Below are 144,179 nucleotides of genomic sequence, written 5' to 3'. Positions count from 1 at the left end.
TCTGTGCAGGTTGAGACATGTCTGGACATGCAATACATACAGAAGTTCAGTCTGATGAAAGCACTGTAAGTGACAGAATGACAAGTGCAGTGTGCACTGCACTTGTCATTCTGTCACTTCCAGTGCTTTCATCAGACTGAACTTGTACTGTATGTGTTGCATGTCCAGACATGTCTCAACCTGCACAGACAAACTCAGCTCTCTAACGCTGACAGAATATGCTGGAGTAGATAACTTATTGAATACCTCTCTTAAAAATACAATAAGCAAAATTCATGACCATTAGAGACCATAAACTCTTAAATACAAAGGAGAACTCTGCTGACTTTGTTGTCTCACTTCAGCAAATGGCATTTATCATGAAGGCAAAGTGTAAAAATAATAATAATATGAGGGATTTGGAGCTTCGTTCCATGATTAAATTCCTTACAAAGGAAGAAAAGTATAAAGAAATCCATGAAAGGATGCTGAATATGGTGATGATGCCCCTTCCTACTACCAAGTAAAGTATTGGGCCAAGCAGTTTAAATGGTTTGGGGGAATCAATCGAAGATGACTCCCTTTCAGGGCGACCCGTCAATACATCTTCAGAGAAAATATGCCGTAAAGTAGAGGCCATGATTTTGAAAGATCGTTGGGTCAAAGTCAGTGTTATAGTTCATGAAATAGGCATTTCAGTGTCACGACAGGTAGGTAAGCGGGGAAATAACCAAACACGGGAAAACAAACAGAACAAATGAATAGGCCCAAAAGCTAGGGAGAAAGGGGTCACCTCCTAGCGATCCGTAAAAGCTTTCCCTAAACTGCTGTGCCCATGTGCATACCCTTAGGGTGGATATGCACATGCCCTCGTGCCTAAACCTAAACACCCTGGACAAACCCTAAGCAGCAGGGAAAAGGGAAGAGGCAACCTGCTTCTTCAAACCAGGAGGAAGCAAGCGTTTCCCTAGAGGCCTAGATAAAACGCACAAAGGGAAATGAAGGAGAGGACTTATCTTGAGCAGAGCTGGAGCAGACGATCCACCACAAATAAAGAGCTCCCAGGAAAGAACTATAACCCGCACAGGCCACTCGGGGAAGTTGGGATAAATAGCCTCACTAACAATGAAACCCAGTACACCTGAGGGAAGGTGGATCAAGCTCAAACCCAAATCAAAACAAACAAAGAAGCCAGACATGTGCAGCCAGTCTGACAGATCTCTGCACATTCACAGGGCAAGGCGTGACAGAACCCCCCCCTTCTACGAGTGACCTCCGGACACCCCAAACTAACTTTATCCCGGTGTGCCCTGTGAAAGGCCCTCACTAGGCGGCTAGCACTGATATCAGCAGCCAGAACCCACATTCTTTCCTTGGGACTGTATCCCTTCCAGCGCACCAGGTACTGGAGGGAACCCCAAAGAACACGTAAGTCGAGAATCTTAGAGATTTCAAACTTCAAATTGCCATCCACCAGGACAGGGGGAGATGGCAATGGAGATGGTTCCACATATTTCTTTAATAAAGACCTGTGAAACACATTATGGATCTCCCAGGTCTGTGGAAGATCCAGACGAAACGCCACTGGGTTGACCACAGCAGAGATTTTGTAAGGGACAATAAATCTTGGACCCAATTTCCAAGATGGTACCTTCAGCTTAATGTTTCTAGTGGACAACCACACCGAATCACCCACACACAGGTCCGGACCAGTCATACGTCTCCTGTCAGCCATCCATTTATATCTTTCACCCATCTTTTCCAAATTAACTTGGATCTTCCGCAAGACAGATGACAAGGCGGAAGATCCCAGAAGATCCAGTCCCAGAAAAAGTACCAAACTGTGGGTGAAAACCAAATGCGCTAAAAATGGCGACTTATCAATGGATCCTGTCTACGGTTATTCAAGGCAAATTCGGCTAGAGACAAGAACGAGGACCAGTCATCCTGTTTCTCAGCAACAAAACACCTCAAATAGGTCTCCAGGTTTTGGTTAGTGCGCTCTGTCTGAACATTCGACTGGGGATGAAAAGCCGAAGAAAAAGACAGTTGAATTCCCAGATGAGAGCAGAACGTCCTCCAAAACATGGAAACAAATTGCGTCCCCCTATCAGACACTGTTATTGATAAAAACCTGAGTGAGAGTTTTGGCATTGGGCAAGCTAGGCAACGGTACAAAGTGGACGGGACGAGACGGGATGGATAAAGGAAGAAGGGATCCTGAAGGCCGAGTGTGAGCCACCTTCGGGCGTGCACAGGTCTCGCAAACTGTCACATAACCTTCCACACCCTTGCGCAACCCTGGCCACCAGAATCTCCGGGAAATAAGATCTATGGTGGATTTGCTTCCAGCATGTCCCGCAAGGACATGATGTTCCTTGAACACCTTGTATCGCAGTTCAGCAGGAACAAACAACTTGTCTGGAGGACAAGAATCAGGAGCCACCTCCTGGGCCCCCAACACATCCATCTCCAACTCAGGGTACAGAGCGGAAACCACCACCCCATCAGCCAAAATCGGAGCGGGATCCTCCGAATCACTCTCCCCAGGAAAACGACATGATAACACATCTGCCTTGACGTTTTTAACCCCAGGGCGAAAGGTGACCACAAAATTGAACCTAGCAAAAAACTGTGACCATCTAGCCAAATTCTTGTGGTCAGTATATACCGTAATAGGATGAATAGCCCCCTCCAACCAATGACGCCATTCCTCAAAGGCCAATTTTATGGCCAGCAACTCTATCTCCTACATCATAATTTCTTTCAGCGGGCGAGAGTTTTTGGGAGAAAAAAGCACACGGACAGCATTTGCTAGGGGATGGACCCTGCGACAGAACCTCTCCGACCCCCACTTCTGATGCATCAACCTCCACGATGAACAGTTAAGACACATCAGGTTGCATAAGAATGGGAGCAGACGCAAAACATTTCTTAATAGCGGAAAAGGCCTGTAATGCCTCATCCGACCAGACAGAAAAGTCGGCGCCTTTTTTAGTCATATCTGTCAAAGGTTTTACAATGGTGGAATAATTCAAGATTCATTTTCTGTAGTAATTGGTAAAACCCAAAAAACGCATCAGAGCTTTCTGATTCTCAGGCCGGTCCCATTCCAGTCCCGCCCGGACCTTTTCAGGGGTCCATATGAAAACCAGAGTCAGAAAGCAGGTATCCTAAAAACGGTAGCTCCTGGACAGCAAATACACATTTTTCCAATTTTGCATACAATTTATTCTCCCGAAGGATCGAAAACACCTGTCTAACGTGATTCTGATGGGTCTCCAAAATCGGGTGAGTAAATTAGTGTATCATCAAGGTAAATAACAATGAACCTTCCCACTAAATGATGGAAAATATCATTGACAAATCGCTGAAAGACCACTGGCACATTAGTTAAACCAAAGGGCATGACAAGATTCTCGAAATGACCTTCGGGAAGGCCGTTTTCCACTCATCTCCTTCCTTCATTCTGATCAAATTTTAAGCTCCTCTTAAATCCAACTTGGAGAACACCTTGGCTCCGACAATTTGATCAAATAGATCAGAAATCAAAGGAAGAGGATACGGATCACGAACCGTAATGAGATTCAATTCCCGGAAATCTAAACATGGTCTAAGTGATCCGTCTTTCTTTTTTACGAAAAAGAAGCCGGCAGGCACAGGTGACTTAGATGGCCTAATATGTCCCTTTGCCATACCCTCTGCAAAATACTTCCGCATAACTTCTCTTTCGGGTTGGGAAATGTTGTATAGTCGAGATTTTGGCAGTTTAGCTCCAGGGATGAGATTGACCGGACAATCATATTCTCCAGGGGGGGGCACAGCTCCTGAGCTCCACCCTCCGAGAATACGTCTGCAAAATCAGAGAGAAACTGAGGTAGGACCGTAGTTGACACCCCTGAGATAGAAGTACAAAGATAGTTGTCCGAACAAAATTCACTCCAGCTACTGCTTTGTCTTGTTTTCTAGTCAATAGTAGGGTTATGCTTTATCAACCACGGTAAACCCAGAACCATCGGAGCAGGCAAGCCCTTCATAACAAAACAAGAAATGGACTCAACATGTGAATCACCCACTAGTGGAAGGCTGAAAAGTCAGCCTGAATTTGTGGGAGGGGCATATTACCTTCTTAAGCCCCAGCCTCCAGCTCCTCAGGGCGCTTCTGTTCACATTCTGGATAGGGAGTCGCCTGCTCTGGTGCTGCATCTGTGCATGTTGTGAGTAGCTTTCATCTGGTTCGGTTCGGTTCGTTTGGTTTCGTTTTCATATGCTGCCGTCACGTCTTCAGGAGAGGTAATTTTGCGCAAACAATGCGCCACAAGGGCTCCATCAGCCGCGGTCACATACTCCCGGCTCCCAGAGTTGGCATGCGTTCCAGCGTGGAACGCATGCCAATTCTCATGTCCGCACCAAATTGCTTCTTGTCTCCTTCCTTGGTTCCCTCCCTGTGTTCCCCTCCAACTTCCTCCCGAGATAGCAGGGGGGGCAGGGTCTGGCCCGCAGATCCCCCTCTCCACACGGCCTCCCCGTCCTCACCTCAGGCCCCACTGCAAGCCGGCGTGCGTTCCAGCGTGGAGCGCACGCCGGAAATCCGCCGCAAGGCATGGGCCGGGTCACGTGGTCGGCGTGCGTTCCGGCTTGGAGCGCACGCCGGAGTCCTTCGGCCGGGTCTGGGCCTGGTCGCGTGTGCGGCGTGTGTTCCAGCTTGGAGCGCACGCCGGAGTGCTTCCGTCAGGCCTGGGCCCATAAATGTACATCAGAAACCCTGTCAAAGTTAAAATCACTATGCACCATGACACTTTTGTTAAGGGAATTAAGCTCTAATTGTTGGGTCATTTTTCCTGTGGATCCTTCTTCATGATAGACAGGCTATCAGCAGATGTTTGTTTATAGTATATATATATTCATAGTGTAGAATGATGTCACAGAAGCTTGTGTCTATACTGCTGAAATCTGGATCCTGGTGAATATATTTTATTGTATTTAGTGTTCCCATTAGGTCTACGGCCAAAGCAGGGGTATCTAGCCCCCGGGCAACGTCAGGCCATGCCCTCAAAAAAAAAAAAAATAATAATAAAAAAAAAAAAAAAAAAAAAAAAAAAATATATATATATATATATATATATATATATATATGTATATAAAAAAAAAAAATTTATATAAAAAAAAAAAAGAGAAATTTAAATTTTTTTTATTTATTTTATTTTATTGTATAAAGAAATTTAAATAGATCTACAAGTTAATCGGTAGGTTCCAATCTCCAGCCATTTCATACGCACTCCCGCCGTGCGGGAGCGAGGCAGTCATCCTTGGTTCCTCATTCCGCTGGGCTGGAAGGGACCAGGTTAGCACGGGTTAAAAAAAAAAAAAAAAAAAAATCGGGGGTCTCACCACAAGTAGTCCAGGCCATCATTACTCGCCATACCCATTCAGCGGTCACCATACGCTCACCGCAGTCTTCTACTCTATGGGCGACAGTGCCACATGTTATATATCTATGCTTCACGTGATATACTGCTGTCTCATCTACTACCTACCTCTGCCTCCTGGCTCGCCAGGCTCATACCTACCTCTGCCTCCTGGATTGCCCAGGCACGCACCTACCTCTGCCTCCTGGATCGCCCAGGCACGCACCTACCTCTGCCTCCTGGATCGCCCAGGCACGCACCTACCTCTGCCTCCTGGATCGCCCAGGCACGCACCTACCTCTGCCTCCTGGATCGCCCAGGCACGCACCTACCTCTGCCTCCTGGATCGCCCAGGCACGCACCTACCTCTGCCTCCTGGATCGCCCAGGCACGCACCTACCTCTGCCTCCTGGATCGCCCAGGCACGCACCTACCTCTGCCTCCTGGATCGCCCAGGCACGCACCTACCTCTGCCTCCTGGATCGCCCAGGCACGCACCTACCTCTGCCTCCTGGATCGCCCAGGCACGCACCTACCTCTGCCTCCTGGATCGCCCAGGCACGCACCTACCTCTGCCTCCTGGATCGCCCAGGCACGCACCTACCTCTGCCTCCTGGATCGCCCAGGCACGCACCTACCTCTGCCTCCTGGTTCATCCAGGCACGCACCTGCCTCTGCCTCCTGGTTCATCCAGGCACGCACCTGCCTCTGCCTCCTGGTTCGTCCAGGCTCATACATGCCTCTGTCTCCTGGTTCGTCCAGGCTCATACCTGCCTCTGTCTCCTGGTTCGTCCAGGCTCATACCTGCCTCTGTCTCCTGGTTCGTCCAGGCTCATACCTGCCTCTGTCTCCTGGTTCGTCCAGGCTCATACCTACCTCTGTCTCCTGATTCGTCCAGGCTCATACCTACCTCTGTCTCCTGATTCGTCCAGGCTCATACCTACCTCTGTCTCCTGATTCGTCCAGGCTCATACCTGCCTCTGTCTCCTGGTTCGTCCAGGCTCATACCTGCCTCTGTCTCCTGGTTCGTCCAGGCTCATACCTACCTCTGTCTCCTGGTTCGTCCAGGCTCATACCTACCTCTGTCTCCTGGTTCGTCCAGGCTCATACCTACCTCTGTCTCCTGGTTCGTCCAGGCTCATACCTACCTCTGTCTCCTGGTTCGTCCAGGCTCATACCTACCTCTGTCTCCTGGTTCGTCCAGGCTCATACCTACCTCTGTCTCCTGGTTCGTCCAGGCTCATACCTACCTCTGTCTCCTGGTTCGTCCAGGCTCATACCTACCTCTGTCTCCTGGTTCGTCCAGGCTCATACCTACCTCTGCCTCCTGGATCGCCCAGGCACGCACCTTCTTCTGTCTCCTGGTTCGCCCAGGCTCATTCCTATCTCTGCCTCCTGAATCGCCCAGGCTCACACCTACCTGTCTCCTGGTTCACCCAGGCCTGTCATCCTCCCCGAAAGGTGTAGGTAAGCTCAGGATTCAATGTATTTGCCTGAATCGCTCAGGTTCCATGCGTCTGCCTGGAACGCTCGGGGGTTTCTCAGCAGGGTCCGGCTGGTTCCTGGTTACCCGGTTCGTGTCCGGCACGTCTGGATTTCTGTTTCCCACAGGTCTTGTTGCATGCAGCGCGACTTCGGGCCCTGATTCTGGCAGTTCAGGGTCATCCAGCAGTTGGCCATGATGCCCAGGCTGCATCCTGGTTCTCCGTCGCTTCATTCCAGTGCCACCAGATCACACCTCTCTCCGGGTCTCGTACCAACGCTAGTTTATTTCAGGTAAGCAGGGCCTCAGGCCACCGGAATTTCGATCCTTCCTCAATTGTGTCACAGGGCGTCTCTGTGTCTGGTTATTCCACGGTGCCAGGTTTCAGGTAAGGTCGAGCCGGGTGGCGGCTTTACGCACCTCCATAAAAAAATATATATATAAAAAAAAGGGGGAAATATGTATATATTTTTGGGGGGGTTTCCGGGGAGGGGTTTCTGACGCACCCCAGGTCTCATTTCCCTGAATCGCTTGGGTTTTATGTATTCCCCTGAATCGCTCAGGTTTTACGTATTTTCCCTGAAATCACTCAGGTCATGTATTTCCCTGAATCGCTCAGGTTTGTATTTTCCTGTCTCTTCAGGTTGTCGGTATTTCCAGGGTGTATGTATTAATTTTACAGGCTATAGCTACTAGAGAGATCGTTGATCCAGGGAGTTATTCTGATTGCCTGATTGGAGTCGGGAAGGAATTTTTTATTCCCCTGAAATGAGGAAAATTGGCTTCTACCTCACAGGGGTTTTTTGCCTTCCTCTGGATCAACTTGCAGGATAACAGGCCGAACTGGATGGACAAATGTCTTTTTCGGCCTTATGTACTATGTTATTATGTTACTATGTATTTTCCTGATTCACTCAGGTCACGTATTTCCCTGAAATCGCTCAGGTCTTATTTCCCACAGGTTGTTCGCATTTGCCTGAATCGGTCAGGATCCAATATATTTGCCTGAAACGCTCAGAGGTTTTCCCGTACCATCAGGAAACTACCAAGCCGGCGTCAAGGTTTCCAAAGTTTTTCAAGGTCCCACCCGCAGGTGGCTTGAACGATGTCTCCTACACCCTGGCGTTCATAGCCCACTGTCACCGCAAATCTCAGGCTGTCATTTAACACCATCAAGCTGTACCTAGCGGGGAGACAGCACTGCGCCATGCAGGTAGGTGGCGCGCAGCCTGTCTCCGGTGAGATGTTTGGGCGACTCTCGTCCGCGCTGGATGGATTTCCTTTTTGGCCACTCTCCTAGTTTGATTGTTAGGGCAGCCGTGTATCTCGGGTTTTGCGGGTTCCTCGGGCCAGGTGAGTTCACCAGCACCTCCCCTAAACGTTAGGGGTTGCCGGTGCGACAGTTGTCCTGGGCCCATGACCTTTGTGGCCTCTGGCTCCCTTCCACGAAGGCCAATCAGCATGGACCATCCTCTGAGGTAAGGTTTTAAAACCTCCAACGATTGGTGCCCAGTCATGGTCCCCCGTCAATTGCTGGCCCCGTTGCAATGGCCTCCCCAGAGGCCCCGCTGCTTCCTTGGCGTTGGGGGCCCCTGTCATCAATCCAGTTTTGTGGCCCACATCATAACGCTGGCCTCAGGTCTCGGTCGTAACCCGCTGGCCACCACGGGACACTCGCTCTGAACTGGAGCTGCGCCCTCAGCATCGAAAACGGGGTCTCGGCGCACGGGTTAAATGCTTGGGTAGGTGGCGCTCTTCTTGCTTCATGAGATACATCCCGAACCCGCATGTTGAGATTTCCCAGGCATTTTGTAATCTTGCTCTCTGGGTGGTTTTGTAGGCTTTTGGTCACTACTCTGCTCTCCTCGTTTATTTTTGCCCACTACTAGGCTTACCCTCGCTCCTGGCTTCCGGCACAACACAGCCAGCTAGGTCAGGGGAAGCGCTTCACCCACTCATCACAGTTAAGCCTCTCCCATAAGTGTTTTATGACTAGAATTCATGCCACACAAGACAACAATTCTTTAACAATGAAGGCATAACGTGAGGCAATCAAAGAGAAATGCCATGGGAAGTTGTCGGCAGGTGTGTTGCAGCTCACAAATCACAAGCTGATATTAGGGAATGCGGCTTTGTGGAGCTTAACCATCCACCCGACACTCCAGACCTGGCTCCCATGGATTACCGTACTTTCTCTTTTGTAACCTAAAACATTTCTGAGTGGGCAACAATTTCCTGATGATAATGCAGTCAAAGCGGCCGTAACAGGGTTCCTGCAATAGCAAGGAGTCTCCTATTCTGAGGGCATCCGATCACTGGAGGTGAAGTGGAGTAAGTGTGTTGAAGTCAAGGAGGATTATACTGAACAGTAGCAAGTTCTCATATTCAGGTAGATAGCTTATTGAACACCCTTGACATGTTTGTTGCCCAAAGAAAGGCTACCACAGTATAGATGCTGAAATCATATACACAAAACCTAGATGAAGATATGTAATGCACACTACCACTGTTCCACTATCTTCACAGTTTGATTATTTTTGGTGGTAACATTAGTGTTGTCTGTAGCACTATTTATGTTAACAAAAATATGGGAAATCCTGATGGAAACCTGAAGGCACTCTCTGGCTGGCTAGGTATAGGTCCTCCAATCTGCAGTAGGCATCCATTTATCAGCAATCATTTAGAAAACTAATGTATAATAAATCAATAACAAGCATCTCACGCCAATTCATGCCAAGTATATCAAATATAGTGACATCTACAATAACTCCTACAGCAATAATTTAACAGTGTGAACTATGCACATTATGGATTCATGTATCAATTACTATATACAGGGTATATAACACAATATAATTTTTTTTTTAACCAGAACGTGTGTGTGTAAACAAGAAGGAAAAAAAGTACTGAATAGTCAATGAAGAAGTTCCTTTCTTAATAGCGGTTTACTAGTGATTCAAACACCGGTGTCCAATATTAGTAAATGGATTTGAAAATGTAGTGGCACCTCCCATCGTTAGCAGTCTACATATTTGTAACCACTTGCATATTTTTGGTAACCCACTGTAAAATAAACACACTTTTCCAAAGCCGAGCAATAAATCATTTAAAAAAGCATGTGGTATAATAGCAATTTCATGTTGTTGTAACACTGCCCTTCCCATGATTTATACCTATGAAGTTCCAATTTAAGTCAAAGACAACAAAAACTAGTATCCATATAAAAGAAATGACTATGTTCAGCAGTTCTGGAAAGAAACCTGTCAATCATGGTCCAGAGGTGAGGAAGGGTGGGGACAGCGAGCCTCATTGGACTCTCTATAAGGGCTCATGCACACGACTGTTGTAGTTTTGCGGTCCGTTGTATATGAGTTTTTTTTTTTTCTGTTTTGTGGTCGCATCCATTCAGTTATGCCACAAAACATATCCGTATGGTTTCCGTATGCGATCCGTTTTGTTGCAGATTGCAAACGGAAACAGGAACTTTGTTATCATTACTGTAATGTTTGTAAACAGTAAACACATGGGCAAAGTGGGCATGGATCCGCAAAATGGATGTGTTCCATATGCATTTCCTTTGTTTTTGCGGACCCATTGAAGTGAATGGTTCCGCATATGGTCCGAAAAAAACGGAACGGACACGGGAAGAAAATACATTGCATGAGCCCTAAAAGTACTGGCTGAGGGCTCATGCACACAACCGTATGTATTTTGCAGTCCGCAAAAAATACGGATGATGTCCCTGTGCATTCCGTATTTTGCGGAACGGAACAGCTGGCCCCTAATAGAACAGTACTATCCCTGTCCGTAATACTAACAATAATAGGACATGTTCAATTTTTTTGCCGAACGGAAAGAGTCATACAACTATAACCCAACCAAAAAAAATTTAAGTGAACTTGTCACACTGAAAATTTATGTAGTCTGCAGACAGCGTGTTATAGAGCAGAAGGAGCTGAGCAGATTGATATACAGTTTTACAGGAAAATATTTAATAAACCCTGCAATTTTTTTTATTTCAATTCCTGCTCATTCTGGGCTGTGAAGTCAATGAGGCAGCCCTATCAGTGATTGACAACCTTCCCTCTATGACTGTGTATACACAGATAGCTGTCAGTCACTGATAGGACATTTTTGTTGATCTATATATCAGTCTGCTCAACTACTTCTGCTCGCAGCTCATATACTGGGGGTCATTTACAAAGACCAGCTTTTTACAAAAGTCTTTGTTTACCCCTGGCAATAGTTAAGAAAACCCCCAATTTATGACAAGCCTCAGACCTCATGATAAATTAGATGCACCACTGGCAGTCTGTTTCCAGGAGTAAGGCCTCATGCACACAACCGTTTTTTTTTTAAGGTCCGCAAAAACGGGGTCCGTTGGTCGGTGATCCGTGACAGTTTTTTCGTCCGTGGGTCTTCCTTGATTTTTGGAGGATTTTTGGAGGATCCACGGACATGAAAAATGAAAAAAAAAATCTAAGTCAAGTTTGCCATTGAAATGATATGAAAAAACGGACACGGATCACGGACACGGATCACGGACGCGGATGACAATCTTGTGTGCATCCGTGTTTTTTCACGGACCCATTGACTTGAATGGGTCCGTGAACCGTTGGCAGTGAAAAAAATAGGACAGGTCATATTTTATTCACGGCCAGGAAAAACGGATCACGGATGCGGCTGCCAAATGGTGCATTTTCCGATTTTTCCATGGACCCATTGAAAGTCAATGGGTCCACGAAAAAAAAACGGGAAACGGCACAACGACCACGGATGCACACAACGGTCGTGTGCATGAGGCCTAAGGCCGAGTTCACACGGGCGTTGCAGGAACAGATGCGGGTGCGTTGTGGGAAAATGCACGATTTTTCCCCGCAAGTGCAAAGCGTTTTAATGCATTTTGCACGTGCGTGAGAAAAATCGGCATGTTTGGTACCCAGACCCAAACTTCTTCACAGAAGTTTGGGTTTGGGTTAGGTCTTGTGTAGATTTCATTATTTTCCCTTATAACATGGTTATAAGGGAAAATAATAGCATTCTTAATACAGAATGCTTAGTGATGGAGGGGTTAAAAAATAAATAAAATTTAACTCACCTTAAGCCACTTGTTCGCGCAGCCCGGCTTCTCTTCTGTCTTCTGGTGATGGATCATGTTATGGACCATGTGATGAACGCAGTGACGTCACCACAGATCCTTTTCCTCACAGATTATCAAAGAAGAAGACAGAAGAGAAGCCGGGCTGTGCGAACAAGTAGATTAAGACGAGTTAAATAATTTTTTCTTTATTTTTAACCCCTCCATCACTACTTTACTAAGCATTCTGTATTCAGAATGCTATTATTTTCCCTTATAACCATGTTATAAGGGAAAATAATAAAGATCGGGTCTCCGTCCCGATCGTCACCTAGCAACCATGCGTGAAAATCGCACCGCATCCGCACTTGCTTGCGGATGCTTGCGATTTTCACGCAGCCCCATTCACTTCTATGGAGCCTGTGTTGCATGAAAATCACACAATATAGTACATGCTGCAATTTTCACGTAACGCACAAGTGATGTGTGAAAATCACAGCTCATGTGCACAGCCCCATAGAAATGAATGGGTCAGGATTCAGTGCTGGTGAAAAGCGTTCACCTCACGCATTGCAACCGCGCGGAAAACTTGCCCATGTGAAATGGGGCTAAGGCTACTTTCACACTAGTGTTTTGGCTTTCTGTTTGTGAGCTCCGTTAACCCCTTCAGGACCTTGGACAAGTATACTCATCCTGGAGCAACGGTACTTAGCGCTCCAGGACGAGTATACTCGTCCTGGAATTAAACTGTCACCATGTCTGCAGACATGGTGACAGCGCTGAGTGCCGGCTGTTACACACAGCCAGGCACCAAGGCTCAATGCCGAGGGGGGTCCTGTGACCCCCCCATATCGGCGATCACTGCAAACCGCAGGTCAATTCAGACCTGCGGTTTGCAGCGCTTTATGTAGTCTCTGATCCCTGCGGTCCCTGACCGCAGGGATCAGAAACCTAAAAATGGCCAAAATCTAATTTTTTAACCCCCCCCCCCCCCCTGCACCCCTGAATTCATTTATGTGGCGGGGTGCAGGGGGCGGTTTTTGGGCGATGCGGCAGTTGCGGGAGGCTGAATTTTCATTGGTGGGTCAGTGGTATACCAGAGTGTCAGCACATTGCTGACACTCTGATATAAACGGCTGACATCTCTGCGATGTCAGCCGTCTCACCCTTTCCATACCGCGGTCCATACGGACTGCGGTATGGAAAGGGTTAAGTCAGGGAGCTCCCCCCCTCTGCCATCGGGGGCTGCTGTGCCTTTGCAGCCCCCAAATGGATGGGGGGACAGAGGGAGGGAGCTCCCCTCCTTCCCCTTCCGCTCAGTTGTGGCAGACGGGGAAGGTTCCCATGGCAACAGGACGCCTTCTCAGGCGTCCTGCTGTCCGTGGTGCTGAACAGATCTATGCTAAAAGCATAGATCTGTTCAGTGCAAGTAAAATACAGTACAGTACACTATATATTGTACTGTACTGTATTATACAGACATCAGACCCACTGGATCTTCAAGAACCAAGTGGGTCTGGGTCCAAAAAATGTAAAAAAAACTGTGAAAAAAGTAAAGATAATAAAAACACATTTATCACTGAATAAAAATAAAAAAAATAAAAATACACTACACATATTAGGTATCGCCGCGTCCGTAACGACCTGATATATAAAACGGTCATGTTACTTTCCCCGCACGGTGAACGCTATAAAAATAAAAAAAATAAAAACTATCAGGAAATTTAAATTTTGCCCACCTTACTTCCCAAAAAAGGTAATAAAAGTGATCAAAAGAGTCGCATGTACGCCGAAATAGTACCAATCAAACCGTCATCTCATCCCGCAAAAAATGAGCCCCTACATGAGACAATGGCCCAAAAAATAAAAAAAACTATGGGGACACTATAACATTATTTTTTTTGTTTCAAAAATGATATTATTGTTTAAAACTTACATAAATAAAAAAAGTATACATATTAGGTATCGCCGCGTCCGTATCGACCAGCTCTATAATAATATCACATGAGCTAACCCCTCAGATGAACACCGTAAAAAATAAAAACTGTGCTAAATAAACAATTTTTTGTCACCCTACATCACAAAAAGTGTAATAGCATGCGATCAAAAAGTCATATGCACCCCAAAATAGCGCCAATCAAACAGTCATCTCATCCCGCAAAATTCATACCCTACCCAAGATAATGGCCCAAAAACTGAAAAAACTATGGCTCTTAGACTATGGAAACACTAAAACATGATTTATTTTGTTTCAAAAATGAAATCATTGTGTAAAACTTACATAAATAAAAAAAAGTATACATATTAGGTATCGCCGCATCCGTATCGACCGGCTCTATAAAAATATCACATGACCTAACCCCTCAGGTGAACACCGTAAAAAAATAAAAATAAAAACGGTGTAAAAAAAGCCATTTTTTGTCATCTTACGTCACAAAAAGTGTAATAGCAAGCGATCAAAAAGTCATATGCACCCCAAAATAGTGCCAATAAAACCGTCATCTCATCCCACAAAAAATGAGACCCTACTTTAGATATTCGCCCAAAAACTGAAAAAACTATGGCTCTCAGACTATGGAGACACTAAAACATTTTTTTGTTTCAAAAATGAAATCATTGTGTAAAACTTACATAAATAAAAAAAATTGTATACATATTAGGTATGGCCGCGTCCGTGACAACCTGCTCTATAAAAATACCACATGATCTAACCTGTCAAATGAATGTTGTAAATAACAAAAAAAAGTGCCAAAAAAGCTATTTCTTGTTACCTTGCCTCACAAAAAGTGTAATATAGAGCAACCAAAAATCATATGTACCCTAAACTAGTACCAACAAAACTTCCACCCTATCCCGTTGGAGTTTTTACTCATGGGGTGCATCACGGGGGCTTCAAATGGGACATGGTGTCCAACAAAACTGTCTAGCAAAATCTGCCTTCCAAAAACCGTATGGCATTCCTTTTCTTCTGCTCCCTGCCGTGTGCCCGTACAGAGGTTTACGACCACATATGGGGTGTTTCTGTAAACTACAGAATTAGGGCCATAAATAATGAGTTTTGTTTGGCTGTTAACCCTTGCTTTGTAACTGGAAAAAAAATAGTAAAATGGAAAATTTGCCCAAAAATTGAAATTCTGAAATGTCATCTCTATTTGCCAATAACTCTTGTGGAACACCTAAAGGGTTAACGACGGTTGTAAAATCAGTTTTGAATACCTTGAGGGGTGTAGTTTCTTAGATGGAGTCACTTTTATGGAGTTTCTACTCTAGGGGTGCATCAGGGGGGCTTCAAATGGGACATGGTGTCCCAAAAAAAGCTGTCTAGCAAAATATGCCTTTCCAAAACCGCATGGCATTCTTTTCCTTCTGTGTCCTACCGTGTGCCCGTACAGTGGTTTAAGACCAAATATGGGGCGTTTCTGTAAACTACAGAATCAGGGCCATAAATAATGAGTTTTGTTTGGCTGTTAACCCTTACTTTGTAACTGGAAAAAAAATTATTAAAATGGAAAATATGCCAAAAAAGTGAAATTTTGAAATTGTATCTGTATTTTCCATTAATTCTTGTGGAACACCTAAAAGGTTAAAAAAGCTTGTAAAATCTGTTTTGAATACCTTGAGGGGTGGAGTTTCTAGAATTTTGTCATTTTTGGGTGGTTTCTATTATATAAGCCTCACAAAGTGACTTCAGACCTGAACTGGTCCCTAAAAATTGGGTTTTTGAAAAGTTCAGAACAATTTCAAGATTTGCTTCCAAACTTCTAAGGCCTAGTTCACACGAACGTTTTTTTTTGCGGGTGTACGGGCCGTTTTTTTGTGTTCCGTATACGGTCCGTATACGGAACCATTCATTTCAATGGTTCCGCAAAAAAAAACGGAATGTGTTCCGTATGCATTCCGTTTCCGTATTTCCGTTTTTCCGTTCCGTTGAAAGATAGAGCTTGTCCTATATTTGGCCGTAAATCACGGGTCGTGGCTCCATTCAAGTCAATGGGTCCGCAAAAAAAACGGAACACATACGGAAATGCATCCGTATGTCTTCCGTTTCCGTTCCGTTTTTTCTGAATCATCTATTGAAAATGTTATGCCCAGCCCAATTTTTTCTATGTAATTACTGTATACTGTATATGCCATACGGAAAAACGGAACGGAAAAACGGAAAGGAAACGGAAACACAACGGAATTTAAAACTGAACAACAGATCCGTGAAAAACGGACCGCAAAAAACAATAAAAGCCATACGGTCGTGTGAACTAGGCCTAAGCCTTGTAACATCCCCAAAATATAAAATATCATTCCCAAAATGATGCAAACATGAAGTAGACATATGGGGAATGTAAAGTAATAAATATGTTTGGAGGTATTACTATGTATTATAGAAGTAGAGAAATTGAAACTTGGAAATTTGCAATTTTTAAAAAAAATTGGCAAATTTGGTATTTTTTCATAAATAAAAATTTATTTATTTTACTTCATTTTACCAGTGTCATGAAGTACAATATGTGCCAAAAAAAAACTATCTCAGAATGGCCTGGATAAGTTAAAGCGTTTTAAAGTTATCACCACTTAAAGTGACACTGGTCAGATTTGCAAAAAAATGGCCTGGTCCTTAAGGTGAAAATGAGCCGGGTCCTTAAGGTGTTAAGGGCTCTCACAAGCGGTCCAAAACGGATCAGTTTTGCCCTAATGCATTCAGAATAGAAAAAGATCCACTCAGAATGCATCAGTTTGCCTCCGATCAGTCTTCATTCCGCTCTGCAGCGTTTTGTTGTCCGCCTGGCGAAGCGGAGCAAGACAGATCCGTCCTGGCACACAATGTAAGTCAATGGAGATGGATCAGTTTTTTCTGATACAATCTGTCAGAATAGAAAACTGACCCGTCCCCCATTGACTTTCAATGGTGTTTCAGACGGATCAGTCATGGCTATAGAAGACATAATACAACCAGATGCATTCATGATGGATGCATGCTGTTGTATTATTGTAATGGAATCTTTTTTTCAGACCCATGACGGATCCACAAAAAACGCTAGTTTCAAAGTAGCCTAAAAGCTAGTAAAAGTGTCAGGGACAATAACCAAATATTTGTAAATGACCTCCACTAGGTTCAATGTGACAGGTTCCCTTTAAATAAGCATAATTACTCTGCATGATTACATAACAGGTCATTTTATATAACTGAGCACTTAAGTGTTTGATCAGTGATTTCCATTAGTGATTGTGAGCCAAAACCAGGTGTGGAGTCTCCACAGACATAAGGTATAACGCTGGGTCCACACCTGAGCGTTTTACAGCGCGTTCCTACGCGCTGTAAAACGCACAACAGGCAAGAACCAATGATTCCCTATGGAAAGGGTTCACACCTGGGCGTTTTACAGCGCGTACGATCGCGCTGTAAAACGCCCGACGCTCAAACAAGTACAGGAGCTTTTTTTGGCGCGTTTGACGCGCGTTTGGGCCATAGACTCTTTGGACAACACTGCTGTCAATCACCCAAACGCGCGTCAAACGCGCGTTCACTATTAAAAAAAACGCGCATAAAAACGCGCGACAAAAACGCGCATAGAAACGCGCGTTTGAGAAACGCCTAGGTGTGAACCCAGCGTAAGGGAAACATCTGCTCCTGTTCTGTGTTTAGACCCACACCTGGTTTTCGCTCAAAATCACTGATGGAAATAACTGACCAAATCACTGAAGTGTGAACTAGGCCAAGTGGGTAGAAAACTTACTAGACTAGGTAAATACTCTTTTTGATGCAGCCAGGAGCTGCAGGTCCCTTCAGAATGTAAGCAGTGAAGATTACAAATACATTGCCAGCAGTCTGCAGTAATGGTAGTGCAGGGTGTTACCAGTAGTGTGTGTATCTGACTCTGTCCAATCAGCGCTGCTGGCGTCAGACAGGAACAGTGTAGGGACACACCCCAACTGGTAACACCCATCTGTACCTTTATTGCAAGCTGCTAGCAATCATTTATAAACTTCTAGTAGAAATATTAAAGGAATGGCACAACATAGTCATAAAAAAAGATGATCAAGAATTGGTATTACATGGGGAATGCAAGTAGTTACTAAAACAGACATATCAGGAGAGGCGACAGGTCCTCTTTAACAAGGATCCAGGATTAGAAAAACATGTCTGCTTTCTTTTACAAACAGTGTGACACTTGTCCATGCGTTGTCTCTGGAATTGCATCTCAGATCCCATAAAATAAATAGGTATGAGCTGCAATACCATACACAACCTGTGGACAAGTGTGGCGCTGTTTGTAGAAGAAGGTAACCATGTTTTGCTAATCTTGGAGAATTTCTATAAAAAATAGAAATCGTTCACTGTGGATGTCAAGTGTAGCGACACTGTTGACAACATTTTGTTTCAGCACTACGAAATCTGACAAGTAGCTCAGAAGATAGCTACTAGACAAATGTACAAGTTTTGCCACCAGGCTTACAATAGCGGTGCTTATGGTACTTTCACACTTGCGTTTTTCTTTTCCGGTATTGAGTTCCGTCAATACCAGAAAAAAAAAGATCAGTTTTATCCTAATGCATTCTGAATGGAGAGCAATCCGTTCAGTATGCATCAGGATGTCTTCAGTTCAGTCACTGTACGGCATGCTGCAGTATTTTCTCCGTCCAAAATTCCGGAACACTAGGATCCGGAATTATTTTGCATTGACATTAATAATGCGTTAATGCCAGATCAGGCCCCAAGTGTTCCGGAAAAACGGATCCGGTTTTGCGGTCTGCGCTTCCGCAGACCTTTAAAAATATGAAAACGATAAATACCGGATCCGTTTTTTCCGGATGACAACCGGAGAGACGGATCTGATATTGCAATTCATTTGTGAGACAGATCCGCATCCGGATTAGTCTACAGATTGTATCCATTTGCATACAGAACTGCCTGCCGGAATCCAACAACGCAAATGTGAAAGTACCCTTACATATGAAGTTCTTGAGAAAAGACATACTGAAGCCCCTTTGGAGGACAAGTCAGCATGAGCTACACCTGTGCTTTTGGCAACTGCTGGAAAGCCAGTAGTACTACCTCATAGCGTCTCCAGCAGAGAGCACTGAAACACTGCCTGTTTGTTACACAGGAGAAACCAAGCATGGGAATCTCCCCCCAAATGATCTGCGCAGCTTAGGGATGTGATACAGCAAAAGTCAGCTGGCATTACAGCAACAGATGTTACAAAAAAAAAATGTCTTTCTAAACATACTGGAAAATATGAATGTTTGGTGTGCATGGTATATGGGAAGAAGAATAGAAGCACTTAATTCTAAACAGGGGAAATGCATATGTCTAAAATTCTGAGAAACTTAGGCTGGTTTCACACGGGCGCTGCAGGAAAAGAATCGGGTGCGTTGCGGGAACATGCATGATTTTTCCCCGCAAGTGCAAAGCGTTTTAATGCATTTTGCACGAGCATGAGAAAAATCAGCATGTTTGGTACCCAGTTTGGGTTAGGTGTTCTGTAGATTTTATTATTTTCCCTTATAACATGGTTATAAGGGAAAATAATAGGAATCTTCATACAGAATGCTTAGTAAAATAGTGATTGAGGGGTTAAAAAAATAATAATCATGTGACGGACCATGTGATGAGCACAGTGACGTCACCACAGGTCCTTTTCCTCCTAGACAGCAAAGGAGAAGACAGAAGAGAAGCCTCATGCACACTACAGTATTTTTTCACGGTCTGCAAAACAGGGTTCCGATGTTCCGTGTCCGTTTTTTTCTTCCGTGTGTCTTCCTTGATTTTTGGAGGATCACCAGACCAGAAAAGTGAAAAAAAAAAACTAAGTCAAGCTTGTCCTTGAAAATGATAGGAAAAAAACGGACACGGATCACGGACGCGGATGACAATCTTGTGTGTCCTCCGTGTTTTTTCACGGACCCATTGACTTGAATGGGTCCGCGAACCGTTGTCCGTAAAAAAAATAAGACAGGTCATATTTTTTTGACGGACAGGAAACACGGATCACGGACGCGGGTGACAAACGGTGCATTTTCCGAGCTTTCAACGGACCGGAAAGTCAATGGGTCTGCAGAAAATCACGGAAAACGGAACAACTGACACGGATGCACACAACGGTCGTGTGCATGAGGCCTTAGTTGAATAAGGTCCTTGGTTCATGATCTGTGACACGATGTATAAATGCACCTGTTCTGAAAGGCCCATGAAGACCAAGGAGGTCTCCAAACATACCAGAGACAAAGTTGTGCAGAAGGTAGAAAGAATACTCCAGCACCAGAACGGACGTAATGAAAATTCCCGGTCTTTATTCATCACCATGATACAGGTGGATACAGCAAACAGTGACACTGGCTCCCACTTAATCCCCAAGATCTACGCGTTTCGAACAATGGTGTTCTTAGTCATGATCTGACAGATCTCAGATCATGACTAAGAACACCATTGTTCGAAACGACTAGATCTTGGGGATTAAGTGGGAGCCAGTGTCACTGTTTGCTGTATCCACCTGTATCTTGGTGATGAATAAAGACCGGGAATTTTCATTACGTCCGTTATGGTGCTGGAGCATTCTTTCTACCTTGTGCATTACTTCTGAGGACTGGCTTGAGTCCGCCCCGTGCACCGCCATACAGGATAAGAAGGTGAGCTGGCTGTAACTTTTCTACTACAGAGACAAAGTTGTCAAGAAAAGTCATGTCTAGAAACAGTGGGAAGAAGCTTGGCGAAACGTACATCAGGGTATCAATCTTATGCACTATGGCTTTTTATTTTATTTATTTTTCTAGACTGTATTTTGCCAATATTATCATTCTAGTTTTCCCGTCTCCGCTTTTAACTAAATGACATGGTGGGTAAAGTTTAGATATATGGCTGTCTAATTATATACTATCTGGGGTGCTCTGTTTATATCGATGCACTGTTTGCATTGTTAATAACCTCTGCATATTTAATCTTTTTGCGTGCAGTTACCTTATAACACTGACGACGACTTTTTCTGGCCGAGTGCCGCATCTGGTTAAGGTTTTTTCTATTTTATATATGTGTTGTTACAATCCAGGTTAACCATACTGTAACGCTGCCTTTTCTAAATACTGAAGCGGATCATATATGGGTGGTGACGCAATCTTTTATATGTTTTTTTTTTGTTTATATTATTGTGATAATAAATTCATAACGATGTATCAATATTCATATTACATTTAGTCCTGTGTGTTATTTGGGGTAATTGTCTTGGAATGGTTTAGTCAAAGCTCAAACTATAATCCAATTGTTCTGGGGCATTACTTGAAGACTGCTGTACACAAGCACCATCCATCTAAGGCTGCATTCACATCTCCGTTAGGGCTCGTTCACACAAACGTTTTTTGCGTTCCGTATACAGGCAGTTTATTGTGTTCCGTATATGGTTCGTAAATGGAACCATTTGTTTCTATGTCTAGGGGTCCGCAAAAAAAAAAAAAAAACAGAATGTACTCCATGAGCATTCCATTTCTGTATGTCTGCATTTCCATTCCGCTACATTTTGAGTCTTGCCCTATTATTGCCCGCAAGTCAGGTTCCGTGGCTCCATTCGAGTCAATGGGTACGCAAAAAAAAATAATGGAACACATATGGAAATGCATCCGTATGTCTTCCATATCCGTTCCGTTTTTGCGGAACCATCTATTGAAAATTTTATTCCCAGCCCAATTTTTTCTATGTAATTACTGTATACTGTATATGCCATACAGAAAAATGGAATGGAAAAACAGAACAGAAATGGAGACACAATGGAAACAAAAAAAGGGATCCGTGAAAAACGGTCTGCAAAACACTGAAAGGCCTCATGCACACGACCGTTTTTCAGGTCTGCATCCGAGCCGCAGTTTTTGCAGCTCGGGTGTGGACCCATTCACTTCAATAGGGCCGCAAAAGATGCGGACAGCACATCCTTTGCTCCGTTCCGTGGCCCTGCCAAAAAAATATAGCATGTCCTATTCTTGTCCATTTTGCGGACAAGAATAGGCATTTCTACAATGGGCGCCCGTTCCGTTCTGCAAATTGCGGAAGGCACACGGGAGGCTTCCGTTTTTTGCGGACCATAAAAAACGGAACGGTCATGTGCATGTAGCCAAAAAGCCATACAGTCGTGTGAACGAGTCCTTATAGAGATCTAGTAGGCTGTACCAGCACAGCCTGCCAGATCTCACAGGATCAAGCATTGCTGGATTTTCTACTTCACCCTCAGATCCCCATTGACTGTAATGAGGTCTGGAGGTGATTCAGCTGCTTTACAGTATAAATGTACCTGGTTTCGGACAGACAAAAACCATTGCATGCAACAGCATTTGTGCCAGATCTCCTTAATGGAGATGTGAACGAGGCCTAAATTGAAGGAGTTATAGCAATTTTGTCTGGAAGAACTTGCAACAAACCCAGTGTCTAGATGCGCTAGGGAAATACTCCAACAGACTTGTATCTGTAAGGCCCCTTTCACACAAGAAATCGCACAGTTTTCACTGAACGCATCCGGACCTAATCCGCTCACGCTCGTCTGCAAGGGGCCTAATTGCAGCAAAAGGTGGCTCCACAAAGTGGTGGCACTAAATGTGACTACTTATGTACTTAGTGGTTGATACTTTTTAACGGCTAACTGAAAAGATGATGACAAAACTGCAAGCTTTTACGCTGGGTTCAGACCTGAGCGTTCGGAAACGAGCGCTCTGTATGCGCGATTGTACGGGCGTTTACAATCGTGCATACAGAGATTGGCGTTCACACATTGTCGCGCGTTCCCGAATTTCTATGTGCGGGAACGCGTGACAAACGCCCAAAAAAAAGCTCAAGCACTTGTTTGAGCGTCGGGCGTTTTACAGCGCGATCGTACGCGCTGTAAAACGCCCAGGTGAGAACCATTCCCATAGGGAATCATTGGTTCTTGCCTGTTGTGCGTTTTACAGCGCGTAGGAACGCGCTGTAAAACGCTCAGGTGTGAACCCAGCGTTAAAGCTACTCAGGTCTCTTCCTCACGTTAACATGTCTGAGGACAAGAACTAAGTAGTCTTGAAAGCTTGCAATTTTGTCATCATCTTTTGAGTGAACCTCAGCATGCTGTTCCTCTGCCGGAAGATTTTAGCGCTAATGTGAAACTAGCCTGAAACGGTACAAAGATATTTTTTACTTATGCAGTTTGAGGTTCTCAGTTTTTTATCTTTAATTATTGTGTCATTGTAAAAAATATTTACCATCTTCAAAATGCTATGTGTATTGTGTAAATCAAAATGTGCAAATCCCAAAAATCCATTTTAATTCCAGGTTCTAAAGCAACAAAACTGGAAAAATATCGGGGGGCTATACACTGCAAACAGATATATTAAAATATATGTATATAAATCCACTAACTAGAATTTATTTGGGCTTCCTCACGGACAGTACATAAAGTTCGGATCTATAGCATAATGCAGAGTGAAAAGCTTGGGAAAGTGCAGCCCTGCTGATCCATGTCAACATTCCACCCCCTCAGCCTTTCCCAAGGTCTCAGGCAGAAAACCCTTTTTTGTTCTTATCAGTTCAAACAAGAACAATGAATTCCTCTAACCCACAAGAATGTGACAATGTGCCAGCAAAGCCAACCAGGAAGGTGATGTATGGCCTATATGCTAAAGCTCAAATCACAAATCTGCATAGCTACAACCAAATACTGTAACCAAATATTATATAAATGACTAAACATTCCACAAAATGTTATTTGCTATACAGGTAGAACAGGGTGTTAAAAACAAATCTGTTTTCTCTACAATATAGTTTTGCCCAGGGAACAGAATACTGTGCCTTAAATGTATAGAATATATGACTCTCTATAGTCTATATGCCATTAGAGTTGGCGTGCTGCTGTTTCCATAACTTCCAACACACTGTACTACACTGTACTCAAACTCACTAGGAAATGTCCATATTTTCCCTAAAACAAAGCCTAAATCAAAGTCAGGAAATTGGTGGCCAGCAGTGCTGGGTGCGGCCACAAACAATCATTTCTATAGGCCCGCAAAAATATTTAGAAATGAGAAATGCTTGCCACTCCTTCCATTCATTTCTATGGGGCCGACAGCTATTTTCAGCAGGCTAATAGAAACAAAGCCAGCAAAGTGGTGGCCTCACCTGACACTGCCGGTCACCATTTTGCTGGCTTCGTTTTAAGGATAGGTGCGGGTCCCAGAGTTGGGAACTGCACCTATCAGACAATGGGGCATATCCGAGATATAGAGGCAGCAGTCTTAAAACAGTATCACAGGACTGGATGTAGGGTTGAATTAGGTATTGAAGTCTTGATACTTTTTCGATACTCTGATACCCGGTTCTGTCCAATACTGACTTTGGCTAAAACACCGATGCCTGAATACACACATTAAAATGAATGGGGACGTGTGCTGTCTGTGGATAACACGTACAGCACACGTCCATGAAACACTGACGTGTGAATGAGGCTTATGACTGCTTGAACTACCAGTGGTCATGAAAAGATAGGTCCTAGAGCGCCCTATGAGAATGGAATGGTTATGCGTAAGTGTGGCCACCACTCCATTCACTTCTAACTTGTATGGGACTGTTAATCACAGCATAGCACTCCGGCAGTCCCCTAGAAGTGAATTAAGTTGTTGTTACTTATAAGCACCACAGTTTCATTCTCATAGGGCAGGGATGACTGATTGGGGCATATTTACTATTGTTGATGCTATTGCATTGCTGATATTTTGCGCATTTTTGTTGCACAACGTATCATCTCATTTTAGACAGATTTATTAAATAAATATCAGAAGGAATAATCCCCTGCGACTCACCTGTTTTGGTTTTCCAGCTTGGGAGCATGCTTTAAGATGCAACAAAGGTTCCAAAATATTGGCCCAGAGTGACCAACCTAATAGTTGTGTAAATTTAGCTAAACTGTCTAGCCATGCACCAAATTTATCACAAAGTGAGCCATTATGCTCTTTCTGGTGCATCTACAGCAGGGATGTCAAACTCGTGGCCCTCCAGCTGTTGCAAAACTACAACTCCCATCATGCCTGGGCATACTACAGCTATCAGGGAATGATTGGAGTTGTAGTTTTGCAACATCTGGAGGGCCATGAGTTTGACATCCATGATCTACAGACTGCCTGAACTTTATCTGTACATTTTTTAGACAGGATTCATATATTTGTTCCACTGTTTCAAGTAGGCCATACACATTCAACAGCAGTTCAGCCGACAGCTAGCTCAACTGACTCCCGAACAACTCCCTTATAAACGTGCATATTCGGCTTGACAGAACTGTAGTTTATATTGAAACCATTTAGAAGTGTTATTGCCTTTGTGAACACTTTTATAAAATTTTATAAAATTTTTGGGGGAGTTGAACTGATGAAAAATCAGCAAATCGACCATTTAGATTTTTTTTTTTTTATATACTGGTTTCTGTATGGCAGAAATCCATTTATATTTTAATGGCACAGACGATTTGGGATGTGGCAATGACAAGGATATTTTTTTATTATTTTTAATATGGGGGAAAAAGGTGTGTGTGATTTTTATATGCTTTATATAAAGTCCCCTTAGGGGATTTGAACATGCGATTGTCTGATAGCTTCTTCCATACATTGCATTCAATTACCATTGCAGCCTATCAGAGTTTTAAGTTCCAATGGAGCCCTGTCACAGGCATGACTCCATAGGAACATCTCTGTGGTAGGCATAGATGTCTCTAGCGAGCTTGAGGCTACCACAGTGAACAAACAGCTCCCTCGATATTAGCGTGACTCCATGAGTGAGGCACTCCCAGGTTTACACTGCTCAGATGCTGTGGTCTCAACTGACCACGCATCTGAGGGCTAAATGTCCAAAATGGGCGTAATCTCTGATATCAGACATTACCTCCAAGTGTTCTTTGTAAAACAGCAGGCACCTGGTTGCTATGGCACCTGCTCAGCTTCTGAGTGGGCACCATCTTTGAAAGTTAGTGCGGAAAGAGGTTTATGAATTTGCTTTACTAGAGGTTTTTTGTTGTTGTTGTGATATGTTTCAAGTACGCAGGCACAGGAATTTTTTAAATTAGAGAAAACGACTTAATAGAGCTTTGTAAATATAATACAACATTCTGCCCAATAACAAACTGAAAGTTATGTATTTAATATTCACTTTCAATGCAATTTTAAAGACTGTACATAGTTTCATTCAGTAAAAAATGTTTAAGTCTGAGAAGCTCTTTTTATACCCAATCATGTTGCCAATTGACCTAATTAGTGTTAATTGGTCTTCCAGCTCTTCGTTATGCTCAAGTTTACTTTTTCCAGCCTCTTATTGCTACTTGTCCCAACTTTTTTGGGATTTGCTGACACCGTGAAAATTTGAATCAACGTATTTTTCCTTTAAAATGATACATTTACTCGGATTAAACGTTTGATCTGCCATCTACGTTCTATTACAAATAAAATATTGACATTTGCCATCTCCACATCATTGCATTCAGTTTTTATTCACAATTTGTTTAGTGTCCCAACTTTTTTGGAATCCGGTTTGTAGATACTATATAAACCAAATACACTTTACAAATATGTAAGCACACACACACACAAAAAAAAAATATGTTAACGAGAATGGGAGCTGAACGACAGTAATCTTAACAGAGTTTTCTGTTTCCAGCTACAACTGCTGTTATTTCCAGCACCATTGACTGCTGAGAGCCGTTGATCGGTAAGGGTGCCACTGACCTGGTATTGGTGAACTATCCTTAGGCCTGTTTCACACGAGCGGATGCCAAGAGTGTCATCTACAGCGTGAAAGAAAACAGCCAAGCCCCGCTCCGGACAGCAGAGGCACAGAGCATTAACATGATTGATAATGCTCTTTGCCTCTGTGATCTTTCTAGTACAAAATCACAGCGAGATAAAGTTGTCACTGTGTTTTGTAGCAAAAAGATCACAGAGAGGCAAAGAGCATTATCAATCATGTTAATGCTCCGTGTCTCTGCTATTCAGAGCTTGGCTTGGCTCTCTTTCACGCTGCAGACGACACGCACGGCATTCGCTCGTGTGAAACAGCCCTTAGGATAGGTTGTTAGTATCTAAAACTTGCACAACCCCTTTTTAAATTATCAGCAATAAAATGTAGCGCTCACAAGTTTAATGTACACATTGAGGGACATTTATGAAGACAAACGTTCCCATATGCCAGTCTTGATCTTTGTGTGCTAGAGTAGGATGCGCCATATTTATTAAGACTCAGATGCCAGGAGCTGGTGCCAGGCTAAGCCCCGCCCCTCCCAATAAGCCCCATCCACTTTTTTCACCACTTTAGAAAAGTGGCTACAAGCTTAAAAAATTGTAAATTATAGTGCACATATGATGTGTGCCATAATTTGCAACTTTGTTTTATGTCACAAAAGTAGCATAAATGCCTCAATAAATGTCTCTCAATATCTTTGGCACTTCTTGTGTATACAATTGTAATCAAAGCTGCTGCTTACTTCTGGCAATGTTAAAGGGGTATTCCCATCACTTACAATGGGAGCATATCGCTAGGATATGCCGCCATTGTCTGATAGGTGCGGGTCCCACCTCTGGGACCCGCACCTACAAGGAGAACGGAGCGGGGAGAGCTGTGGCTGGAGGACCCCGGGTACAAGTTAATGGGAGCGCACCTGCTCCCATTCATTTCTATGGGGCAGACGGAAATAACCGAGCCTGCGCTCAGCTATTTCCGGCGGCCCCATTGAAATTAATGGAGGGTGGCTGCGCATGAGCAGTGCACCCTCAATTTATTTCCCCACTCTGTTCTCGTTGTAGGTTTGGGTCCCAGAGGTGGGACCTGCACTTATCAGACAATGGGGGCATATTCTAGCGATATGCCCACATTGTACAGTGGATATAAAAAGTCTACACACCCCTGGTTTCTGTGATGTAAAAAATTGGGACAAGATAAATCATTTGAGAACCTTTTTCCACCTTTAATGTGACCTATAAACTGTACAACTCAATTGAAAAACAAACTGAAATCTTTTAGGTAGAGGGAAGAAAAAATATAAAAATAAAATAATATGGTTGCATAAGTGTGCACACCCTGTTATAACTGGGGATGTAGCTATGTTCAGAATTAATCAATCACATTCAAAATCATGTTAAATAGGAGTCAGCATACACCTGCCATCATTTAAAGTGCCTCTGATTAACCCCTAAAAAACTTCAGCTGCCTTCGTTGGTCTTTCCTGAAATGTTCTTAGTCGCATCCCAAAGCAAAAGCCATGGTCCAGAGAAGTTCCAAAGCATCAGAGGGATCTCATTGTTAAAAGGTATCAGTCAGGAGAAGGGTCCAAAAGATATTCCAAGGCATTAGATATACCATGAAGACAGTCATCATCAAGTGGAGAAAATATGGCACAACAGTGACATTACCAAGAACCGGAGGTCCCTCCAAAATTGATGAAAAGACGAGAAGAAAACTGGTCTGGGAGGCTACCAAGAGGCCTACAGCAACATTAAGGCTGGGTTCACACCTGAGCGTTTTACAGCGCGTTCCTACGCGCTGTAAAACGCTCAACAAGGAGAAACCAATGATTCCCTATGGGAATGGTTCACACTTGGGCGTTTTACAGCGCGTACGATCGCGCTGTAAAACGCCCGACGCTCCAAAAAGTACATGAGCGACTTTTGGGGCGTTTGTGGCCATAGGACACTGTAGTGAATCACACAAACGCGCGTCTACTATTACAAAAACGCGCATAAAAATGCGCGTCAAAAACGCGCGTAAAACGCTCAAGTGTGAACCCAGCCTAAGGGAGCTGCAGGAATATCTGCCAAGTACTGGCTGTGTGGTACATGTGACAACAATCTCCCGTATTCTTCATATGTCTGGGCTATGGGGTAGAGTGGCAAGACGAAAGCCTTTTCTTACGAAGAAACGAAAAAGAAAAACATCCAAGCCAGACTACATTTTGCAAGAAACACATCTGAAGTCTCCCAAAAGCATGTAGGAAAAGGTGTTATGGTCTGATGAAACCAAGGTTGAACTTTTTGGCCATAATTCCAAAAGATAAGCTTGGCGCAAAAACAACACTGCACATCACCAAAAGAACACCATACCCACAGTGAAGCATGGTGGTGGCAGCATCATGCTTTGGGGCTGTTTTTCTTCAGCTGGAACTGGGGCCTTAGTTAAGCTAGAGGGAATTATGAACAGTTCTAAATATCAGTCAATATTGGCACAAAACCTTCAGGCTTCTGCTAGAAAGCTGAACATGAAGAGGAACTTCATCTTTCAGCATCACAACGACCCAAAGGATACATCCAAATCAACAAAGTAATGGCTTCACCAGAAGAAGATTTGTTTTGGAATGGCCCAGCCAGAGCCCAGACCTGAATCAGATTGAAAATCTGTGGGGTGATCTGAAGAGAATTGTGCACAGGAGATGCCCTCACAATCTGACAGATTTGGAGTGTTTTTGCAAAGAAGAGTGGGCAAATCTTGCCAAGTCAAAATGTGCCATTCTGATAGACTCATACCCAAAAAGAGTGTTGTAATAAAATCAAAAGGTGCTTCGACAAAAGTATTAGTTTAAGGGTGTGCACACTTATGCAACCATATTATTTTATTTTTATATTTTTTCTTCCCTCTACCTAAAAGATTTCAGTTTGTTTTTCAATTGAGTGGTACAGTTTATAGGTCACATTAAAAGGTGGAAAAAGTTCAGAAATGATTTATCTTTGTATAATTTTTTATTTTTTTTACAGAAACCTGACATTTTAACAGGGGTGTGTAGACTTTTTATATCCACTGTATATGATGGGAAAACCCCTTTAATGCTGAAGTGTTGTGTTTATTCAACTTAAAGGGGTTGTTTCATCTTGCTGTTTCCACGGAAAGATGGCAATAAGTGCCGGACCCAGGTGGCAAGGTTTATGGAAACAGTCAAGTTGGCTATATCTCCCACTGTATTGAACAGGAGCTACAAAAGCAGTGTGGCAGAAGAAGATAAGCTGCTTCCATAACTCCCAGAGGTACAGAAGCAGTATAGCTCCCATTTACGATAGTGGGACTTACAGAAACAGCGGAGCACCAATCCGCTCAGGTTCTCTGTAAACTCGGCCACCTGGTACCAGGGATTAGTCCCATGTCACCATGGAAAGCGCGAGTTAGGACAGTCCCTTTAAAGTTAGATTTTTTATTTTTTTTCTACTTTGTTTTTTTGCATTAGACAAAAAATGCTTTAATATAAACCTACAAATTGGGTTGTTCCAGGATTTACCGGTAAACTGGATAGGTGATAAGTGTCTAATTTGTGGGGATTAAACCGCTGGGACTTCCACTCATAACTGAAATAACGCAAGTGATAGATCTCTGAAATGATGGACACCAATGGCACCCAATGGACTTCACTGGTAACGGTCGGGTTTTTTTGCATGGTGTACAGCATTTTTTATAGAATCTGCAGTTGAGGCTTCTAACATTGCCTCCAAAGTAAATGTGAACACAACCTATTAATTTACTAAGCATGTCCGTTTTTGAAACAAATATTTTGAAATGATGGCATTTTTGTCCACTTTGTGCACCAGTCTGGCATTCATAGCCAGAATGTAGCTGACAAAATGCTTCATGCTGCGTTTTTGGCCCATATCAGTGAAACAACCGACGCTACAAAAGGATGTTCTGACATTCTGGTGTTACTTGAACCAAAATTTAGCATTTTTATACCTCTCACTCAAGTTTTGAAAAGTTGGTGTGGTTCGTTATGTCAATTACCGTAGTTTGAAGCCAGATTTATCACTGAGATTTTTCACTGAGAAGTCACAAAAAAACTTTGCATATTCAAATAAGTAGGGGGTGGAGTAAAAAAAAACTGAAGTAGCATTTCTAGACAAAAGTGTTAGATTTAACTATGTACACCAACAAAGAATCAAGCAAAAACTGGATTGACTTTCCGAACTTTTATTAACTCTTTCTGGGAGAGAAATGGGAAAAACAGCAATACTGCCACTGCGTTTTTACGTTCTACATGTTCCGGCATTTATTTTTCTGTATAAATAACATAATATCTTTATTCTCTGGGTCAGTACGATTACAGCGATACCAAATACATATAGGTTTTTTTACGTTTTACTACTTTTTTGCATTAAACCCCCCTTTTTTTTTAAAGAAAAAAATGTTTTTGCATTGCCGCTTCCCAAGACCCGTAACTTTTTTATTTTTTTTTCTATGGAGTTGTGTGAGGGCTTGATTTTTGCGGGACAACTTGTATTTTTCATTGGTATCATTTTGGAGTAAATGGCGCTTTTTGATCGCTTGTTATTACGTTTTTCCGGTGGCAACTAAAAATAAATTAGCAATTCTGTCAGCTTTTACACACACACATCGCCACCCTGCGATCGCATTTGCGGGGTGCCGATGGGAGACAGAGGGAGTCCGCTCCCTCTGTCAGCACTTCACATGCAGTAGGCGCCATTGCCCGCGGCATGTTAAATGTTGAACAGCCCGGATAGGCACTCCTGCCAGTCTGGGCTGTTAGAGCAGGCCCGGGGCTCTCAGCTTAGACTGGGCCGCCATAAAAAAGCCGCGGCCCAGCCTAAGGCCCCTTAGTTACCGCCATAAAAATGGCGTATGGGTGGTCAATAAGGGGTTAAAAAATTACCCTCATAATAAATTATCTCATTAGCATTTTGTCCCAGTTGTAGCAGAATAAGGGCTCATGCACACAAACGTATTTTGTTTCCATGTCCATTCTGGGATTTTTTGCGGACTGTATACAGAACCATTCATTTCAATGGGTTCGCAAAAAAAACTGAAGCTACTTAGTGTGCATTCCCTTTCCGTATTTCCTTTCCGCAAAAATATATAACATGTACGTAATGCGGCCAGCTGTTCCGTTTCACAAAATACGGAATGCACAAGGATGTCATACATATTTATTGCGAATACGGTCATTTGCATGAGCCCTAAAACAGATGACATTTTACAACCAGCTGTACATATTGAATAGCTGTTAGAGAGTTCTCCTAATGTCTCCATAATGATTGACGTTTGGCAATACAGAGTAAATTAATAAATTCTTACCCATTTTCTTGGACGCCCCCGTGGACGCTTCTCACCGCTGCCCTCTTCTTTCTTTAAGCATTAAAAAAAAACTACATTAATATGTGTGTGTGTATATATATATATATATATATATATAGTTACATTAGATTAAGCAATATTTAAAACAAAATGGTACATGGAAAAACACCATCAATGTTGATCCTTCTCTATTAAACGAGTTGTGCCCCCACTAAATTCTATTTTAATATAATTTTGCATTAAAAACTAGTTACATTTATAATTTACATTATGTGACAAAAATGCTCCAATTGTTAATTATTTTCTCTACTCCAGTACAATGGTGCCCCCTGATATTTAACCTGCATAATAATGTGCATGTCCAGGTACTGAGACAGTCACATGTTTTAACTGCCACAAGCCACATCTACCGTTAGAAGCTATTAAAGGGAGAGAGCTACAGTAGAAAGTACACGCTCCCTGGCCTGCAGCAGAAGGGACATGCCACCTGAGCTGCCAGCCTGAAGAGCAATAGAAGAACTGAATGGGGAAAGCCCTGCACCCATGTAAGGTACAGGGCTGGTTCTAGCTAGAAAGAGTCATGTACTATATGATGTATTTTATTTTTTTACATTAATCATTGCTTAATCCCTTTAAGTGCTAAAACCCTGATTTTCCTGTACATTTTGAACAACAGGACTGCTGTAAAACAAATGTTTTTTATGTATATGTAAAATATATATACTTACAATACAGTAGTTATTAAAGGCTGAATAAATTGATTATAATTTTCAGTGCAACTTTGGGTAGTAAAATAAGTCACAAGCAAACCTTGTATGAATATACAGTAATTGTTATTAATTATTAAGCACCTCTACTTCATTGCCATTGAACCATTTCGTCCTTTTCATACCCGTAGTACTCAAGTGTATGAAGTAACTTGTCTTGTACGATACTCAGATATAGCCCAGCAATGAGACCACCACGGATCTTGGTCAAGTATCCAACACCTTTGGCTATCAAACAACCCCATATCAACAGGCTTCCTTCACAGAACTTGACAGTTCCTTCAATTTCCCGATCTGTTAGCCCCCTTTTCCACTGTTTGTTGTTCCAGACCAATTTGCACCAATCAGAGCCCAATCTATTGACTTTCGTCTCATTGCTCCAAATCACCCGTTTCCAATCTTCTACTGTCCAGGAGCACAACAGTAACAATCAGAATCTGCATAACTAATCAGATGCTAAATAGTTGCAAGTGCAATTTATGTATGAGATAGCACCCAATCAGATTCCACCTTTCATTTTTCCTTTGGAAAATGAAAGTTGAATCTGATTGAATGCTATGGGACACTAAGCCAGTTCCACTTTACACCAGTTTGATAAATGACTCCAATAGAGAAACATATTCCGGTGCTGTGTGGGAACAGGTTAGAAATGATGATCAGAATTCCTAACAAAGTCACATGCTGTACCTGTGATATGCGTGGAATACAGTCCACAGCATTTTGAGCATATTCCACTTGCTTTTCCATCTCCATTATACATTTTCTGCTGCTTTATCTCAACACACCAGCAGCTTGGTCAGTATGGATGTCAAATTATGCTAAATTCTTTTTTATTCCTTGGCCGGTTTATATTGTTTTATTTGACATCACATTGTTGCTAGCATGTTGTGGTTTTGTTTTATTCATTCTTAGGGGTCATTCACTGAACCATATGGGCCATGTGAACTCGATGCTGCGGTGTGGACCCGTTGACTTGAATGGGTCCGCGATCCACAAAAGATAGAAAGTACTATCTTTTGTGGAGCAGAGGAACGGATTAGGTACATGCCTCCGCACCGCAAAAGACAGAACATGTCCTATCATTTACTGTATTTTGCGGATCGCAGACCCATTGACTTGAAGTCAATGGGACCACAGTGCAGGGCGCACCGCGCCACTGGACAGAGTTCACACAGCTGGTGCCCATACAGTTTTCACCATTTATGTGGGTTAATATGATTTTTGTATCCACCTTGGTAGATTTTATTAGGTATATTGTGCTTTTGGAAAGCCTTTAGACCAGGCATCCTCAAACTGCGGCCCTTCAGCTTTTGCAAAACGACAACTCCCAACATGCCCGAACAGCCTACAGGTATCAGCCTACAGAAGAGCATTGTGAGAGTTGTAGTTTTACAACAGCTGGAGGGCCACAGTTTGAGGATGCATTTTTTTGACCCTTTCACCTTTTTCACATTTTGTTATGTTTAAGTCTTGTACTAAAATAAAACAAAACGTTCTAATTTTCCCCATCATTTTGCACTCAATACCCCATAATGAAAACAGAATGTTCAAAATATTTGATCATTTTACTCAGGACTTAGTTGAAGCACCTTTGGCAGCGACTGCAGCCTCCAGTCTTCTCGGGTATGATGCCACAAGGTTTGCACATCTGAATTTGGGGATTTTCTTCCATTCTTCTCTGCAGATCCTCTAAAGCTCTTTCAGGTTGGATGGGAACCTTTGGTAGACAGCAGTTTCCGGGTCTCTCTACATATGTTCAATTGGAGATTGGGCCTCTCAGGGACACTCAAGCCAAGCAAATCTTCAGCCCAGTCTAAGGTACAGACATACTGCATCAGGTTTTCATTAAAATATCTCTTCGCTCCAATGAGCTTTCACTCAACTTTGAACATTCTCCCTGTCCCAGCCACTGAAAAACACAATTACAGCATGATGCTGCTATCACCATGCTTCACAGTAGAGATGGTATTGGGCAGTGCCTGGTTTCCTCCAAACATGACACTTAGAATTGAGGCCAAAACATTCAATCTTGGTTTTGTCAGACCATAGAAATTTGTTTCTCTCTGTCCTTTAGTTGCTTTTTTTTTTTTTTTTTGCAATCTTTTATGTGTATTTTACTTAGGAGAGGCTTCTTTCTCAATTCTCTACTATAAAGCCAACATTGGTGGAATGCTGCAGAGATGGTTGACGTTCTGCAAGTTTCTTCCATCTGCACAGAAGATCTTTGGATCTCAGCAATAGGCACCATTGGATTTTTGGTCACCTCTCTTACCAAGGCCCATTTCTCTTGATTACTCTAGGAAGAGTCTTGGCTATTAGAGAGCCTCTGGCACAAGGATCAACCATATTAATCCAGACCTACTGAATGGTAGGACTCATCGTGCTGATTAAATCAATACCTTTCTTTTGTCTTTATGATAAACAGCTGCTGAGATATCTGCATTTTTATTCAGAAGCAAATGAGAGGTCTGAGCACCAGGATGCAGGGCTGAATCGTTTGGGCACTGCTTTGTAACACCCCCTGTGCTCTGCACACTCCGCTCTCCCCTTGATTAACAGTCTAGACAGCAAGCTGAGGGCAGAGCCCTGTCCAAGAGTTGTGTGCTAGCAATAACATATCACTATGTACTGTAGCTTCACCACACTGAGATCTGTTTAGAAAGCTAATATTCATTACAGCTTTATTCACAAGCACAACATATGATTACACATACAGCAGTAATGTCTCTTAGCTTACAGACAGATATTATTTGCAGCAGTGTTTCTTTCTTTTCACTGGTTTTCAACAGGTTTGTCTGCTTTCAGATCACATTTTTGTCCTACATTTAACATATACAAAAAATACATGCTGCCTGAGACAGATGCCATACAGCTGCATCCATCACCATTATAAAAGCATATACATATTTTGCTGGACTCTGCAGGAAGTGTAGTGCACTATGCTTTACCACACTGCAAAGTCCAGAGAGAAAAAAAAGTATATGTTAACATATCAAATTTTTTTTTTACAATGGTACTCTATGGTGACATATGCATCTGTTTTACGTATACTTTTTTGTATAAGTCAAACTGAAGATAAAAACGTGATCTGAACCTAGAGTTGATCAGAATCTAAAATAAATTTGGTAAAGAAAGCTTTTTGTCCCTCTCAAGTATACATCAACTTTATGGCTGGGTTTCCACAATCAGGTTTCTAATGCAGTTTTTTTTTTAATGCCTAAACCAGGAGTGGATCATAAAGGGAGAGTAAGTATAAGGGTCCATTCACACGTCCGTTGTTTGTTTCCTGATCTGTTCCGTTTTTTGCTGAACAGATCTGGACCAGATCTGGACCCATTCATTTTCAATGGGTCCTGAAAAAAAACGGACAGCACAATGTCAGATTTTTTTTTCAGGACCCATTGAAAATAAATGGGTCCAGATCTGGTCCAGATCTGTTCAGCAAAAAACGGGAGAGATCAGGAAAGAAACAACGGAAGTGTGAATGGACCCTTAAGGAAGGACCCGACTTTACTTCTTTTATCAACTTACTCCTGGTTTTGCTTCAGGAAACCTGAATGTGTAAATGCAGCCTAAGGGATCATGCACACAAACGTATTTTCTTTAGTTTCCATTCAGTTTTCTTTGCGGACCATATATGGAACTGTTCATTTAAATGGGTCAGCAATGAAACGGAAGTTAATCTGTGTGCATTCTGTTTCCGTATGTCTGTTCTGCAAAAAAATAGAACATGTCCTATTATCGTCCGCATTATTGTCAAAGATAGGACTGTTCTATTTGGGGCCAGCTGTTCTGTTCCACAAAATAAGCAATGCACACAGACGTCATCCGTATTTTTTGCAGATCTGTTTTCGTGGACCGCAAAATACATACAGTCGTGTGCATAAGCCCTAAGGGTATCATCAGATGTTGTGTATCACATTTGTTGTTTCCGCACAGATTTCTGTGTGGAATAACTGCAGCGTAATACAATACCTGCAAAGTGAATGAGATTTGACAAATCTTATGTATACTTTGCAGTATTTTTCCATGCGGACATTGACCTGCTGTTTAGATGAAATCCACAGCATGTCAGTTTCTTCAGATTTTTTGTGCAGATTTTACCTTTCGCAATGTAAAGGGTGAGATCAGGACAAAACCACATCAAAATCTGAATCAAAATTTGGTGCAGAAATGCAGACAAATACAAAAATCTTAGTTTTTGGTTAAAAACAGATTATTACAGATTGGTCGATGTTTTTTTTTTTTTCCCATGAGATTTGGGTAGACAGATAAAACTTTACATTTTTTTAAGAGTTGTACTTTTGAAAGTCCCAAACTGTAACAAGTAAAAGACGCTGCCATTTGTAAAATCTGTCCAATATGGATTTCAAATCATACATGCATGCAGCAGTATTTTTCTGGCAGAAAGCCAGTATTTATGCTGGAAACTCGATGGACCCTATTATAGTGATGGCGGCAATGTCTGGCTATACCAGTTACGGCAATTCCAATATTGTGCTCCTCTGTAGGAACAGAATAATGGAATGCCTGCTGCAAAGGTAACAAGTGATTGTCAGGAAGCAAGCGTTCCTTCCTGACAATTGCTTGCTTGTCGGTGAAGGTGACCGTTGCATTTACATGCAGATTGCTAATGCCATCGCATGTCGTCATACAGTGCTGTTTAGACACCACGATCTGCTGCCGGCAAACAATGATTTAGGTGACCTCATGATCAATTCTATTACATGGGTATTAGGTGGCACCTACCAAACGCTTGAAAGCGATAATCTGAATATGATATCTGAATATCAAGCAATGTAAAGAGGACTTAAAGGGGTTGCGTCACTTCAGCAAATAGCTTGTAGAGAAAGTTAATACAAGACACTTACTAATGTATTGAGATTATCCATATTGCCTTCTTTGCTGGCTGGATTAGTTTTTCCATTACATTATACACTGCTCATTTCCATGGTTACGACCAGCCTGCAAACCAGCAGCGGTGGCAGTGTTTGCACAATATAGGAAAAAGCACCAGCCTCTGTGTGCTCACACGATCCCGGCCACCAGTGAAGTTGGCGCTTTTTCCTATGGTTTGCAAGCACAACAACCACCGATGGATTACAGGGTCATAACCATGAAAGCGAGCAGCAAAGGAAGCAATATGAATAATAACAATACATTGCTGAAGTGACACAATTCTTTAAAGTTTTACTGATTCTGTATGTTTTATATTAATAAATGATTTGCCTACCTAGAGGAAATAAAACTTTAGCCATTTCTACTTATGTCAACTGACTGATCGACACCTGGTGTACTGTTGATATCAGTAAAAAATACTAAGGGGCAAAATTGACTAAGGCCTCCTGCACACAAACAAGTGCGCCACGTGGTCATGCTGCGGCCCACAAATTGAGGGCCGCAATGCACGAACACCGTCCGTGGGGCAGCCGCAGTCTAAAGTCCACTGGAGCAAAACAGGCTGAATTTATTAAGAGGCTCACACCTCTTCTCTCTGGTCGTGTGCAGAGAATCAAATTGTGCCAGTTACAACCTGGTGTAGATTTGATTTATAATTTACACCATTTAGTGACATCAATTGTAATAAATCGATTTTTCCGCGCAAGTGCAAAGCGTTTTAATGCGTTTTGCATGCGAATGAGAAAAATCGCCATGTTTGGTACCCAGACCCGAACCCAGACTTCTTCACAGAAGTTCGGGTTTGGGCTCAGTGTTGTGTAGATTTTATTATTTTCCCTTATAACATGGTTATAAGGGAAAATAATAGCATTGTTAATACAGAATGCTTAGTAAAATGTCCATTGAGGGGTTAAAAATAATAAACAAATTTAACTCACCCCATCCACTTGATCGCGTAGCGGATCTCCTCTTCTTTCTACTTTCTTCAGGACCTGGCTAAAGGACCTTTGATGATGTCACTGCGATTATCATATGGTCCATCACTATGGTGATGGACCATGTGATGAGCACAGTGAGGTCACCAAAAGGTCCTTTTCCTCCCAGGTCCTCAAAGAAGAAGAATGAAGACGAGCCGGGCTTCGCGAACAAGTGGATGAGGTGAGTTAAATTTTATTTATTTTTTTAACCCTTCCATCCCTAATTTACTTAGCATCCTGTATTAAGAATGCTATTATTTTCCCTTCTAACCATGTTATAAGGAAAAATAATAAAGATCGGGTACCCATCCCGATCGTCTCCTAGCAACCATGCGTGAAAAATCGCACCTCATCCGCACTTGCTTGCGGATGCTTGCGATTTTCACGCAGCCCCATTCACTTCTATGGGGCCTGCTTTGCGTGAAAAACGCACAATATAGAGCTTGCTGCGATTTTCATGCAATGCACAAGTGATGCATGAAGATCACTGCTCATGTGCACAGCCCCATTGGAGTTAATGGGTCCGGACATGTGGACACTGAATGCACACAGAGTAATTTCAGTTTTTTTGTGGCTTCATTAAAGTGAATGGTTCCGCATACAGGCCTAAAAAAAAAAATGGAACGGACATTGACAAAAATACATTCGTGTGAACGAGCTCTTATAAAAAAAAATTTAAAAAAATCACCTGTTATAAGCAGACTTGTTCCTGAGAAAGTCTCCAAGCAAAATCCATTCACACTCTGATGATTCAGAATAATCACAACTTTTAATGTCAGGGGCAACTCATTTCCATCCTAGTATTCGTGAAAAAAGTATCTAAATATACACATTTATGGCATATCGACAGGATACGCTCCTTAGATATCTACACAGTGGAAAAGAACAATCAAAGGCCTCATGCACACGACAGTTTTTTTTCACGGCCCGCAAAAACGGGGTCCGTGGGTCCGTGATCCGTGACCGTTTTTCCGTCCGTGGGTCTTCCTTGATTTTTGGAGGATCCACGGACATGAAAAAAAAGTCATTTTGGTGTCCGCCTGGCCGTGCGGAGCCAAACGGATCCGTCCTGAATTACAATGCAAGTCAATGGGGACGGATCCGTTTGATGTTGACACAATATGGTGCCATTTCAAACGGATCCGTCCCCATTGACTTTCAATGTAAAGTCTGGAGTTCTGTTATACCATCGGATTGGAGTTTTCTCCAATCCGATGGTATATTTTAACTTGTAGCGTCCCCATCACCATGGGAACGCCTCTATGTTAGAATATACTGTCGGATATGAGCTACATCGTGAAACTCATTTCCGACAGTATATTCTAACACAGAGGCGTTCCCATGGTGATGGAGACGCTTCAGGTTAGAATATACAAAAAAACTGTGTACATGACTGCCCCCTGCTGCCTGGCAGGTGCTGCCAGGCAGCAGGGGGCAGACCCCCCCCCCCCCTGTTTTTAACTCATTGGTGGCCAGTGGGCCCCCCCTCCCCTGTTGTTAACTCGTTGGTGGCCAGTGTGCGCACCCCCCTCCCTCCCTCTATTGTTTTAATACATTGGGGCCAGTGTGCGCGCGCCCCCCAACCCCCCCTCTATTATTTTAATACATTGGGGCCAGTGTGCGCGCGCCCCCCCAACCCCCCCCCCCTCCCTCCCTCTATTGTTTTAATACATTGGGGCCAGTGTGCGCGCGCCCCCCCAACCCCCCCTCCCTCCCTCTCTCTATTGTTTTAATACATTGGGGCCAGTGTGCGCACCCCCCCAACCCCCCCCCCCTCCCTCCCTCTATTGTAATCATCATCGGTGGCAGCGGAGTAGAAGATTTTCATACTTACCTGCTTCTTGCTGCTGCGATGTCTGCGTCCGGCCGGGAGCTCCTCCTACTGGTAAGTGACAGCAATGCGCCGCACAGACCTGTCACTTACCAGTAGGAGGAGCTCCCGGCCGGACGCAGACATCGCAGCAGCAAGAAGCAGGTAAGTATGAAAATCTTCTACTCCGCTGCCACCGATGATGATTACAATAGAGGGAGGGAGGGGGGGGGGGGGGTTGGGGGGGTGCGCACACTGGCCCCAATGTATTAAAACAATAGAGGGAGGGAGGGGGGGTTGGGGGGGGCGCGCGCACACTGGCCCCAATGTATTAAAACAATAGAGGGAGGGAGGGGGGGTTGGGGGGGGGGGCGCGCACACTGGCCCCAATGTATTAAAACAATAGAGGGAGGGAGGGAGGGGGGTGCGCACACTGGCCACCAACGAGTTAACAACAGGGGAGGGGGGGGGGGCCGCACAATGATATTCAAACTGGGGAGGGGGGGGGGGGTCTGCCCCCTGCTGCCTGGCAGCCCTGATCTCTTACAGGGGGATATGATGGGGTTAATTGTACTATCATATCCCCCTGTAAGAGATCGGGTGCTGCCAGGCAGCAGGGGGCAGTCTTGTACAAAGTTTGCAGTGTATTCTAACTAGAAGCGTCCCCATCACCATGGGAACGCTTCTGTGTTAGAATATACTGTCGGAAATGAGTTTTCACGAAGTGAAAACTTAGATCAGAAAAAGCTTTTATGCAGACGGATCTTCGGATCCGTCTGTATGAAACTAAAACCTACGGCCACGGATCACGGACACGGATGCCAATCTTGTGTGCATCCGTGTTCTTTCACGGACCCATTGACTTGAATGGGCCCGTGAACCGTTGGCCGTGAAAAAAATAGGACAGGTCATATTTTTTTCACGGCCAGGAAACACGGCTCACGGATGCGGCTGCCAAACGGTGCATTTTCCGATTTTTCCACGGACCCATTGAAAGTCAATGGGTCCGTGAAAAAAAACGGAAAACGGCACAACGGCCACGGATGCACACAACGGTCGTGTGCATGAGGCCTAATAGTTATGGAGCATGGTTAACTCCTTCCTGACATCCACCGTATATGTACAACAAATGTTAGATATTTAAAAATGCCACCCACTATGGAGCAAAGCCAGCTCCATAGGTAGCGGGTGCCTGCTGTTTCATACTGCAGATCGCGGACATTTAACCCCTTAGATGCCTTGGTCAAATGTGACCACTGAGAAGCTGGAAACCCAGAAGCGTGCTTCACAGGCAGGACCACTTCCCCCGAGCAGTGATCAGGAAAAGCATTCTATACACGTAATGAGTCTGAGCCTGTACTAGACTTCCAGGCTCATTACTTGTATATTACAATTCTGGCCAGCGGGTGACCGTACTGAATTGTAATATAGCAATTTCTGTATAGGATAGTGGAGCAAATTCCATTATTCTATACAAATTGCAATCTGATAAAAATTCTAATATAACAATTAAAATCACCCCCCTATCCCCAAGATCAAAATAAAATAAACAATAAAAAAAAAAACATCAAGGGCATTGCTGCTGCAAAGAAACACTCATACTATTAAAATAAAATTATTATTCCATATGGGAAATGGCAAAAATAAAAAATACAAATCAAAAAAAATTACCGATTTGCAGTTTTTTCATAAAAAAATTTAATAAAAATTGATCAAAAAGTCATACACACCCCAAAATGATATTAGCAAAAACTACAGATCTTCTTGCAAAAACACATCTCTGTAGACATAACTAAAAGTTATGGCGGCCAGAATAGCAATGACAAGAAAAAAAAAAACATTTTTCCAAAAGTTTTTTTTTCCAGAATTAAAAGTGCGGTATCGTCATAATTGTACAGACCTAGAGAATGAAGAACACAAGGGAGTTTTACTGCATAGTGAACGCCGTAAAAATAACTGTGGCGGATTTGCAGTTTTTTCCAATGCCACCCCATTTGGAATTATTTTCCAGCTTCCCTCTACATTGTATGCCATATAAAATGGTGGCATTAGAAATTACAACTTGGCCCGCAAAAACCAAGCCCTCATACGTAGAGTTGAGCGAACACCTGGATGTTCGGGTTCGAGAAGTTCGGCCGAACATCCCGGAAATGTTCGGGTTCGGGATCCGAACCCGATCCGAACTTCGTCCCGAACCCGAACCCCATTGAAGTCAATGGGGACCCGAACTTTTCGGCACTAAAAAGGCTGTAAAACAGCCCAGGAAAGAGCTAGAGGGCTGCAAAAGGCAGCAACATGTAGGTAAATCCCCTGCAAACAAATGTGGATAGGGAAATGAATTAAAATAAAAATTAAATAAATAAAAATTAACCAAAATCAATTGGAGAGAGGTTCCATAGCAGAGAATCTGGCTTCCCGTCACCCACCACTGGAACAGTCCATTCTCAGATATTTAGGCCCCGGCACCCAGGCAGAGGAGAGAGGTCCCGTAACAGAGAATCTGTCTTCATGTCAGCAGAGAATTAGTCTGCATGTCATAGCAGAGAATGAGGCTTCACGTCAGCCACCACTGCAACAGTCCATTGGCATATATTTAGGCCCAGCACCCAGGCAGAGGAGAGAGGTCCCGTAACAGACAATCTGGCTTCATGTCAGCAGAGAATCAGTCTTCATATCATAGCAGAGAATCTGGCTTCCCGTTACCCACCACTGGAACAGTCCATTCTCAGATATTTAGGCCCCGGCACCCAGGCAGAGGAGAGAGGTCCCGTAACAGACAATCTGGCTTCATGTCAGCAGAGAATCAGTCTTCATATCATAGCAGAGAATCAGGCTTCACGTCAGCCACCACTGCAACAGTCCATTGTCATAAATTCAGGCCCAGCACCCAGGCAGAGGAGAGAGGTCCCGTAACAGACAATCTGGCTTCATGTCAGCAGAGAATCAGTCTGCATGTCATAGCAGAGAATGAGGCTTCACGTCACCCACCACTGCAACAGTCCATTTTCATAAATTTAGGCCCAGCACCCAGGCAGAGGAGAGAGGTCCCGTAACAGAGGATCTGGCTTCATGTCACCAGAGAATCAGTCTGCATGTCATAGCAGAGAATCAGGCTTCACGTCACCCACCACTGCAACAGTCCATTTTCATAAATTTAGGCCCAGCACCCAGGCAGAGGAGAGAGGTCCCGTAACAGAGGATCTGGCTTCATGTCACCAGAGAATCAGTCTGCATGTCATAGCAGAGAATCAGGCTTCACGTCAGCCACCACTGCAACAATCCATTGGCATATATTTAGGCCTAGCACACAGGCAGAGGAGAGAGGTCCCGTAACAGACAATCTGGCTTCATGTCAGCAGAGAATCAGTCTTCATATCATAGCAGAGAATCAGGCTTCACGTCAGCCACCAATGCAACAGTCCATTGTCAGATATTTAGGCCCAGCACCCAGGCAGAGGAGAGAGGTCCCGTAACAGAGAATCTGTCTTCATGTCAGCAGAGAATTAGTCTGCATGTCATAGCAGAGAATGAGGCTTCACGTCAGCCACCACTGCAACAGTCCATTGGCATATATTTAGGCCCAGCACCCAGGCAGAGGAGAGAGGTCCCGTAACAGACAATCTGGCTTCATGTCAGCAGAGAATCAGTCTTCATATCATAGCAGAGAATCTGGCTTCCCGTTACCCACCACTGGAACAGTCCATTCTCAGATATTTAGGCCCCGGCACCCAGGCAGAGGAGAGAGGTCCCGTAACAGACAATCTGGCTTCATGTCAGCAGAGAATCAGTCTTCATATCATAGCAGAGAATCAGGCTTCACGTCAGCCACCACTGCAACAGTCCATTGTCATAAATTCAGGCCCAGCACCCAGGCAGAGGAGAGAGGTCCCGTAACAGACAATCTGGCTTCATGTCAGCAGAGAATCAGTCTGCATGTCATAGCAGAGAATGAGGCTTCACGTCACCCACCACTGCAACAGTCCATTTTCATAAATTTAGGCCCAGCACCCAGGCAGAGGAGAGAGGTCCCGTAACAGAGGATCTGGCTTCATGTCACCAGAGAATCAGTCTGCATGTCATAGCAGAGAATCAGGCTTCACGTCACCCACCACTGCAACAGTCCATTTTCATAAATTTAGGCCCAGCACCCAGGCAGAGGAGAGAGGTCCCGTAACAGAGGATCTGGCTTCATGTCACCAGAGAATCAGTCTGCATGTCATAGCAGAGAATCAGGCTTCACGTCAGCCACCACTGCAACAATCCATTGGCATATATTTAGGCCTAGCACACAGGCAGAGGAGAGAGGTCCCGTAACAGACAATCTGGCTTCATGTCAGCAGAGAATCAGTCTTCATATCATAGCAGAGAATCAGGCTTCACGTCAGCCACCAATGCAACAGTCCATTGTCAGATATTTAGGCCCAGCACCCAGGCAGAGGAGAGAGGTCCCGTAACAGACAATCTGGCTTCATGTCAGCAGAGAATCAGTCTGCATGTCATAGCAGAGAATGAGGCTTCACGTCACCCACCACTGCAACAGTCCATTTTCATAAATTTAGGCCCAGCACCCAGGCAGAGGAGAGAGGTCCCGTAACAGAGGATCTGGCTTCATGTCAGCAGAGAATCAGTCTGCATGTCATAGCAGAGAATCAGGCTTCACGTCAGCCACCACTGCAACAGTCCATTGTCATAAATTCAGGCCCAGCACCCAGGCAGAGGAGAGAGGTCCCGTAACAGACAATCTGGCTTCATGTCACCAGAGAATCAGTCTGCATGTCATAGCAGAGAATGAGGCTTCACGTCAGCCACCACTGCAACAATCCATTGGCATATATTTAGGCCTAGCACACAGGCAGAGGAGAGGTTCATTCAACTTTGGGTAGCCTTGCAATATAATGGTAAAATGAAAATAAAAATAGGATTGAATGAGGAAGTGCCCTGGAGTCCAATAATATATGGTTATGGGGAGGTAGTTAATGTCTAATCTGGACAAGGGACGGACAGGTCCTGTGGGATCCATGCCTGGTTCATTTTTATGAACGTCAGCTTGTCCACATTGGCTGTAGACAGGCGGCTGCGTTTGTCTGTAATGACGCCCCCTGCCGTGCTGAATACACGTTCAGACAAAACGCTGGCTGCCGGGCAGGCCAGCACCTCCAAGGCATAAAAGGCTAGCTCTGGCCACGTGGACAATTTAGAGACCCAGAAGTTGAATGGGGCCGAACCATCAGTCAGTACGTGGAGGGGTGTGCACACGTACTGTTCCACCATGTTAGTGAAATGTTGCCTCCTGCTAACACGTTGCGTATCAGGTGGTGGTGCAGTTAGCTGTGGCGTGTTGACAAAAGTTTTCCACATCTCTGCCATGCTAACCCTGCCCTCAGAGGAGCTGGCCGTGACACAGCTGCCTTGGCGACCTCTTGCTCCTCCTCTGCCTTGGCCTTGGGCTTCCACTTGTTCCCCTGTGACATTTGGGAATGCTCTCAGTAGCGCGTCTACCAACGTGCGCTTGTACTCGCGCATCTTCCTATCACGCTCCAGTGCAGGAAGTAAGGTGGGCACATTGTCTTTGTAGCGTGGATCCAGCAGGGTGGCAACCCAGTAGTCCGCACAGGTTAAAATGTGGGCAACTCTGCTGTCGTTGCGCAGGCACTGCAGCATGTAGTCGCTCATGTGTGCCAGGCTGCCCAGGGGTAAGGACAAGCTGTCCTCTGTGGGAGGCGTATCGTCATCGTCCTGCCTTTCCCCCCAGCCACGCACCAGTGATGGACCCGAGCTGCGTTGGGTGCCACCCCGCTGTGACCATGCTTCATCCTCATCCTCCTCCACCTCCTCCTCATCCTCGTCCTCCTCGTCCTCCAGTAGTGGGCCCTGGCTGGCCACATTTGTACCTGGCCTCTGCTGTTGCCAAAAACCTCCCTCTGAGTCACTTCGAAGAGACTGGCCTGAAAGTGCTAAAAATGACCCCTCTTCCTCCTCCTCCTCCTCCTGGGCCACCTCCTCTTCCATCATCGCCCTAAGTGTTTTCTCAAGGAGACATAGAAGTGGTATTGTAACGCTGATAACGGTGTCATCGCCACTGGCCATGTTGGTGGAGTACTCGAAACAGCGCAACAGGGCACACAGGTCTCGCATGGAGGCCCAGTCATTGGTGGTGAAGTGGTGCTGTTCTGTAGTGCGACTGACCCGTGCGTGCTGCAGCTGAAACTCCACTATGGCCTGCTGCTGCTCGCACAGTCTGTCCAGCATGTGCAAGGTGGAGTTCCACCTGGTGGGCACGTCGCATATGAGGCGGTGAGCGGGAAGGCCGAAGTTACGCTGTAGCGCAGACAGGCGAGCAGCGGCAGGATGTGAACGCCGGAAGCGCGAACAGACGGCCCGCACTTTATGCAGCAGCTCTGACATGTCGGGGTAGTTGTGAATGAACTTCTGCACCACCAAATTCAGCACATGCGCCAAGCAAGGGATGTGCGTCAAATTGGCTAGTCCCAGAGCTGCAACGAGATTTCGCCCATTATCACACACCACCAGGCCGGGCTTGAGGCTCACCGGCAGCAACCACTCGTCGGTCTGTTGTTCAATACCCCGCCACAACTCCTGTGCGGTGTGGGGCCTGTCCCCCAAACATATGAGTTTCAGAATGGCCTGCTGACGTTTACCCCGGGCTGTGCTGAAGTTGGTGGTGAAGGTGTGTGGCTGACTGGATGAGCAGGTGGAAGAAGAGGAGGAGGAAGCCGGGAAGGAGGAGGTGGCAACAGGAGGCAAAGAATGTTGCCCTGCGATCCTTGGCGGCGGAAGGACGTGCGCCAAACAGCTCTCCGCCTGGGGCCCAGCTGCCACTACATTTACCCAGTGTGCAGTTAGGGAGATATAGCGTCCCTGGCCGTGCTTACTGGTCCACGTATCTGTGGTTAGGTGGACCTTGCTACAGATGGCGTTGCGCAGTGCACACTTGATTTTATCGGATACTTGGTTGTGCAGGGAAGGCACGGCTCTCTTGGAGAAGTAGTGCCGGCTGGGAACAACATACTGTGGGACAGCAAGCGACATGAGCTGTTTGAAGCTGTCTGTGTCCACCAGCCTAAATGACAGCATTTCATAGGCCAGTAGTTTAGAAATGCTGGCATTCAGGGCCAGGGATCGAGGGTGGCTAGGTGGGAATTTACGCTTTCTATCAAATGTTTGTGAGATGGAGAGCTGAACGCTGGCGTGTGACATGGTTGAGACGCTTGGTGACAGAGGTGGTGGTGGTGGTGTTGGTGGTACATCCCCTGTTTGCTGGGCGGCAGGTGCCAACGTTCCTCCAGAGGCGGAGGAAGAGGCCGAGGCGGCAGCAGCAGAATAGGCCGAGGCGGCAGCAGCAGAAGAGGTAGCAGGGGGAGCCTGAGTGACTTCCTTGGTTTTAAGGTGTTTACTCCACTGCAGTTCATGCTTTGCATGCAGGTGCCTGGTCATGCAGGTTGTGCTCAGGTTCAGAACGTTAATGCCTCGCTTCAGGCTCTGATGGCACAGCGTGCAAACCACTCGGGTCTTGTCGTCAGCACATTGTTTGAAGAAGTGCCATGCCAGGGAACTCCTTGAAGCTGCCTTTGGGGTGCTCGGTCCCAGATGGCGGCGGTCAGTAGCAGGCGGAGTCTCTTGGCGGCGGGTGTTCTGCTTTTGCCCACTGCTCCCTCTTTTGCTACGCTGTTGGCTCGGTCTCACCACTGCCTCTTCCTCCGAACTGTGAAAGTCAGTGGCACGACCTTCATTCCATGTGGGGTCTAGGACCTCATCGTCCCCTGCATCGTCTTCCACCCAGTCTTGATCCCTGACCTCCTGTTCAGTCTGCACACTGCAGAAAGACGCAGCAGTTGGCACCTGTGTTTCGTCATCATCAGAGACATGCTGAGGTGGTATTCCCATGTCCTCATCATCAGGAAACATAAGTGGTTGTGCGTCAGTGCATTCTATGTCTTTCACCGCTGGGGAAGGGCTAGGTGGATGCCCTTGGGAAACCCTGCCAGCGGAGTCTTCAAACAGCATAAGAGACTGCTGCATAACTTGAGGCTGAGACAGTTTCCCTGGTATGCATGGGGGTGATGTGACAGACTGATGGGGTTGGTTTTCAGGCGCCATCTGTGCGCTTTCTGCAGAAGACTGGGTGGGAGATAATGTGAACGTGCTGGATCCACTGTCGGCCACCCAATTGACTAATGCCTGTACCTGCTCAGGCCTTACCATCCTTAGAACGGCATTGGGCCCCACCATATATCGCTGTCAATTCTGGCGGCTACTGGGACCTGAGGTAGTTGGTACACTAGGACGTGTGGATGTGGCAGAACGGCCACGTCCTCTCCCAGCACCAGAGGGTCCACTAACACCACCACGACCATGTCCACGTCCGCGTCCCTTACTAGATGTTTTTCTCATTGTTATGGTTCACCACAACAACAAATATATTATTTGGCCCAATGTATTGTATTCAAATTCAGCGGGATATAAATTTGAGGCCTAGTATTTAGGCGCTGGGTGACCGGTATGGATTTAGTGACAGAATTAGACTTGGAAATGCACAGAAGCGTGTGTGTGAAGTTATTCTGAATGACCCTATGTGCACCTTGAATATTATATACCCTTTTTGGGATAGATTTCAAATAGCTCTGATATAGCAGGAACCACTAAATTATGAAATTGCTAAATTGGGAATTGTATTTCAACCCAGAACAAAAAATGTGCTTTGACGGACACTAAATATCTTGCCCAGCAACAACAGTACAGCGGTAACGAGAGATTTAGCAGGATATAAATTTGAGGCCTAGTATTTAGGCGCTGGGTGACAGGTATGGGTTTAGTGACAGAATTAGACTTGGAAATACACAGTAGAGGGTGTGTGTGAAGTTATTCTGAATGACCCTATGTGCACCTTGAATATTATATACCCTTTTTGGGATAGATTTCAAATAGCTCTGATATAGCAGGAACCACTAAATTATGAAATTGCTAAATTGGGAATTGTATTTCAACCCAGAACAAAAAATGTGCTTTGACGGACACTAAATATCTTTCCAAGCAACAACAGTACAGCGGTAACGAGAGATTTAGCAGGATATAAATTTGAGGCCTAGTATTTAGGCGCTGGGTGACAGGTATGGGTTTAGTGACAGAATTAGACTTGGAAATACACAGTAGCGGGTGTGTGTGAAGTTATTCTGAATGACCCAATGTGCACCTTGAATATTATATACCCTTTTTGGGATAGATTTCAAATAGCTCTGATATAGCAGGAACCACTAAATTATGAAATTGCTAAATTGGGAATTGTATTTCAACCCAGAACAAAAAATGTGCTTTGACGGACACTAAATATCTTTCCAAGCAACAACAGTACAGCGGTAACGAGAGATTTAGCAGGATATAAATTTGAGGCCTAGTATTTAGGCGCTGGGTGACAGGTATGGGTTTAGTGACAGAATTAGACTTGGAAATACACAGTAGCGGGTGTGTGTGAAGTTATTCTGAATGACCCAATGTGCACCTTGAATATTATATACCCTTTTAGGGATAGATTTCAAATAGCTCTGATATAGCAGAAACCACTAAATTATGAAATTGCTAAATTGGGAATTGTATTTCAACCCAGAACAAGAAATGTGCTTGAACGGACACTAAATAACTTTCCCAGCTACAGCGGTAACGAGAGATTTAGCAGGATATAAATTTGAGGCGTAGTATTTAGGCGCTGGGTGACAGGTATGGGTTTAGTGACAGAATTAGACTTGGAAATACACAGTAGCGGGTGTGTGTGAAGTTATTCTGAATGACCCAATGTGCACCTTGAATATTATATACCCTTTTAGGGATAGATTTCAAATAGCTCTGATATAGCAGAAACCACTAAATTATGAAATTGCTAAATTGGGAATTGTACTTCAACCCAGAACAAAAAATGTGCTTTGACGGACACTAAATAACTTTCCCAGCTACAACAGGACAGCGGTAACGAGAGATTTAGCAGGATATAAATTTGAGGCCTAGTATTTAGGCGCTGGGTGACAGGTATGGGTTTAGTGACAGAATTAGACTTGGAAATACACAGTAGCGGGTGTGTGTGAAGTTATTCTGAATGACCCAATGTGCACCTTGAATATTATATACCCTTTTAGGGATAGATTTCAAATAGCTCTGATATAGCAGAAACCACTAAATTATGAAATTGCTAAATTGGGAATTGTACTTCAACCCAGAACAAAAAATGTGCTTTGACGGACACTAAATAACTTTCCCAGCTACAACAGGACAGCGGTAACGAGAGATTTAGCGGGATATAAATTTGAGGCCTAGTATTTAGGCGCTGGGTGACAGGTATGGGTTTAGTGACAGAATTAGACTTGGAAATACACAGTAGCGGGTGTGTGTGAAGTTATTCTGAATGACCCTATGTGCACCTTCAATATGATCTACCCTTTTAGGGATAGATTTCAAATAGCTCTGATATAGCAGAAACCACTAAATTATGAAATTGCTAAATTGGGAATTGTATTTCAACCCAGAACAAAAAATGTGCTTTGACGGACACTAAATAACTTTCCCAGCTACAACAGGACAGCGGTAACGAGAGATTTAGCAGGATATAAATTTGAGGCCTAGTATTTAGGCGCTGGGTGACAGGTATGGGTTTAGTGACAGAATTAGACTTGGAAATACACAGTAGCGGGTGTGTGTGAAGTTATTCTGAATGACCCAATGTGCACCTTGAATATTATATACCCTTTTAGGGATAGATTTCAAATAGCTCTGATATAGCAGAAACCACTAAATTATGAAATTGCTAAATTGGGAATTGTATTTCAACCCAGAACAAAAAATGTGCTTTGACGGACACTAAATAACTTTCCCAGCTACAACAGGACAGCGGTAACGAGAGATTTAGCAGGATATAAATTTGAGGCCTAGTATTTAGGCGCTGGGTGACAGGTATGGGTTTAGTGACAGAATTAGACTTGGAAATACACAGTAGCGGGTGTGTGTGAAGTTATTCTGAATGACCCAATGTGCACCTTGAATATTATATACCCTTTTAGGGATAGATTTCAAATAGCTCTGATATAGCAGAAACCACTAAATTATGAAATTGCTAAATTGGGAATTGTACTTCAACCCAGAACAAAAAATGTGCTTTGACGGACACTAAATAACTTTCCCAGCTACAACAGGACAGCGGTAACGAGAGATTTAGCAGGATATAAATTTGAGGCCTAGTATTTAGGCGCTGGGTGACAGGTATGGGTTTAGTGACAGAATTAGACTTGGAAATACACAGTAGCGGGTGTGTGTGAAGTTATTCTGAATGACCCAATGTGCACCTTGAATATTATATACCCTTTTAGGGATAGATTTCAAATAGCTCTGATATAGCAGAAACCACTAAATTATGAAATTGCTAAATTGGGAATTGTACTTCAACCCAGAACAAAAAATGTGCTTTGACGGACACTAAATAACTTTCCCAGCTACAACAGGACAGCGGTAACGAGAGATTTAGCAGGATATAAATTTGAGGCCTAGTATTTAGGCGCTGGGTGACAGGTATGGGTTTAGTGACAGAATTAGACTTGGAAATACACAGTAGCGGGTGTGTGTGAAGTTATTCTGAATGACCCAATGTGCACCTTGAATATTATATACCCTTTTAGGGATAGATTTCAAATAGCTCTGATATAGCAGAAACCACTAAATTATGAAATTGCTAAATTGGGAATTGTACTTCAACCCAGAACAAAAAATGTGCTTTGACGGACACTAAATAACTTTCCCAGCTACAACAGGACAGCGGTAACGAGAGATTTAGCAGGATATAAATTTGAGGCCTAGTATTTAGGCGCTGGGTGACAGGTATGGGTTTAGTGACAGAATTAGACTTGAAAATACACAGTAGCGGGTGTGTGTGAAGTTATTCTGAATGACCCAATGTGCACCTTGAATATTATATACCCTTTTAGGGATAGATTTCAAATAGCTCTGATATAGCAGAAACCACTAAATTATGAAATTGCTAAATTGGGAATTGTACTTCAACCCAGAACAAAAAATGTGCTTTGACGGACACTAAATAACTTTCCCAGCTACAACAGGACAGCGGTAACGAGAGATTTAGCGGGATATAAATTTGAGGCCTAGTATTTAGGCGCTGGGTGACCGGTATGGATTTAGTGACAGAATTAGACTGGGATATGGCCAAAAAATAACCACACTATTGCTGGTTAAATGCACTTGGTGACGGGCGCAGCTTGCCCCTGATGTAGTATATGGCCAAAAAATGAACAGACTATTGCTGGTTAAATGCACTTGGTGTCACAGCTTGACCAACCACACTACTGAGGGTTAAATGCACTTGGTGACGGGCGCAGCTTGCCCCTGATGTAGTATATGGCCAAAAAATAAACAGACTATTGCTGGTTAAATGCACTTGGTGTGACAGCTTCACCCTGATGTAGGCTTTAGCCAGAAAACAACCACACCATTGAGGGTTAAATGCACTTGGTGACAGGCGCAGCTTGCCCCTGATTTTGTATATGGCCAAAAAATGAACAGACTATTGCTGGTTAAATGCACTTGGTGTGACAGCTTCACCCTGATGTAGGCTTTAGCCAAAAAACAACCACACCATTGAGGGTTAAATGCACTTGGTGACAGGCGCAGCTTGCCCCTGATTTTGTATATGGCCAAAAAATGAACAGACTATTGCTGGTTAAATGCACTTGGTGTGACAGCTTCACCCTGATGTAGGCTTTAGCCAAAAAACAACCACACCATTGAGGGTTAAATGCACTTGGTGACAGGCGCAGCTTGCCCCTGATTTTGTATATGGCCAAAAAATGAACAGACTATTGCTGGTTAAATGCACTTGGTGTGACAGCTTCACCCTGATGTAGGCTTTAGCCAAAAAACAACCACACCATTGAGGGTTAAATGCACTTGGTGACAGGCGCAGCTTGCCCCTGATTTTGTATATGGCCAAAAAATGAACAGACTATTGCTGGTTAAATGCACTTGGTGTGACAGCTTCACCCTGATGTAGGCTTTAGCCAAAAAACAACCACACCATTGAGGGTTAAATGCACTTGGTCGCAGCTTGTGCTGGCGCACCACAAGACACAAAATGGCCGCCGATCACCCCAGAAAAATGTGACTGACAAACGGTCTGGGCAGCCTAAAAACAGTGAGCAATTGAGGATCAGCAGCTCAATGATCCACAGCTGCAGATCGATCAGTTAATCAAGTCCTTTGGAGGAGTTAATCTGCCTAATCTCGCCCTACTGTCGCAGCCGCAACCTCTCCCTACGCTAATCAGAGCAGAGTGACGGGCGGCGCTATGTGACTCCAGCTTAAATAGAGGCTGGGTCACATGGTGCTCTGGCCAATCACAGCCATGCCAATAGTAGGCATGGCTGTGATGGCCTCTTGGGGCAAGTAGTATGACGCTTGTTGATTGGCTGCTTTGCAGCCTTTCAAAAAGCGCCAAGAAAGCGTCACAAAAGCGCCAAGAAAGCGACGAACACCGAACCCGAACCCGGACTTTTACGAAAATGTCCGGGTTCGGGTCCGTGTCACGGACACCCCAAAATTCGGTACGAACCCGAACTATACAGTTCGAGTTCGCTCATCCCTACTCATACGGCTATGTGAATGGAAAATCTTAAAAGTTATGGCTCTGGATAGGCGGGTAGCGAAACACGAAAACGCAAAAATGGAAAATCGCCACCTCAGGAAGGGGATAAATGGGGTTATTAATCAAACTGGTGTAAAGTAGAACTGGCTTAGTTGCCCATAGTAACCAATTAGATTCCACCTTTCATTTTGCAAAGGAGCTGTGAAAAATGAAAGGTGGAATCTGATTGGTTGCTATGGGCAACTAAGCCAGTTCTACTTTACACCAGTTTGATAAATGACCCCAAAAGAGTCTACGGTTATGGCAGCTCATTTCACATGTAAATGCTCAACTGTTGGATCAGAAAATTATTTTACTTGATTTTTAACACACAATGGTTTTCTTAAAGGGGTTATTCTGGAAAACATAATGATGACTTATTCTCAGGCTTATCTTCATCATTATCACATCAGCAGGGGTCCAAGTTCCAGCATCCCCACCTATGAGCTGTTTCAGGGAGCAGCTGTGCTCACTGATGCTCTGGTGAGTGATGTATGGTCCCGGCAGCTTTCCAAGGCCAGCATTATACATCGTATAGCAGCTATGCTTGGTATTGCAGCTCAGCCCTATTGACTTGAATGGGGCTGAGCTGCAACCAGGCCATGTACAGTGATGTCACTGACCTAGGAAGAGGCTGCAGCGCTCAAGGCCTCTAACAGATGACTGGTGGGGGTCCCAGGTGTTGCACCCACACAGATCTGAAACTGATGAAATATCCTAAGGATAAGTCATAAATATCTTTTCCTGGATAACCCCTTTAAAGGACAAAGTCACCAAGGAAGCACCTTACTTGGCTGTAATGACTGATACCCTACTCCTACAATTTCACATTGCACATTCCAGTCACAAATATGTAACCACCAATTACAGCAAGTAATTGGTTAATCCATCGTTATGTTAGGCCCCTGAGACATTACATTTGGCAAAGAATACTTTATTTAATGTGGAAAAGGATACCCTTGATGCTTTAAACAAAAAGAGATTCCACAAGTGCCTAGCGGATGGTTGGGATACTTCTCGAATAGGTAGAAAAACAAATACAAAGATTATAACTGTGAGCCAATATAGTGTATCCTAGCAGAAACCAGCATGTGTAGACCCAGTCATTTACCCTTTAATGCCCAGAGATGTTTCTTAGCCAGCTGGAAGCATGCCATGTTTTCTTGTTGAAACGAATGGAAGCATTTGTGGTCACTAACGTCTGTTTTCCATTTTGTGCCAGTGAACAAGTTACACAATGCTGTTTACTTCACTGTTCCTAATCAAGTAGTGATCCATTCGCAAATATACGTCAAGTATACGTCATCACACGAACAAATAATGTATTTATAACTGGGTTATCTCTTGTTGTAATTTTATAATGTGCGTGTGCTTTGTAATATTTTGTATTTATGTAACTCCTTGCAATGCTTTCTTAGATTTCTAGTTAAATATTTAAACTACAACATATATCAAATTAAACCCCTTTTAATATCTGTTGGAGTGGATCTTCCAGCCCATTGATTAGCTTTTGTGAGCTGAGCTATATTCTTTTTTTCCATAAACACCCATAAAAGCTTTACCTGATAAAAAAAAAAAAAAAAAGTACATTGTTAAGTAATCTGCCTGCAAAATCTTGGTATTATCTTTAAAACCTTTTTAATGCCATTATTATAAAGGCACTAATGTGAACATATCCTCGTCAGGATCCACATAATAGGGGAGATTTATGAAACTGTCTAAAAGAAAAACTCCCTTTCTTGCTGACAGCATAACCTCCAATTCATATTATGCTCTTGGAAAATGAAAGGTGTTAGATGATCGGTTGCTATGGGCAACACAGCTAGTTTTTCTTTTAGGCAATTTTATAAATCTGCTCCACTGTCCCTATGCCAACAGCTGCAGGGCAGTGGCTGAACTACTGTGCTGGGGCACTGGAGTGTCAGGAACTTCACTACTGGTTTACAGCATTTTCAAGCGTTCTAATCCTACAAACCTGAAAAGCCGTTAAATCCATCAAAACCGTAACTTGTTTTTGGTCAGAGTGGTACCAAGTGACTGTACTGTATTAACTGATAAGCCTTATTCAATCCGCTGACAGGTGACGTGAACAAACATGGATTACCTAGTGACAATGACACCTGTCAAGGGGTAGGATATATTAAAGGGGTTGTGCAAGAAAAAAGGGGGTTTTGGCAAGCATGACCACTGATGCTTTACAGGGTGGTCATAACCATGGAAACAAGCAGTGTATGATGCGATGGAAAAATGAATCCAGCCAGGAAAGGAAGCAATGCAGATAACAACAATACATAAGTTAATGCATTGTGTTAACTTTCTTTACATGATAAATGCTATTTGCTGAAGTGAGACAACCACTTTAACCGCCTCCGGACCGCCTAACGCAGATGTGCGGTCCGGAGGCGGCATCGCTGCACAGACTGACGCATATACGCGTCATCTCGCGAGACGCGAGATGACGCGCTATGCCGGCCCGCGCATGCGTAGTTCGGGCCGGCATTTCGTCAAGGAGTAAATCGTCATCAGCTTGCCAGCCAATGATCGCGGCTGGCAAGCTGATGATTTTTAAAAAATCCAATCAGAGCGCCATATAGCAGATCATATTAGTAAATATGATCTGTTATATGGCTGCCTGCTCCTCTGCTGGTTCTTTTCGTCGGTTTTCAGCAGAGGAGCAGGCTACACAGTGAGTACACCAACACACTTAGCCCCAGATCACCCCCCTGAACCCCAATTAACCCTTTGATCACCCCTTTGATCGCCCCTGTCAATCACTAGTCAAAGGAAAAAAGTGATCAGTGCAAACTGTCACTTTTTTTTTTCACTGTTATTGACCGTTAGGTTTTAGGTATAGTTTAGGCCCCTTGGTTAGGTAGTTTAGGGATCGGTTAGCGCCCAGCCCACCGCACCGCAGTCCGTTATTCGCTGATTAGCGTATCGCTAATCAGCATTTGTACTTTTATAGTATCTGGAACTGATCAAAACTGATCACGGTCAGATCTATAATTGTATTAGTATCACTTTAGTTCGCCCTCCACCCAAAACGCAGTGTTTTCCCGATCAGGCCTGATCGGTCGCCCACACGTGCGTTCGCCCACACCCGCCCCACCGCAGTGACCCCAAAATTTTTTGGGGGGGATCGCTGCACATTCACTTTACACGCACTGCGGCAATAAAAAAATCAGTTTTGATATTTTTTATCAACCGCAGCGGCCTCCGGTACTTCGCTAGCCTCCCCTTTGTAAGACAGGCTTGCTTTTTTTTCTTGGGTAGTCTCAGGGAATACCCCTAAATTTAGTTGCCCACATGTCAAACAGGGGGTATTCTTCTGAAGAGGCCTACAGGCTTCTGACCCAGTCGGATGAGGAATTGGAACCCTCATCTGATGAATCTAGCGGGTCAGAATACGAACCTGTAGAAAGCAGTGGCTCTCTGACCCAAAGTTCGGACGAGGAGGTTGAGGTCCCTGATAGCACCAGGCGTACCCGGCCCCGTGTCGCTAGACCACAGGTTGCGCAGGATCCGCTTCAAGAGCAGCAGAGTGGGGCTGGTGCTGTCGGATTACGTGGTGAGGCATACACCAGCAGCCCAGCCCTCCCTGGACCTAGTACCAGCACTGCCGTACAACCTGGTGAAGTAGCGAGCACCAGAAGGGCAGTTGAAGCTGGTACGGTGGCACGTGCAGTAGTGACCCCGTCGCAGCCACCGCAAAGACGTGCCCGTAGAGCCCCTAGAATCCCAGAGGTGCTGGCGAACCCTGATTGGCAGTCCCCAACTTCAGCCGCACCTGTAGTTTTCCCTTTCACTGCCCAGTCTGGAGTTCGGGTTGAGACAGCCCAGATCGGTTTGGCCCTGGGATTTTTTGAGCTGTTCTTGACTGCGGAGCTCTTAGACATAGTTGTGGCCGAAACAAACAGATATGCCACACAATTTATAACCGCCAACCCGGGAAGCTATTATGCCCAGCCTTTCCGGTGGAAACCAGTCCAAGTTTCCGAAATTAAAACTTTTCTGGGCCTCCTCCTCAACATGGGTCTAACTAAAAAGCATGAATTGCGGTCATATTGGTCCACGAACCCAATTCATCACATGCCCATGTTCTCTGCTGCTATGTCCAGGGCACGTTTTGAGGCCATCCTGCGTTTCCTGCACTTTAGTGATAACAGCACCTCCCGTCCCAGAGGCCACCCTGCTTTTGACCGGCTCCACAAAATTCGGCCCCTCATAGACCATTTCAACCTGAAATTTGCAGATTTGTATACCCCAGAGCAAAACATCTGCGTAGATGAGTCCCTGATACATTTTACCGGGCGCCTTGGCTTCAAACAATACATCCCAAGCAAGCGCGCCCGGTATGGGGTCAAATTGTATAAGCTCTGTGAAAGGGCCACAGGCTATACCCACAAATTTCGGATCTATGAGGGAAAAGATCAGACCCTGGAGCCGGTCGGTTGCCCTGACTACCTGGGGAGCAGTGGGAAGACAGTTTGGGACTTGGTGTCACCCTTATTCGGCAAGAGGTACCATCTTTATGTGGACAATTTTTACACAAGTGTGGCCCTCTTTAGGCATTTGTTTCTAGAACGGATTGGCGCCTGTGGTACAGCTGCGAACTAGTCGCGCGGGCTTCCCCCAACGGCTCGTTACCACCCGTCTTGCAAGGGGGCAGAGGGCCGCACTGTGTAACAAAGAACTGCTCGCGGTGAAATGGAGAGACAAGCGTGACGTTTACATGCTCTCCTCCATTCACGCAGACACGACAATACAAATTGAGCGAGCAACCCATGTCATTGAAAAGCCCCTTTCAGTCCACGACTATAACCTTCACATGGGAGGGGTGGACTTCAATGACCAGATATTGTCTCCGTATTTAGTTTCCCGCAGAACCAGACGCTGGTATAAGAAGGTGTCTGTATATTTAATTCAATTGGCTCTGTATAATAGTTTTGTTCTCTACAGTAAGGCTGGGAGAACTGGATCCTTCCTCAAATTTCAGGAAGAGATCATCGAGAACCTCCTGTACCCAGGAGGTTCCGTGGCCCCATCCACCAGTGTAGTTAGCCGTCTACACGAGCGACATTTCCCCAATGTCGTTCCTGGTACCTCAACCCAACCGTCACCCCGAAAAAGATGTCGTGTCTGTAGCAGGAGTGGAATAAGGCGTGACACCCGCTATTTCTGTCCTGACCACCCTGCCCTATGCTTTGGAGAGTGTTTCCGGAAGTACCACTCACAGGTACACTATTAGCATAGGGATCATCTCACCAGGACAGGCACACAGGGCTATTAGGGCCCATTCACTCACACAGCTGCTGCAAACCTCTCCTGTCACCTGGGACAAAGTGCATAACGCACTTCGCCACATCTTTGGGCGATTTGCGCTTTGCACATTGACCCATGGGGAAGAAGAGGTTTGTTCTATAAAGGTAAAAAAAAAAAAAAAAAAAGCACCAGTAAGCAAAAAGGTTAATGTTCAGTTAAAAAAGTTAAAGTTTATATATTCTGTTCCAAAGTTAATAAAATAATTGCGTTGCGGCCTGGTTTTTTCATTTTTATTTTTTTTTACCTTCCAGGTGGACCAACCGATCGACCAGCTGCTGCACTGATGTGCATTCTGACAGAAGCATTGCACTGCTGTCAGATTACACGCAAGTCGGTGTATGCGGCGCTGCAAGACGAGATTTCTACTCTGCAGTAACAGATACGTTTGCCAAGGCATACGAGCTGAGGAGGAGGCGGCGTTCCTATGCTTTGGCTAACACTTTGTATGTAAAAAAAATAAAATCCCGGCAATGATTTATTCATCCACATCGATTAATGTGAATGGAGAAATCTGGTTTGCCAGGGCATACGAGCTAAGTGGGTATGGATGTTGGGCGGAGCTCCTATGTCCTGGCAGACGCCTTTCCCCTCCTTTTTTTTTTTTTTGGTAGAGATTTTTTCATCCACATTGATCGATGCGAATGAAGAAATCTGTGCCGTTCATTTTTTTCTTTCAGCCCAGAGGCTGAACGGAAAAAAAAATCATTACCTGTATGCTCAATATAAGGAGAATAGCAGAAACTCCTAATGCTGGCCATACATGTAATGATTGCGGAGACCCTCAAATGCCAGGGCAGTACAAACACCCCACAACTGACCCCATTTTGGAAAGAAGACACCCCAAGGTATTTGCTGAGGGGCATATTGAGTCCATGAAAGATTTAAAATTTTTGTCCTAAGTTAGCGGAAAGTGAGACTTTGTGAGAAAAAACAAAAAAATCTATTTCCGTTAACTTATGCCCAATTTTTTTTTTTCTATAAACTCGCCAGGCCCCTCATTGAATACCTTGGGGTGTCTTCTTTCCAAAGTGGGGTCACATGTGGGGTATTTATACTGCCCTGGCTTTTTAGGGGCCCTAAAGCGTGAGAAGAAGTCTGGGATCCAAATGTCTAAAAATGCCCTCCTAAAAGGAATTTGGGCACCTTTGCGCATCTAGGCTGCAAAAAAGTGTGACACATCTGGTACCGCCGTACTCAGGAGAAGTTGGGGAATGTGTTTTGGGGTGTCATTTTACATATACCCATGCTGGGTGAGAGAAATATCTTGGTCAAATGCCAACTTTGTATCAAAAAATTGGAAATGGGGTCATTTGTGGGGTTTTTCTACTGTTTGGGCATTGTAGAACTTCAGGAATCATGACAGGTGCTCAGAAAGTCAGAGCTGCTTCAAAAAGCGGAAATTCACATTTTTGTACCATAGATTGTAAAGGCTATAACTTTTACTCATAACCATTTTTTTTTTTGCCCAAACATTTTTTTTTTATCAAAGACATGTAGAACAATAAATTTAGCGAAAAATTTATATATGGATGACGGTTTTTTTTTTTGCAAAATTTTACAGCTGAAAGTGAAAAAAGTCATTTTTTAGCAAAAAAATCGTTACATTTTGATTAATAACAAAAAAAAGTAAAAATGTCAGCAGCAATGAAATACCACCAAATGAAAGCTCTATTAGTGAGAAGTTAAGGAGGTAAAATTCATTTGGGTGGTAAGTTGCATGACCGAGCGATAAACGGTGAAAGTAGTGTAGTGCAGAAGTGTAAAAAGTGGCCTGGTCATGAAGGGGGTTTTAGCTAGCGGGGCTGAAGTGGTTAAAAGGGGTCCTCCAGGAATTAGGAAAATGAAAATAGTTAAATATTACTTATAAACTATGTTCCAAAATACCTTTCCTTAGTTATAATGGCTGCCGTCCTATTAGTACAGAACCTGTCCTAATCACACAAGACAAGTTACTTCAGAACACTGAGGTAAAGAGCTGCCTCATCCTCCTCTCTGCTCTGCTTGTCAGGGATTATGATCCTGAATACAGTTTAATATGATCTTTAGCTGAATATCTGTGGGAATGGAGTTCATGAGGAGACATGAAGTAGAGAGGAGGTGGGGATGTGGCTGATGAGCAGCAGCACTTGTATGAAGTCTCCATTACCATAGCCCCATATTACCACAGTATGTCCTGTCCATCCTCTCTGTACCTCATGCCTCCTCATAAACTCCAGGCCGCAATGGGGATGATCCTCCCTAGCATCACACATGATACTGGGGAGACTCGTCCCCATCGTGGACTGCAGGGTAAGTATAACCTATATGGTGCCCAGGCATTGTGGGGCTCATTATAGGGGTTGGATAACCCCTTTAAGGGAGGTGAGAAGCACCCAAGTGTCACATCAGACCATTTGAAACCAGTTTACATCAGAGTGGACTGTGTGCTAGATGACTTGCAAGGGTACCTGACCACAGCACTAGGCACAGGCATCATTGTCTTGCATGGGCCAGGGAGCATCTATGCTGTGCCTCAGTGCTGTTCACTGATGATAGTGGATTCACGCTGAGCAGAAATGAAGGCCGTCAACGACGGAGTGCTATGCATCAGCCTTTGGTGGATGTTACAGTGTGGACAGGTGTACCTAGTCAATATAGAACTGTGCTACACATTGTCAATGGTACAGTGACAAGCTCATAGTACTTGAATAGCATCATTAATACAGTCATTGTTCCTCTCCATGAACAACACAGGCCTAATTTAATCTTCATGAATGACAATACGCCAGCTCATCGAGGTCACATCATTAGGGAATGGCTGCTGGAGACAGGGGTACCTCAAATGGAGTGGCCTGCTTTTTCTCCAGACCTGAAAACCATTGAAATCCTATAGGATTGGCTGAGTCACCGTGTAGGGGCTCGTAACTCTGTACCCCAGAACCTCAATTACCAGAGGGCCGCCCTTCAAGAGGAGTGGGATGCCATGCTTCAGCAGACAATAAGTTGACTTGTGAACATCATGAAAGTTCATTGTCAAGCTGTAATTGATGTTCAAGGCCACATGACACATTTTTAAGACATTGACATTTTTGTGGGGCTATACCCGCCACTGCTTTTGTTTCAATAAATTGTTTGAGATGAGGAAATCACTACTGCATGCTTCTATTTAATGCCCTAATTTCATAATATAATATAACTGTAGCGGGAACTTTTTCGGTTTTTCATAAATTTAACATAAAAGTAAAATATCCCTAACTTTTTGTGAGTAGTGTACTTACAAGTAAAGCAGGGGGAGCAGGTCACAGCTGCAGCCAGTGATTGGCTGCAGTGGTCATGTGCCCATGTTTCAACAGGATCTTAATTTCAGAGCAGCAGGGAGATGAAGACTCAGCCATGGAGGGATAGAAATGGAACCCAACGTGGGGACCAGGTAAGTATGATCACCAAAGTGGGTCGGCCACTCAGGGAGGTCTGGCACAGTCTTGGTAAACCCCTTTAAGTGCTTTGCAGCTATTCGCTGAAACTGTACCACACTGGCTTCATGCTCTGACTGCTCTCTCCAAATAATACTGGTAATTGTCAACGCTATCTGCTTTCTTCCTCTTTCTGGTCCAGATGCAGGGGGTTGCAGCTAAAATGGAGAAGAAATGTCTTGGCATCAACAGACTTCCTGTTCTGCCTGCCCCCTGAGCACTCTACACATAATACATTGTGGTGCATCTTTAGGTAATAACATGTACATGAGTGATGTCAGTTTTGGTAACTTCCTTTTTACAGCCCAGTAAAATGCAACTACATATGCTATTGCCTGTTATGTTAAAGACCTACAGATCACTTTACAAACTGGCATTAGGGAGATCATAAAAAAACCCAATAATAATAATATTAAAAGGGTTTTTCCAGACTCGCGATATTGATGACCTATCCTTAGAGTAGGTCAATAATATCCAATTGGTGATGTCTTACACCCTGCACCTCCACTAATCAGGGTGTCAGACCTTCACTGATTGGTTATTAATTATAATATTAGGAGCCTGGAAACCCTCTTAATCAGGTAAGATGGCCCTTACTAATTATCAAAAACTGCCAAAAGTTTTACTTTAAAGGGAACCTGTCACCAGTTTTAAGGTGTCCTAAGGGCAACATAAATAAGTGACTGATTCTCTTAGCAAAATGCTGGGTCACTTTCTTTAATTGACCCAGTCAATCTGCCAACGTCTTGTATTGAAAAGCTCCAGCTGATAATGATGAGTCATGAATATTTATGAGCTCCTGACTCCCCGCCTACCGGCTGCAGATTGACAGTTATTTTCCATATGTAATGCCGCCGACGCGACGGCCTTTGCTTTGCCTGCTGCGGTCCTTGCGTTCCACCGTGGAACGCGGAAGATGCACCAGCTCCAGCTTGTGACGCGGCGACTGCGTTCCACGGTGGAACGCGGAAGTCATCCGGACCAATCAGAAGGTCCTCTTGTACTTCCTGGTTCTGATTTAAAGGGGCTGGTGAGGCGGCACGGCGTGCTGTGATTGTAGTCAGTTCGCCTGCTGCCTCACCACCTATGTACAGGACACCTGGGAACCGATCCTTGCACCACCAAACCCGCTCCGGCTACCACGCTATCATCTGCGGAACGGATCCGCACCACCACCGGACCCGCTCCAGCTACCACGCTATCATCTGCGGAACGGATCCGCACCACCACCGGACCCGCTCCAGCTACCACGCTATCATCTGCGGATCGGATCCGCAACACCGCCGGACCCGCTCCAGCTACCACCTGAGGAACGGGTCCGCTCCACCACCAGACCCGCTCCAGCTACCCCGCTGCGATCCGGAGGACGGATCCGCTCAATACTCCAATCCTTCTCACCTCCGCAATACCATCTAGGAGACGGACCCACTCTGCCCTGAAGCTACAGTCCGCAGCGGAGTCTCCACCATCGGAAGGCCGCTGCCAACCGCAAGTACCCTCTCTGTCAGAGAGCACGTCTCCTTACATACATAGGCTAAGATAACGGTGTAGGTTTCCTGCTGAGTGGCCTCTATTAACCCCGCGACACCTACCGCACACTAGTATACTAACCCCAACCCGCAGTCTATGAAGCAATAGTACTGTGCCGACCAGAGTTGTTTCCTTTTGACCACATGATGGTAGAATCTCAAACTCGCCGTTAAGGTTGTGAGTGACGCCTGAGATTCATATCTGATTGGTCCTAATTAACTCCGCGGTTGAGATCCACTGTTGAAAAATTGTAGGCGTGACACCATATGAATCAGCAGCAGGTGGGCAGGGGAGTGGCTATATCTCTGAATTAAATAAACGCTGGACTCAATGACATCACGCTGGACTCAAATCAGCTCATTAGCATGTGGCATCTTTGTGTGTATATTATGAGGTAACCATCTGTCACACCAGTAAGTGAATACATCTAAGGTACTTTTTAGTAGTTAATGATTGTATATAATTAGTTAGATTATAATCAAATATCCACATGACATGTTCCCTTTAAAGAGGACCCATCAGCTCTCCTGACAATTTTGGAACCTACTTGTATTCCCCATGAAATAACGATTCTGGAGCACTGACAAGTGGAAATGGTAACACTCAGTTGTCAATTTATTCATATATTTCTAGGAGGAATAACGGGGGAATAGCAAAACGCAGAGTTCTAAGAAAAGATGCTCCAGAGTTATTTTATGGGCAATACACTTTGTGTGCCTTAGCTCCTCTGCTCTGCAGCGTCAGACAGTTCCCTCACCTTGACTGACAGGGCCAGGCATCAGAAGCATCATCTTGCCTGAGCCGTATAGTATAATCTTGGTGCATTTGCAATACTCTTTATGTGGCAGGGCTAAGATAAAGATCTACTGAGCATGAACCATGGGTGTACAGTACGGCTTAGGTGCAAGATTACCAGGCCAGCATTGCTCAGTAAATTATGCTTTAATATATGCAGAGAACACAGCCTCTAGGTGTAATGGCAACGCCCCCATGGCTCGCAGAGGCTCATTTGCATATATTAAACATCAGGTTTCTCAGCAATGCAGGCACATATGAACATGGGACCAACACGGTTGCCTTCAGTTCCCAAGCACACATGTAACAGATGCCCTTTAGGCTACATGCACACGAACGTTGTTTGTTACAATGTCCATTCCGTTTTTTTTTTGCAGATAGGATGCAGACCCATTCATTTCAATGGGTCCGCAAAAAATGCAGACAGCACACCGTGTGCTATCCACATCCGTATGTCCATTCCGTAGCCCCGCAAAAAAAAAAAAAACAACATGTCCTATTCTTATCTGTTTTAGGCATTGTTACAATGAATCCGCCAAAAAAATTAAATAAACGGATGGCATGCGGATGTCATTAGTTTTTTTTTTGCAGATCTGCAATTTGCGGACCGCAAAACACATACGGTCGTGTGCATTTAGCCTTAATCTGCAGTCTGCCCTACCAGGCATTAAGCCAAGTTTAGTAGGGTTTATTCTGCTGACAGATGCTCTTTAACAAGCTTGGATTGTCTGCAATGCTGTGTTCTGAGCTTTGTACTACATTTCTACATCTTGCTGTATAAATAAACCTTACTGCTGTTTGCCTCCACATGGGGCCATGATAAATGACACATTATATAATTTAAAGATCATACAAAAAATAACTTGGTCATGAAAATGGGAATACATTTTCTAACTAATATCCATAAGACATGAGTTTATTTAAACATATTTAAGAGGGTTTTCTCAACTTCGTCCTACCCTTATGTACAAAGATACAAATACAGGTGCATTCAAGTTTTGCTATAGGAAGCTATTGAGGTGAATTGTCATACAAAGTTGTACTGTACATCTAGCATAAACATTTGTACCATATTTTTCACATTGTCTACAGCAGGTTTATAAAGCATGTGCAACATTATGTCAGAAATCTGCCAGACAGCTTACGCCAGGTCAAATCATTGTAAAGAAACAATATAAAACACATGCAATATTTCATTTATTTTCCATCATAAGTTTTTTATTTGGCAGATGTGTAGTAAACTTTGCACCATTTTTATTAATGTGTCACATTCATAAATTAGCAACACAAAAACAACAGTATGGCTGACAATGTAAGGCAATGTTAATGTTGTTCTTTTCATTTGCTTATAAGAACAAAAGCACCTTAGAAAATTACTTTTTTTTAATAACATTGATCTTCCATGGAAAACACTACCTTGATCGTGCAGCATTTTGAAAGAATCAGCACTGGCCAAAGGTCAAAAGTTATGTGTGTAGAGATAGCCGCATGATCCTTTAGACTAATACTAAAGATTGAATCAGTTAACACAAAGCATGCCCATTCACACGACTGTAAGTGTTTTGCGGTCCACAAATTGAGGGTCCGCAAAACACGGATACCGGCCATGTGCGTTCCGCATTTTGAGCCACAAAAAAATTCTATATTTTTCAAATCAGCACCTGGATCTGATCACTTTTATAACTGCATGTAATTATAAAAAGTTGGTATAGCCAGCTATTCAATAAAATGTATCTACATAGCGCCACCGGCTGTTTGTTCTTTTTTCCTATTTCTCTGTCCACCTGACTGAGGTGGTCGCACACGCTCAGTTTTAATCTTCAATTGCCAACAGCCATTTTGGCCCAATGCACACGACCCTGTAGCCGTATTGCTGCACGCTAACAGACCATTCATTTGAATTGGTCAGCAATCCAGAAGATACAGAGCGGAAGGACTGCTATGATATTGTTTTTCTCACCCAGGAGGAAGATCTTAACTGCATCACCCTCACATCATCATGTGAGTACAGTACAATCGATCCACTATGATGCAGTCAATTTGGGTCAGAGGAGCGACTGTTAGCCTGGGACAGTCCATAGCTGGAGCTGTGCTGTCCAAACAGTACCATGTTTGACTCCTCTGTCTACAGAACACTCTGGAATAAGAATTCTTGGACACTTATAGTCAGAGAGGACAGAGGGACATGCATTTCTTTGAATTGCACTTAACTTCCTGAATGTTTGGTCACTGAGACATGTACTCTCGGTTACTCATTCATATGTGACATGTGGCTATTGCAAAATGTTTTTTCAATGAATTCATGAATGAGTAATTAATAAAACAAAGTACTGCATTTATTTAGGTTCCCGTTGTCTAATAAATGCATGTTTAACCATAAACCATTCAGTGTACAAATGTGCAATACGTAAATGCTTCCTGATGTATCTGTATATTCTAAACGAAGAACACTGTGGCATGGTTTCTCTTATTCTATTGTCAAAATGCTTAACCATTTAAATACATTTTACTGGTGTCTTTATAATCATATATTGTGCCTGTGAATAAAGCAGTAATATGTAGATTAGCTTTCTGAGCAGAGCTCTGTGTGGTGAAACTATATGATACGTAGATGCCAAGACACAGCTCTGCCCTCAACATGTCTAGCCCTGTCAATCAAGAGGAGGGGGAGTGTGCAGAGGACAGGGGGTGTTGCAAAGAAGTGCTCAGATGATTCAGCCCACCTCCTGCTCTAACTTACATTTGCATATGAATTAAAACACAGATTTCTCTGCGGCCGTTTATCATACAAAATAAAGGTATTGTTTTAATCAGCATGATGAGCCCTACTAGTCAGTACGTCTGGTTTATTAGGGTTGATCCTGGTGATAGAGCTTCTTTAAGATATGTTATTCTTTATTTAGAAAGTCATTACTAGTATGATATAAAATGTATACAGTTTTAGTTACATTTACTACTATTGTATAATAAATGCACTTGTTTTCTGTGTTGCTGCATTTCTAGACCCATATGATCTTTAATTTTCTGTTGACAGAGTTGTATTGAGGGCTTTTTTATTGTGAGATGACCACATCATATGTACCGTTTTGGGTTACATGCAACCTGTTGATTACCATTTTCTGTTTTTGGGAGGCAGGATGAACAAAAGAACAGCAATGCTGTTTTTTGACTCTCAGCATGCCAACTGATCGGCTGATTGAATGGTCTGTGGCACTCCACTAGTCCTCTTCTACTCCATAAAACCACTTTACCACCACCACGAATGACCATGGCACTTAAGGGATCAGAGTTAACGCTGATTATGGACACTGCAGAATGATTATGATTAACTCAGCTTGATGTCAATTTAATATAACAAGCTGCCATGATATATGTTTGTATTAGGAAAGATATTCTTAAAGAAATAAAAAAAAGTAATGCTTTTGTCGTATTTATTTGGTCATAATATTTCATTAAAAGGTACGCTCATGTGATTGCACTAGGGATAATGATCTCAGTTGTTTTGTAAGAAATGTGTCATCTACATCAGTAATTCTCAACCAACGGAACGTGTATCCCCTAGGGCAGTGGTGGCAAACCTATGGCACGGGTGCCAGAAGCGGCACTCAGAGCTCTTCTGTGGGCACCCTATGGTGTACCAATAAGCGTTAGACATTTCTTGCCACTCATCAGCGCAGGGCGCACTATGAACAGCACAGGCAGCGCATTGAATGTAGGCAGGGTATTATAGCTAAGTGATAAAGTACATGGAAGATATACTATACTGGACTGTAGTTTTCAGGGTAAATTGGCACTTTGCTATAAATAAGTAGCTTTTGGGTTGCAGTTTGGGCACTCAGTCTCTAAAAGGTAAAAATTATATTTTCTATACTGTCCTCAGTAGTAATAATACCCCTCGAATGTGTGCTAGTAGAAAAATGTCCCCTTATAGTGTCCTCAGTAGTACTAATGCACCCTTATGGTGCTGCCAGTAGTACTAAAGCCACCTTATAATGTGTGCCAGTAGAAAAAATACATGCCCAGTAGAACCAACGTTGCCATAGTGCACCCAGGGGGGTGCACTATGCCATCACTGCCCTAGGGTATGTACTGCAGGTTGAGGGGGTATTCGGGATTGCCCTAGCAGCCAGGACGATACAGTGACCTGCTGTGGAAAAGCACGGGACCAATGTCTCTCTACCCCCCTGGGTGCACTGGGGACAGTATAGAAAATATAATTTTTACTTCTAGGACATACTATGGGCATTACTACTGGGGGCACTATGGTAATATGTGTGAAGTATAAAAAATAAATAAATAAGCTACATGGTTTTCAAAAATTTTAATACATACAAATCTGGAAACTGTGGCATGCATTCAGCCCCTCTAAGTCAATACATTGTAGGACCACCTTTCACTGCAATTACAGCTGCAAGTCTTTTGTGGTTTGCACATCTAGAGGCTGGAATCTTTGCCCATTTTTCTTTGCAAAATAGATCAAGCTCAGTCTGATTGGATGGAGAACATCTGTGAACAGCAATTTTCAAGTCTTGCCACAAATTCTCAATGGGATTTAGGTCTGGACTTTGACTGGGCCATTCTAACACATGAATATGCTTTGATCTAAACCATACTATGGTAGCTCTGGCTGTATTTTTAGGGTAGTTGTCCTGCCGGAAGGTCAACCTCTGCCCCAGTCTCAAGTCTTTTGCAGCCTCTACCAGGTTTTCCTCCAGGATTGCCCTATATTTGGCTCCATCCATCTTCCCATCAACTCTGTCCAGCTTCCATGCCCCTGCTGAAAAAAGCATCCCCACAGCATGATGCTGCCACCAGCCTGTTTCATGGTGTGTTCAGGGTGATGTGCAGTTTTAGTTTTCCGCCACACATAGCGTTTTGCATTTAACTCAAAAAGTTCAACTTTGGTCTTATCTGACCAGAGCAACTTGCTGTGTCCCCTACATGGCTTGTGGAAAACTGTAAACTGGACTTCTTATGGCTTGCTTTCAAAAATGGCTTTCTTATTGCCAGCCTTCCATAAAGGCCAGGTTTGTGGAATATAGGACTTACGTCCGTGTGAATGGTCTGGATCCGTTCCAAAATTATGTGGAACGGATGCGGAGCCATTCATTTTCAATGGGGGCGGAAAAGATGCAGACACAGTGTGCTGTCCGCATCCGCACTTCCGTTCCACGGCCCCAAACTTCCGGTCCGCGGCTCCGCAAAACAATAGCATATGTCCTATTCTTGTCCGCAATAGCGGACAAGAATTGGCATGTTCTATCATAGTGCCGGCCATGTGCACATGGCCGGTGTCAGTGTTTTGCGGATCCGCAAAACACTTACGGACGTGTGAATGGACCCTAATAGTTGTCCTGTGGACATATTCTCCCACCTGAGTTGTGGATCTCTGTAGCTCCTCCAGAGTGATCATGGACCTCTTGCCTGCTCTCTCCTTGCATAAGCTGTCAATTTAGGTGGATGGTCATGTCTTGTTAGGTTTGTATCTGTGCAATACGCCTTTCATTTTTGGATGATGGTTTAAACAGTGTTCTGTGACATGTTCAGAGCTTGAGATATATTTTTATAACCTAACCCTGCTTTACACTTCTCTACAACTCTCTGGTGTGTTTCTTGGTTTTCATGATGCTGTTCTCTAACAAACCTCTAAGACCTTCACAGAACAGCTGTAGTTATACTGGAAATACATTAAACACATACTTTTCACTTCACACATACTTGCTACTTTGTGTTACTCTATCACATAAAATACATTTAGGTTTGTGGGTGTAACATGAAAAAATGTGGAAAAGTTCAAAAGGTATGAATACTTTTTCAAGGCACTATGGATGGCATTAGTACTATTGATGCACTACAGGCAGTCAATTACATATGAGGGCATTATAGCGGGCTCTGTTACTACTAGGGGCACTATAGGGGGAATTATTACTACTGGGAGCATTATGGTGGGCTTAATTACTACTGGGGAACCATGAGGAGCAATATTACTTCTGGGGAACAAAAGGGGACATTGGGGCAGATAATTATTACTATAGGTGGGACTTTTGGAAGAACATTTACTGTGGGGGCACCCTGGCACAGTATCAGATTAGCACAATTATTATAGGTAGACCCTATGTTTATTGCACCATTACTGCTAGGGGCACTATTTGCTGGGTGCAGTTATTTTTGAGGGCACAGTGTGGCAATAACTGTTCTGGGTGGCACTGCCTGTGTGGTACTAGTTGTTTCAAGGGGACAATCTGTTTCTGCAGTATAGTATTGGAGGTGGCAGGATGGGGTGTTCAAAAGGTGGGAGGATGATGGAAAAGTAGGAACCTAAGATGTCTGTGTGACAAACTCTGTACAGAGACAAGACATGGCTGAAAATAGTCATCATGGAGGTTTCATCCAAATGGAGATAAGGAAAGAGAATATGTACTTCAGAGAAGACATCACTGGATGTAAGAGGTATAAAGTGCTGTGTTCTCCTATATGGTAGAGCAGAATGTAATTTGAAAAGTAATAGTCATCCATCATGAATCCTAATGTGGTGACTGTCATTTTGACAGAAAGATTAGTGCTGCATGCTGTGCTTTTCTTTCAATCTGAAGCAATTACCGACAGTGGCATAGAACAGAACCTATGACAGCTGCGTGAGAATAGCCTTAGTTTGCTAACACTTATTACTGTTGGATTCCTTGGAGGTACTTATTGTCATTAGGGAGTACTTGGCGAAAAAAGATTGAGAACCACCGGTCTACATGACTGGTCCAATTCAATTCCGAGGAAGGAATATGCTTATTCCGAAACGCGTTGGAGGTATTGTGGACCATAGAGGCTTCTGTAGCTTCGGGTGTGACGTCACACGAGAGGTTTCCAGGACAACAAGTAAACATCGCTACCGGCCGGAGCTACGCGCGTGCCACGAGTTGAGCAGAAGACAGCGCTAGGAGAGATACTGAAGATTCGCAAGAGAACAATCCCAAGAGAAAAATCGCAATAAGCGGCAAACAAATCCAGCTGTATGAACATACGCGCCTCTGAGTACGCTTATCAGTAAGTGCCTGCTGGCTTTTTGTACACACTGGATTATACTTGTTAAAGATTACTTATACATTGAAATACTGGTGACATTGCAGTGCATTATCTTATTAGTTATTTTATATATCCAGCTTACATGGGGCACGCAAATATCTTCTATACACTGCGGTGTCTCAACCTGTTAACTAGTCAGAGCGGGTTCTATTCCTGTCTTACTATTATTAGGTTCTCCTATCTATTGGGGCTTTTTGGCAATTAACCCCTTATCAGAACCCTGCAGCAACACGCCCCACTTATATTGTTTTACAGTGTGGGCGACCCCCCACCTAGATGGCAGCGCTAGTATCTCTGCTACTACTATTCATGTTCTATTTATCGTCTATTACTGATCCACTTAAAAATTATTTACTGTGGACTAAAGACACCAGTACCAAAAAATATCTAAAGGTTCTTTTACATCGACCGATATTACAGGCAATTATCGGGAAATAACAGTTTGTTTTCAATAACTGCCTAATCATCATTTACATGCACCAATTATCTTCTCTGTATTATGACCAGCAATTGCTACAACAATCACTCATTGCTCAAAATCATTGCTCCTGGGCAATGCTTATATAGGGAGATGTGCTGCACAGAAATTATGGTTTCTCATGCTGCCTGAAAGACATGATAACCAAATGAAAAGACTGTCCCTGTATGGTAAAATGGTTTCTTCCTACACTGAATGTGAGTGCTGAGAGCTAACAGCGCTTCTGTCCTTTACTGTCGGAGCAGCTAGTTAGTGAGCAAGCCAGGAAGCTACGTAGATTAGAGATGCGCTATCAGTGACCAGCACTGATGGCCCCGTATAGTAAGCAAGGAGAAAGAAAGTGATATTGCAGCGTATAGGGACATTTATATTGTTGTATATAGCAAGGATGTTAGAGAGGCTGGCTGAAGAGTCTGCCTCTACGTATAACAGCGAGCCATCTTCCGTGCACAGTACAAGCTGAACACTATAGATGGATTTTCCTTAAAGGGCTTCTGTCACCCCACTAAACAGTTTTTTTTTTTTGTTTACTTATAATCCCTATACTGCGATTTATGCATACATAATCTAATTAATCATTTTGGTCCAGTAGATTTTGTTTAAAACGTGCTTTTAAAATATGCAAATTACCTTGCTACCAGCAAGTAGGGCGGCTACTTGCTGGTAGCAGCCGCATCCTCCTATCCTAAAGACGCCCCCTCCGCATGTTGATTGACAGGGCCAGCGAACGAGATCGTCCTCTGGCTAGCCCTGTCTGCTATCAAGATCTCACGCCTGTGCCGTAACGGTATTCAGTCGGCGCAGGTGCACTGAGAGGCGGACGCTCGCTCCATCCTCAATGCGCCTGCGCCGATGACGTCATTGAGTACACCCGGAAAAGACGGGTGTACTCGATGACGTCATCGGCGCAGGCGCATTGAGGATGGAGCCGTCGAGCGAGCGTCCGCCTCACAGTGCACCTGCGCCGACTGAATACCGTTACGGCGCAGGCGCGAGATCTTGAGAGCAGACAGGGCCAGCCAGAGGACGATCCCGTTCGCTGGCCCTGTCAATCAACATGCGGAGGGGGGCGTCTTTAGGATAGGAGGATGCGGCTGCTACCAGCAAGTAGCCACCCTACTTGCTGGTAGCAAGGTAATTAGCATATTTTAAAAGTACGTTTTTAACAGAATCTACTGAACCGAAATGATTAATTAGATTATGTATGCATAAAATCGCAGAATAGGGATTCTAAGTAAACAAAAAAAAAAATGTTTAGTGGGGTGACAAAAGCCCAGTAAAGGGGTTGTCTCATCTGAGACAATGGGAGCATATCGCTAGGATATGCCCCCACTGCTAGGACCCGCACCTATATCGAGAACAGAGCGGGCCATAGTGGCTGGATGCCATGGTGGCTGGAGGACTGCAGTCCGGCCACCACCAAGCGTCTCCCCATAGAAGTGGATGGGAGCATGACAGGTCACCGCTCCCATTCACTTCTCTGGGCCCGGACGGAAATAGCAGAGCCAGCTCTCAGCTATTTTTGGCAGCCCCATAGAAATCATTGGAGTGCGGTTCCATTTAGGAGATAGCTGTGAGTCCCACCACTGGGGCCCGCACTGATCAAACAATGGGGGTATATCCCTAATGTCTCAGATGAGACAACCCCTTTAAAGGATTGCTAAGAGACAACTTTAGAGAGTTTGTTTTAAATAAAAGTGAATAAAATCAGGGATGTGGCTTTAGTATGGCCCACAGCTAGTAAAACAGCGGAAATTCCAATACCCATCTTTCAGTGGAAGGAGTCAGTGTGGACTCCGAAACGTGTCTGGTGAAATACCCGCTAGTAAAGGACACTTTACATCAATAGGAAGCGCTTGCCTACAACCATACCAGCCCGCATATCCACTATAGCTGATCTATACAAACCAGAGGACTTAGACCACGTGGGACGGCGAGCTTACAGCCCGCACATCAGGAACACAGAGAGCAGAGAACTCTGCCGGACAGCTCACAGGAGAGGAGAGACCACATACAAAGAAGACATCGCAAAGATAACAGCAGGCAGTGTATTGCCTTCGTGTGGGACTCCAGAGAAGCGATTTAAACAACACCTGCCTGCTATAGGATTGAATCCATTGAAGGTATTATAAAAGCCGCACAACTTATTTAATGTAAAGCTGGATTTCTACAGGTGAAAACAGCCGAGAATCCCTGATTATTACTTTATTGTGGATATATAGAAAGTACACTATTATAACTATATATCCAGTGCATTATCCCTGTCTGCACAGCCAAACAATAATTATACCACTGATCAGCCTACATTTTTTTACAATCTCAATATCCACAGGTTATTGTGGCTGAGAACTAACCAAGGGGCAACCTAAGGCCAATTGCACCACTGATGAACTGAGATTTTCAACTTTTAACTCCTATAAACAACTGCCCTAGGATGGTTAATCTTGAACATCATACCACCGCCAGCGATATCGTTTTTTTTTTACTTATACTCCCATTTTACATATCCTGGTGGATCATCCACACTTCTCTCATTTTATATAATTTTTTTTATTTTTTCTTTCACATTTTATCTATGCATTTTTTGTATATTATATCTGTATATTTTAACGATAAGAGTGAAAATAAATTAATTTATATCAAACACACTCTGTCTGCTCTATTTGTTTCCAGATATAGTGTGCCAGACTATTAACCACATCTATCCCTACATATCGGTGAATTGGTGCCTTAGTGAGTACTTCTCAACATTTCTCCGAATGCAATGCAATACCCTAATGGTTTGGGAGGCTTATAAGCGCTATATTTGGGGTACCTTTATTAAAGCAGGCACACATGTAAAGAAGGAATGTGCAAGCTCATCTGAATAGCTTGCTGTCCTGCATGCACATTCATAAGTCGGCCCTGAATAGACAGACTGGTGCAGAATTATTATAACTGAGGGAACAAGTTCGCTCATTTTGTTTGACCAAGGCAAAAGCTTCTCTAGTTAAAAGCTGTTGGCATTTCTTTGAGTATGGTAATAAACCAAGGGGAATTTTCACATGAGCCATCAAGAACACTCAAGCATGCTCCTTTGTGTCACATGTCTCGTCTCCCCAAGACCGACACCGTATTCTTCCACAAGATATAAGAGAGGCCTTTTATACTGCTTCCTGAACTCAGGACACTGTGACTTGGTACTCATTGTATTTATCGTCCTTAGATATAGGTTGGTTACCAACACAGCCATAGACTCCCTTGATTCCCCCTCACTGTGGTAGAACTGACACAGGCACTTATAGCGGCTAAACCGGGTAAAGCCCCTAGCACAGATGGCCTACCCCTATCCAAGTCAGTTTTCGCCTACACTGTCTTCCCATTTTTACAGCTTTTAATTCTCTTTTAGGATGTATCCTCTTATCGGATACCCACCGTGCACATTTCTCTGTCATCCCTAAGGATGAGAAAGACCTTACATAATTTCAGCACTATCATCCCATTTCCTTCCTAAATGTGGACCATAAAAGTGGACCTAAAATTCTTGCTGCACAACTGACCCCTTATCTACAAACACCTCATTCATAAAGAGCAAGTAGGATTCCTGCCCCTAGGTCCAAGCCAATACAACAAGAGCCAATAACATTATCTATCATGCAACTATGCTGGGGCTTCCCACGTTTTTACTTTCTACTCATGCTTATAAAGCCTTTGAAACTTTACATCACTTTGTCCTAGGTTATACTACCGTATATGTCTATATGTCTTTTTTTATATTTCTAACAGAACGTGGCAGGGATGTTCTCTCTCCCTACATATTCATCCTATGCTTCGAATCTCTTAGGCAACATCTGTCGGAATCCAGACATAAAAGGTGTTTCCCTGTGAGACCACACCCACAAGACTGAAACATATTCAGACAACTTACTTTTCTTTGTCTCCTCCCCCAACTCTCAGATCTTTATCCTAGGAATGACCCTTTTTCACAAAATTAAAACTGTTTTAGAACACTGGTCTAAAGGCAGGTTTACATAGTTTGGCCAGGTGGCCATTTTCAAAATGGCCACCTGGCAAATGTTATTTTTCTCTTATTTTCCTAAATGGTCAATGCACATGATAGTCAGTATAATTTTCAAGTCCTCAACCGTTAACAAACTTCTTAATAACAGTATTTTTTTTCACAAATTAAAAAAACTCAAAATGCAAAGTTTCAAAATATTATTATGCACAACAAAGTTTCCAAACACTTGTAAAGAACTGAAAATTGTCATTTGTTACATGTTAACATAGGACCCCTTCTTTGATATCACCTTCACAATTCTTGCATCCATTGAGCTTGTGAGTTTTTGGCGTTTCTGCTTGAATTTCTTTGCAGGATGTCAGAATAGCCTTCCAGGGCTGCTGTTTTGATGTGAACTGCCTCCCACCCTCATAGATCTTTTGCTTGAGGATACTCTAAAAGTTCTCATTAGGGTTGAGGTCAGGGGAGGATGGTGTCTACATGATAAGTTTCTCTCCTTTTATGCCTATAGCAGCCAATGACTCAGAGGCATTCTTTGCAGCATGATATTTTTGTACCATGGAAGAAAGTAGTCACTCAGAAACTCTAAAGGGGCTTAGCAGCTCTCTCTCCCCATGATTATAGCCCAAAACATGACTCTGCCATTTCCTTGCTGACATCACAGCCTTGTTGGGACATGGTGGCCATCCACCACCCATCCACTACTCCATCCATCTGGAACATCCAGGGTCGCAGTGCACTCATCAATAAACAAGACTGTTTGACAATTAGTCTTCATGTATGTCTGGGTTCAATGCATCCGTTTTTGCTTGAGAGTACTGGTTAGGGTTGGCCGAATAGTGGATTTTTGCACAACTGCAAGCTTCTGGAGGATTCTACACCTTGCGGTTTGTAGGACTTCAGAGGCACCAGCAACTTCAAATACCTGTTTGCTGCTTTGTAACAGCATTTTAGCAGCTGCTCTCTTAATCCGATGAATTTGTCTGGCAGAAAACTTCCTTATTATGCCTTTATCTGCTCAAACCTGTCTGTGTTCTATATCAGCCACAAATCTCTTCATAGTATGATGATCATGCTTAAGTTTTCGTGAAATCTCTAATGTTTTTATACCTTGTCTGAGGCATGGCACTATTTGAATCTTTTCGGCAGCAGAGAGTTCCTTTTTCTTTCCCATATTGCTTGAAACCTGTGGCCTGCTTAATAATGTGGAACATCCTTCTAAGGGCTCATTCAGATGACCACATATTTGTGAAAAATTGCGGAACAGATGCAGACCCATTCATTTCAATGGAGCCCCAAAAGAAACAGACAGAACCCCGTGTGCTGTCCACATCCATACTTCCGTTCCGTGGCACTGCAAAAAAGATAGAACAGGTCTTATTCTTTTCCGCCATTGCAGTCAAGAATAGGCTTTCTATCACAGGGTTGGGCGTTCCGTGTTTTGCGGATCCACAATTTGTAGACCGCAAAAATGGATACGGACGTCTCAATGAGCCCTTAAGTGGTTTTCATTTAATTGGGCTCACCTGGAAAACTAATTATCACAGGTGTTTGAGATTGATTTCAGTGATCCAAAGGCTCTGAGACACAATACTATCCATGAGTTTAATTGAAAAACCAAAAAATTACATCTTTATGACACTTAAATCCGATTTGCATAATAATTTGAAACGCAGTGCATACCCCCGACCCTTCTTTCAATTCCTTCTCCCAGGACTCACTAAGTTCATGTGGGCAGGAAAGCCTTAGGCTTAGGCCTCCCAGACTTTGTAACTTCAAAATGATAATCTGTTTACGCTTATCAGGGATGGACAAATAGCCTTTTATGCCTTGTATATCACTAAAGTTTTTTTTTTGTGGACTGGTATACTCATGGGGGTCTAAGCAATGGGTGGATGTTGAACAATGTTTTCTTCTTACACCACTGTCTGGCTATGTACACACATATACACGCACCCACACTACTACAGGCCTGACTCTGAAAATAATGGTGTCTGTTTTCCCAAGACATGATGTTTCCCCTTTCCCATCCCCAACGTTTCCTATACTATCTTCCCAAGCAAGCGTCTATTTCAGACCTCCAAACCCTCACGGGGTGACAAATACAGCAACTCTTTTAAAGTATAACTGTCATACAGACGTGGACAAAATTGTTGGTACCCTTTGGTCAATGAAAGAAAAAGTCACAATGGTCACAGAAATAACTTTAATCTGACAAAAGTAATAATAAATTAAAATTCTATAAATGTTAACCAATGAAAGTCAGACATTGTTTTTCAACCATGCTTCAACAGAATTATGTAAAAAAATAAACTCATGAAACAGGCATGGACAAAAATGATGGTACCCCTAGAAAACACAGAACATAATGTGACCAAAGGGACATGTTAATTCAAGGTGTGTCCACTAATTAGCATCACAGGTGTCTACAACCTTGTAATCAGCCATTGGGCCTATATATATGGCTCCAGGTAATCACTGTGTTGTTTGGTGATATGGTGTGTACCACACTCGACATGGACCAGAGGAAGCAAAGGAAAGAGCTGTCTCAAGAGATCAGAAAGAAAATTATAGACAAGCATGTTAAAGGTAAAGGCTATAAGACCATCTCCAAGCAACTAGATGTTCCTGTGAGTACAGTTGCACATATTATTCATAAGTTTAAGATCCATGGGACTGTAGCCAACCTCCCTGGACGTGGCCGCAGGAGGAAAATTGATGACAAATCTAAGAGACGGATAATCCGAATGGTAACAAAAGAGCCTAGAAAGACTTCTAAAGAGATTCAAGGTGAACTTCATGCTCAAGGAACATCAGTGTCAGATCGCACCATCCGTCGTTGTTTGAGCCAAAGTGGACTACATGGGAGACGACCAAGGAGGACACCATTGTTGAAAACGAATCATAAAAAAGCAAGACTGGAATATGCCAAACTACATGTTGACAAGCCACAAAGCTTCTGGGAGAATGTCCTGTGGACAGATGAGACAAAAATCGAAGTTTTTGCCAAGGCACATCAGCTGTATGTTCACAGACGAAAAAATGAAGCATATCAAGAAAAGAACACTGTCCCTACTGTGAAACATGGAGGAGGCTCTGTTATGTTCTGGGGCTGCTTTGCTGCGTCTGGCACAGGGTGTCTTGAATCTGTGCAGGGTACAATGAAATCTCAAGACTATCAAGGAATTCTAGAGAGAAATGTACTAGCCAGTGTCAGAAAGCTTGGTCTCAGTCGCAGGTCATGGGTCTTGCAACAGGACAATGACCCAAAACACACCGCTAAAAACACCCAAGAATGGCTAAGAGGAAAAAATTGGACTATTCTAAAGTGGCCTTCTATGAGCCCTGACCTCAATCCTATTGAGCATCTTTGGAAGGAGCTGAAACATGCAGTCTGGAAAAGGCACCCTTCAAACCGGACACAACTGGAGCAGTTTGCTCATGAGGAGTGGGCCAAAATACCTGCTGAGAGGTGCAGATGTCTCATTGACAGTTACAGGAAGCGTTTGATTGCAGTGATTGCCTCAAAAGGTTGCGCAACAAAATATTAAGTTAGGGGTACCATCATTTTTGTCCATGCCTGTTTCATGAGTTTATTTTTTTACATAATTCTGTTGAAGCATGGTTGAAAAACAATGTCTGACTTTCATTGGTTAACATTTATAGAATTTTAATTTATTATTACTTTTGTCAGATTAAAGTTATTTCTGTGACCATTGTGACTTTTTCTTTCATTGACCAAAGGGTACCAACAATTTTGTCCACGTCTGTATATTTTATTTTTGGAGTATTGGATTGTGGTGAATAATATCTCCTTGGTGGCCCTATTTCAACTTTTCACTGTGTATTCAATTACCCCTTAATTCCACATTTTTGTTCCCTGTACTGCCTACTTTTACCTCTGCTTAAAATCAGGTTGCTAGGCATGTTCCGTCTATGTGTTGAAGGACGTCTATGTGTTGAAGGACTGAGGACGCAGAAGCAGGCAGCCTGCAAGGTCAGATTACAGACAGCAGGGACTGTGTGTAAATGATTAAAGCCAGCTCCTCCCCAGCAGCTGATAACAGTGCCTGGGCTGTGTGCACTTCTCCCTGTCCCTGCGCTTGGCAGACGCTCCCTCACTCAGCAGAGCTGGAGAAGGAAGAGTGGAAGCAGCGCAGAGCAGGGAAGGGAGATCTGCCATCTGCTCAGTGTATAAATGACAGCAACATGTGGTAAGAGGACCCCTTTGTGCTGCAGGAGATTAACCCTTTAGGGGGGAGGGCTCTGGTTACTGACACTTTTCGGGGGCTATTGTTACTGGCTAGTGAGGGCAGGCGGGATTAGCCTCAGGGTGAGGGCAGAGGCTGCCATCTTAGGCTACTTTCACACTAGCGTTCATAGGTCCGTTCGTGAGCTCGGTTTGAAGGAGCTCACGAGCGGACCCGAACGCCTCCGTCCAGCCCTGATGCAGTCTGAATGGAGCGGATCCGCTCAGTCTGCATCAGTCTGGCGGCGTTCAGCCTCCGCTCGCCTCCGCACGGACAGGCGGACAGCTGAACGCTGCTTGCAGCGTTCAGCTGTCCGCCTGGCCGTGCGGAGGCGAGCGGATCCGTTCAGACTTACAATGTAAGTCAATGGGAACGGATCCGCTTGAAGATGTCACCATATGGCTCAATCTTCAAGCGGATCCGTCCCCCATTGACTTTACATTGAAAGTCTGAACGGATCCGCACAGGCTACTTTCACATTTAGAATTTTTTCTAAGTTATTAATGCAGACGGATCCGTACTGAACGGAGCCTCCGTCTGCATTAATATGATCGGATCCGTTCAGAACGGATCCGATCGAACGCTAGTGTGAAAGTAGCCTTAACTGAATAGTGAGATTGCAGTTTTATGCAGACTGGTTGCTAAGGGCTGAATCTTATTAAATATGGGGTAAGTCAGTCTAATAGTAACTGATTCTGGAATATCATGTTATTAGTAACTACATATATGAAAATTGAAATTAGGGTCTAAGTGTGACAGTTATCCTTTAATGTCCCCATCTCTGGCATCTGACTATTCCACTTAGAATGGTTTTCAAATGTAGCTGTAACCCGACTGGTATCTTGCATCGAGCACTATCCCTCACATATTGTATATCGAACTCCCCACTACCTCCTACTTGATTAACTGGGAACGAGACCTAAACATTAGCTTTTCAGTAGAACAAAGATATTGCATCTACACCTTGACACATAAATCTTCTAGTAGGATACAGGTGGCAGGTTTTAAGGTCCTTTCTAGGTGGTACAGGGTGACGTCCAAGTTACAGTCTCTCATATCAATATATCTCCGGTTTGTTGGAAGTGTAGAGGGGATCAGGGAACTATCCTTAATATTTTTTGGGGCTGTCTTGTGCTTATTGGTTTATCGTCAGATGTATGGCATATTACTTCTAGGTTCACCAGTCATGTGATACCCAAAACACCTGCCTTTTTGTTTTTACTACATCTCAGTGAGATCCCTATGTCCACATATCATAATTCTGTGGTGCAATTGTAGTGTACGGGAGAGTAATACCCCGTCACTACAGAAGGGTCACTTGGGTGTTGTCGTTCCCCCTTTAAGGGGAGGTTGGTAAAAACATCTTGTAATGTCATGCTATGTATTTTCCTGTTACTGTGAAACGTGCTTATGCAGGCCGGCTAGGGTGTCATTCCAGCTCTGAGTCACTAGAGGGAGCTAGGGAGCCCTAGGTTATATAAGGCCCAGTAAGGAAGTAACAGGAGTGTGTTCAGACAGTGGGAGCAGAGGTCAGAAATGATCCTGTGTCTGAGGGAAAGCCAGGTTATGGGCCTGTGAGAGCATAGCAGGCCTGAAGCCTGTCGGCTAGGAGAGGGTAGTAAAGGCCCTGTAACCGGGTTCCGGATCCAAGGAAAAGGTTCCCCTCCTGAGTCACCATCCGTTCAGCTGAAGCAGCATAAGCGAGCCACAAGCCAAGACACAGATTACCACAGAGGCCGATCAGATAAAGCGAGAGGTACTCAAGATAACAGAGGAGGTACTAGATAAGGACAGCTTCAAGGGTACGCCAGATAAAGGGCATTAGACCTTGGAGAGAAAGTCACATGTAGCAGGACCAGTCAGGAATAGTGAGCAATCCGCCTGTACTGCATCTCCTGAAATCAACACTCTGTATAATTCATCGCTAAGACCGGCCTTTCTGTATTCTCAAGAACCACCTGTATTTTTATGAAAACCAACCGTCTTTTATGGAACTGTGCACTACCAGTGTCCGTGTGTTACCTTGACTGATATTCAGTAAAGTTCCAGTTTTTGTTGGCTACCCTATGCTTGCTTCATTCTTTTATAACATCATACACGGCGTGTCACCGTTTAATTGACACTGGCGTCACAAACTTTTAACATCTGCCTGTTCCTGTATTTGCCCCAATTGAAGACGACAGTGGATCCCAGGTTAGTGGTCAATCTGCACTACAAAGCCCAGCATACACTACTGACCCCCTGGGACACTGCACAATGTCAATCTGGTTAATGCTACAAGAGCTTGCATCCCATCTTCCGTTCACTTCAATAGGGCTTAGTCCCTGATAATATTCATGATGTCACTGGGCATGCGGGAAACAGTGAGAAGGCTGCAGCGCTACTGCCAGCACCTGTACCTTCTCAAACAGTTGATCGGCGGGGGTCCCAGGTGTCGGACCCCTGCCGATCACATGCTGATGATCTATCCAGAGGATAGATCATCAGTAAGAAAAAGCTAAAGGACCCCTTTAAAGATATCATACAGGGTTCTCTGTACCTTTTTCATTGTGTGTTTATGGCATTATGCATATTCATTGTTTCTGTATTGGGAAAGTTAAATAAATAATTTTTAAAAATTAATAAAAGCACTTAAAGGGCTTCTCTTTGAATGGTTTAAAATGGTAGACAGTGGCATGTTCTAGAACGTGAGTAGGACTGGTTGCCTCTACTTGCAGGGAGTGAGGAAGCGAGGCCTCACTACACAAACTGGTAATACGATATATGGTGCAACCCTGTATATGATATGCCATCATGACTGAGCAGCCTAACTGGAAAACTCACCAATATGTAGTATAGGCATGTCCAGAGTGTAGTGAGGCCTCACCTCCTGACCCTCCAAGGAAGCAACCAGTCCTGCTCACATTGTAGGATAGGTTGCTGGCAGCCATTTTAAATCTTTTCCAGAAAACACCTTTAATAAAGTATGTTCCAAAAACTAACCACTTCCCCTACACATAAAAAATACTGACAGTTACACTTTAACTTTCACCAGAAACAATATGTCATACGTCAAATGGTAATATGTTTTTTCTTACAATTTTTTAACACATTTTTTTCCGGCTATCAAAATAACATATCTGGAATATAAGCAAAGATAAGAATTATGGCAGTAAAAGTCCATCTGACTTGAAAGAACTAGCCAAAATAAGCCAGTTTCCATTTCAGATAAAGATCTGATGGCAGTTCTTTTATTTATGTTTTCTGTTGGGCTTTTTTTAATTTATACAGTTTGAATCACCTCTGAAGCATTCAGATAGAGAGTGCTCAGCTGACAATCCTACAGCCACCTTTAAAGCCATGAAAAAACAAGTTCCCCACCATACCGATCCATTAGTTAACAGCACCATGGTGTCTCCTGTCTCACAGGTCTTCTGCCTTGGGATAACATTTGATTCAGCCCTGTCCTTCAAGCAACACATCCAAACTCTTACCACCATTTGGTGCTTTCAACTCAAAATCTCTCGTATTCGCTCCTTCCTGACCCCTGAGTCAACTAAAATGTTAGTACATGCCCACATCATCTCCCGTCTGGACTACTGAAACATCTTCCTGTGACCTCTTCAGAAAAGCCTACCACCTGCAATATGCATGCTGCACACAGGCAAGAGAACCTTTTACTCTTGCCTACTGTGTCTTTCCCCTCTTCCTTGTAGATTGTAAGCTCTGGTGGCCAGGGACTTTTCCACCTCTGCACCAGTCCACTAATAGGTTCATGCCTATTGTATTTGTGCAAACCCCCTTTTAGATGTACAGTGACAAGAAATTATTGGCTCTCTCAAATAATTATTAATAATAATAATAATAATATGGCCCCTGGAAAAACAAAACTGACCACAGACATGAGATTTATCTGCAGACCATTTGTAGATCCAGCTAGTGAGTGCCAATTATCTCCCACAGGAAAAAGATTCGGACATCATAAAAATAAAAAAGTGTCAGATCACACTTTGCTCTGTGATCTGCTGTCATATCCTAGTGTAGGGGTGCTACTGGAAAGCCAAAAGCGTGCAATTGCTTTACATGCAATAAATAAGAGCACTACGTATTGTCAATTTAGATTTACATGAAACTGATAAAAATGATAAATCCAAGAAGATATATTTTCAGGTCAAGTGGCATAGTCACATGGAATCTTAATTCTATGGGAGATATTACCTCTTTCCAGAACCTACTCAATTTAGGACATCACCAAGTATGGAGGTACCAATCAGAGGCAGGCCTAAGACATTTAGGGAAATTATCAGTTTGCCTTCTATCAAATTTCTAAAGAAAATTGGCAGAATAATAAAGCCAATGCATGGACATAAATTGCGTAAGTCTATGGCAGTTGTTTGATGATATCTTGGGGATGCTACCATAAATTTATTTCCAGCGTTGAGATGATAATTCTCCCCTATGCCTAGTCCATTTATTTGGGGACTTATAACTTAGAGTTGACATACAGTTATGCCATACAGCTGAAAAATCTAGAAATGTAGTAATTTTTAACATCCCTTTCATGTTTACCAAAACTTTGATTTGATAATTTTGTTTAAAGAAAAAAGTTAAGGCTCTAGTACATCTTAAACTAGCATACCCAAATATATTCAAAGATTTTAGTATATATCTGATAAATGGATGAGATTCCCTAAATATGTTACTAATAGCATTATAGTGATTTAACATATCCAGATTAGTGAGTTTGTCACCATATAAAGAATTTAAAGTATGCTGAGAAATCCAGGTAGAGACTTAGGGAGGCGTCTGATTGGCTCCTAATCTTTTTGGCAACAGGACAACAACCCCAAACATACTGTCAATGCCATTAACCCCTTCAGGGCCCTGCCATTTTTCACCTTAAGGACCCAGACATTTTTTGCCAATCTGACATATGTCACTTTATGTGGTGATAACTTTAGAACGCTTTTACTTATACAGGCCATTATGAGATTGTCTTCTTGTCACGTATTATATTTCATGACACTGATAAAATTGAGTAAAAAATAATTATTTTTATTTATAAAAAAAATCCAAATTTACCCCAAATTTTTTTTTTTGTATTCCAAATTTCGATTTCTCTAACTTTTATAATAGATAGTAATACCTCCAAAAATAGTTATTACTTTACATTCTCCATATGTCGACTTTATGTTTGGATCATTTTATGAATGCCATTTCTAAAACCCACTTTTTCAGGCCCAGTTCAGGTCTGAAGTCACTTTGTGAGGCTTACATAATAGAAACCACCCAAAAATGACCCCAAGGGTTAACAGCCAAACAAAACTCAATATTCACTTATGGTCCTGAGTCTGTAGGTCGTAAACTGCTGTACGGGCATACGGCAGGGCGCAGAAAGAAAGGAATGCCATACGGTTTTTGGGAGGCAGATTTTGCTTGATATTGGGTATCACCGCGTCTGTAATAACCTGCTCTATAAAAATATCACATGACCTAACCCCTCAGGTGAATACTGTAAAAATCCTAAAAACGGTGTAAACAAAAGCCAATTTTTGTCATCTTACATCACAAAATGTGTAATAGCAAGCAATCAAAAAGTCATATGCACCCTATAATAGTACAAATCAAACTGTCATCTCATTCCGAAAAAAATGAGCCCCTACACAAGACAGTCGCCTAAAAACTGAAAAAACTATGGCTCTCAGAATATGGAGACACTAAAACATGATTTTTTTTTGTTTCAGAAATTAAATCATTGTGTAAAACTTACATAAATAGAAAAAAGGTGACATATTGGGTAAGTTTTACACAATGATTTAATTTTTGAAACAAAAAAAAATCATGTTTTAGTGTCTCCTCCCTTAGGTAGGGTACCATTTTTGCGGGATGAGATGACGGCTTGATTGGCACTATTTTGGGGTGCATATGACTTTTTGATCGCTTGCTATTACACTTTTTGTGATGTAAGGTGATAAAAAAATTAGTTTTTTTACACAGTTTTTATTTTTTACGGTGTTCACCTGAGAGGTTAGATCATGTGATATTATAGAGAAGGTTCTTACGGACACTGTGATACCCAATATGTATACTTTTTATTATTTACTTAAACAGCATTTAAAAAATAAAAAACAATGTTTTAGTGTCTCCATATTCTGAGCCATAGTTTTTTTTTATTTTTTATGCGATTGTCTTAGGTAGGTGCCTATTTTTTTGCGGGATGAGGTGACGGTTAGATTGGTACAATTTTTGATCGCTTGGTGTTGTACTTTTAGTGATGTAAGGTGACACATTTTTTATTTTATTTAGCAGTTTCTTTTTTTCACGGTGTTCATCTGAGGAATTAGGTCATGGGACATATTTATAGAGCCGGTCGATACGGATAAGGCGATACCTAATATGTCTACTTTTCTTTTTTGCCTTATTTTTGACCCTTTTTTTTTTTTTTTTATTTGGGGAAAATGTCCCACTTTGGGACTTCAACTTTTGGGGATCTGATTCCCTTTACAATGCATTCCAATACTTCTGTATTGGAATGCATTGGCTGTATGTGTAATACAGTGTGTATTACTCATACAGCTTCCTGCCTGTGAGATTCAGGGGGCTGGCTCTCACAGGCTCTCATCCGGAAGGCAGCCCTGATACCTAAGGAAGGCATTGCGCTGCCTTCCATGCCATCGGGTCCCCGCCACAGCAGCACGGGGACCTGATGACAGCTCCAATCCCCGCCCGATATCGCACGTGCCACAGTTAGCGCTGACTGCGGAACATGAAGGCTTAATGCGCCGGCATCAGTGATTTCACCGATGCCGGTGCATGCAGCAAGGGTCTGGCCATCAGTGACTGCCAGACCCCTGCTGCGGATCAGACGGGTGCAGCTCCTGCACCCGCCCGATCCCCATGAAGTACATGTACATCATGGGTCTTTATGTCCTGGAAAGAAATTATGTACATGTATGTCATGGGTCCTTAAGGGGTTAACAACTATCGTAATTGTAAAGAAGAACAAGTAGCCCTGGAAGTAATGATATGGCTGACATGGAGCCCTGATCTCATCATTGAGTCTGTCTGGATTACATGAAGAGACAGAAGGATTTGAGCAAGCCTACATCCACAGAACATCTGTGGTTAGTTCTCCATGATATCTGGTATAACCTCCCCGCTGAGATCCTTCAAAAACTGAATGCAAGTGTACCTAAAAGAAGAACGGATACTGTGTTGAAGGTAGGGCTGTAACGATTACTCGATTGAATCGAGTGATTCGACACAAAAAAATCCTCGATGCAAATTTTTTGCATCGAGGATTCGTTTGTGTCATGTGACCATGGAGCGGGAGTGAAGCGCTCGCTATTACTCACTGCTCCGTGGTCACCCGCCGGCCCTTACTGCATTGCTACCTCTGCCAGGCACAGCTGCGGCCTCTCATCTCTCCCGCTGCTTGAACCAGTCTGTGTGCTTCTGTCTGTTCTTCAAGAAAATGGCCGCTGTCTACTTTGTATGCAGGCACGTGGTATGCCGCTCACCCTCTAGCGGCAGCAATGGCTTATGGTTGCTATGGGGACGGGAGTGTGGCTCTGGAGATCACTTTTGTGTATTTCAGTTTAACTGAGTTTCATAGTGATCATTTGGAGATCGGTGCAGCAGGTACTGTACTGATTTCCCCATATGTATATTCATACCAAGGTGTAGCTGGGGTTGCACCCTGTGCAGGTGTGGGTGGCCCGGCAATGTAGATCGTCTGATACAGTGAGGCTACTAGAAAAGGAATATACAGCCCTGCTGTTATATCTATTATTATTACCTGTAGTAAAGCTCTGATTTTACTGCACCATAAAGTAGGGAAACCATTCAGTTCATGTCCACATTGGTTTTCTGGAAGGAATTGTCTAATAACAGGTGGAATTCGGTGTCTGCAGTTCATATTTGGGCAAGCTGATGGCACTGGGGGGATAGTGGAGCTGATGGCACTGGGGGATAGTGGAGCTGATGCACTTGGGCTGATCGCACAGGGGGAACAAAGGGTGTTGGGGACTGATGGCAGGGGGTCTGATGAGTTTTTATGAAGGAAAACAGTCTATTAATTCATTTTTTCTTATTAGATTACTCGATTAATCATAAAAAATAATCGATAGAATACTCGATTTCTAAAATAATCGTTTACTGCAGCCCTAGTTAAAGGCAAAGGGTGGTCACACCAAATATTGATTTGATTTAGATTTTTCTTAAGTTTATTCACTTTGCATATTGGTAACTGATAAAAACAAACTATTAACACTTCTATTTTAATAGCATTCTTACTTGGCAGCATTTTCCACACCTTCCTAAAAAAAAAAAATTACAAACATACTTTATATGGCCACTTTTCAAAACACATTTTTGTAAGCAGTGTAATAATCATTTTCTGATTATGCAATTTGTATATTAATACTCACCCCGGTAACCCCGATGTGTTCCTACAAACCAGCAGTAAAATACATTGAGAAGCCTGCTGAGCACAAACTCTTAATGGAGAAGACTCCAGTAAGGGTCCTTTTAACGTATTTTACTGCAGGTTTATGGGAGAGGTAATGTGGTGAGTAGTAATATACAAATTATATAATAAGAATCGTCTATCATTACACTATGCAATGCTTTAGCTAGCCATACACAGCTGTCAAGTCTAAACTAGGCTAGTTGAAACTGTCGGACCAGGATTTGGCCGAATTTGGCCAATCAAGTCATAGACTTGCAGTTTTGGTTCACAAAAGCTGGGTCATATTTTCAGCGTACAAAATTCTGCCTTCAGCCATCTGAGTGATCATAATTAACACTAGTTTTCCAATATCAAAAATAGTTTACCGCCAGGTTTACTGTTGTTTGGGAGGTCTAGATTTTCCCCAGGATTATTTATTTTGTATAAACCTTTTTACCACCTATTCTATTCCAGTTAATCTTGCTTTAACTTTCAAAGCAGTTTCAGCACCATGACAGGCAATGAAATATACGCATGGATCCTTTTATTTGTGATACCTCCACATTTCATAAAAACGAGGAGTATGCATGTGGCAGCTCAGTGGTAACATGGGCTGGCACAGATGTTACACTAAGTAGCCTCCACAACTATTTCAAGAGAACACAACCAGATGTTAAGAGTGGCAAAGAGCAAAGCTTGCAGGAATATCAGAAATGTTTTTTTCCTTGAAGCCAAACCACCCTTCCTAAAGAATCAACAGGTCAAAATGAAGAAGACCTACATATTAAATATACTATTATTCACTTTCATATCAAAATTGTTACCCATATATATAGCCTTCAGTTTGATAATAGACCATTCTTTTGTACACATCAATTGGACCTTCAACATGGAAACCATTAACACGTGCTTTGCAAAGTGCATTTAAACCAGATACATTTGAACTAACCTGCCACTACTGATCCTGAGAACGATAGCCCTGCTTCCTATTCTTGGTTGACATTTAGTCATTAACAGTCACTCTCTACTACAATTAATATGAATCAAGGGGTAACCTTTAAGTGGAAGGCACTAGAAGGTTTCCTTAAAGGGTTTCTGTCACCTGAAAAATAGGCATTAAGCTGGCTGACATTAGCGATGTGCTCATGTCACCTGAACATAACTATATTAGTGCCATCTCACTGCCTGGCGCCGTTATTGAGAAAAACAAACTTGTATAATATGCTAATTCGCCTCTAGGAGCGGGGGGGGGGGGGGCGTTGCACCTGCTCCTAGAGGCTCCGTTCTCCCACCTCTTTTCAGGCCTTTCTTCTCTTGATTGAAAGAGCCAGGCAGCGCTGCTCTCTTCCTGCCGGCCGTGTCTACTGCGGAAATCTCACGCCTGCGCTATCCCGTTCAGTATTCAGCGCAGGCACAGTAAGGGAAGGACGCTCAGCAGCAGCTGGCTTCCTCAATGCGCCAGCGCTGAATAAGTCACAGTGAGGAAGCCAGAGAATGTCCTTCCCTCACTGTGCCTGCGCCTAATACTAAACAGTAGACACGGACGGTGGGAGGAGAGCAGCGCTGCCCTGGTCCTGTCAATCAAGAGAAGAAAGGCGTGAAAAGAGGTGGGCAAACGGAGCATCTAGGAGCAGGTGCAACGCCTTCCCCTGCTCCTAGAGGCTAATTAGCATATTATAAAAGTATGTTTTTCTCAATAAAGGCTTCAGGCAGTGAGATGGCTCTATTATAGTTATGTTCAGCTGACATTAGTACATCAGCCAGCTTAATACCCAATTGTCAGGTGACAGAAACCCTTTAAAGAGGACCTGTAATTACAAATGCAATGCAATCTGCAGGCAGGATGTTATGGAGCAGGAGAAGCTGAGTAGATTAATAGCTAGTTTTGTAGGAAAAAAATCTGCAAAACTGATTTATTTTATGCACTTAAATAGCGCTGACATATTCCGCAGCGCTTTACAGACATTAACATCACACTGTCCCCAATGGGGCTCACAATGTAAGGTCCCTATCAGTAGGTCTTTGGAGTGTGGGAGGAAATCAGGGTGCCTGGAGGAAACCCACACAAACACGGGGAGCATATACAAACTCCATGCATATGTTATATTTGGTCAGATTCGGACCCAGGACCCCAGTGCTAACCACTGAGCAACCGTGCTGCCCCACAAAAGTGGTGTAAAGGAAAACTGGCTTAGTTACCCATAGCAGCCAATCAGCTTCCACCTTTCATTTTTTGGAGCTCCATTGTAAAATGAAAGCTAGAATCTGATTGGTTGCTGATAACTCTCCACCGTAATTTAAGTTTCTGCTCTTTCTGAGTTCAGTTGTACATGGGAACCAACTTATCAGTGACTGACCAGAACCTACATATACCAATGTACACAGAGAATGCTATCAATCATTGAGAAGATGATGCCCCTCTGAACAACTGAACTCAGATTTAAAAGTATAAGTTACAAATGTACTGAAAAAAACGATATTCTGCTCTATAACATGCTGTCTGCACTATTTTTCTTGGCAACGGGTTCTCTTTAAATCCCACTTATAGAGAGTGACCTTGCATATACTGCCATCTCTCCAAGTATGGGACACCTTCATTTGCTAGACTGCTGCAGCACCAAGCTGTCAGAACCCTTTTTAGACATGTGTGATTGAGATTTCTAAAGACCTTTTCTATCCTTGTCAGATAATGGACATAGGGCTAGTTGGTTTGGGTAACATAAAGGAAGTAACTATCATGATAACAAACAAGAAGGTAAAAGGTTGATACGTTCCAGTGATTTGAAAGGACTGTAATGACTTCTTATAGCAGTTAGGGTACATTCACACAACCATATAATTTTACCCGCATCCGTTCCGCAATTTGCTGAATAGATGTGGATCCATTCATTTCTATGGGTGAATAAAATGTGCAGACAACGCTCAGTATGTTGTCTGCATCCGTGTTTCCGCATTTCTAGTCTGCAAAAATATGAAGCTTGTCCTACTATTGTCCGCACAGATCGGTCCGCAGCCCCATTCAAGTCAATGGATCCGCAAATTGCGGATGCCATACGAAATGGTTACCGTATGTCATCAATTTTTTGCGGATCCTTTTCCGTATTTTTGAAAAATTTCTCTCCATCTTTTTTTTCCTTCCATTTTTTGCGGACGGTAAAAAAACGGAAGACATACGGAACACAAACGTAAGTCATTTGTCTGCAAAATGCGCAAACACGGTTCCATTATTTGCGGACTGCAAAACGGAAAGGATTACACACGGTCGTGTGAATGTACCCTTAAGAGAACACAAGTCTTTTTCACACAATAAATTGTTGTGAAACAGCCCAAGGACAGTTTGCAAAAAAAATAATATTAAAAATCAAACAGAAGTTGTGAAAGTGAAGGACATAGAGCAAAAAAAAAAACATAGCAAACAGGTGGGCAACTGGGAGTGCTGCTAAACTATCTTCACTTGGGAGGGGGTCATTCCTTGAATGGGCATTCTTAGACTCCATCTTGTGTATACAATAGTAACTACAAGGAGACTGCACAGGCGGCACACCAATCTAGCAGTGTTATGCCACTGGTGTAATAGTCATTGACTGCAGCCAAACAGTGGAAACACAAAAAGCGGCCATATTAAAGCACAGAACTGTATATACACAGGTTTAAAGGCATTTAAAAGCAGGTGTAAAATACGTATTTAACACCATGAGCTGCAATAATCATCTAAACCCTGTTAGAGATCCTGCATGGCATTAATTCTATTCAAGTGTGTGAAGGACCTTAGGTGCCCTTTCCAAATTAAGAAACCGAAAAAGCATGTAGCATGGGTGCCTAAAGGATCACTGTCTATGCATTAGGAAAACGCTTAAAGACCGTCCTGACGTGTTTTCTTGAACACAACTGAAAGGTATATTATCCAGCCAGTGAACACTACATGGTGACCCTTAGGAACTGCGCAGGACTAAATCTACACCTCCAATGTAAAAAAAAAAAACACATGTTATTTACAAGCCAGGGTAACTTTAAGGATAAAGGGTAAGATTGACAGAAGTCTCACAGTAATGGGTGACCATTGGCCATAACAGAGAGTCTAAACATCACACAGATTTAAAGGGGTGAATCTTTATTATTTAGGAAGTACAAGAATATAGAAAAGTTTAAACAATATTTGCCAATGGACCAATTATGTAGTTAAATAAATGAGAAAGCACACAGCTCTGACTTCTACCAGGACAAGCCTGTGGTCATCAGAATGGCTTAGTTTTTTCAGACTTTAGGAACAGTGATGCCAATGACCAGCTAATGGAAATCACATATTTACCGCATGTTACTGAATATGAGCAAGACAATCACCCCACTGTGCACAACGAGGCGGTTATGGGGTCATTAGACTGATAAATCTACATTCTATTAAAGGCTTGTTTAGGATTTCCTACCCTCGGTGTGCTGTGTCCATCCCGGCCAGCTTCACAGAAATCCTACACTATAAGCACATGTTCACAGTGACTTCTGGCCAGCCATGTGCTGCTAAGCTCACCTTTTGTGCGGATTTTGAAGGACCTTTGTTTTTGCTCCCCTTAGGTCTTCCTCTGGGTCTTTTAGGAGAGGGTTCTCCAGCTGCTGGCTCCTAAATACAGAAATAAACTTGATATAGTTGGAAGGAATTTAAAATGGGAAATTATGGCACAGTCTCCAAAGGCAACTAAACCTTTTTTTCTGCCATGATATACTGGACTGTTAAACCCTTACAGGGAAAACATATGTAACTAATGTACAAATCCAATGATTTGCAGGAAAAGAAAACATTTACACACTGAGATGGGTAATAAAAGTGTAAGTTGGGCACTTAAGGGCTGTAATGTTTCCTAACCGACATAGAGACAGTTCATTACAGTATAGAGGCTAAACTATGGACTAAGGGGAACCAAGGCAGATTTGTATTTAGTGAGTACACCAATGGTGTAACATAAAGTACACTGACAAAGTACTGGTACTGATGATAGATAGATAGATAGATAGATAGATAGATAGATAGATAGATAGATAGATAGATATGAGGTAGGTAGTTAGATGAGATAGATATGAGGTAAGTAGGTAGATAGATATGAGAAAGATGGATAGATAGATATGAGATAGATACATAGATAGATAGATAGATATAAGGTAGGTAGATAGATAGATGATAGATATGAGGTAGGTAGATAGATGATAGATATGAGGTAGATAGATATGAGGTAGGTAGGTAGATAGAGGTAGGTAGATATGAGATAGACAGATATGAGGTAGGTAGATATGAGATAGATAGTACATACAGTCAGATCAGCCTATTTGGTTTGTATACAAAGCACCATGTGACCTGACTACAGCACAATATGGCCATCCAGATGAACACAATGCTATTTTCCTCTTCCTTCTTGGGACTCCATGACCTTTTCTAGAGGTGAACCCTCTGCTTTTTCATTGCATTTGTACATAAAGACCCAGCAATGCCAAGAAAGGCTGTGTGCAGGGCAGCACCATGCTAGTAAAAACCACATAGCACCACCAGTGAAACATGCAGTCCTCTGTGCGAAAAGCCCCTTGAATGAAAGCCCTCAGTGTATCCACAAGCCATGCTACGTACACCTAGGAGCTGCCCTCACCAGTCACCAGACTACTGTGTGCGGCGCATAGTCACGCTTTATTGCATTGTGCAGGCTTTCTATGAACTCCATACCAGTGAGCGGAGAATGGAGTGAGACGAGTGCTGGAGGGGATACGGAGCAGGTTGCCCTGCACAAGGAGACCCCCTGTATGAATGAGAGTGCACACTGTGCCGGGTGCCCAGCGCTCAGCACCCGCGGTGCACCAGGCTTTGTGTGAGGTAAAGTGTGCGCCTTGTGAGGTAAAGTGTGCTCCCTGTGAGGTGCAGGGTGAGGTAAGGATGCGGTACTGACTTTTTGCGGTTTCCGAGGTCTCCCCCGTGCCCTCTTCGGTGATTCTGATGAGGGGGATGCAGGATGCTCGGCAGAAGTGGACTGGCGGGCACTCTCTTTTGAACTCATGGTATCTGCTGTGCCCCAACGATGGTCTGCTGCACCTCAAGGGATCCACGCGAGGAGCCGCCGCTGCACCGGACGTCCTGCTGCTGCTGCTGCCACCAGAGTGAGAGGAGAGAGAGCGCAGCGATGTGTCTCCTGTAATGTCCTGACCACAGGGGCTTCCCCTGTACACACTGCTGTAGACAAGGGGGTGACTGGGAGGTATGCACTGTGATGGGACGGGGACAATGCAGGTCACAGGGCAGCGGAGGTAACGACTGGTGAGCGGTGACACACGGCTGCTGCGTGGGTCTGGGCACATATAAGTATTGCTCTATGGCCACACGTGTGTGTGATTTGGGGGGTAAGGGAGGGCTTGTGTTTGTGTGAGTAGGGCATGTGATATAAGGCCGGCCCACGGATTATAGTGGGATGGGTAAAAAAAAAACACCTTTACCCGTGGGTGGAAAAAATAGGAGGAGGCAAAGAGGAGAAGGAGGCAGCGAGCGGAGGCTGGAGGCCGGCCAGATATAACACAAGCAGAGCGGCGCTGCTGGGGAGGGAAACACTGGGGGCCACCTCACGTGGCTGCAGGACTACAAGTTCTGAGTGGCCCCGCTCCAAGCTACAGCCAGGGAATCCCTCATGAGGAGGCGGCGGCGAGCCAGACGCACGGGAGCGCTGCACCGCCATGTGTTCTGTGCTGTGTGCACACCACAATGCAGGCTGGACACACCGCACAAAGTAGGACATCAGCACTGATGTACAGAACACAATGGGAGATCTATATGTACACACAGCATACCATAGGACATCTGTATGTACACACAGCATACCATAGGACATCTACACTGATGTACAGAACACAATGGGAGATCTATATGTACACACCGCATACAGTAGGACATCTACACTGATGTACAGAACACAATAGGAGATCTGTATGTACACACAGCATACCATAGGACATCTGTATGTACACACAGCATACAATAGGACATCTACACTGATGTACAGAACACAATGGGAGATCTATATGTACACACCGCATACAGTAGGACATCTACACTGATGTACAGAACACAATAGGACATCTGTATGTACACACAGCATACCATAGGACATCTGTATGTACACACAGCATACAATAGGACATCTACACTGATGTACAGAACACAATGGGAGATCTATATGTACACACAGCATACCATAGGACATATTCACTGATATACAGAACACAATATAATATCTATATGTACACACGGCATACAGTAGGACATCTACACTGATGTACAGAACACAATGGGAGATCTATATGTACACACCGCATACAGTAGGACATCAGCACTGATGTACAGAACACAATAGGAGATCTGTATGTACACACAGCATACCATAGGACATCTACACTGATGTACAGAACACAATGGGAGATCTATATGTACACACAGCATACAATAGGACATCTGCACTGATGTACAGAACACAATGGGAGATCTATATGTACACACAGCATACAATAGGACATCTACACTGATGTACAGAACACAATGGGAGATCTATATGTACACACAGCATACCATAGGACATCTACACTGATGTACAGAACACAATGGGAGATCTATATGTACACACAGCATACCATAGGACATCTACACTGATGTACAGAACACAATAGGAGATCTGTATGTACACACAGCATACCATAGGACATCTACACTGATGTACAGAACACAATGGGAGATCTATATGTACACACAGCATACCATAGGACATCTGTATGTACACACAGCATACCATAGGACATCTGTATGTACACACAGCATACCATAGGACATCAACACTGATGTACAGAACACAATGGGAGATCTATATGTACACACAGCATACCATAGGACATCTACACTGATGTACAGAACACAATAGGAGATCTATATGTACACACAGCATACAATGGGCCAGATATATGTACACACAGCATACCATAGGACATCTGTATGTACACACAGCATACAATAGGACATCTACACTGATGTACAGAACACAATGGGAGATCTATATGTACACACAGCATACCATAGGACATCTACACTGATGTACAGAACACAATGGGAGATCTGTATGTACACACAGCATACCATAGGACATCTACACTGATGTACAGAACACAATGGGAGATCTATATGTACACACAGCATACCATAGGACATCTGTATGTACACACAGCATACCATAGGACATCTACACTGATGTACAGAACACAATGGGAGATCTATATGTACACACTGCATACAATAGGACATCTACACTGATGTACAGAACACAATGGGAGATCTATATGTACACACAGCATACCATAGGACATCTACACTGATGTACAGAACACAATGGGAGATCTATATGTACACACAGCATACCATAGGACATCTGTATGTACACACAGCATACCATAGGACATCTACACTGATGTACAGAACACAATGGGAGATCTATATGTACACACAGCATACCATAGGACATCTGTATGTACACACAGCATACCATAGGACATCTACACTGATGTACAGAACACAATGGGAGATCTATATGTACACACCGCATACAGTAGGACATCTACACTGATGTACAGAACACAATAGGAGATCTGTATGTACACACAGCATACCATAGGACATCTGTATGTACACACAGCATACAATAGGACATCTACACTGATGTACAGAACACAATGGGAGATCTATATGTACACACCGCATACAGTAGGACATCTACACTGATGTACAGAACACAATAGGACATCTGTATGTACACACAGCATACCATAGGACATCTGTATGTACACACAGCATACAATAGGACATCTACACTGATGTACAGAACACAATGGGAGATCTATATGTACACACAGCATACCATAGGACATATTCACTGATATACAGAACACAATATAATATCTATATGTACACACGGCATACAGTAGGACATCTACACTGATGTACAGAACACAATGGGAGATCTATATGTACACACCGCATACAGTAGGACATCAGCACTGATGTACAGAACACAATAGGAGATCTGTATGTACACACAGCATACCATAGGACATCTACACTGATGTACAGAACACAATGGGAGATCTATATGTACACACAGCATACAATAGGACATCTGCACTGATGTACAGAACACAATGGGAGATCTATATGTACACACAGCATACAATAGGACATCTACACTGATGTACAGAACACAATGGGAGATCTATATGTACACACAGCATACCATAGGACATCTACACTGATGTACAGAACACAATGGGAGATCTATATGTACACACAGCATACCATAGGACATCTACACTGATGTACAGAACACAATAGGAGATCTGTATGTACACACAGCATACCATAGGACATCTACACTGATGTACAGAACACAATGGGAGATCTATATGTACACACAGCATACCATAGGACATCTGTATGTACACACAGCATACCATAGGACATCTGTATGTACACACAGCATACCATAGGACATCAACACTGATGTACAGAACACAATGGGAGATCTATATGTACACACAGCATACCATAGGACATCTACACTGATGTACAGAACACAATAGGAGATCTATATGTACACACAGCATACAATGGGCCAGATATATGTACACACAGCATACCATAGGACATCTGTATGTACACACAGCATACAATAGGACATCTACACTGATGTACAGAACACAATGGGAGATCTATATGTACACACAGCATACCATAGGACATCTACACTGATGTACAGAACACAATGGGAGATCTGTATGTACACACAGCATACCATAGGACATCTACACTGATGTACAGAACACAATGGGAGATCTATATGTACACACAGCATACCATAGGACATCTGTATGTACACACAGCATACCATAGGACATCTACACTGATGTACAGAACACAATGGGAGATCTATATGTACACACTGCATACAATAGGACATCTACACTGATGTACAGAACACAATGGGAGATCTATATGTACACACAGCATACCATAGGACATCTACACTGATGTACAGAACACAATGGGAGATCTATATGTACACACAGCATACCATAGGACATCTGTATGTACACACAGCATACCATAGGACATCTACACTGATGTACAGAACACAATGGGAGATCTATATGTACACACAGCATACCATAGGACATCTGTATGTACACACAGCATACCATAGGACATCTACACTGATGTACAGAACACAATGGGAGATCTATATGTACACACCGCATACAATAGGACATCTGCACTGATGTACAGAACACAATGGGAGATCTATATGTACACACAGCATACCATAGGACATCTGTATGTACACACTGCATACCATAGGACATCTACACTGATGTACAGAACACAATGGGAGATCTATATGTACACACCGCATACAGTAGGACATCAGCACTGATGTACAGAACACAATAGGAGATCTGTATGTACACACAGCATACCATAGGACATCTACACTGATGTACAGAACACAATGGGAGATCTATATGTACACACAGCATACCATAGGACATCTACACTGATGTACAGAACACAATGGGAGATCTATATGTACACACAGCATACCATAGGACATCTACACTGATGTACAGAACACAATGGGAGATCTATATGTACACACAGCATACCACAGGACATCTGTATGTACACACAGCATACCATAGGACATCTACACTGATGTACAGAACACAATGGGAGATCTATATGTACACACCGCATACAGTAGGACATCAGCACTGATGTACAGAACACAATAGGAGATCTATATGTACACACAGCATACCATAGGACATCTGCACTGATGTACAGAACACATTGGGAGATCTATATGTACACACAGCATACCATAGGACATCTGCACTGATGTACAGAACACATTGGGAGATCTATATGTACAAACAGCATACAATAGGACATCTACACTGATGTACAGAACACAATGGGAGATCTATATGTACACACAGCATACCATAGGACATCTGCACTGATGTACAGAACACAATAGGAGATCTATATGTACACACAGCATACCATAGGACATCTGCACTGATGTACAGAACACATTGGGAGATCTATATGTACACACAGCATACCATAGGACATCTGTATGTACACACAGCATACCATAGGACATCTACACTGATGTACAGAACACAATGGGAGATCTATATGTACACACCGCATACAATAGGACATCAGCACTGATGTACAGAACACAATAGGAGATCTGTATGTACACACAGCATACCATAGGACATCTACACTGATGTACAGAACACAATGGGAGATCTATATGTACACACAGCATACAATAGGACATCTACACTGATGTACAGAACACAATGGGAGATCTATATGTACACACAGCATACAATAGGACATCTACACTGATGTACAGAACACAATGGGAGATCTATATGTACACACAGCATACCATAGGACATCTGCACTGATGTACAGAACACAATGGGAGATCTATATGTACACACAGCATACCATAGGACATCTGCACTGATGTACAGAACACAATGGGAGATCTATATGTACACATATCATACAATAGGACATCTACACTGATATACAGAATACAATAGATCTATATGTACACACAGCATACCATAGGACATCTACAGGTACACTGATGTACAGAACACAATAGGAGATCTATATGTACACACAGCATACAGTAGGACAACTATATGTACACACAGCATACAATAGGACAGCTAAATGTACACACAGCATACAATAGGACATCTATATGTACACACAGCATACAGTAGGACAGCTACACTGATGTACAGAAAACAATAGGAGATCTATATGTACACACAGCATACCATAGGACATATTCACTGATATACAGAACACAATATAATATCTATATGTACACACGGCATACAGTAGGACATCTACACTGATGTACAGAACACAATAGGACATCTTTATGTACACATATCATACAATAGGACATCTACACTGATATACAGAATACAATAGGACATCTATATGTACACACAGCATACAATGGGACAACTATATGTACACACAGCATACAATGGGACATCTGTATGTGCACACAGCATACAATAGGACATCTACACTCATTCAAAGAGTTTTCTTTATTTTCATGACTATGAAAATTGTAGATTCACACTGAAGGCATCAAAACTATGAATTAACACATGGAATTATATACATAACAAAAAGTGTGAAACAACTGAAAATATGTCATATTCTAGGTTCTTCAAAGTAGCCACCCTTTGCTTTGATTACTGCTTTGCACACGCTTGGCATTCTCTTGATGAGCTTCAAGAGGTAGTCACCTGAAATGGTCTTCCAACAGTCTTGAAGGAGTTCCCAGAGATGCTTAGCACTTGTTGGCCCTTTTGCCTTCACTCTGCGGTCCAGCTCACCCCAAACCATCTCGATTGGGTTCAGGTCCGGTGACTGTGGAGGCCAGGTCATCTGGCGCACCACCCCATCACTCTCCTTCATGGTCGAACCGCCCTTACACAGCCTGGAGGTGTGTTTGGGGTCATTGTCCTGTTGAAAAATAAATGATGGTCCAACTAAACGCAAACCGGATGGAATAGCATGCCGCTGCAAGATGCTGTTGTAGCCATGCTGGTTCAGTATGCCTTCAATTTTGAATAAATCCACAACAGTGTCACCAGCAAAGCACCATCACACCTCCTCCTCCATGCTTCACGGTGGGAACCAGGCATGTAGAGTCCATCCGTTCACCTTTTCTGCGTTGCACAAAGACACGGTGGTTGGAACCAAAGATCTCAAATTTGGACTCATCAGACCAAAGCACAGATTTCCACTGGTCTAATGTCTATTCCTTGTGTTCTTTAGCCCAAACAAGTCTCTTCTTCTTGTTGCCTGTCCTTAGCAGTGGTTTCCTAGCAGATATTCTACCATGAAGGCCTAATTCACACAGTCTCCTCTTAACAGTTGTTCTAGAGATGTGTCTGCTGCTAGAACTCTGTGTGGCATTGACCTGGTCTCTAATCTGAGCTGCTGTTAACCTGCGATTTCTGAGGCTGGTGACTCGGATGAACTTATCCTCTGCAGCAGGGGTGACTCTTTGTCTTCCTTTCCTGGGGTGGTCCGCATGTAAGCCAGTTTTTGTGACCGCACTTGGGGACACTCAAAGTTTTCTTTTTTTTCTTGCCATAATACAAATTCTACAATAGGACATCTAAATGTACACACAGCATACAATTTTTCGGACTGACTGACCTTCATTTCTTAAAGTGATGATGGCCACTCGTTTTTCTTTACTTAGCTGCTTTTTTCTTGCCATAATACAAATTCTAACAGTCTATTCAGTAGGACTATCAGCTGTGTATTCACCTGACTTCTCCACAAGGCAACTGATGGTCCCAACCCTATTTATAAGGCAAGAAATCCCACTTATTAAACCTGACAGGGCACACCTGTGAAGTGAAAACCATTTCAGGTGACTACCTCTTGAAGCTCGCCAAGAGTGTGCAAAGCAGTAATCAAAGCAAAAGGTGGCTACTTTGAAGAACCTAGAATATGACATATTTTCAGTTGTTTCACACTTTTTTGTTATGTATATAATTCCACATGTGTTAATTCATAGTTTTGATGCCTTCAGTGTGAATCTACAATTTTCATAGTCATGAAAATAAAGAAAACTCTTTGAATGAGAAGGTGTGTCCAAACTTTTGGTCTGTACTGTATATGTACACACAGCATACTATAGGACATCTGTATGTACACACAGCATACAATGGGACAACTATATGTACACACAGCATACAATAGGACATCTGTATGTGCATACAATGGGACATCTGTATGTACACACAGCATACAATAGGACATCTATATGTACACACAGCATACAATAGGACATCTATATGTACACACAACATACAATAGGACATCTGTATGTACACACAGCATACAATGGGACATCTGTATGTACATACAGCATACAATGGGACATCTGTATGTACACACAGCATACAATAGGACATCTATATGTACACACAGCATACAATAGGACATCTATATGTACACACAACATACAATAGGACAACTATATGTGCACACAGCATACAATAGGACATCTATATGTACACACAGCATACAATAGGACATCTGTATGTACACACAGCATACAATAGGACAACTATATGTACACACAGCATACAATAGGACATCTGTATGTACACACAACATACAATAGGACAACTATATGTGCACACAGCATACAATAGGACATCTATATGTACACACAGCATACAAAAGGACATCTAAATGTACATAGCATACAATAGGACAACTATATGTACACACAGCATACAATAGGACATCTGTATGTACACACAGCATACAATAGGACAACTATATGTACACACAGCATACAATAGGACATCTGTATGTACACACAGCATACAATAGGACAACTATATGTACACACAGCATACAATAGGACATCTATATGTACACACAGCATACAATGGGACAACTATATGTACAGTTGTGGCCAAAAGTTTTGAGAATTGCATACATTTTGGAAATTGGAAAAGTTGCTGCTTAAGTTTTTATAATAGCAATTTGCATATACTCCAGAATGTTATGAAGGGAGATCAGATGAATTGCATAGTCCTTATTTGCCATGAAAATTAACTTAATCCACAAAAATCCTTTCCACTGCATTTCATTGCTGTCATTAACGGACCTGCTGAGATCATTTCAGTAATTGTCTTGTTAACTCAGGTGAGAATGTTGACGAGCACAAGGCTGGAGATCATTATGTCAGGCTGATTGGGTTAAAATGGCAGACTTGACCTGTTAAAAGGAGGGTGATGCTTGAAATCATTGTTTTTCCATTGTTAACCATGGTGACCTGCAAAGAAACGTGTGCAGCCATCATTGCGTTGCATAAAAATGGCTTCACAGGCAAGGATATTGTAGCTACTAAGATTGCACCTCAATCAACAAGTTATAGGATCATCAAGAACTTCAAGAAAAGAGGTTCAATTCTTGTTAAGAAGGCTTCAGGGCGTCCAAGAAAGTCCAGCAAGCGCCAGGATCGTCTCCTAAAGAGGATTCAGCTGCGGGATCGGAGTGCCACCAGTGCAGAGCTTGCTTAGCAATGGCAGCAGGCAGGTGTGAGCGCATCTGCAGCACAGTGAGACGAAGACTTTTAGAAGATGGCATGGTGTCAAGAAGGGCAGCAAAGAAGCCACTTCTCTCCAAAAACAACATCAGGGACAGATTGATCTTCTGCAGAAAATATGGTGAATGGACTGCTGAGGACTGGGGCAAAGTCATATTCTCTGATGAAGCCTCTTTCCGATTGTTTGGGGCATCAGGAAAAAGGCTTGTCCGGAGAAGAAAAGGTGAGCGCTACCATCAGTCCTGTGTCATGCCAACAGTAAAGCATCCTGAGACCATTCATGTGTGGGGTTGCTTCTCATCCAAGGGAGTGGGCTCACTCACAATTTTGCCCAAAAACACAGCCATGAATAAAGAATGGTACCAAAACACCCTCCAACAGCAACTTCTTCCAACAATCCAACAACAGTTTGGTGGAGAACAATGCATTTTCCAGCACGATGGAGCACCGTGCCATAAGGCAAAAGTGATAACTAAGTGGCTCGGGGACCAAAACGTTGACATTTTGGGTCCATGGCCTGGAAACTCCCCAGATCTTAATCCCATTGAGAACTTGTGATCAATCCTCAAGAGGCGGGTGGACAAACAAAAACCCACTAATTCTGACAAACTCCAAGAAGTGATTATGAAAGAATGGGTTGCTATCAGTCAGGAATTGGCCCAGAAGTTGATTGAGAGCATGCCCAGTCGAATTGCAGAGGTCCTGAAAAAGAAGGGCCAACACCGCAAATATTGACTTTGCATAAATGTCATGTAATTGTCGATAAAAGCCTTTGAAACGTATGAAGTGCGTGTAATTATATTTCACTACATCACAGAAACAACTGAGACAAAGATCTAAAAGCAGTTTAGCAGCAAACTGTGAAAACTAATATTTATGTCATTCTCAAAACTTTGTGAAAACTAATATTTGTGTCATTCTCAAAACTTTTGGCCACGACTGTACACACAGCATACAATAGGAAATCTGTATGTACACACAGCATACAATAGGAAATATGTATGTACACACAGCATACAATAGGACATCTGTATGTACACATAGCATACAATAGGAGATCTATATGTATATACAGCATACAATAGGACATCTATATTCAAGTAGTGTATATGTTGAAAAATTGGATTGGCTCACCCTCCAAATATTATGGAATGGGTGCTCTCCCTAAAAGATATCCCCACTCTTCTAAGGTATATAAATTGACTGAACGATTAAGAGGGGGACACCTTCATCTAAAAATCACATGGAGCTGCAGCCAATACGTTTGTATACTATTTATTTGCACCAAATAATAATAATTAAAACAAATGAGGTACCTCAATATATTACTATACAATATATTCACTTAAAACCATAGAAATTTATAACCATCTGTAAGGGCTTGATGTTAAATATAATAAAATGTCACTAGTTGTTAGTTACTATGCAGTAAGGGATCGTGGTTATTTGATTTTGTATACAGTCTTTGATACAAATTCCAATGTGCAGGATTTGATGCACAAGGTTTGGTGCGCAATGTCTCTGCTGATAATTAGGTAAATAGCAACTATGACTGATATTTTACGAATATGTATACAGTCTCGTTCTTTTGGTTAGTTATCTTCACAGCATATACCGGATAGTGTGCTGTTAAATCTTACTGTGTGTGAACACACTACTCACTGTTGTGAAGCGGTGGAAGTGACCGATCACTCGTGCTAAGCGTGGCGTCCCACGTGTTGTAGCATAGGTGATTTCAATTCCGGTCCGCTCTTTTGTATGGTTGAGCAGAGTACCGTAGCAGGGAAGAAAACTGATTTTTAGATGCAGGTGTGCCCCTGTATATTCAAGTAGTACCAATATACAAAAATTGCTCCAATCTGGGTCAACGCTGTGTATATTAGAGTAAATATACCACACCAAATGTATATATACACAGTACAACAAGTACTTAAAGGGGTTCTTCACTCAGGCAGCCCTTGAGAAAGGGAGATGTGAAAATGCACATCAGGGTTAGAGCTACAATAGTGATTATTGTCTGCCCCTGTTCACTGCTGGTTTTTGCTGCACTATGCTTTGAGTAAGTTTTTATATAGCATGCATTTATTGGGGTTAAGGGTTATACACCTATTGAATGATATATACTGAAAGTTATTGGTCCCCTTAGGCCTCATGCACACGACCGTTGTGTGCATCCGTGGTCGTTGTGCCGTTTTCTGTTTTTTTTCGCGGACCCATTGACTTTCAATGGGTCAGTGGAAAAATCGGAAAATGCACCGTTTTGCAGCCGAGACCGCGATCCGTGTATCCTGTCCTATTTTTTTGACGAACAACGGTTCACAGACCCATTCAAGTCAATGGGTCCGTGAAAGAACACGGATGCACAGAAGATTGGCATCCGTGTCCATGATCCATGGCCGTAGGTTACTTTCATACAGACGGATCCGAAGATCCATCTGCATAAAAGCTTTTTCAGAGCTGAGTTTTCAGATCCGACAGTATATTCTAACACAGAGGCGTTCCCATAGTGATGGGGACGCTTCTAGTTAGAATATACAACGAACTGTGTACATGACTGCCCCCTGCTGCCTGGCAGCACCCGATCTCTTACAGGGGGCTGTGATCCGTACAATTAACCCCTCAGGTGCTGCACCTGAAGGGGTTAATTGTGCGTATCATAGCCCCCTGTTAGAGATCCGGGGCTGCCAGGCAGCAGGGGGCAGACCCCTCTCCCTCCCCAGTTTAAATTTCATTGGTGGCCGTTGCGGCACCTGAGGGGTTAATTGTGCTGATCACGGCCCCCTGTAAGAGATCAGGTGCTCCCTCTATTGCATTGATAACATTGGTGGCAGTGTGCGACCTCCCTTCGCCCCCCCCCCCCCCCCCCCGGCCGGGAGCTCCTCCTACTGGTAAGTGACAGCAATGCGCCGCACAGACCTGTCACTTACCAGTAGGAGGAGCTCCCGGCCGGACACAGACATCGCAGCAGCCAGTAGGTAAGTATGATGCTTCTACTATTGCTAAGTAACCATGGCAACCAGGACTGTAGTAGCGTCCTGGTTGCCATGGTTACCAATCGGAGTCCCAGCGATTAAACTGGAACTCCGATCGGAACTCAGCTGACACCAATGATCGGGGGGGGGGCAGAAGGGAGGCCGCACACTGCCACCAATGTAATTAATGCAATAGAGGGAGGGAGGGGGGGCCGGGGGAGGCTGCACACTGCCACCAATGTTATTAATGCAATAGAGGGAGGAAGGGGGGGGCGCACACTGTGCCACCAATGTTATTATTACAATAGAGGGAGGAAGGGGGGGGGTAGCACACTGTGCCACCAATGTTATTATTACAATAGAGGGAGGGAGGGGGGACCGCACTGGCCACCAATGAAATTTAAACTGGGGAGGGAGGGGAGTCTGCCCCGGATCTCTTACAGCCCCGGATCTCTTACAGGGGGCTATGATACGCACAATTAACCCCTTCAGATGCGGCACATGAGGGGTTAATTGCGCTGATCACGGCCCCCTGTAAGAGATCGGGTGCTGCCAGGCAGCAGGGGGCAGTCATGTACACAGTTTGTAGTATATTCTAACTAGAAGCGTCCCCATCACCATGGCAACGCCTCTGTGTTAGAATATACTGTCGGATATGAGTTTTCACGATGTAACTCATATCGACAGTATACTCTAACATAGGGGCGTTCCCATGGTGATGGGGACGCTTCAAGTTAAAATATACCATTGGATTGGAGAAAACTCTGATCCGATGGTATAAAAGAGACTCCAGACTTTACATTGAAAGTCAATGGGGACGGATCCGTTTGCAATTGCACCATATTGTGTCAACGTCAAACGGATCCGTCCCCATTGACTTGCATTGTAATTCAGGATGGATCTGTTTGGCTCCGCACGGCCAGGCGGACACCAAAACGACTTTTTTTTCATGTCCGTGGATCCTCCAAAAATCAAGGAAGACCCATGGACGAAAAAACGGTTATGGACCTACGGACCCCGTTTTTGCGGACCGTAAAAAAAAAACGGTCGTGTGCATGAGGCCTTATACTGCTAACATTTGATATTGCACTATGCACTTTTCCTCTGTTAAGCAGCTGTTGCTCTTTCATGTAAGGCATAAAATCCATTGGGGTTATATGTGCCTATCAAATATTTGTTCTTTGTTTCTTATACATGACTGCTGCTGTGATTTTATTATGTTATTGGGAATAGGGTTGTTTCGGGTATTGAACTTTCGATACCCAGTCGATACTTTTGTTCCGGTATCTATACGATACCGGGATTTGCCTTTTATCGATAACAGGCTGTGCTACTGCACAGCCCAGTATCAGGGAACATGCTGCGCTGCTCTCAGCGCAGCCATGTTCCCTCAGCAGAACGGGGAGAAGGAAGCAGTCTCTCCCTCCCCCTGTACTGCTGCTGCCGCTGCCACCAATGGGAGCGAAGAGGTGGCAGAAACACATTGCCGGCACTCTGCCTCTGACAGGGCGCTGCAATCCGCGGCAATTAACCCCTCAGGTGCGGTGCAGATCGTGGCCACAGAGTCCCCTCACCTCCTCTCATTAGTGGTGCAGTGGCAGCTTCTGATCAGAGCCCCCTGCAGTGTATTGCTGGGGCTCCGATTGGTTTACCATGGCAGCCAGGACGCTACTAAAGCCCTTGCCGCCATGGTAACCTCTCTGCTGCCGTGTGTACTATGCACAGGGCAGCAGGGACATTGTGAAGTCCTATTCACCCTAATAGAAATCTATCAGGGTGAATAGAACAAGGGATGAATAGATCCCAGTTTCTAGCCCCTAAGGGGGGAAATAGTTATTAAATAAACTGTAAAAAAAAGTTAAAAAAAAAACAAGAAGTATAAATCACCCTCTTTCCCAATTTTACATATAAAATATATAAACAATAAATAAATAAAATCTTACATATCACCACGTCCGAAAAGTCCAAACTATGAAAATGCCGTAGTCACCTTGTCCCCCCAAAAAATAGGATAGGGCTGTTCGATTATGGGCTGGACATTCCATGAAATGTGGAATGCATGCAGATTTTCTTGGCATTTTATTTATTTTGCGTGGTATCGAGTATCGCAATACTTTTTTATGGTATCGAAACTGAATCAAAATTTTTGTATCGAAAAAACCCTAATTGGGAATAATAATAAAGGATTTATATTTAAGTACTTGTGCTGTGTATATACAGTATTCCTTTGGTGTGCTAAATAAATAGGACACATGGCAATGCACTATCTATATGTATACACACATCATACAATACAACACATGGCAGTGCACTATCTATATGTACACTACTTACAAAAAGTTCGGAATATTTGGCTTGTGGGTGAATTCTCAGGATGAACCTAAAATGCACTCTAACCTTTACAGATAAACTTACTGTGACATTTTCTACAATTTTGAATGCACATGTCCAATTGTTCGATGTTTCAGTTCTTTTTGCACAGCTTGCTGTTCTCTAACAAGTAGCTTAACAGCAACATTCACAACATGTGTTTAATACATGAGTCGCTCAATAAATTTCCTGGTTTAATTAGAATTGTTATTTCAACAGTACGCTTCATCATGCTGTTCACATTTTGACATCATGAGACCAAGATGACATCTAACAATTGATTGACAGTATGTAGCCAGTGTGAGGCTTTAAGCAGGATGTTCTCAGACAGAAGTGGCCACTAAGATAACGCTGTGAACAATGTCACAGAGTGTCATCAGCAGGGTGCAATAGAGACTCACGGAAAGGCATAGAAGTGGGCATCTTTTGGCCACATCCCACACTGATGACCGCTTCATTGTGAACAATGCCCTGCGGAACCGGATGATGAATGCCACACAACTCCAGGTACATGTAACGGAGGTGAGAGGCACCCAAGTTTAAATTAGCAAGGTCTGCGTGCTAGACAACCTGCAGCGTTATCTGACAACAGGTGTCATTGTCTTGTGTGGGCCAGGGAGCATTTATGCTGGACGAGAGACCAGTGGGCCTCAGTTTTGTTCACTGATGAAAGTCGATTCAAACTGAGCAGAAATGATGGCCGCCAATGATGTTGGAGACGTCAAGAAGAGCTCAATGCATCAGCCACTGTTGTCACCAGACGAGCCTTCTGTTGGTGGTGGTGTTACAGTGTGGGCAGGTGTGTCTAGTCAATACAGAACTTCCCTAAACTTTGTGAATGGTACAGTGACAAGCCCATTCTACTTGAATAACATCCAGTCATTGTACCTTTGCATGACCAACACAGGCCTAATTTAATCTTCATGGGCTACATTGCACCAGCTCATCGAGGTCGCACCATTAGGAAACGGCTGCTGGAGACTGGGGTGCCTCAAATGGAGTGGCCTGCACTTTCTCCAGGCCTGAATGCCATTAAAACTTTATTTTTTTAAACATTTTTTTTCCTCCCACTCTGGGACTTTTTACAATGCATTACAATACATCCTTATTGTAATGCTTTGGCTATAAGAGTATTACTCAATGTAATACACTTACAACCTGCTTCCTGTGAGATCGGGGGGGCTGGATCTCACAGGGATGGCAGCCACGATTCCTAAGGAAGGCATCAGGCTGCGGTCCAAGCCATCGGGCCCCTATGGACACCTGGGACCCGTCAGGATACACATGCTGCAGTCAGAGCTGACTGCGGCAGTGCAAGGGTTAATGCGCCGGCATCAGTGTTTTCACCGATGCATACAGCACGGGTCCAGCTATCAGTGACTGCCGGACCCATGCAGCTTACCGGGCGGGCGCAGTTCCTAGCGCCGTACATGTACGGCGCTGGTATCCCATGGGTTGAATATGCAAGCTATGCCAACACTGGAATAAAAATAAAAGTGGAACATACAAACACAAGGGTTGTCCGAAATAATTAGAAAATGCGGATAACCTCCCTAATCGGCTAAAATTGTTATACTCAGTTCTTTCTCCAGTCTTCCAGTCGCTGCTTGTTTACAAACTGCATTGATGACATGCAAGTGCATCCAATCACTGTGCTTAGCGGTCTATCTGAGCGAGGAAAGTGAGGGATATCATGTCTACCGCTGAGGACTGAGGGATTGCCTGCGGTGATCAAGTGTCTTTTACCGGCCCTTTCCCATTGCAGTTTGTAAACAAGGAGTGGCAGGAAGACCAGACCAGTGAAGCAGTGAAACGCTGCTGGAGAAAGAGGTGAGTATAACATTATTTTTTTTACTTGAGTAAATTGGGTGGGATCATTTTTAATTATCTGGAACTAACCCTTTAATTATACGATCAAGGACAGGTGAACACTCACATCTAAATATTTTGCTACACCCCCTAAATACATACGTTTACTACATATTTGCAGTTCCAGAACCAAGCATTGTACATAATTACAGTAACAGAACCAAGCTTACTACTAGCTTTGAGCAATTTCATATTTTGAAGTTTGTGCGGGTTCGTGTTGTGGTATTTTAAGGAATTGTGTTATGGATTCCGTTACCACAGACCATAAAGCAATTCTAAAGGCATTCCATTATTCATTCCATCATAATAGAAGTCTATGGCCTGCATAACGGATCCGTCCGGTTTATGTTATGCAGAAGAGGACTCCAAACGCAATCCATAATGCACTTCATTAAATACCAACAACACGAACCCAAACACAAACTTCAAAATATTAAATTCCCTACTTACTACATATATATGGTAACAGAATCAAAATATTGTTTTCAATAGGAGGCTGCTCTGCTGATCATGTCCCCCCGGACCGGTTTATGACCGCGACCACTCTAACAACAGATATCTCTGTTCTTGGCACAGTTGCAGCAATAAGCTGCGGACTCCCATTGAAAATAATGGGAGGCGGATTACCCGCTGCAGTCAAATGGCGTATTGGTGTGGAATCTTCCTGCAAAAGACGCTGTTTAAATGGGGCCCTGGTGCATTCATGTGGTAGTAAATCAAAACTATTTAGGCTTGACCTCTGACAGAAAACATTTTTAGTATGTACTACTTTCCACCTAAGTACTGCTTGATAGCTGTGGCTATATATAATTTAATAGCCTCAATCAGTACTGAGAGGAAATGAAAGAGAGCCATCCTATTGAACAGGGTGGACTCATGCATTGACTCCCACACATACACAAGCTCACCACATACCTAAACAGACTCATATACAGTACACACTCACAACATTCATGAACGTGCTTGTATGCCTGCTTGCCAAAAACATGTGTAAAATCCCAGAGTATGTTACTAAACTCTGTTTCCCTGCTACAACATGTCAGGTGTATATGTATTGTCATCTTGTGTAATCTAACATTGCATTTTCCCTGTATATATATGTTCTATGCCTGTTTCTTATATCATGCTGTAATTTCCCTGTACACCAGCAGGTGGCGGCAATGTGTGATCAGGTATATAGCCAGTTTAGTATATCTAGGCTGGAATAGTTCCTTCCAGTCTAGTCTCCCCTGTGTAAGCAGAAGTGGGCTGTTCCCATGTCCTGTCTCATGGGGAGGAGAAGGAAGTTCTAGTTAGTGTACCAGCCACCCCTGCATTATACTTCAAGTCTGGATCTCATTCATTCCTCAAGTACTCCTACTAACAACACTCATTTTATTGCAAGTGAGCCAGGATCCAGCAGTCCAGCCGTACCAAGGTAGGAGACACCGTTGACACTACCATATCTGCTACACAGAGACATTATCCCCCTCCGGCATTCCTCACCTGGTACGTGAGTTATTACATCTTAAAGGGCTCTGCTACAGTACCTGCGCAAGCTGCAATTGGCGTCACGAACAAACTATAAACTTATACACATATCTATCCTGACCCACTGCTTTGTACTAGTGTCCTGCTCATTGCACATGGATGGACCCATATGAATTCCATATGACCATGTACATGGAAATATTTCCATGCACATTCCCCACATATATGGACACACCAGCATATATGGTACTTTTACCATGTTCATGGACACACTAACACGTATGCTCACCTTACAGCAGGGTTGCCAAGCTGAGTTCTTGAAATTGAAAAACCATAATGAATGATAAAGATTATAAGTGATGCATGTCTATAGCGCAATATACTGATAATAACTCATTACCGCCATTTACTGTGAGCTGTAAAATTGAAAAAAGTCACTTATTTTTACGGACTATCCAGAAATTTCTGGACGGTTGGCAGCCCAGTCACACATACAAAACTCTGACGATACAGTGGGCATCTATATATATATATAGATATACAAACACACAAAATATTAATGTCCTCTCTTACCCGACCACACTTGAGGCCAGGTACAGGAAAGGTGTGGAGAGATGCAGGAGGACTGCAGACCATCCTCCTAGGGCTGTAAAACTTTACAACTAGCAACTTTACTAGAAGCTTCCGTATTTGACCCTATTTTGGCCCTGTATTTTTGTGATATCTGAATGCCAAGACTATTCAGCTGTAGCATGTGTTACTAGCACAGCAGCTCAAGGATTTTTGAATACAGTGCCCTGGGGCTGCTGGGTAACGGCAGTATTTTAGATGTCACTAGCACAGCAGGTCATTGGTTGAAAGTGTAAAATACTGCTGCAAGCCAGCAGCTTTGATGCACTAATAAGACAGAATACTTCTAGTGAATGGAAAAAGCACTTGTAATTACACTGCGCTGCCAAGACTTCCGAGATGATGCACAATGTAATCTTGAAGAGGAAGTAGCAGTGTTGTGGAGCCTCACCTCCTCTTCAAGCTGATACATAGGGGTGCTGGAAATCTGGCCCACATGGATCAGATATTGATGACCTATTCTTAGGATAGGTCACCAATATGTACTGGCTGCACAACCCCTTCAAGAGGAAGCAGTGCAGGTGGAGAAGGGTTACTTGTACCTGTGTGATCACTTTGAACTGAAGTGACATGTCCGTGGCTCCTCTGCTGCAGTCATACAGTAAGTGCAAGGAGCTGAACAAGGTACTCTGTGCAGCCCATGCACTGCTACCTCACCAGTTCCCTGCACAGTTCTTACAAGCAGTGGCACTGTTGTCTGGTTAGAGTTGCCAACAATAAGTAGAAGAGAGACAGAGTCTTTCGAGGATACAAACTCTGCAGTGTTAGCTTCGCTCAGCCAGAGCAAGGCCAGTGGAAGCTACCTGCGCGCCGCAGTGGTAGCTACCTGTGCATGATGCACATGCGGCTTACTACTGATTGTACAGATGATGGCTGGCAAGTAAAGGCTGCTTTCACACTAGCGTTCGCTGGTCTGCTCGTGAGCTCCGTTTGAAGGAGCTCACGAGCGGACCCGAACGCAGCCGTCCAGCCCTGATGCAGTCTGAATGGAGGCGGATCCGCTCAGACTGCATCAGTCTGGCGGCGTTCAGCCTCCGCTCCGCTCGCCTCCGCATGGACAGGCGGACAGCTGAACGCTGCTTGCAGCGTTCGGGTGTCCGCCTGGCCGTTCGGAGGCGTGCGGATCCGTCCAGACTTTCAATGTAAGTCAATGGGGACGGATCCGTTTGAAGATGCCACAATGTGGCTCAATCTTCAAGCGGATCCGTCCCCCATTGACTTTACATTGAAAGTCTGGACGGATCCGTACTAGGCTATTTTCACACTTAGCTGTTCTATGCTAAAAATAATGCAGACGGATCCGTTCTGAACGGAGCCTCCGTCTGCATTATTATGAGCGGATCCGTTCAGAACGGATCCGCCCGAACGCTAGTGTGAAAGTAGCCTAAAGGTGTAACCCGGCAATAGGCAGTGACCAACATAGTGATCCCGCTGCTGGACTGCATTGGTTACTGACAGCCTTTCATTTATAGAATTTGAAGGGCTAAGAACAATGGCCTACTCTTTGATGAGGCAGTACAGGCCATTAGAAATTTGCTTGGATGGGACAAATTATCAGTCTGGGCCTGATATGTACCCTTTTGTCAGTATTTTTCATTTTGTCTGACAAGCCACTGGTAATTTGCTGGTGAGGAGATATATTTTTTGTCTGTCTTTATTTGCCAACTGCTTGCTATCTCTAATGCCCATTTAGTGATGTAGGCAGGAAATGAGCCCGATGTTGCCTTTAAAGGGGTTGCCCCACGAAAAATATTCTACAGTTTTCAAACCAGCACCTGGATCTGAATACTTTTGTAATTGCAAGTACTCAGAAGCAGACTGACAACTCATGGGGCCAGGGTGCCCCCACAGTAATAGTGTTCCCCAAAATCCCAGCAATAGTAATAATTCTGTGCCAGAGTGCACTTAGTAATAGTGCTCCTACAGTTCCCCCAACAGTAATTGTGTCCCAGAAGTAATAATGCTCCCATAGTCCGCCAGTTGTAATAAAGCCCCCTTATAATGTGCGCCAGTACAAAAAATGCCCTGTTGTGTGGCAGTAAAAAAAATAAATCCTCTTAGTGCCCCCAGTAGAGCCAATGTCCCCAGAGTGCCCTCATGTGTTCAAATGACCCATACTGTGTGCCACTACAAAAAACAGTGCCCCCAGTTGAGCTAAGGTGCCCATAGTGCCCCTATAATTTGTGCCAGTATAAAATACTCCTATATAGTGCCCCCAGAAGATGCCCCCATAGTGCTCCTCCCCGTCCTATAGAGTGCCCTGAAATGCCCCTATAGTCCTTCCCGTCCCCATAGTGCCCTTCATAATGTGCCAGTATAAAATGTCCCTATAGATTGTCCCACATAGATGCCCCCATAATGCTTCTCTCTCCCCTTCCCCATAGTGGCACCACAATGGGTGCCAGTATTAAATGCCCCTATATAATGCCCCCATAGTGCTCTTCTCCTCCACTTCTCTATAGTGCCCCCCCCCATAATGCATGCCAGTATATAAGGTCCCCAGTAGATGCCCCCATAGTGCTCCTTTCCCCCACACTTCTCAATAGTGCCCCCCATAATGTGTGCAAGTATATAGGGCCCCCAGTAGAAGCCCCCATAGTGCCCCCCATAATATTTGCCAGAATATAGGCCCCCCAGTAGATTCCCCATTGTGATCCTTCTCCATAGTGCCCCCCATAATCTGCCAGTATAAAGAACCACCAGTAGATGCCCCGATAGTGCTCCTCCCCCTTCTCCATAGTACACCCCCATAATGTGCTAGTATATAGGGCCCTCATTAGATGCCCCCATAGTGCTCCTTCCCCCCTTCTCCATAGTGCCCCCCCATAATGTGCCAGTATATAGGGGGCCCCAATAGATCTCCCTATAGTGCTCCTTCCCCCCTTCTCCATAGTGCCCCCCATAATGTGCCAGTATGTAGGGGTCCCCAATAGATGCCCCCATAGTGCTCCTTCCCCCTTTCTCCATAGTGCCCCCCATAATGTGCCAGTATATAGGGGCCCCCATAGTGCTCCTTCCCCTCTTCTCCATAGGGCCCCCACCCCCTTCTTGCCATACTATACTGAAAATAATTAAAACAATAAACACTTATACTTACCTCCATGATGACACTCTCAGTGATGCGATGCAGGCCTCTTCCAGCCTGTGTCCCACTCTGTACGGCTCAGGCCGTAGCCTATCAGAGGAACGGGCAAGGGAGACGCGTCTCGTCTGACCCCCACCGTTCATCTGTATCGCCGTCCGGAGAAAAATGTAGCATAGACACTTGTTCAATGAAATGTATCTGTATAGCTATTTTTGTTTCTTATTTCTTTGTAATGCTCACTGAGATGGCTGCATATACTCAGTTTCATCCTTCAACTGCCTCCTGAGTTGTCTTAGGCCTCATGCACACGACCGTATGCATTTTGTGGTCCGAAAAAAAGCAGATCCGCACAAAATACGGATGACGTGTGCATTCCGTATTTTGCGGAACGGAATAGCTGGCCCCTAATAGAACAGTGCTATCCTTGTCTGTAATGCGGACAATAATAGTACTATTTTTTTGCGGAACGGAAATACGGACATACAGAAATGGAATGCATGCGGAGTACATTCCTTTTTTTTGTGGAAACCATTGAAATGAATGGTTGCGCATACGGTCCACAAAAAAAAATGGAACATAGTAACCTAGTTTATAAGGCCGAAATCTGTTGATGGCACTGTTTAGGGGAGGGGGATCTGTGGATGGCACTGTATAGGGGAGGGGGATCTGTGGATGGCACTGTTTAGGGGAGGGGGATCTGTGGATGGCACTGTTTAGGGGAGGGGGATCTGTGGATGGCACTGTTTAGGGGAGGGGGATCTGTGGATGGCACTGTTTAGGGGAGGGGGATCTGTGGATGTCACTGTTTAGGAGAGGGGGGTCCATGGATGGCACTGTTTAGGGGAGGGGGATCTGTGGATTACACATAGGAAGGGGTGGGGTTTAGAGAGAAAGGGGTTTGGCCTTGACAGGAAGGGGTGGGTCAAATTTATATTATGGGGGTGCCCGAGTTTAGTCTCGCCTAGGGCAGCACAAAACCAAGATACACCACTGGTCCTGGGGATGAATAGATGATGGGTGAGATCTCTGTACTGACTCCTAATATATTTATACATGCTGTAATAATTAGATCTCCCCTTAGTCGTCTTTTTTCTAAAGTGAAAAAATGCTTTGGAGAAGTCCATATATACGACATCCATTGATTCGCTGCTGGCAAGTCTAGAACTTACCTCCTTATAGAAACTGATTACCGTATATACTCGAGTATAAGACAAGTTTTTTGGCACATATTTTTGTGCTCAAAAAGCCTCCTTGTCTTATACTCGAGTCTCGATTTGGCCGACCCGAAAATGCCACTGCAGCGAGCGGCCCGGTCGGCGCGTGACTGACGTCACTTAGTAACGCTCCTGCTTCCTGAAGTGGGAAGAGCGTTACTAAGTGATGTCAGTCACGCGCCGGCCGACCAGCCAGCTCCCGCTCGCTGTAGTGCATTCATCGTGACAGTGAGTACAGCCGGACCTGTTATCAATAGGAGAGAGATTGTTTGTTTGCAGTTTAGGACACGAGGGGACACATAGGGCCATGAGGGGGACCAGAATAAGATGCTATATGCCTTATGCTGCCTCCCCCTCATGGCCCTATGTGTCAAAGCACATATCCCCTATAACAGCGTCCTCCACAGATCCACCCCATAACAGCGTCCTCCACAGATCCACCCCATAACAGTGCCAACCACAGGTCCCCATAAATGTCCTCCACAGATCCCCCATAACACTGCCCTCCACAGATCCACCCCATAACAGTGCCATCCACAGGTCCCCATAAGTGTCCTCCACAGATCCCCCATAACACTGTCCTCCACAGATCCACCCCATAACAGTGTCCTCCACAGATCCCCCACATAACAGCGTCCTCCACAGATCCCCCACATAACAGCGTCCTCCACAGATCCCCCACATAACAGCGTCCTCCACAGATCCCCCACATAACAGCGTCCTCCACAGATCCCCCACATATGCTGCATTTCCCACCCTAGTCTTATACTCGAGTCAATAATTTTTCCCATTTTTTGGGGGTAAAATTAGGGGCCTCGGCTTATACTCGGGTCGGCTTATACTCGAGTATATACGGTATATTAGTTTCACATGACCGGAACGGACACGGAAAGAAAATACGTTTGTGTGTATGAGGTCTTACCCTGGGTTCACACCTGAGCGTTTTACAGCGCGTTCAAACGCGCTGTAAAACGCTTAAGACATGAAAACCAATGCTTCCCTATGGGAAGGGTTCACACCTGGGCGTTTTACAGCGCGTACGAACGCGCTGTAAAACGCCCGACGCTCAAACAAGTACTTGAGCTTCTTTGGGGCGTTTTGACGCGCGTTTGTGGCCATAGGACACTGCAGTCAATGACACAAACGCGCGTCAAACGCGCGTTTACTATTACAAAAAACGCGCGACAAAAACGCGCGTAAAACGCGCGTTTGAGGAACGCTTAGGTGTGAACCCAGGGTTAGGGAGAGCGCTGCATCAGAATGGGCACGCCCCCTTAGCTACAGCAGAAAAAAACACTCTCCTTGAGCTGTCGGCAATGAATGGGGAGATCTCTGGATCCATGGTTCTAGCTTTGTTAGAAAGAGATTGTCATGTTCTATATGATGTCTGATTTATATTTTTTAAATTAGTCATTGGATAAGTAAATAGAGGATGGAAATTACATTGGATGGTGGTGTGGACTGTGAAATATTTTTTTCCAGTGATGTAAGATAAGCCTTTAGCCCAGGGGTGGCCAACCTTACAGACACAAAGAGCAAAAAAAAAAAAAGTATGACTACCAGAAGCCAAAAGTTATACATTTACACACAGGTCACCGTATTTTTCACCCTACAAGATGCACCTAGGTTTTAACAAAGAAAAATAACAGAAAAAAAGATTTTTCATCTGATCTGAGGTCTGATAAAAATATTTTTTTCTTATTTTTCATTAGTAGAGAATTTTTATTTTTATTTTTTATCAGACCTTAGATGAGACTTGTAAATCATATCCCCAATCCTCATCTGACCTAAAATAAGATCCCCAAACCTCATCAGACCTTCAACTCAGACCCCCCAAAATAAGACTCCCAATGCTCAGATCAGACAACACAAATCAGACTCCCAGTGACAGGCCCTCAGTGCTCAGATCTCCACCCTGCTTCGATCTGAAGCCCCATGCTCAACCTGACCCAACCCATGCTCAAACAAGACCCCCTATTCTCAGATCTGCCCCCCATGCTCAAATCTGAACCCCATTGCCCAGATCAGGACACCCCCCCAATGCTCAGATCAGAACCTCCCATGCTCAAATCAGGACCCCCCATGCTCAGATCAGGACACACCCCCAATGCTCAGATCAGAACCTCCCATGCTTAGATCAGACCCCCACGCTCAGTTCTATAATTTAAAAAAATAATCTCTTCCCTCTCCTGATCAGGCACTGGGCTCCTGCTCGGGCACCTGCTACTCTGCAGGTGTGACACGCTCTCCACTGTGACCTGATGAGCATAACGTCAGGACATAGTATTTCTCCAGGTACTACGCTCTCACACTTTGTGCATCAGGACAGTGGAGAGTGAGCTGGAGCTGCAAAGTAGCAACAGTGCCCGATCAGGAAAAGAGAACTGAGCCGGCCTGACTGTTTCCCGGCTCCACAGCTAGAGCCACACTTGAAGAAGCAAAGAGCCGCATGCGGCTCAAGAGCCACAGGTTGGCCGCCCCTGCTTTAGCCTTTAGGCTGGCTAGTAGGGATGAGCGAACTCGAACTGTATAGTTCGGGTTCGTACCGAATTTTGGGGTGTCCGTGACACGGACCCGAACCCGGACATTTTCGTAAAAGTCCGGGTTCGGGTTCGGTGTTCGTCGCTTTCTTGGCGCTTTTGTGACGCTTTCTTGGCGCTTTTTGAAAGGCTGCAAAGCAGCCAATCAACAAGCGTCATACTACTTGCCCCAAGAGGCCGTCACAGCCATGCCTACTATTGGCATGGCTGTGATTGGCCAGAGCACCATGTGACCCAGCCTCTATTTAAGCTGGAGTCACATAGCGCCGCCCGTCACTCTGCTCTGATTAGCGTAGGGAGAGGTTGCGGATGCGACAGTAGGGCGAGATTAGGCAGATTAACTCCTCCAAAGGACTTCACTTGATTAATCGATCGATCTGCAGCTGTGCATCATTGAGCTGCTGAAATTCAAATGCTCACTCACTGTTTTTAGGCTGCCCAGACCGTTTGTCAGTCACTTTTTTCTGGGGTGATCGGCGGCCATTTTGTGTCTTGTGCGGTGCTGCGACCAAGTGCATCCAAGCTGCGACCAAGTGCATTTAACCCTCAATGGTGTGGTTGTTTTTTGGCTAAAGCCTACATCAGGGTGAAGCTGTCACACCAAGTGCATTTAACCAGCAATAGTCTGTTCATTTTTTGGCCATATACTAAATCAGGGGCAAGCTGCGCCTGTCACCAAGTGCATTTAACCCTCAATGGTGTGGTTGTTTTTTGGCTAAAGCCTACATCAGGGTGAAGCTGTCACACCAAGTGCATTTAACCAGCAATAGTCTGTTCATTTTTTGGCCATATACTAAATCAGGGGCAAGCTGCGCCTGTCACCAAGTGCATTTAACCCTCAATGGTGTGGTTGTTTTTTGGCTAAAGCCTACATCAGGGTGAAGCTGTCACACCAAGTGCATTTAACCAGCAATAGTCTGTTTATTTTTTGGCCATATACTACATCAGGGGCAAGCTGCGCCCGTCACCAAGTGCATTTAACCCTCAGTAGTGTGGTTGGTCAAGCTGTGACACCAAGTGCATTTAACCAGCAATAGTCTGTTCATTTTTTGGCCATATACTACATCAGGGGCAAGCTGCGCCCGTCACCAAGTGCATTTAACCAGCAATAGTGTGGTTATTTTTTGGCCATATCCCAGTCTAATTCTGTCACTAAATCCATACCGGTCACCCAGCGCCTAAATACTAGGCCTCAAATTTATATCCCGCTAAATCTCTCGTTACCGCTGTCCTGTTGTGGCTGGGAAAGTTATTTAGTGTCCGTCAAAGCACATTTTTTGTTCTGGGTTGAAGTACAATTCCCAATTTAGCAATTTCATAATTTAGTGGTTCCTGCTATATCAGAGCTATTTGAAATCTATCCCTAAAAGGGTATATAATATTCAAGGTGCACATAGGGTCATTCAGAATAACTTCACACACACCCGCTACTGTGCATTTCCAAGTCTAATTCTGTCACTAAACCCATACCTGTCACCCAGCGCCTAAATACTAGGCCTCAAATTTATATCCCGCTAAATCTCTCGTTACCGCTGTCCTGTTGTGGCTGGGAAAGTTATTTAGTGTCCGTCAAAGCACATTTTTTGTTCTGGGTTGAAATACAATTCCCAATTTAGCAATTTCATAATTTAGTGGTTTCTGCTATATCAGAGCTATTTGAAATCTATCCCTAAAAGGGTATATAATATTCAAGGTGCACATTGGGTCATTCAGAATAACTTCACACACACCCGCTACTGTGTATTTCCAAGTCTAATTCTGTCACTAAACCCATACCTGTCACCCAGCGCCTAAATACTAGGCCTCAAATTTATATCCTGCTAAATCTCTCGTTACCGCTGTCCTGTTGTGGCTGGGAAAGTTATTTAGTGTCCGTCAAAGCACATTTTTTGTTCTGGGTTGAAATACAATTCCCAATTTAGCAATTTCATAATTTAGTGGTTTCTGCTATATCAGAGCTATTTGAAATCTATCCCTAAAAGGGTATATAATATTCAAGGTGCACATTGGGTCATTCAGAATAACTTCACACACACCCGCTACTGTGTATTTCCAAGTCTAATTCTGTCACTAAACCCATACCTGTCACCCAGCGCCTAAATACTAGGCCTCAAATTTATATCCGCTAAATCTCTCGTTACCGCTGTCCTGTTGTGGCTGGGAAAGTTATTTAGTGTCCGTCAAAGCACATTTTTTGTTCTGGGTTGAAATACAATTCCCAATTTAGCAATTTCATAATTTAGTGGTTTCTGCTATATCAGAGCTATTTGAAATCTATCCCTAAAAGGGTATATAATATTCAAGGTGCACATTGGGTCATTCAGAATAACTTCACACACACCCGCTACTGTGTATTTCCAAGTCTAATTCTGTCACTAAACCCATACCTGTCACCCAGCGCCTAAATACTAGGCCTCAAATTTATATCCTGCTAAATCTCTCGTTACCGCTGTCCTGTTGTGGCTGGGAAAGTTATTTAGTGTCCGTCAAAGCACATTTTTTGTTCTGGGTTGAAATACAATTCCCAATTTAGCAATTTCATAATTTAGTGGTTTCTGCTATATCAGAGCTATTTGAAATCTATCCCTAAAAGGGTATATAATATTCAAGGTGCACATAGGGTCATTCAGAATAACTTCACACACACCGCTACTGTGCATATCCCAGTCTAATTCTGTCACTAAATCCATACCTGTCACCCAGCGCCTAAATACTAGGCCTCAAATTTATATCCCGCTAAATCTCTCGTTACCGCTGTCCTGTTGTTGCTGGGCAAGTTATTTAGTGTCCGTCAAAGCACATTTTTTGTTCTGGGTTGAAATACAATTCCCAATTTAGCAATTTCATAATTTAGTGGTTCCTGCTATATCAGAGCTATTTGAAATCTATCCCTAAAAGGGTATATAATATTCAAGGTGCACATTGGGTCATTCAGAATAACTTCACACACACACGCTACTGTGCTATTCCAAGTCTAATTCTGTCACTAAACCCATACCTGTCACCCAGCGCCTAAATACTAGGCCTCAAATTTATATCCTGCTAAATCTCTCGTTACCGCTGTCCTGTTGTGGCTGGGAAAGTTATTTAGTGTCCGTCAAAGCACATTTTTTGTTCTGGGTTGAAATACAATTCCCAATTTAGCAATTTCATAATTTAGTGGTTTCTGCTATATCAGAGCTATTTGAAATCTATCCCTAAAAGGGTAGATCATATTGAAGGTGCACATAGGGTCATTCAGAATAACTTCACACACACCCGCTACTGTGCATTTCCAAGTCTAATTCTGTCACTAAACCCATACCTGTCACCCAGCGCCTAAATACTAGGCCTCAAATTTATATCCCGCTAAATCTCTCGTTACCGCTGTCCTGTTGTGGCTGGGAAAGTTATTTAGTGTCCGTCAAAGCACATTTTTTGTCCTGGGTTGAAATACAATTCCCAATTTAGCAATTTAAAAATTAGTGGTTTCTGCTGTATCAGAGCTATTTGAAATCTATCCCTAAAAGGGTATATAATATTCAAGGTGCACATAGGGTCATTCAGAATAACTTCACACACACGCTACTGTGCATTTCCAAGTCTAATTCTGTTAGTAAATCCATACCGGTCACCCAGCGCCTAAATACTAGGCCTCAAATTTATATCCCGCTGAATTTGAATACAATACATTGGGCCAAATAATATTTTTGTTGTTGTGGTGAACCATAACAATGAGAAAAACATCTAGTAAGGGACGCGGACGTGGACATGGTCGTGGTGGTGTTAGTGGACCCTCTGGTGCTGGGAGAGGACGTGGCCGTTCTGCCACATCCACACGTCCTAGTGTACCAACTACCTCAGGTCCCAGTAGCCGCCAGAATTTACAGCGATATATGGTGGGGCCCAATGCCGTTCTAAGGATGGTAAGGCCTGAGCAGGTACAGGCATTAGTCAATTGGGTGGCCGACAGTGGATCCAGCACGTTCACATTATCTCCCACCCAGTCTTCTGCAGAAAGCGCACAGATGGCGCCTGAAAACCAACCCCATCAGTCTGTCACATCATCCCCATGCATACCAGGGAAACTGTCTCAGCCTCAAGTTATGCAGCAGTCTCTTATGCTGTTTGAAGACTCCGCTGGCAGGGTTTCCCAAGGGCATCCACCTAGCCCTTCCCCAGCGGTGAAAGATATAGAATGCACTGACGCACAACCACTTATGTTTCCTGATGATGAGGACATGGGAATACCACCTCAGCATGTCTCTGATGATGACGAAACACAGGTGCCAACTGCTGCGTCTTTCTGCAGTGTGCAGACTGAACAGGAGGTCAGGGATCAAGACTGGGTGGAAGACGATGCAGGGGATGATGAGGTCCTAGACCCCACATGGAATGAAGGTCGTGCCACTGACTTTCACAGTTCGGAGGAAGAGGCAGTGGTGAGACCGAGCCAACAGCGTAGCAAAAGAGGGAGCAGTGGGCAAAAGCAGAACACCCGCCGCCAAGAGACTCCGCCTGCTACTGCCCGCCGCCATCTGGGACCGAGCACCCCAAAGGCAGCTTCAAGGAGTTCCCTGGCATGGCACTTCTTCAAACAATGTGCTGACGACAAGACCCTGAGTGGTTTGCACGCTGTGCCATCAGAGCCTGAAGCGAGGCATTAACGTTCTGAACCTGAGCACAACCTGCATGACCAGGCACCTGCATGCAAAGCATGAACTGCAGTGGAGTAAACACCTTAAAACCAAGGAAGTCACTCAGGCTCCCCCTGCTACCTCTTCTGCTGCTGCCGCCTCGGCCTCTTCTGCTGCTGCCGCCTCGGCCTCTTCCTCCGCCTCTGGAGGAACGTTGGCACCTGCCGCCCAGCAAACAGGGGATGTACCACCAACACCACCTCCGTCACCTCCGTCACCAAGCGTCTCAACCATGTCACACGGCAGCGTTCAGCTCTCCATCTCACAAACATTTGAGAGAAAGCGTAAATTCCCACCTAGCCACCCTCGATCCCTGGCCCTGAATGCCAGCATTTCTAAACTACTGGCCTATGAAATGCTGTCATTTAGGCTGGTGGACACAGACAGCTTCAAACAGCTCATGTCGCTTGCTGTCCCACAGTATGTTGTTCCCAGCCACCACTACTTCTCCAAGAGAGCCGTGCCTTCCCTGCACAACCAAGTATCCGATAAAATCAAGTGTGCACTGCGCAACGCCATCTGTGGCAAGGTCCACCTAACCACAGATACATGGACCAGTAAGCACGGCCAGGGACGCTATATCTCCCTAACTGCACACTGGGTAAATGTAGTGGCAGCTGGGCCCCAGGCGGAGAGCTGTTTGGCGCACGTCCTTCCGCCGCCAAGGATCGCAGGGCAACATTCTTTGCCTCCTGTTGCCACCTCCTCCTTCTCGGCTTCCTCCTCCTCTTCTTCCACCTGCTCATCCAGTCAGCCACACACCTTCACCACCAACTTCAGCACAGCCCGGGGTAAACGTCAGCAGGCCATTCTGAAACTCATATGTTTGGGGGACAGGCCCCACACCGCACAGGAGTTGTGGCGAGGTATAGAACAACACACCGACGAGTGGTTGCTGCCGGTGAGCCTCAAGCCCGGCCTGGTGGTGTGCGATAATGGGCGAAATCTCGTTGCAGCTCTGGGACTAGCCAATTTGACGCACATCCCTTGCTTGGCGCATGTGCTGAATTTGGTGGTGCAGAAGTTCATTCACAACTACCCCGACATGTCAGAGCTGCTGCATAAAGTGCGGGCCGTCTGTTCGCGCTTCCGGCGTTCACATCCTGCTGCTGCTCGCCTGTCTGCGCTACAGCGTAACTTCGGCCTTCCCGCTCACCGCCTCATATGCGACGTGCCCACCAGGTGGAACTCCACCTTGCACATGCTGGACAGACTGTGCGAGCAGCAGCAGGCCATAGTGGAGTTTCAGCTGCAGCACGCACGGGTCAGTCGCACTACAGAACAGCACCACTTCACCACCAATGACTGGGCCTCCATGCGAGACCTGTGTGCCCTGTTGCGCTGTTTCGAGTACTCCACCAACATGGCCAGTGGCGATGACGCCGTTATCAGCGTTACAATACCACTTCTATGTCTCCTTGAGAAAACACTTAGGGCGATGATGCAAGAGGAGGTGGCCCAGGAGGAGGAGGAGGAAGAGGGGTCATTTTTAGCACTTTCAGGCCAGTCTCTTCGAAGTGACTCAGAGGGAGGTTTTTGGCAACAGCAGAGGCCAGGTACAAATGTGGCCAGCCAGGGCCCACTACTGGAGGACGAGGAGGACGAGGATGAGGAGGAGGTGGAGGAGGATGAGGATGAAGCATGGTCACAGCGGGGTGGCACCCAACGCAGCTCGGGTCCATCACTGGTGCGTGGCTGGGGGGAAAGGCAGGACGATGACGATACGCCTCCCACAGAGGACAGCTTGTCCTTACCCCTGGGCAGCCTGGCACACATGAGCGACGACATGCTGCAGTGCCTGCGCAACGACAGCAGAGTTGCCCACATTTTAACCTGTGCGGACTACTGGGTTGCCACCCTGCTGGATCCACGCTACAAAGACAATGTGCCCACCTTACTTCCTGCACTGGAGCGTGATAGGAAGATGCGCGAGTACAAGCGCACGTTGGTAGACGCGCTACTGAGAGCATTCCCAAATGTCACAGGGGAACAAGTGGAAGCCCAAGGCCAAGGCAGAGGAGGAGCAAGAGGTCGCCAAGGCAGCTGTGTCAATGCCAGCTCCTTTGAGGGCAGGGTTAGCATGGCAGAGATGTGGAAAACTTTTGTCAACACGCCACAGCTAACTGCACCACCACCTGATACGCAACGTGTTAGCAGGAGGCAACATTTCAACATTAACATGGTGGAACAGTACGTGTGCACACCCCTCCACGTACTGACTGATGGTTCGGCCCCATTCAACTTCTGGGTCTCTAAATTGTCCACGTGGCCAGAGCTAGCCTTTTATGCCTTGGAGGTGCTGGCCTGCCCGGCGGCCAGCGTTTTGTCTGAACGTGTATTCAGCACGGCAGGGGGCGTCATTACAGACAAACGCAGCCGCCTGTCTACAGCCAATGTGGACAAGCTGACGTTCATAAAAATGAACCAGGCATGGATCCCACAGGATCTGTCCGTCCCTTGTCCAGATTAGACATTAACTACCTCCCCTTAACCATATATTATTGGACTCCAGGGCACTTCCTCATTCAATCCTATTTTTATTTTCATTTTACCATTATATTGCGAGGCTACCCAAAGTTGAATGAACCTCTCCTGTGTCTGGGTGCCGGGGCCTAAATATATGCCAATGGACTGTTCCAATGTTGGGTGACGTGAAGCCTGATTCTCTGCTATGACATGCAGAATGATTCTCTGCTGACATGAAGCCAGATTGTCTGTTACGGGACCTCTCTCCTCTGCCTGTGTGCTGGGCCTAAATATATGCCAATGGACTGTTGCAGTGGTGGCTGACGTGAAGCCTCATTCTCTGCTATGACATGCAGACTAATTCTCTGCTGACATGAAGACAGATTCTCTGTTACGAGACCTCCCTCCTCTGCCTGGGTGCTGGGCCTAAATATATGCCAATGGACTGTTGCAGTGGTGGCTGACGTGAAGCCTCATTCTCTGCTATGACATGCAGACTGATTCTCTGCTGACATGAAGCCAGATTCTCTGTTACGGGACCTCTCTCCTCTGCCTGTGTGTGTGCTGGGCCTAAATATATGCCAATGGACTGTTGCAGTGGTGGCTGACGTGAAGCCTCATTCTCTGCTATGACATGCAGACTAATTCTCTGCTGACATGAAGACAGATTCTCTGTTACGGGACCTCTCTCCTCTGCCTGTGTGTGTGCTGGGCCTAAATATATGCCAATGGACTGTTGCAGTGGTGGCTGACGTGAAGCCTCATTCTCTGCTATGACATGCAGACTGATTCTCTGCTGACATGAAGACAGATTCTCTGTTACGGGACCTCCCTCCTCTGCCTGGGTGCTGGGCCTAAATATATGCCAATGGACTGTTGCAGTGGTGGCTGACGTGAAGCCTCATTCTCTGCTATGACATGCAGACTGATTCTCTGCTGACATGAAGACAGATTCTCTGTTACGGGACCTCCCTCCTCTGCCTGGGTGCTGGGCCTAAATATATGCCAATGGACTGTTGCAGTGGTGGCTGACGTGAAGCCTCATTCTCTGCTATGACATGCAGACTAATTCTCTGCTGACATGAAGACAGATTCTCTGTTACGGGACCTCTCTCCTCTGCCTGTGTGTGTGCTGGGCCTAAATATATGCCAATGGACTGTTGCAGTGGTGGCTGACGTGAAGCCTCATTCTCTGCTATGACATGCAGACTGATTCTCTGCTGACATGAAGACAGATTCTCTGTTACGGGACCTCCCTCCTCTGCCTGGGTGCTGGGCCTAAATATATGCCAATGGACTGTTGCAGTGGTGGCTGACGTGAAGCCTCATTCTCTGCTATGACGAAGCCGTTCAGGCGAAACGCGCGTCGAGGTTTGCGCTCTAAGGGCTCACACTTATGGTTACCATGTCCTCAGGTACGGTTTTCGTTTAGTATTATATTACTGGGCGTGCTCACGTTTGGCTCCAGCTGGCATCCACACTAGATCCACATCACTAGTTGTGGGGGGGTTTTATAATGATATATAGTGATCTTATCTATTATACTACCTATACTGGATCCTTGCAAGTGTATATATATTTATATTTTCCTTGCTGATGTGAGGTTCATGTATGATCGGTAGTCCCCTTGTTATTGTAATATGGGATTCAGTCTTATGGTGGGCTGTTCACTCACTTAGTTGCAATTTCCCATATGCTTGTACACAGGATTCCGATCATCCATGTGCCAATATTATCTGTACCTGTGGGTTATCCATGCTTAATTGCATGATTGTACATGATTCCATTTTTGTGTACGGCCCTATGGCTCTCTGTATACTGTTTTCCATCCTGTCTTTTCCCGTAATTATTATTTGAGAATAAAGTGATATTTTGATATACATACCCCTTCCACTTGAATTCTCTGCTATGACATGCAGACTGATTCTCTGCTGACATGAAGCCAGATTGTCTGTTACGGGACCTCTCTCCTCTGCCTGTGTGTGTGCTGGGCCTAAATATATGCCAATGGACTGTTGCAGTGGTGGCTGACGTGAAGCCTCATTCTCTGCTATGACATGCAGACTGATTCTCTGCTGACATGAAGCCAGATTCTCTGTTACGGGACCTCCCTCCTCTGCCTGGGTGCTGGGCCTAAATATATGCCAATGGACTGTTGCAGTGGTGGCTGACGTGAAGCCTCATTCTCTGCTATGACATGCAGACTAATTCTCTGCTGACATGAAGCCAGATTCTCTGTTACGGGACCTCTCTCCTCTGCCTGGGTGCTGGGCCTAAATTTATGAAAATGGACTCTTACAGTGGTGGGTGACGTGAAGCCAGATTCTCTGCTATGGGACCTCTCTCCAATTGATTTTGGTTAATTTTTATTTATTTAATTTCTATTTTAATTCATTTCCCTATCCACATTTGTTTGCAGGGGATTTACCTACATGTTGCTGCCTTTTGCAGCCCTCTAGCTCTTTCCTGGGCTGTTTTACAGCCTTTTTAGTGCCGAAAAGTTCGGGTCCCCATTGACTTCAATGGGGTTCGGGTTCGGGACGAAGTTCGGATCGGGTTCGGATCCCGAACCCGAACATTTCCGGGATGTTCGGCCGAACTTCTCGAACCCGAACATCCAGGTGTTCGCTCAACTCTACTGGCTAGGAAAAATCTCAGTTGCTTATATGCTAACCTAGACAGCAGTCTCCCTGGGCAGGCAGGTTTGCTGCATAGAAGCATAAGAGTATCACACATGGTGCAGATTTGTATGCAGATAATCACCTCCAAAACTGCACAAAAAATACACTTAGGCCTCATGCACACGGCCGTTGTGGGTCCAATGGGTCCGCGATCCGTCCGCACCGCAAAAAGCTAGTTCTATTTTTTTGCGGTGCAGAGGCACAGCAAGAAACACCACGTAAGCACTCCGTAGTACTTCCGTGGGGTTCCGATCCGTGCTTCCGTTCCGCATCTCCCTGATTGCAGACCCATTCAAGTGAATGGGTCCGCATCCGTGATGTGGAGTGCACACGGGCCGGTGCCCGTGTATTGCGGACCTGCCGTATGCAACAGCCATGTGCATTAGGCCTTAGGCCCCATGCACACGGCCGTGTTTCACAGCCGTGTGCGGGCCGTGGAACCGCGGCCTGGATCCCTCCTGAGAGCATGAGCGCACGGCGTCACCGCAATACAGTAATACACTGGTATGATCTATACCAGTGTATTACTGTACTGTGCCGCCGCAATACAGTAATACACTGGTATGCTCTATACCAGTGTATTACTGTACTGTGCCGGCGCAATACAGTAATACACTGGTATGACCAGTGTATTACTGTACTGTGCCGGCAGCAGGGAGCGCACGGCGTCATAGCAACCAGTGACGCCGTGAGCTACTGCTCTCAGGAGGGATCCAGGCCGCGGTTCCACGGCCCGCACACGGCTGTGAAACACGGACCGTGTGCATGGGGCCTTAATCTACTTCCATCATGTGCAAGTACCCTGAGGGCTCATGCACACAAACGTATTTTCTTTCCACTTCCATTCCTGTTTTTTGCGGACCGTATGCGAAACCATTCACTTCAATGGGTCTGCAAAAACAAAGCAAGGTACTCCCTGTGCATTCCATTTCCGTATTTCCGTTCCGCAAAAAAGTAGTGCATGTCCTATTTTTGTCTGCAAATCACGGTCCGAGGCCCAATTCAAGTCAATGGGTCCGCAAAAAATACGGAACGCACACGCAACACATCACTACATCATCTGTATTTCATTCGTATTTTGCGGATCCATACTGTAGAAATGCTGTGCCCAGCCTATATTGCTCATGTGTTTGGTGATTAATAAGTTAATGTTTCCCTTTCTGTTCCGCAAAAAACGTATCAAATACGGATACCATGCAGATATGTTTTGTAAAACGACGGTCGTGTGCATGAGCCCTAAGGCTGTATTGTGTCAGTCACCACCTGACTTGCCCTGAACATTTCTAAAGCTGAACAAATAAAAAAAAGTCTACATTTGAAATAATCTCTCTAGCATCCACTGTGTTAAACTCCTTGCTGCTGTAAATATTTTTGTTTTTTTCCTCCGCACCTTCTATAAGCCATAACTTTTTTACCTTTCCTTTCAAATAGCTGCATAAGGGCTTGTTTTGTGAGACGTTATGTTTTTTTAATGACACCATTAATGTACTATATCATGCATTAAGAAACAGGAAAAAATAAAATTGTAGAAAAAAAGACAATTCCACCATAGTTCTTTGGGTTTTGTTTGTACAGTGTTCACTATGCACTAAAAATGACGTTATTGTTACACTTAGGCCTCATGCACATGACCGTATGAGTTTTGCGGTCTGCAAAAAAACGGATCCACAAAAAATACGGATGACGTCCGTGTTCATTCTGTATTTTGCGGAACGGAGCAGCTGGCCCCTGATAGGACATGTTTTATTTTTTTGCGGAACGGACATTCAGAAATGGAATGCACACGGAGTAACTTCCATTTTTTTTGGGGCGGACCCATTGAAATGAATGGTTCCGTATATGGTCCGCCAAAAAATGGAACGGACACGGAAAGAATATATGTTCATGTGCATGAGCCGTTATTGTGTGTGTCAGTATTATTACAGCAGTACCAAATTTATATAGTTTTATTATACTTTACTACTTTAAAAAAAAAAGAAAAAACTTTGGATTTTTTTTCTTCATTACCAAGATTTTTTTTTCTTTCATTATGACATTCATTGTGCAGAATAAAAGTTTACATTTTAATAGTTTGGACATTTTTGGATGTGGTAATACCAATTATGTTTCTTTTTTATTGTTTATTTTTATGTGTAAAATTGGGAATGGGGCAATTGTAATACATTTTATTATTAGTTCTCCTAGGGGACTTAACGTGCAATTACTTATACTCTAAACTGCAAAACTTTAATACTGCAATCTAAGGAGATTGTGGTGCCACAGACAGGCAAGTTTCACAATAGTGTTAATACTATCCGACAGGCTATACCGGGAATTATTAGGAACTTAGCCATGGCAAGCCTAATAACTTTCAAAAGGCTTCTGCTTGCCACTGAGATGCTGCGGTTGCAATTAACCATGGCATTTGAGGGATTAAAAGTACAGTCAGGTCAATAAATATTGGGACATCGACACAATTCTAATATTTTTGGCTCTATACACCACCACAATGGATTTGAAATGAAACGAACAAGATGTGCTTTAACTGCAGACTGTCAGCTTTAATTTGAGGGTATTTACATCCAAATCAGGTGAGCGGTGTAGGAATTACAGCAGTTTGTATATGTGCATCCCACTTGTTAAGGGACCAAAAGTAATGGGACATTTGGCTTCTCAGCTCTTCCATGGTCAGGTGTGTGTTATTCCCTCATTATCCCAATTACAATGAGCAGATAAAAGGTCCAGAGTTTATTTCACGTGTGCTATTTGCATTTGGAATCTGTTGCTGTCAACTCTCAAGATGAGATCCAAAGAGCTGTCACTATTGCAGCCAGACAGTCGCAGGAGCAACACGTGAGGTGCACGGTGGACCGATGAGGGGCCAAATGATATAACACACAGTTCATCAGTTTACTCACGGTTAGCAGATAGCTTTCCTGGGCTGGCAGCACAGTGTTGAGGTGGACAGCACAAAATCCTCCGGGGCATGCTCTGTGGTAGGGAGCATCAGCCAAGATGGTGGTTGAGGTGCCCTTGATGTTAGGGGTGCTTAGGGTGCTTGTTGCGGCTGAGTCCCTTGATGGTTTTTGTCGTGACGCCAGTACCGTTAATGGTGGTACAACCATTAGTAGTAATAATGAGGTAGACAGTGGTAAGATGCAACTCACAACTTTTACTTTGGATGTCTCTTGGTTGCAGCAGTACAATTATGCAGTCTCTGGAGTCTCTAGATGGTACAGAGTTAATTCTGCAAATCCACTGTTTTAGGCTGGTTAGGTTTCTTGGTTTTGGAGCAGTGGGTTAGGTGTTCCTGGTTCCTTTAGATGTGTTGGATCCTATTCCCTGACGTTCCCTACAAGCTGAATATTTTTAGACAGGAAAACTCAACTGTCTCTTAGAAGGTTGGTGTGGCTGCCTGAAGCTATAAAACCTTATCGGCTCTTATCACCGATTAATTCCTAGGAATGCTTGTTTCTTTTCCAGGGAGGCAAAACTCTTCTCCTACTGGTCAGGGATGCAAGTCTATAGTCCAGCTACAGAAGGAAAACGCTCTTCTGTGCCTCACATCTGAGTATCACCTACTAGCGAAGTTGGCTCCACCCACTAATCTGTGTTGCGAAGTCTTCACTCTATCTTTCCTCCCACTAATTTGATCTGACTACCTCTGACTACATTTTCAACTGCCTAATCTCCTCTCATTTCCACAACTCACTAACTAGGCCTGGCCTAGGATATATATATATATATATATATATATAGGACCTGAACTTTATCCCCATCTAGTGGTGGGATGTATAAATTACACCTAATAGGCCTGTTAACAGGGATTTTGCAGATACATATATACAAAATCATACATTACAACCTAGTGCTTTTAATAAAGTAAAAAGTGCTTTTAAGCAGTGCCCACACACACGTAGTGGGACGCTGCACAATCAGTAAAGAAAGCCATCATTAGGCTGAAAAAACAAAACAAACCCATCAGAGAGATAGCAAAAACATTAGGCGTGGCCAAAACAACTGTTTGGAACATTCTTAGAAAGAAGGAACGCATCGGTGAGCTCAGCACCACCAAAAGACTCGGAAGACTACGGAAAACAACTGTGGTGTATGACAGAAGAATTAGCCAGATCAAGAACACTCTTCAGGAGGTAGGTGTATGTGTGTCAAAGTCAACAATCAAGAGAAGACTTCACTAGAGTGAATATAGAGGGTTCACCACAAGATGTAAACCATTGGTGAGCCTCAAAAACAGGAAGACCAGATTAGAGTTTGTCAAATTAAATCTAAAATAACCTTCACAGTTCTGGAACAACATCCTATGGACAGATGAGACCAAGATCAACTTGTACCAGAGTGATGGGAAGAGAAGAGTATGGAGAAGGAAAGGAACTGCTCATGATCCTAAGCATACCACCTCATCAGTGAAGCATGGTGGTGGTAGTGTCATGGCATGGGCATGTATGGCTTCCAATGGAACTGGTTCTCTTGTATTTATTGATAATGTGACTGCTGACAAAAGCAGCAGGATGAAGTGTTTCGGGCAATATTATCTGCTCATATTCAGCCAAATGCTTCAGAACTCATTGGACGGCGCTTCATAGTGCAGATGGACAATGACCCAAAGCATACTGAAAAAGCAATCAAATAGTTTTGTAAGGGAAAGAAGTAGAATGTTATGCAATGGCCAAGTCAATAACCTGACCTGAATCCGATTGAGCATGCATTTCACTTGCTGAAGACAAAACTGAAGGGAAAATGCCCCAAGAACAAGCAGGAACTGAAGACAGTTGCAGTAGAGGCCTGGCAGAGCATCACCAGGGATGAAACCCAGCGTCTGGTGATGTCTATGCGTTCCAGACTTCAGGCTGTAATTGACTGCAAAGGATTTGCAACCAAGTATTAAAAAGTGAAAGTTTGATTTATGATTATTATTCTGTCCCATTACTTTTGGTTCCTTAACAAGTGGGAGGCACATATGCAAACTGTTGTAATTTCTACACCATTCACCTGATTTGGATGTAAATACACTCAAATTAAAGCTGGCAGTCTGCAGTTAAAGCACATCTTGTTTGTTTAAATTATTTAAATTAATTTCAAATCCATTATGGTGGTGTATAGAGCCAAAAATGATAGAATTGTGTCGCTGTCCCAATATTTATGGACCTCACTGTATGTAATCTGAATTTCCGATCACGCACTCATGCCATCTATGATGATGATGTCTTTTAAGCTCACGAACGGATGCAAGCTTTAAGGACCTGATATCCACCATACATACGGATGATAGAAAGGGGTTAAACAATTGTGTTGTTTCTTATAGCCATGAATAAGAATCCATAGGTTTGAAATGCATAAGCGATTTATCCCAGGATGTAAATTTTACGACTTTAAAGAATGTGAAATAATAACTTGTTTTTAAATATAGCGGATGTTGGAGAAAAAAAACAACATTTAGGCCTCTTTTACACGGGCGTCATATTTTTGGCCCGGATAAGAGGCGGGTGCGTTGCGGGAACACGCACGATTTTTCAGCACGAGTGCAAAACATTGTAATGCGTTTTGCACGCACGTGAGAAAAATCGCGCATGTTTGGTACCCAAACCCGAACTTCTTCACAGAAGTTCGGGCTTGGGATTGATGTTCTGAAGATTGTATTATTTTCCCTTATAACATGGTTATAAGGGAAAATAATAGCATTCTGAATACAGAATGCATAGTATAATAGTGCTGGAGGGGTTAAAAAAATAAAAAATTAACTGTGGGCTAAATGACCTGTGGTGACGTCAGATCACATGCTCCAATCACATGGTCCATCACCGTGGTGATGGAGCATGTGATCTGACGTCACCACAGGTCCTTTAGCCCACAGCTAGTAAAGAAGAGACCGGGAACTACGCGATCAAGAGGAGAAGGTGAGTTAATTTTTTTATTTTTTTTCTTAACCCCTCCAGCACTATTATACTATGCATTCTGTATTCAGAATGCTATTATTTTCCCTTATAATCATGTTATAAGGGAAAATAATACAGTGAATAGACTGTCACCTAGAAACCATGCGTGAAAATAGCACCGCATCCGCACTTGCTTGCGGATGCTTGCGATTTTCACGCAACCCCATTCATTTCTATGGGGCCTGCGTTACGTGAAAAACACAGAATATAGAACATGCTGCGATTTTCACACAACGCATAAGTGATGCGTGAAAATCACCGCTCATGTGAACAGCCCCATAGAAATGAATGGGTCCGGATTCAGTGCGGGTGCAATGCGTTCAACTCACGCATCGCACCCGCGCGGAATACTTGTCCGTGTGAAAGGGGCCTTAATCTTTTGGATCATTAAGAGCCTGATTAGCAGCTCAGCAAGTGTCTCCAAACACTGCAACCAACTATCCAACCACATCTGTACTTCGGAACGGAAGCAGAAACAATACTGAAACAAAGAAAAGGAAAAACGTATCCGTTAAAAACTGACAGCAAAATACTGAAAAAGCCATACGGTCGTGTGCAAGAGGCCTAAGTGTATATACAGAGAGATCTGTCAGTCATTGATAGGCCTCGTGCGCACAACTGTTGCTGTGGTCCACATCAGAGCTGCATTTTTTGCGGCTCAGGTGCGGACCCATTCACTTTAGTTGGGCCGCAAAAGATGAGGACAGCGCTCCGTGTGCTGTCCGCATACATTGCTCCGTTCCGTGGCCCCGCCACAAAAATATAGCATGTCCTATTTTTGTCCGTTTTGCAGACAAGAATAGGCATTTCTACAATGCGGCTTCCGTTTTTGCGGATCTGCGGTTTGTTGTCAGTGATTGATAGCATTCTATCTGTGTATACATAGATAGCTGTCAGTTACTGATCACTGTACATGGGAGAGGTGTTGTCAGTGATTGATAGCATTCTATGTGTAAGTGTGTATACAGAGATAGCTGTCAGTCACTGATAGTTGTACACAGGGAGGTGTTATCAGTGATTGATAGTATTCTTTGTGTAAGTGTGTATACATAGATAGCTGTCAGTTACTGATCACTGTAAATGGGGAGGCATTGTCAGTGATTGATAGCATTCTATGTGTAAGTGTGTATACAGAGAGAGCTGTCGGTCATTGATAGTTGTATGTGTAGGAGGTGTTGTCAGTGATTGTTAGAATTCTATCTGTAAATGTGTATACATAGATAGCTGTCAGTCACTGATAGTTGCAGGGGCGGACATACTGCCTGTGCAGCTGGTTCAGCTGTACAGGGGCCCAGCAAGGGAGGGGCCCATCCTAGTGCCAGCAGAGGCGTTTATTTTTTTATCTTATCATATTTTTCACTCCCTACCTCTGCCAACAGGGTATCCTGGGGAGGGGGCGGAGTTTTTTTTGGGGGGGGGGGCCTGATTAGCACTTACTGCGAATCTGCTGCCCGTTTGTATCTACGCTCCATAGCTGAAGAACCTTCGATGACATCATAGTCATGTGATCTTTTCAGTAGTGGAGGTAAGACCTGTGATGAGGTCACCATCATGTGACCAGTGCAGAAAGAGGCAGCCCTCAGCAGTGGAGACCTGTGATGCCATGGAATGAATGTAAGTGTCAGAGAAATGCTGGGAGATGTGGTTCTCCCCATTATACTTCCTTCCTGCTTAGTGGGAGAGAAATATGTTATTTAACTGGGACTGTCTGCTAGAGGGGCTGAAGGAAGAGGAGGGGTGTCAGTTAAATAGGACTGTATGTTATAGAATATTGGAGGGAGATGACTGGTGTTATTTACATGGGACTGGATATTTTAGAAGACTGGAGGGTAAGGAGTGATGTTATTTATATGGGACTATGTGAAGGAGGGGATTTAAGTTATTTACATGGGACTGTGTATTATAGAGAACTGTAAGGAAGAGAAGTTATTTACATGGGACTGTATCATATAGAAGACTGAAGGGAGGGAAGTGAAGTTATTTACATGGGACTGTATGGTATAGAAGACTGTAGACTGATTCAAGGTCCCTTGAATATATCTTTCATACTAGTTCCCCACACCCTATTAGCTCTCATCACTAATAGGGCCAATCCCCTTGTCCCTATAGGGCTATTTAGGGTTCATTTATTAGGGCCAGGTTCCGGACGGGGCCACCCCTTGCGGGGAAAGGACCCCGTGTTAGGAGGTTACCTTAGGGATTCATAGGCCAAGTAGGGCATCAACAGGGACAGTTTTTCCCTGTAGCCCTTTGGCCCCAAGGTACAACTGACCAGAGGACGTTTTTCAGGCATGAGAATCTCCTCCACCTCCTGTGTACTGGACTACATGGTCCTGATTTGTACCACCAGTAAGATCTACCCTTTTTTTCGCCTTATGGCATAATCTTAGGTCTATGGCACATGTCGAAGACCTAATTTAGTGTGTTTTTTTGTTGGTCAGTTTCGCTTCCTTATTTTGTTTGTTAGTGGACTTGACCTATGGTGACTCCCCATTGACCTACTTTCCTTCCCCATTCGGGATCTTAATAATCCTAATAAACTCTAGGTTTTAATACGTTACTGCCCCTTATTTTTCCATATATTTTCTGTCACAGAGCAGTACATCCCGGGAGAGTGCTTTCGCATCATCTCCCCCCCAGGGACCATTCCTATTTTCTTCTCTTTCACTAGTTGTACACGGAGGAGGTGTTGTCAGTGATTGATAGCATTCCCTGTATAAGTGTGTATACAGAGATAGCTGTCTGTCACTGATAACTGTACATAGTGGAGGTGTTATCAGTGATTAATAGCATTCTCTGTATAGGTGTGTATACAGAGATAGCTGTCAGTCACTGATGGCTGTTCATAGGGGAGGTGTTAGCAAGGTGTTCTCTTTCCTATACTGAATCATTGCTTGCTGATAGCAGATCGAGATTAGCGTTGAGCGCAAATATTCGAATAGCAAATTTTTATCGCGAATATCGCCACTTAGAGAATTTGCTAATATTTAGAATATAGTGCTATATATTCGTTATATCGAATATTCAGTATTTTTTTCCATCTGGAACACATGAGTCCTCTCTGTTTCTTGCTTGTGGGCCAATGAGAAGGAAGCAATTTCAAGTTCACAACAATACTTAGTGCACCAATCAGTAATCTGTAGTCAGACCTGCTAAAATGTGAAGTTGAAAGTAGTGTGAAAAAATATTGTAATCCCTGCCGATTAGCACAATGGCAAATATATTGTAGCACTTGACTCTATCTGCATATAAAGCTATTGTAATGTTCTGCTGTGCCAACCATTTTCTCCAGTCTCAGGAGAAACTCATGAAACTTCTAGCAGCTTAAAAAATTTAGCCAAAGTGACCCACGCCTGTATTTCGCGTGACGAATTTGCATTGCATGAATTTTACATTGGCGATTTTTCGCATTCAATAAAAGAATCTCGAATTCACGAATATATGACGAATATTCTACAAAATATTCATGAAATATCGCAAATTCGAATATAGCCCCTGCCGCTCATCACTAATCGAGTTTAGACACCACAATTTACCACCTGCAAACAATGATTTAACCTGTCAAAAGATTAGGATTGCCCAATGTTCATCGGGCAATCGGCGGCAGTAATAGACTGCCAGATGATCGCTAACGAGCCATAATACAAATGCTCGTTAGCGATCATCTATCAAAAAATCGGCAGGTGTAATACAGACCTAGTTGTGTATGCATAGCTGTCAGTCACTGATATCTGTTCACTGAAGAGGTGTTATCAGTGATTGATAGCATTCTCTGTGTAAGTGTGTATACAGAAATAGCTGTCAGTCATTGATAGTTGTACAAAGGAGATATGTTATCAGGGATTGATCACTTTCTATGTGTAAGTGTATATACATAGATAGCTGTCAGTCACTGATATTTGTACACAGGGGAGGTGTTATCAGTGATAGCATTCGCTGTGTAAGTGTGTGTACATAGATAGCTGTCACTCACTCATAGCTGTACACAGGTGAGGTGTTATCAGTGATTGATAGCATAGCCTGTATACAGAGATAGCTGTTCCCTGTATTCAGAGATAGCTGTCAGTCACTGATATCTGTTCATGGAAGAGGTGTTATAAGTGGTTGATATAATTCCATCTGTATAAGTGTAAACAAAGATAGCTGTTAGCCACTCATAGCTGTACACGGGAAGTTCAGAAAAAGCAGAGGTTGAAATGTATAAATTACACATTTTGCTGAATTTTTTCCTACGAAACTATGTTGACCTGCTGCCTGCAGATTACATTGCATTTTATGGCAACAGGTTTTTAAACTATATTGGGCAGACTAGATGGGCCAAATGGTTCTTATCTGCCGACACATTCTATGTTCTCTTTAAAGTAGGTACAGTAAATGTAATTGAAATGTGCACTTGATAAAACAAATATGGCCTTCACATGCTACATGAAAAAAGTCTGGATCCAACATAAAACAGAAATTGTAAATATAGGGGAAGATTTATCAAACTGGTGTAAAGTACAACTGGCTTAGTTTCCTATAACAACCAATCAGATTCCACCTTTCATTTTCCAAAGGAGCTGTGAAAAATAAAAGGTGGGATCTGATAGGTTGCTATGAGCAACTAAGCCAGTTTAACTTTACACCAGTTTGATAAATCTCCCCCATAGTGTATCATGGGATGCATATTAAAAACATAGTTTTATTCCTAAACAAATTTTGGGCCACCTTTAGAGTATTGTGTATAGTTGTGGGGCAACAGTGTCATGTTTGGATTCAGCTGGTTTGGCCCTGTTCTCTTAATCTTTTTTTATAACTACATTTCATAACCAGTTGGAAAGATTCCTGCTCTCTTTCGCTTGGCAAGTCAAAGGGAGCCCTTGTCTCTTTGTCTCACAGCCCTCTAGCTCCCAAAGCAAGTTGGTCTGATGTGATGACATCATAACACCCACCTACTCATGCTGTAGAAGCACTAATTGGAAAAATAGTGAGTACAGAGACATAATGGGACACATTATGGTCAGCATTTTTCGGGGCCTGTGTATGGTTAGCTTCATCACTGGCACATTAATTCTGGGGAAAGATTATTGCACCTTTTCTATGACAATGCATAACACTACTTCTATGGGCACAAGTGTATCACTTTTCATATGGATTCCATACAACATTTTTTTTATGGAAAATATGTGGCACATTTTAGCTGGGCAATGGGGCACTTCTTAAAATGAATTAACAGGTATAGTTTAAAAATGTAGCCAATACTTTTATGAGCATTACTATGATAGAGGTAATACTTGGAAAGTTTAAATAATATTGTTTTGAGCAGCTTCTTATTCACCTAGTTACTAATTTTGTTTGGGAAGTTGCTATGCAACTGACTTGCCTCTGAATTTGGTTATCGATTAGCATTGTCTTCTTGATTAGGGTGAAGTTGGTGAATGTTGAGCCTTTACACATTCAGACCTCACTTTATACTGGTTGTCGAATAGTATTTTGAAAAGTATTCTGGGTTCTCTAGTTCCACAGTTATATCTTGCTCTAGTCTGGAGTGTTTGTCGTGTATTCTGGGATTTGTAGTTCCACTATCTTTCTTGCTGTGTTTGAGATTTGTTTGTTGCTGCACTGTTGTGGTATCCAGGCTTGTTTGCTGACTTGAATTAAAAAAAGGTCAGTTCAGAATCACTGTAATTGATCCACTATCTGCCTGTATGCCATACATCTACCGTCCACTTAACTGCTGGATCATCTCCTTCCATGATCCCCAACATTCAATTCCTGACATCTACTGGTGAGTTTATTTTTTAGTGGCTTGTTTTCTGCTAGTGTTGATACCTGCATCATATATTTTGGTTTTGTGACCATCTGTTGTGGAAACCAGCCTTCCTCTAATTCCTAGAGCCATCTGAGTACCATGAGCCACTGTTAAGACTTGAGCCAGGCAACTGCTATACGTGATGTTCAGTTCTGCTGTGTTTTGCACAAATGGCGTTGTTACAAATATTTACCGTTATTTTCAAGAACCATTCTGAACCCAAATAATATGTTGTTTATTTTTCCTTTGTTATACTAATTTTTATGCCTTGGAGTAAGAATATGTTACTTTGGTGCAATTTTCATGCCACAGGCATACCACTGTTATCTCATTACTGCATTATAACGGGTTTATCTAGATCACTGTTTAGGGTATAGATATGTAAATGTTCCCTTTAGCCCACTGTGCCTATAGGTAAAGCAGACTCTAGTCACAGCCAACTTTTCGTCCACCTTACAGATGTATTACACCCACTAATCATCCCAAAAAAGTAAAAATTTTTGAATAACATTGATTTTCATATCACAATTAAAGTCATTTCTTGTTAATGGGGCAGATTTACGACTTAAAATGCACCAGAAGTTTGTCCAAAAAAAAACTAAAAAATAATATGTGCCTTGCACTACATTTATTAAGTGTTTCAGTCACTTATAGACAGTTTTTATGCCTTATCCTATAAGGGACAGGGCTTAGCGGAAAGGAAGCTTGCCTCCACTAGGAATTGCATGTGGCTTAAAATGCACCATAATTTGCCCAAAAATGTGGTGCATTGTTGTGGGCATGCACTAAGCCAACTAATACAGTAGGTGGTCTAAAGTTAAACAAAGTCTAAAGATGCACCAGATTTTTCATTCAGCACCACCTACTCTGATACATCTGGTTTAAGGAACATGATATCATGGCTTCCAGATTACCCAGCTCTCAAACCACTCGAGGATCTGTGGGATATGCTGGAAAAGGGAAATAATCTTCTACTAGCAGTTTTTTCTAACTGCTACCAGAGATAGAGGCCAGAATAAAACCCTCTGGCAAGAATGAAAATATTTTTATATGCTTTGCAGTAGTATTTGTCTGCCCGAATTTCGGCACTAATGCCGGAAACAGGCCAGATCCCTGCCGAGTCCCATTATAGTCAATGGGGCTTGGAGGTGCTCCAGACTTTTCTGCCTATGCCAGATACAATGTCTTAAAACAGGCTGTTTCTCTGCCGGAACAGCCTGCCGGAAGAATTTACTGCTAGTGTTAAACTAGCTTTACACCGTGCTGCATGTTTATTTTGTTTTTCTGGCCCCCTGATGAACTTTGGTCCACACACCCATAAGGAAACATGTTGGGGCATAACATGGAGGATTTCTGATTCCTTCAATATAGAAGCTTGATATGTGTCACACTGGTTACTTTGTTTTTCATTATCAGGAACAGTGAAGTATCATATTACTTTTGACATGTTCACTGTATATAGCAAATATCTGTCATATACAGTCATAATAAATTTCCAACTTCATCCTATTGCCAATATCTATTATCAATAACAGGGTTTATTTTTACATCAATTATTTTCAATAGACATTGTACCATTTTCTCAAAAGCCTCAAATATATATTAATGCATCATGGGCTCAATCATCATAAGTTGGGTGCAATAGGCTTTGGGCTGCTATTTTTCTCCATTGAGTGTAATTGTTACTTTAGCTAATAAAAGCGCTGCACGTGCTATAATTTAAGTACCTTTAGACCCTACATTTGCAGAATTATCCTCCAGCATACAT

General features: G+C 43.7%; 1 protein-coding gene across 1 annotated transcript; it reads right to left on the bottom strand.

Moving 5' to 3' along the window:
- Nucleotides 1-29,763: 29,763 nt before the first annotated feature.
- On the bottom strand, nucleotides 29,764-95,748 carry HMGA2 (high mobility group AT-hook 2). Its single transcript, XM_044277211.1, has 4 exons — nucleotides 95,385-95,748; nucleotides 93,986-94,075; nucleotides 31,986-32,036; nucleotides 29,764-29,883 (listed from the first exon to the last, which is right to left on the bottom strand). Exons 1-4 carry the CDS (start codon nucleotides 95,490-95,492, stop codon nucleotides 29,764-29,766), a joined length of 369 nt encoding a protein of 122 aa, XP_044133146.1. The 5' UTR covers nucleotides 95,493-95,748.
- Nucleotides 95,749-144,179: the final 48,431 nt, after the last annotated feature.

Source organism: Bufo gargarizans, chromosome 2 (genome assembly GCF_014858855.1).
Source record: "Bufo gargarizans isolate SCDJY-AF-19 chromosome 2, ASM1485885v1, whole genome shotgun sequence".
Classification (NCBI taxonomy): Eukaryota; Metazoa; Chordata; class Amphibia; order Anura; family Bufonidae; genus Bufo; species Bufo gargarizans.
Note: the sequence above shows the minus strand (reverse complement) of the source record. Positions and strands in the feature narration are given on the sequence as shown.

Bases quoted from the DNA above. Each gene is read 5' to 3' on its own strand.
- HMGA2 (XM_044277211.1), bottom strand. From the start codon at position 95,492: ATGAGTTCAAAAGAGAGTGCCCGCCAGTCCACTTCTGCCGAGCATCCT. The intron at 94,076-95,384 runs GTCAGTACCGCA...TTCTGTATTTAG, and splicing joins GACCTCGGAAACCGCAAAAA to GAGCCAGCAGCTGGAGAACC. The intron at 29,884-31,985 runs GTAAGAATTTAT...CTGCTTTTGTAG, and splicing joins GGGGGCGTCCAAGAAAATGG to CTCCTGTTCAATACAGTGGG.